Source organism: Dermochelys coriacea, chromosome 3 (assembly GCF_009764565.3).
Source record: "Dermochelys coriacea isolate rDerCor1 chromosome 3, rDerCor1.pri.v4, whole genome shotgun sequence".
Classification (NCBI taxonomy): domain Eukaryota; kingdom Metazoa; phylum Chordata; order Testudines; family Dermochelyidae; genus Dermochelys; species Dermochelys coriacea.
The window spans coordinates 103,327,181-103,471,359 of NC_050070.1; the positions used below are offsets into that span (position 1 = coordinate 103,327,181).

The 144,179-nt window shown below is 41.4% G+C and overlaps 1 long non-coding RNA gene across 4 annotated transcripts; it reads right to left on the bottom strand.

Moving 5' to 3' along the window:
- Window positions 1-3,099: 3,099 nt before the first annotated feature.
- Window positions 3,100-61,873, bottom strand: LOC122459355. 4 transcript variants are annotated; one of them, XR_006279977.1, is made up of 5 exons: window positions 61,441-61,858; window positions 60,165-60,298; window positions 56,625-56,630; window positions 9,036-9,067; window positions 3,100-4,970 (listed from the first exon to the last, which is right to left on the bottom strand). It is a non-coding gene; the product is annotated as an uncharacterized LOC122459355 (long non-coding RNA). The 4 variants fall into 4 exon arrangements; XR_006279978.1 differs by lacking the exons at window positions 9,036-9,067; window positions 56,625-56,630 and adding an exon at window positions 37,548-37,614 and having other exon boundaries at window positions 60,169-60,298; XR_006279976.1 differs by lacking the exons at window positions 9,036-9,067; window positions 56,625-56,630 and having other exon boundaries at window positions 3,102-4,970; window positions 60,169-60,298; window positions 61,441-61,873.
- Window positions 61,874-144,179: the final 82,306 nt, after the last annotated feature.

Sequence of the window (144,179 nt, forward strand, 5' to 3'; positions counted from 1 at the left end):
CATGAAGAGTGTGTGGCAGGAAGAAATATCTCAGTGCTGAGTGTAACGTCTGATGCTTAGAATGAAAAAAGTCACAACCAGTCAAAGCAAGTGCGGGTGTTTTGGTTTATCTGTGGTTTAGTTTGTTTTTGTGAGCGTACATGTAGTGCAATGGCACACTTCAAAGTCCATTCATTGACTTCAGTGTGCTTGGGCTCAGACCCTAACAGAACTAGTGATGTGACCTCCCAGAGACTTTAATAGATGGAAGCCACAGAATGATAGCTGATCAAGATGAACAAAAAATAAATACTCTATCCTTAGGAGCTACAACCTGTCATTTTTGCATCTATTTCAATCTAGAATTGCACAGGTCTACATTTTAAATAGTCCTAGAACAAAACAATAGACACAGTTACCCATGGAGTCAAGTGGATGAGGGAATGACTAATGAGTTTGATGTTACCAACATTTCAACTATGACAGGAGCAACCCACAATTCATTACTTCAGAGGGCCTTGAATTGGGTCCTTAGTGATTTCAAGCTATTCTAGAGGAGCTCCTGGACAAAGCTGATGCCCTGGTCTCCCATAGGAGAACTAGAATCATGGCACAGGGAGCTCAAAAAGGAAGGGGAAAGCTACTTCCTTTAAACACATTTTTCCTGCAGTTATAAAATGGTGCTTGATTTTTAGTAGCTGGGGATCTGGCCTGAAAGTGGGGGGAGGCATTTCCCCAGAATATCAAAAATAAAATGAACAGTGCATTCCACAAGTTGATGCTAAAGATGGACAAGCCAGTGCTACAGGGAGAAGCAGTTTGTACTGGAGGAGCAATAGAGTGATGGGGAAGTGGTACATACATGAGGTACAGCAACAAGTCTAGAGAGAAGAGAATGATCCCAGCTAAGCTGAATAAAGAGAGCAATACTGAGCCTTGGGGGGGAAGTCCTAATCTGAGGCCAGGAGAAGCAATGCACATTAACCAAAGGAATCCGACATTTTTCAGATACATTGCTGCAGGATGAATGTGTGGGATACTCTGAAGAAAGGATCAGGAGTCATGGTGCAGTAAAACAGCTCAAGGAAGGTATCTGCCTAGCGTTCAGTTAAAGACTGGACTGAATGCAAGAGGTAAACAGAAATGTTGTATATCAAGAAAGGATATGCCCACCTCTAGATCACTATGTTCTATATGCCTTGCACTGGTAGCAAGAGATTGAAAGAGAGACAGGTGTAAAGAGAGTTTGCAGAGACTAGGATTATCTTGCCACCAGAAGAGCAGAGTTCGGAGCATTTGATTGAGGTACTCAGAATTGTGAAGGTCCTCAATTCCAGTCTGCAGGGATCATTTCTCGGGGCAAGGAGGTAGTTCAGTCTCCCTGCTCATGTCAATTTCTAGCCTCTCTTTCTTAAAACTGCTGAAAATGGTGCTATTACACTCACAGACTTTAAGGCCAGAAGGACCATCATGATCATCTAGTCTGACCTCCTACACATCGCAGGTCACAGAACCTCATTCACTCACTCCTACAATAGACCCCCTAACCTCTGGCTGAGTTACTGAAGTTCTCAAATCATGATTTAAAGACTTCAAATTACAAAGAATCCACCATTTACACTAGTTTAAATCTGCAAGTGATCCGTCCTGCAGAGGAAGGCGAAATCCCCCAGGATCTCTGCCAATCTAACCTGGGGGACAATTCTTTCCCAACCCCAAATATGGTGATCATTTAGACCCTGAGCATATGGGCAAGACTCACCAGCCAGACACCTGGGAAAGAATTCTCTGTAGTAACTCAGAACCCTCCCCATTTAGTGTCTCATCACTGGCCATTGAAGATATTTGCTACTAGCCATTGTAAGCAGTCTCACGTGCCACATGCCATTGTAAGCAGTCTCATCAGACCATCCCCTCCATAAACTTATCAAGCTGAGTCTTGAAGCCAGTTAGGTTTTTTGCCCCCCACTGCTCCCCTTGGAAGGCTGTTCCAGAACTTCACTCCTCTGATGGTTAGAAACCTGCACCTAATTTTTAAAACTCGTTGATGTACAGTTTATATCCATTTGATCTTGTAGCCACATTGGTGCTTAACTTAAATGACTCCTCTCCCTCCCTAGTATTCATTTCCCTGATGTATTTATAGAGAGCCATAATATCTCCCCTCAGACTTCCTTTGGATAGGCTAAACAAGCCAAGCTCTTCGAGTCTCCTCGCATAAGGTAGGTTTTCCTATCCTCAGATCATCCTAGTACCCCTTCTCTATACCTCTTCCACATGGTATTCATCTCTCAAACATGGGAGACCAGAAGTGCAAACACTATTCCCGATGAGGTCTCACCAGTGCCTTGTATAACAGTACTAACACTCCCTGTCTCTACTGGAAATATCTTGCCTGGTGCATCCTAGGACTGCATTAGCCTTTTTCACAGCTGCATCCACTTGGCAGCTCATAGTCATCCTGTGATTCAACCAATATACCCGAGTTTTTCTCCTCCTCTGTCACTTCCAACTGATATATCCACAGCTTACAGCAAAAATTCTTGTTGTTAGTCCCTAAATGCATGACCTTGCAGTTTGAACTATTCAATTCCATCCCATTTCTATTACTCTAGTTTAGAAGGTTATCCAGATCTTCTTTTATGATATTTTGATCCTCCTCCATATTGCCAGTACCTCCCAGCTTTGTATCAGCCGCAAATTGTATTAGCGCTCTCCACTTTTTGTGCCAAGGTCAGTAATAAAAATATTAAATAAGACTGGTCCCAAGACAGAGCCCTGAAGAACTGTACTAGTAACCTCCCTCCCCCCTGACAATTCACCTTTCAGGATGACCCATTGTAGTCTTCCCTTTAACCAGTTTCTTATCTACCTTTCATTTCTCATATTAATCCTCATCTTCTCCAATTTAACTATTAATTTCCCATGTGGAACTATATCAAATGCCTTACTGAAATCCAGATAGATTAGATCTACTGCATTTCCTTTGTCTAAAAAAAAAAAAAAAAAAAAAAAAAAATCAGTTATCTTCTCAAAGAAGGAGATCAGGTCAGTCTGAGGCATGATCTACCTTCTGTAAAACCATGTTGTATTTTATCCCAACTACTGTTAGCCTCTATGTCCTTAACTACTTTCTCTTTCAAAATTTGTTCTAAGATCTATTGCTGATGGTGCATTTTATAAGAAGTCAACAAGATATACACGTTTAAAAAAAAACACACACGCATCTCATCTTGTACTTCCCCACATTTTGTCCATCACCTTTAGATATTCTTAGACTGTTACTTAGATCATCCCTGCTCCTATCCCACTGGCCACATTCAGATGCTACCTTTATTAATGCCTGCAGTTTTAAAACATTTATTTTTATTTGTGTTTGTTACAGCTGACTATTGGAATGTATGTTACACTTCTTCTTGAGCCAATACTAGTTGGTAATTAACATGAAACCTCAGGGGCAGCTGAGCCTTACTGTGCACTCATTTGAAAGAAAAAAAGGGGAACAAAAAATAGTCCACAACTGAAATTCAGGAGCTGGTAAGTTTTACTCAGAGTTTGCAAGCTACCGATTTGTCAAAAATGATCCCATTTTCAACAGCAGCTGCAGGTCCGTAATATGTCAAATGTTCAGCACATAAAGCAGATCACTCTGAGGGACAATGGCTCTAAAGTAATTAATTGAGGAGGAATAAACTCTGCATCTTCACACTTTGAGCTGAACTGTGGCTTTGTCACAAGCCCCAAGTATCATTCCTCTCATTCCTTGTTATTTAACATTTATATTGCAGTAGTGCCTGAAGGCCAAGTAAAGGAAAGTGTACTGTTGCCCGGCCCTAGGAGCAGACAAGGAACCAGATTCCAGCCTCCCAGTTTCCCCCTGCTCCAGGGAAGAAGCAACCTGCCCTCACCTCATTCTTGGTGCAGATTACTTCCCCCACCACGCTGGCACAGCTACACTTGCCAGCATATGGCAGGTGAGGGGGGAACAGAGCCAAGGTCCTACCCATGCCCAGCTACTTGCATTAAGAGGGGAAGTAGGAGCTTGATGCAGGTTTTTACAATGTGGGTACCACACCCAGGGGAAGCTGTTTGCACCCCTCTTGTTTTACTGAGCAAGCGTGCAGTTAATTAAGCCCACCTTATTCTGAACATAGCCCTATTGGCTTCAATGGGTTACGGTACTGCTCAACAATAAAATGGCAGATATGAGCTCTTGAAAAGCCAGGCATTTGTCAATCCCAGAAGTGCCTTAAAATGTTTCTGAAAATCCAATCTCTTGTTTTGATCCTTGCATTTAGCTTGAGAACACAATTCCTCATTTCAGCCCAGTGCAACTTTTTTTAAAATTTTTTTTAACAGCTGAGCCATGTCACCCTAAAATTAGGAGGGTATTTATAATGGAAAGGCTGACTCAACCTTAACACCAATAACAAGGAAAACACATTATAATGAAACAACAAATCACAGCTTTGACAGTAATGAGGCGCTTGCTTAGACATTTATCTGTCCTTTTCCAGGGCAGTAATTTTATGGTTGAAAAAGCTTGTTTTTAAAGTTTATGTCCAGGAAGAGGTTGCCAAGGCCTGGCCGAAATTACCTCATTTAGCAGATGGTAAAAATGTACATAATTAACACATTCATTTTCCTTTCTTAAAAGCTGGTAAATGAACCTTATAAGAATTTCTTCCTGAAAGCTGAATTTATTAGCTAGGAACAAAATACAGTTCCTTTGCCAACTCTGTTTCTGGAAGATTATATCCTATGTTCCCTCCACTTTTAAATTGTTTTCCACTAAGACAGAGTATTGAAAAAGTTTTAGGTGGCTCCGTACAGATCCATGAAAGTCTTCAGAGTGGAGGCCACCTCCCTTTCACTCAGCAGGTTTTCGTGATAAAGATTCCTCTTCTTGCTGCTCTTTGACATACAGAAGAGCTGACAAGTCTGTCACTTGGTCTCCGAAAATGGCTTTAAATCCATCAGCTCTCTAGTACCTAATAAAATCACATGTTTACAATGTTAAAGGAAATCAGGTGTTTTAATGTTAAATGGAAAAAAAAACATTTATGTACTGTTATAATAATGCCCTTTGCCTGGCCTTTCTCAGGCTATCCATCATTGCAGAAACCTCCTTATGAGATACTGTGGGGTCCACATGCTGGAATGTTGTGCAATAAGCCAGAATTAACCATAAATAATGCATCTGAACTGACACCCTTGGTGCTGGCAGACATGGCAATAGGGCAGAGAGAGAAATAGCCCTTCCCCAACCACCTGCTGTCAGGGAGTAGAGGAGACTTGCTGACTGATGAGTACAGCAGAGTGCATTGCACAGAGTAAGGCCCTATCTATAATGAGATTAGAGCTTGTTTGGAAACCTGGGCTCCTAACAGCCTCGTCTCTGTCCACTCACTGGTCAAATGTGTGGGAACATGATCCTTGGGCAAGACTTTCAAAGCCACCTAAGATTTAGATGCTTAACTCCCATTAAAGATTCAGGTTTCAGAGTAGCAGCCGTGTTAGTCTGTATTCGCAAAAAGAAAAGGAGTACCCGTGGCACCTTAGAGACTAACAAATTTATTAGAGCATAAGCTTTCGTGAGCTACAGCTCACTTCATAGGATGCAAGTGAGCTGTAGCTCACGAAAGCTTATGCTCTAATAAATTTATTAAAGATTCAGTTTCCAAGGAGCCTAAGGGAGTTAGATGCCTGACTCCTAGCAACTGTTAATGGGAGTTGGGCACCTCACTCCATTAGGTCCCTTTGAAAATCACAACTGGAATCAGGGGCAACTGTGGGTAAAATCATGTCCTGAGCGAAGTCAGTGGGTGTCTTGCCATTCACTTCAACTGTGTCAAGGTTTCATCTTATGTGTCTAAATCCCCCAGATGGCTCTGAACATATCAATACATGTTTTTAACATGGTTTTCAAACAACTCCTTTCTCAGTGTAGCTGTGGCCTAGCAATGCCCTGTTAAAACACTGGAGTGGGATATGTTTCTACATTAGCCACCACTCCTTGTTTAATTCCTTAACCTAACCCCCACCCAAACCCTAAAATATATGACTATCCATTATTCACTTCAAACACAGGGAGACGACCTCTCAAAAGGCTACCAGCTGTGGCACACTACAAGAAAGCCTTCTCATGGCATGTTTACTAAACATTTGGCCTCTCCCAACCTTAGGTCTGGAAGGTGAATTCTCATCATGGTTATTCTCACAAATCCTGTTAACATGCAGCCAGAAACTGAATGGTAAACATTTAATAAGGAGAATTACCACTCTCTTCTGCGCTCATTCTTTCCCTCTCTGTTAAATAATCTTACATAGAACGGAAAACCTTCAGCTGCCTGTAAATTGAAGCCGGTCATGTAATTCCCTGACCAAGATGCTCTTAATTCTGTGATGTTTCCATAGTCCATTGGCCAAGAAAAACAGCAATGGAGGAGAGGGAGTTTTTCACTGTCTATCTTAGGTGTGTACATGGCTCCAGTATCATAGGATCTGAGGATATCAATTCTTTAACCTCAGATGTGTTACAGGGATGTTGTGAGGCTAGAGAGGTGCTATTATCCCCATTTTACAGATGGGGAACTGAGGCACAGAGAGACTAAGGGCTGGATTTACAGAAGCGCTTAGGTGCCTGATTGACACTTTAGACACTTAAATCTGGGAATCAGGCTCCACTGGGATTCACATAACCCCTGTTTAGCTATATCTGAATGCTATAGGTGCCTAAACTCATTTGGTGCCTTCATTTTTGCAGATCCCTAAAGTCCTATGTTTCTGCCTCTGAGCATGTGCATTGCAGCCCACGCCTGGTGTCTGGACACCTAAGCTCCTGAGTTCTTGCACAAACCAGAAGAAGTTAGGTGTTCCTTTGTCTAACTTTTCTGTGGGGCCTGATCCAGTAAACATGCTCAGTTCTCACCTATTAGATTGGGCCCCCATAGATGAGTTTACACAGAACGGCCAGGCAGGGAGGAGCTATTAGTTTGTAATCTTTAGCCAAGTGGCTAAGGTACCCACCTGGTATGTGGGAACCCCCAATTTGAATCCCTTCTTGGGTGGAGGTGAAACTCGAACAGGGAATTGAAGCTGCCTAGGTATGTGCCCTACTCACTGAGCTATGGGATTGTCTGGGGTGGGCTCCCTTGGTCTCTCCTGTTGAAAGTGCTCCACTGTGGATAAATAATTTAAAAATTCACTGGAGCAGGGGAACATAAGAACAGCCATACTGGGTCAGACCAATGGTTCATCTAGCCCCGTATCCTGTTTTCTGACTGTGGCCAGTGCCATGTGTTTCAGAGGGAATGAACAGAACAGGGCAATTTATCAAATTCCCCATCATCCAATCTCCATTTCTGGCACACAGTGGTTTAGGGACATCCAGTTATACTTTTGGCCTTCACAACATCCCCTGGCAATGAGTTCCACAGGTTGACCGGATCCTGGGTCTCCCATATGAATACTCTAACAAGCAAGCTACAGAATCATTGGCATACAGTCATGCTTTTTCCCCCGCTTTGGTCCTATGATTAACTCATTACTTATCCACAGTGCATCGACATTGGGCCAGAGAGAAGGCAAGAAATGAAATGGTTTTGCTCAAGTCCTTTTTGCATTACTGTAGGAAATAGGAGCCACAACTTGCCTTGGGATCTTCCTGTTGCAATCCAGGGGGAAGTATGTTAGGGGGAAAGGCGCACATGGTATAAGAGCCTAAACAAAATTAAATAGAAAAAAAATGGTCCTTTTTGTTAGAGGGACTTGCAGAGAAGACCCTCCTCTCTCTTACACGGATGCCTCTAACACCATCCTTCCTGCTCCAGACTCCACAGAGTTGCACATAAGGGTAGAGAGGAACACTAGATTGGCCCCTCCACTCTTGCTCCCAGCCTCAGAGATGCATCCATTGTGCATATTCCAGGCTTGTGGACCTTGGACAACAGAACTTCATGCAATTCTTTCTTGTAACTTCTTTCTTCATGCAATCCACCTTGCTGCCAGGTTTTCTCTGCCTATGCTGACATTTCAAATCTAATCTGAGGAGTCTTTCAGCAGACTTGTCAGTCTCTGCTGGGTCTAAGCTGGTGTCTTCATTTCCTAAATCCTTATTAGCTTCTATGTGTGAAAGATGCTCCAGCCTGCGTTGCATGACTAACATGCTAGAAAAGCCCGATGGGTGTGAGATTTGAAGAAACAGAAAATGTCAGATAAGATCCTACTATGGATTTGTGAAGATATCAGCAAAGACCTTAGTTCAGTTCCGCCTCCCAAATTATCCAAAGCTTCAAAAATCATCCTTATTATATACCTCCTTGGAGACAGCATTGGTACTTAACTTCCTTGTGTTGGCCAAATATGTCTTGTTTTAAAGTCCCTCTGTCCTTGATTGGGCAACACAGCTGTTAGGGCCTGAGCTGGACCTGCTAACTGAATTATATAGAACTTTCTTTTGGCATCCTTAGCTGTTTTGAGGAAGCTAAGACAGTTATTTTTAAATGGCACTCCCATGTCCTGGGTATCTCTGGCCAACGTTTTCAAACTATGATGACTAAGGATAGCTTCCCAATTCCATATTTAGCCATAAAAGTGATCTGAGTTTCAAAAGTGCTGATCATTCACAAATCCCACCAAATGCAGCAGGAGCTTAGCACTTTTGAAAATCAGGCCACTTTATTCAGGAGCCTAACTTCAGACTCCCAGGTTTGAAAATTTAGTACACGGTTTTCTACCTCTCTGCTTATAAACAATTTACTTCCGCTGATGTTTTGTGTGAAATTATTTTCTGATGCAAGATAAACCCACATTCAAACAAATTGCAGGTACATTCAAAAATGTTAGGTGGACTGGAGACATAGGAATTTTTAACATCCCTTGAACTCCAGCCTTCCGCTTTTGATTTTACTACATAAAACATTAATGTAATCAGACATCCCCTTGCAGAGGATTCTCTATCCATCATGGATGTGCACCTAGTGGGAGCTTTAAAAACCAGGTTACCTGATGTAACAGAGCAAACTGCCCCTGAAGAAATAAAAAGGCTCTCTCACTAAAAAATTTTTGTGTTTGCTGATGTAGATACCTTCTGCAAAGAAGACATTAGTTTTAGTCAGATAGAAGCTTAGGTGGGTAACCATTTTTTTCTAACAGCTTAAAAGAACTGCACCACAATTAACAATAAGTGTTTCTCCAAAACCTAATTATCCATACACTTTAATTAATTAAACAGAACTTGTAAGGCTGTCTATTTGCACCACCAGGTGGCTCCCAATAATATTACAGGCTTGAGAGGGGCATACTGAAGAGGTTAACTCAGAAGAAAACCTATTCCTAAGAGAAGTCTAATTTGGAGACTAAGGAAGACACAGGGATAGAGAAACCAACTACAGATCGGTTCTCCCAACGCTCCTGCATTAAATTCAGTGTATTAAAATCATCACTAATATTCTTGTATTAAGCAATTGTTCCTCTAAAGGTGGCATCACCTCCAAAGTTCTAGAGTCATAGGCAAAGAAAAGGTCAGCAATTTTCACTTCGGGCTGGGAGATGCCATTTTTCCCGTGTGAATGAGCTGAGGAGTACAGCATTTTTACAGCCTCACATAGCACCATACGTGGCAGTGACACAGTACTGCATCTTCCCATGGAGAGGAACAGGAAACCACCAGTACTAACTTCTTGTTTTTCTATACCTTTTTCTTTTCTTATTCTGGGATGTCCTCCTTATGTTCATGTAGTGGTGCTATCCCCTTGCCTTCTGATGGCCAAAGCACACTAAGGAGGGAAGAATTATTGTTTTAATGGGTAAACAGAAAATGGGAACAAAATTTATGTGGAAAACTAATAGAAAAGTGTGTGTGGGGGGCGGGACTGGCTGACTGAAGCCAAAAGGGAGACTTATGACAGGGGCTAGAGCTCCCAAACAAAAATTGGGCTCTTAGCATAGGGTAACTGCTGGTATACAGAAATTAGTTGCACAAAAAGGAAGCTTACAAGAAGTGGAAACTTGGACAGATAACTAGGGAGAAGTATAAAGATATTGCTTGAGCATGCAGGGTGTAATCAGGAAGACCAAAGCACAACTGGAGTTGCAGCTAGCAAGGCGTGTAAAGGGTAAAAAGAAGAGTTTCTACAGGTATGTTAGCAACAAGGTGGTGGTCAGGGAAAGTGTGGGACCCTTACTGAATGGGGGAGGCAACCTAGTGACAGCTGATGTGGAAAAAGCTGAAGTACTCAATGCTTTTTTTTTTGCGCCTTGGCCTTCACAGACAAGATCAGCTCCCAGATTGCTGCATTGGGCAGCACTGTATGGGGAGGAAGTGAGCAGCCCTCAGTGGCGAAAGAACAGGTTAAGGACTTTTTAGAAAAGCTGGACATGCACAAGTCCATGGAGCTGGATGCAACACATCCGAGGGTGCTGAGGCAGTTGGCTGATGTGATTGCAGAGCCATTAGCCATTATCTTGAAAACTCATGGCAATCAGGGGAGGTCCCAGACAATTGGAAAAAGGCAAATATAGTGCCCATCTTTAAAAAAGGGAAAAAGAATTTTTTAGAAGGGAACTACACACAGGTCAGCCTCACCTCTGTCCCCGGAAAAATCATGGTGCAGGTCCTCAAAGAATCCATTTTGAAGCACTTGGAGGAGAGGAAAGTGATCAGGAACATTCAACATGGATTCACCAAGGGCAAGTCATGCCTGATCAACCTGATTGCCTTCTATGAGGAGATAACCGGCTCTGTGGATATGGGGAAAGCAGTGGACATGATTGATCTTGATTTTAGCATAGCTTTTGATACGGTCTCCCATAGTATTCTTGCCAGCAAATTAAAGTATGGATTGGATGAATGGACTATAAGATAGATAGAAAGCTGTCTAGATTGTCAGGCTCAACGGGTAGTGATCAACAGCTCGATGTCTAGTTGGCAGCCAGTATGAAGTGGAGTGCCCCAGGGGTCTGTCCTGGGGTCAATTTTGTTCAACATCTTCATTAATGATCTGGATGATGGAATAGATTGCACCCTCAGCAAGTTCGCAGAGGATACTTAGCTGGGAGGAGAGATAGATACCATGTAGGGTAGGGATAGGGTCCAGACTGACCTAGACAAATTGGAGAATTGGGCCAAAAGAAATCTGATTAGATTCAACAAAGACAAATGCAGAGTCCTGCACTTAGGACGGAAGAATCCCATGCACTGCTACAGGCTGGGGACCGACGGGCTAAGCGGCAGTTCTGCAGAAAAGGACATGGGGATTACAGTGGATGAGAGTCAACAGTGTGCCCTTGTTGCCAAGAAGGCTAATGGCATATTGAGCTGCATTAGAAGAAGCATTGCCAGCAGAACGAGGGAAGTGATTATTCCCCTCTCCAGCACTGGTGGTGGATTATTCCCCTCTCCCTTATCCAGCACTGGTGAGGCCACATCTGGAGTATTGCATCCAGTTTTCGGCCCCCCACTACAGAAAGAATGGGAAAATTGGAGAGAGTTCTGCAGAGGGCAACAAAAATGATTAGGAGACTTATGAGGATAGGCTGAGGGAACTGGACTTTTTTAGTATTCAGAAAAGAAGGGGGGGTACAGCTATCTGAAGGGGGGTTCCAAAGAGGATGGAGCTAGGCTGTTCTCAGTGGTGGCTGATGACAGAACAAGGAGCAATGGTCTCAAGTTGCGGGGGAGGTCAAGGTTGGATATTAGCAAAAAGTATTTCTCTAGGAGGGTGGTGAAGCTGTGGAATGGGTTACCTAGGGAGGTGGTGGAATCTCCATTCTTAGAGGTTTTTAAGGCCCAGCTTGACAACGCCATGGCTGGGATGATTTAGTTGGGGTTGGACTAGATGACCTCCTGAGGTCTCTTCCAACCCTAATCTTCTATGATCCTAATTTGTATATGGTGAGTCAACTCATTTTGATAGAGCCTTATTTTTTGATACAAATGAGTCTGCTGATTGCTCTCCCTCTTTACACACTAAACCAGCAGGATACTTCAACACACAGTTCTATGCGACATCTTCACCAGGCAGCCAGTCACCAGGGCTACGTTCATCCCTCTTCAGCATTCCACATTTGTGCCAAGTCACAAGTCTTGCATGTATTCTTGAGCCCGCAGATCTCTCAGCTGGTGGCACTTAGATACAGAGATGCCAAACTACTGAACACTTGATGCTCAAACTCACAAATGCAGTACCAAAACTGCTATATGGTGATTCAACAAAGCTACAGATCAAATAACCTGAATATAGGGAAAGGCCACAGGAAACTTCAGCAACAGTCTCTGTTAGGCTGTTTTATCACAAAGAATAGTTTATAATTGTAAAATATTTTCCATATTCTCAAAGCACATCAGCTGAAAATGTTTTGCTGCTCAGTTTGCCCCTATGGTAGCAAATTCAGTTTCAATGAGGCTTTTGACTACTGGTGCACATTTATTCAGAGGTATTCCCACTGTTGATTTTAAGATGACAATGAATAGAGCAAGCCTGACTAGATCATTACTACTTCTTTCACCACCAGGAATTGTTAGAACTGAGTGTGAGAAATAAAATCAACGTGTTGACATTTGCTCTGTCAATAATGGCAAACTGAGTAATGGAATGTACAGACTATGGAAGCTGATGATGGTTTATATAAAATTCTTTCCTGATTTTTGCATCTAATCCAGGTATTCTCATTCCCCCCCCCCAATGAGTGGGCTACACCCTAACACAGATTCTCTCATTGGCCAGCCCACCTTCTTTCTGTGAGTACAGACTATATCCCATTCTGTTTCTAATCCACAATATCCTGACAGCAGTTGCTTACTTAGAAAAGGACCACTGGGGAAGAATTTGGTGTATTTTTAGCTTCTTTTAATGTAATCAAGCAGCTTGAAACAAAGAGGAGAACTAGAATTGTGTGACCAACCTGCTCTCTACAAACCATCAGCAAGGGCTCAGAGGGTCATCAATGAGATCTGCTGATCTAATCTATTGCCTGTTTAATTACAATGTGTTTTCTTATAGTAATTCAAACTGTCTCTTCAGGTGGAATATGGACTATTCATATTTCCTTTTTCTCTCCAAATACTCTGTTATTCTTATAAACCCATAGGAACTGCTATATCAACTGTCCATCTAGGCAGATATTCAATTTCTGAGGAGGGACAAAGTCAGACACGTCAGGGGAAAGAGGATAGTTTTGTAGTTAAAGCTCAGAGTCCTGAGAACTAGGTAGCACTGTCACCTCTGATACAGTCAAATTACCTTTGTTCAAAATTCACAACTAATTTGGGGTTCCTCTGTTTTTAGATGTTCACCATTAGAACAAGAGAGTCTGGTATTTTATATTTGATTACAATAAAAAGAAGTCTTTGTTGTCCTTGTGCAAAGAAATATTTATTAACTAATAGGGCAGATAGGAAAATACAAAATTTACCAAAGCCAAAAATCATGTTCATGATGAGCATGTTATAGTCCGATATACAAATTATGCCTTCATTAAATGCATGTAAACTCACTGCAGTCAGTGGATTTCCATGAATGTAACAGAAGAGAGAATTTGATCTACTAAAGATGAAATCCTGGCCTATCTCATGGGGGGGGGGCAGGTAGGAAAAGGGACACAAAAGTTCCTTCACTTCTGATGGTTTACACAGATACAAGGGTCTGGACTGTTGTGAACCCAGCTAACATGTCTACAGATGTTCTATGGTCCAAAAGAGCCATAGTGAGCTTGCATGGGCTGGAGGCCCCAGCCCACCTACAAAGCAGTAGGTGCCAGAAGAACTTTATGCTACTTCCTCCTAGAGCAACAGTAAGGTATTATACAGCATTCATAGCCATGGCTTCCCTCCCCTGTACTGCCAGGAAGGCTTGGAGATCCTCCTTTCAGCGTGCTACATACTCCTAAAGGTAGGATTTTGTGCTAACATCTAACGATTTACAGGGTTCTCTTGAAAAAAAAGAAAAGGAGTACTTGTGGCACCTTAGAAACTAACAAATTTATTTGAGCGCAAGCTTTTGTGAGCCACAGCTTACTGCATCAGATGCATGAAATCTACTGGGTATTTTGCTCACTGGTTAACAATCTCATATGTTATTGCTCTGTCATCCATGGATTTTGTCTGTCTGTAACTATTGAATGCATGCCTGTTAGCACATTTCTTTTCTTTCCTCCAAAAACTATTGCTTTTAATGGAAATGGGTACCATATGTTTTATAAGAACACACAAATTGCCATACCAGATCAGATAAATTGTCAGTCTAGTCCAGTCTCTGATTATGGCCAGCACCAACTGCTTTGGATGAAGGTGAAGAATCTCCATAAAGGATAAACTATGCAAGACCACATCTATGGGAGAATTTTCTTCCCATCCTGAGGCAGTCACTGGTTGGCGTATGTCCTGAAACATAAGGTTGCCAACCCTTATAAATTACTATCTGAGCCAATGTAACTGATGATATTTTTATTACACATATAAAACGTAATCCTTTTTCAAATCCTACTGAGCTCTTTGCCTGAATAATATCATGTGGCTCTGAGAGCCAAAGGTTAACTACTCATTGGCTGCAAATGTATTCCTTTTTATCAGTTATAAATTTGTTCTTTTTTTATTTCTTTTGGTGTCCACTTGGTCCTGCACAATATTATGGGAAAGGACAAGGTAAATAGGAGCGCTTAATTGACCTTTTTATCATTCATTTTCTCTACCTCTATCATGCCTCTCTTGGTCAATGCCACTGTAAACTAAACAGTCCTAGGGACTGATGTGATTTGTCTTAGCGCCACTGATTTCAATAAAAGAAAAGGAGTACTTGTGGCACCTTAGAGACTAACAAATTTATTAGAGCATAAGCTTTCGTGAGCTACAGCTCACTTCATCGGATGCATTTGGTGGAAAAAACAGAGGAGAGATTTATATACACACACACAGAGAACATGAAACAATGGGTTTATCATACACACTGTAAGGAGAGTGATCACTTAAGATAAGCCATCACCAACAGCAGGGGGGGAAGGAGGAAAACCTTTCATGGTGACAAGCAGGTAGGCTAATTCCAGCAGTTAACAAGAATATCAGAGGAACAGTGGGGGGTGGGGTGGGAGGGAGAAATACCATGGGGAAATAGTTTTACTTTGTGTAATGACTCATCCATTCCCAGTCTCTATTCAAGCCTAAGTTAATTGTATCCAGTTTGCAAATTAATTCCAATTCAGCAGTCTCTCGTTGGAGTCTGTTTTTGAAGCTTTTTTGTTGAAGTATAGCCACTCTTAGGTCTGTGATCGAGTGACCAGAGAGATTGAAGTGTTCTCCAACTGGTTTTTGAATGTTATAATTCTTGACATCTGATTTGTGTCCATTCATTCTTTTACGTAGAGACTGTCCAGTTTGGCCAATGTACATGGCAGAGGGGCATTGCTGGCACATGATGGCATATATCACATTGGTAGATGCGCAGGTGAACGAGCCTCTGATAGTGTGGCTGATGTGATTAGGCCCTATGATGGTATCCCCTGAATAGATATGTGGACAGAGTTGGCAACGGGCTTTGTTGCAAGGATAGGTTCCTGGGTTAGTGGTTCTGTTGTGTGGTGTGTGGTTGCTGGTGAGTATTTGCTTCAGATTGGGGGGCTGTCTGTAAGCAAGGACTGGTCTGTCTCCCAAGATCTGAGAGAGCGATGGCTCGTCCTTCAGGATAGGTTGTAGATCCTTGATGATGCGTTGGAGGGGTTTTAGTTGGGGGCTGAAGGTGATGGCTAGTGGCGTTCTGTTGTTTTCTTTGTTGGGCCTGTCCTGTAGTAGGTGACTTCTGGGTACTCTTCTGGCTCTGTCAATCTGTTTCTTCACTTCAGCAGGTGGGTACTGTAGTTGTAGGAATGTATGATAGAGATCTTGTAGGTGTTTGTCTCTGTCTGAGGGGTTGGAGCAAATGCGGTTATATCGTAGCGCTTGGCTGTAGACAATGGATCGAGTGGTATGATCTACTACAGGACAGGCCCAACAAAGAAAACAACAGAACGCCACTAGCCATCACCTTCAGCCCCCAACTAAAACCCCTCCAACGCATCATCAAGGATCTACAACCTATCCTGAAGGACGAGCCATCGCTCTCTCAGATCTTGGGAGACAGACCAGTCCTTGCTTACAGACAGCCCCCCAATCTGAAGCAAATACTCACCAGCAACCACACACCACACAACAGAACCACTAACCCAGGAACCTATCCTTGCAACAAAGCCCGTTGCCAACTCTGTCCACATATCTATTCAGGGGATACCATCATAGGGCCTAATCACATCAGCCACACTATCAGAGGCTCGTTCACCTGCGCATCTACCAATGTGATATATGCCATCATGTGCCAGCAATGCCCCTCTGCCATGTACATTGGCCAAACTGGACAGTCTCTACGTAAAAGAATGAATGGACACAAATCAGATGTCAAGAATTATAACATTCAAAAACCAGTTGGAGAACACTTCAATCTGTCTGGTCACTCGATCACAGACCTAAGAGTGGCTATACTTCAACAAAAAAGCTTCAAAAACAGACTCCAACGAGAGACTGCTGAATTGGAATTAATTTGCAAACTGGATACAATTAACTTAGGCTTGAATAGAGACTGGGAATGGATGAGTCATTACACAAAGTAAAACTATTTCCCCATGGTATTTCTCCCTCCCACCCCACCCCCCACTGTTCCTCTGATATTCTTGTTAACTGCTGGAATTAGCCTACCTGCTTGTCACCATGAAAGGTTTTCCTCCTTCCCCCCCCTGCTGTTGGTGATGGCTTATCTTAAGTGATCACTCTCCTTACAGTGTGTATGATAAACCCATTGTTTCATGTTCTCTGTGTGTGTGTATATAAATCTCTCCTCTGTTTTTTCCACCAAATGCATCCGATGAAGTGAGCTGTAGCTCACGAAAGCTTATGCTCTAATAAATTTGTTAGTCTCTAAGGTGCCACAAGTACTCCTTTTCTTTTTGCGAATACAGACTAACACGGCTGCTACTCTGAAACCACTGATTTCAATAGTTTGATTCAATTTACCCCAGCTGAGGATCTGCCTCCTAATCTTTTTAGTTTCTGCTCACATAGAAGATTCTCTGCCTTCCTAACCATTTCCATTGTCCTTCACATTATCAATTTGTACTATGTCCTCTGAGATGGTGTGGCCAACCACACACACATTCTCTCACGGTGCAAAGCACCACAGAGTCACATTACAACACAGTAAAACACAAACACATAAGAGTCATTGGCCGGCAATCTTCCTCCGAGTTTTGCACGTGTCACAGAGCCTTAAGAAGCATGCCATACTGCACCTCACCCAGACACATCACTGAACTACACTCATGGTGGGTGTTTCCTGCCCCTGGCACCAGTCCCCGCAAATCTTGCTTCAACAATCTTCCTTTGCTCATTCTACCCACACGACTCATGAACTCAGGTTTTTCTGATCTCGATAACAGGTATCACTTTGGTCAGGCTGTAAATGTGGGCAATTACCTACTCCTAAGTCATGCGAGAAGTATAGTTAAGGCACAACAATTGTCTATAGCATCTCCATTGGAAGGCAGGAAGCCTCAATGTCCTGTTTCCTTAAAGTCCATGTTTCACATGCATGTTGCAAGATGCTAAAGACAAGAGACTGCAGCAATTTCGTTTTACAGTTCCTGGTAATGCTTTTGCTTCCCCAAATGTGGCTGAGTGTCGCTAAAGCAGTCGTGCTATGTCAGATCTCTATGTGATATTTAGAGCCCTTTGTAGTCATACGACCAGGTATTTAAAGTGCTCAATACACTCCATGCCTCCTCAGATTGGAAAGAAATATCTTCACCTTATCAACACACTTCGTTGTCACCATTGTCCGTGTGTCATATCTTTTGATCTAACTTCTCTGCTTCCACCGCTTCTCTTTCTAGCATTTTTTGCACTTTTTCTTGGTACAATCCAATCAGGTTCTCATTGAAGAAGTACAGATGACTAATTTTTCATCCACTGACAGGCAGACCCTGTTGTAAGTTTCCACCAGTATCTCCTTAAGATTTTTTCACGAGAACAGTTGGGAATACCAAGCATCCGTCTGACACCTATCCTGAAGTCAAACCAACTATTTTGCTCATGCCTCACAAACACCTAAGCCATCACACTCCCACAGATTTTGTATCGGTGTTACTACATTTTCACCAACTCTGACCAGCCATAGGATTTCCCAAAGAGGTTTGTGCCACATGCTTTCAAACGCCTTAGCAAAATCCACAAAAAAAAAAAAAACCCAAGAACCACCTTTCAATCATTCTCCAGCACTTTCTCACATAGCACATGCAGTTTGAATATCTGCTCCACTGTACCTCTTTTGGGACTAAATCCAGCTTGTTCTTCAGACAAAGATCTCTATCTTGGGTGCAATTCTCTTCAGGATAATATGAAGCAGTAATTTGCTAACATGTTTCAATAATGAGATTGTGCACTAATTTCCACAAACATCCAAGTCCCCATTTTCATGAATAGGAACCATCGAGGCAACTAGTGGGAAGGACACAAAAAGGGGCACCAGCTAAAGGGGTGCATGTGACCCCCCCCCCAACTTGACTCCTCTCCGCCCCACTCCCCATGTGACCTCCCCCACAATTCCTCCCTGCCCCCAGCCCAGGGGCTCTGTGCTCTCCCCATCCCCTGCCCATCTTACGTTACCTGGAAGAGGGGAGGGGAGTCTGCTCCAGATCCCCTGGCATGTGTGGAGCCACTAATCCACTTTCCCAGGCAGCCTCCGGCCATGCTGCATGCCTGAGCTCTTCCAGGCAAGCTGGGTGGCTGCAGACTGCCTGGGAGAGTGCAGCCGTTGTGTGTCGCACCAGGCAGCATGGCCGGAAGAGGCGGCGGGAAGAGGAGAGGCTCTGGCCCTGCCCCTTCATCTCCCTGTCTGCCAGCTTTGCCCTCCCCCCCCGGTGTTTTGGGGAAGGTCACGTGACTCTTCCCCCCCCATGGGTCACCATTGGACTGTATCAGTCTTGGGCCACCTTCCAGACCCTCAAATCACATTGACAGGCTTATGGTATGCCCAGATGAGTGCCTCTGCTTGCATGTTAGCCACTCCAGGGGTTTTATTGCATTCTAAAATGTCTGCACCACATCTCAACTTCAATCATAGGAGGAGGTTCATGGAGATAAGTTGAGCTTCTCTTGTAGATCCCCTCTCCCTTTTTCCACTTCTAACTTAGAATTTGTTTCACTAACATTATCTGGTTCTTGGCAATACCTAACCCAAGTGTTGGGTGAAATGGTGTTTCTCTTGCTGAAGAAACTTTTTGAAAAAAAAAAAAAAAAAAAGTCGATGTGGTAGGACTTCCTATCGGCTTTTGCTGCAAAAGAATGTTGTATATTGATGCATTGTTCTTCAGACCAATCTACTTTTGCCACTTTAATCGGTTCATCCAATTCTTCCGTCATATTGGAATACTAGTCTATTGCTTTCTTGCAGTTTCATCAGTGATCCTTTGTATTCTTAGCTTTCTTTGCTGATCACACAACTTGATAATCTTCTCTGTGATCAAAGGTTTCTTGTTTAGAATCTGTTTTCCAGGAGTTCATCTGTGGTCTCTGTAAGGTAGCAGGAGATGTTGTACTCTATCTGATTTATGCTACTAAATGAAGAGGTCAGCAACTTGCAGCTTTTGTTAGACAGTCTTCTTGAATTCTACTTTCAGTTTGTCATTATAACAAACCCTGAAGGTACTTGCTGGTCATTTCTTGATTCGCAGTTTGAGCTTTATGTTGGCCACTACTAAGTTATCATTGAATCTCTTGTTGGCCTTCTTGAAGGATTGACTCCTCATCCTACCAGAATGCCATCTCTGAGATCACGATGAAGTCAATCTGGTTCTGAGTCCACAAGTCCAGTGATGTCCAAGTCTAATCACCTTGACAGTCTGTGCTTGAACAAGGTATTTGTTAATACTAAAGGCTTGTCTACATGAACATTTAGTTCATGGCAAGCTGGGGTGTGAATCTTCCCCACACTCTGCTGTTGTGTATACAGTTCATCAATGCACTTTGACTAGTCCTTTTTGATTAGTCCCATTTCAGAACTCATTAATGAGCTGTCAATACATATCAGCAGAGTCCTCATGGGCAGTTGTCCACGGCAGACTAGAGCAGGGAAAGCATCATACTCCAGCTTGCTGCAAACTAATTGTTTTTGTAGACAAGGCCCAAGCCATTTCCAGTCACAAACTTCAAGAGTTGCAGTCCTCTGCAGTTTGTCTTACCATACCCAAACTTCCCAACACAGCTGCGCCATTCTAGGTAACTCTCGGGACCAATGTATGTGTTCCAATCACCTTGTACAAATAAGATGTCTGTACAGTGAACAACTGCTGGCTTCTTGGTGTCTCTAAATTATTTCTCAACCTCTTCATCATCACAGTCACTAGTAGGGGCATAGCACTGGAAAACACAGTTACCAGATAGGAATTGGCTACCAATCTGAGGATCATCAACTTGCTGCTGACTGGTTTTTAGGCCATCGTGTAAGGGCTAATTTGCTCCCTGATCAGCAGGGCAACCCCATGCTGTCTTATTCTGTTGCTACTATTCCAGATCACTGTGTGTCCTTCTGCAGTAGTCATTCTATTCCCATGGACTCTCAGACTGATCACATTTCACTTATATGATGAGAGCTCATTTTGCATTAGCTGGAGATAACCTGCTTTCATGGTGTGAACTCTTCATGTGCCAGGTGAAAACACATGCTTGGCCAATTTAATTCACTCAAAATCTAGTTGCCCTTTCCTTCCCACTGGAATTATCCAGAGCAAATGCATCATTTCTCCCAAACACAGTCTTTGGAAACTGAATATAGGTATCAGAGTAGCAGCCGTGTTAGTATTCGCAAAAAGAAAAGGAAATTTTTTTTAGAGACTAACAAATTTATTAGAGCATAAGCTTTCGTGAGCTACAGCTCACTTCATCGGATGCATTCCGATATAGGTGAGAAGCCATCTTGAACAAAGCCTGTACCTTGCTAGATTAAGTTTAATACTTTTAGATGCATATTTTCACTTTTGTTTTATTGGTAACCCTTTGTAACTTTATCCCTTTTACCTGGCATCACATAACCTATGTCCTATTAATAAATTCGTGTTATATTTATTATAAACCAACTCAGTGCTGTGTTTAAAGAGAGACAATTGTATTTACCCCCAGTTAAGTTAATAAGCTGTGATGTGCTTGTGTGTCTTTAGAGGAACAAATGAACCACATTTCTCTGAACTGTCCAGGAGGGGACATGGCAGAGCACATGGCTTTGGGGAAATTCAGGACTAGGAGTGTGGTGGGGTCACCTTGCTGGTTATAGTGAAGGCTGGTGAAAGCCAGAGTGGGGCATTGGGCTGTCTGAGGTCAGAGCTGCTATACCAGGGCTATCTAGAATGAAGGCACTTCAGGGTGTGAGACCTATATGCTTGTAGACCGATCGTGAGTATCCCAGGCTGGGGGCCAGAGAAGCAAAGCATTGTAAGGCATGCAGGATCGCAGGGCAAATGGTGACAACCCCTCACAGCTCTGGATTGCACCCCAAACTCTGTGACAATCTCCAAAAGAGATTTCACCATGACAATAAGAAACTCTGGATTATAATACTGCCAAACCCACTACCCGAGTCTACCTTTGAGGGCTGCTTGGAAATGTCAATCTGCATTACCCAGGGCTATCCACCCTCTGAGTGGAGCAATCTAAGACAAGAACCTTTTACTAGAAGTGGTGAGAAAATACTAATTATTTTTCATTAATAGAACCAAAAACAGTTCAGTTTTTTAAATGACTTGGGGGGGGGGAAGAAATCACTTTTCAGTAACAAATTTCAGTTTAAAATAAATAAATACACCTGAAATTGGACTAGAAATATCCATTTATATTTTCCAGCTTTTCATTCAAAAACTGGGAAACTTTGACCAAAATGAAAATTTTCCACCAAGAAAAAAGAACAGTGTAAAGGACAAAATTTCAACAAATTCTAGATTTTTTTTAAAAAAAAAAAAAAAAAAAAAACACCTTTGATCCACAACTTGCACTAGCTATTGATCCACTTCCAGGTGAAATTCAAGATGCTCTTTACAGAGCCCTGAATGACAGAGGCCTGAGCTACTAGGGTTTTTGATTTCAAAAGGGCCAACTTTCAAAAATTAAGAAAATTAGTTAGGGAAGTGGATTGGACTGAAGAATTTATGGATCTAAAGGCAGAGGAGGCCAGGGATTACTTCAAGTCAAAGTTGCAGAAGCTATTGGAAGCCTGCATCCCTAGAAAGGGGAAAAAAGTCATAGGCAGGAGTTGTAGACCAAGCTGGATGAGCAAGCATCTCAGAGAGGTGATTAAGAAAAAGCAGAAAACCTACAGGGAGTGGAAGATGGGAGGGATCAGCAAGGAAAGATACCTTATTGAGGTCAGAACATGTAGGGATAAAGTGAGACAAGCTAAAAGTCAAGTAGAGTTGGACCTTGCAAAGGGAATTAAAAACCAATAGTAAAAGGTTCTATAGTCATATAAATAAGAAGAAAACAAAAGAAAAGAAGTGGGACCGGTAAACACTGGGGATGGAAGGGAGGTTAAGGATAATCTAGGCATGGTCCAATATCTAAACAAATACTTTGCCTCAGTCTTTAATAAGGCTAATGAGGATCTTAGGGATATTGGTAGCATGACAAATGGGAATGAGGATATGGAGGTAGATATTACCATATCTGAGGTAGAAGCGAAACTCAAACAGCTTACTGGGACTAAATCGGGGGGCCCAGATAATCTTCATCCAAGAATATTAAAAGAATTGGCACCTGAAATTGCAAGCCCATTAGCAAGAATTTTTAATGAATCTGTAAACTCAGGAGTTGTACCGTATGATTGGAGAATTGCTAACATAGTTCCTATTTTTAAGAAAGGAAAAAAATGTGATCTGGGTAACTATAGGCCTGTTAGTTTGACATCTGTAGCATGCAAGGTCTTGGAAAAAATGTTGAAGGAGAAAGTAGTTAAGGACATTGAAGACAATGGTAAATGGGACAAAATACAACATGGTTTTACAAAAGGTAGATCGTGCCAAACCAATCTGATCTCCTTTGAGAAAGTAACAGATTTTTTAGATAAAGGAAACGCAGTGGATCTAATTTACCTCTATTTCAGTAAGGCGTTTGATACTGTGCCACATGGGGAATTAATTAAATTGGAAAAGATGGGGAATCAATATGAACATTGAAAGGTGGATAAGGAATTGGTTAAAGGGGAGACTAGAACTAGTCCTACTAAAAGGTGAACTGTCAAGTTGGAGGGAAGTTACCAGTGGAGTTCCTCAGGGATCAGTTTTGGGACCAATCTTTTTATTATTGACCTTGGCACAAAAAGTGGGAGTGTGCTAATAAAGTTTGTGGATGATACAAAGCTGGGAGGTATTGCCAATTTAGAGAGAGACCAGGATATCATATAGGAAGATCTGGATGACCTTGTAAACTGGAGTAATAGCAAGAGGATGAAATTTAATAGTGAGAAGTGTAAGGTCATGCATTTAGGGATTAACAACAAGAATTTTAGTTATAAGCTGGGGACACATCAATTAGAAGTAACGGAAGAGGAGAAAGACCTTGGGGTATTGGTTGATCACAGGATGACTATGAGCCGCCAATGTGATATGGCTGTGAAAAAAGCTAATGCGGTCTTGGGATGCATTAGGCGAGATATTTCCAGTAGAGATAAGGAGGTTTTAGTACTGTTATACATGGAACTGATGAGACCTCACCTGGAATACTGTGTGCAGGTCTGGTCTCCCATGTTTAAGAAGGATGAATTCAAACTGGAACAGGTACAGAGAAGGGCTACTAGGATGATCCGAGGAATGGAAAACCTGTCTCATGAAGGAGACTCAGGGAGCTTGGCTTGTTTAGCCTAACCAAAAGAAGGTTGAGGGGAGGTATGATTGCTCTCTATAAATATATCAGAGGGATAAATACCAGAGAGGGAGAGGAATTATTTAAGCTTAATACTAATGTGGACACAAGAACAAATGGATTGTTCTAAACTGGCCATTGGGAAGTTTAGACTTGAAATTAGATGAAGGTTTCTAACCATCAGAGGAGTGAAGTTTTGGAATAGCCTTCCAAGGGAAGCAGTGGGGGCAAAAGATCTATCTGGCTTTAAGATTAAACTCGGTAAATTTATGGAGGAGATGGTATGATGGGATAACATGATTTTGGCAATTAATTGCTCTTTAAATATTCATGGTAAATAGGCCCAATGGCCTGTGATGGGATGTTAGATGGGGTGGGATCTGAGTTACTATAGAGAATTCTTTCCTGGGTATCTGGCCGGTGAATTTTGCCCATATGCTCAGGGTTCAGCTGATCACCATATTTGGGGTCAGCGAGGAATTTTTCTCCAAGGCAGACTGGAAGAGGCTCTGGAGGTTTTTCGCCTTCCTCTGTAGCATGGGGCACGGGTCACTTGCTGGAGGATTCTCTGCTCCTTGAAGTCTTTAAACCATGATTTGAGGACTTCAATAGCTCAGACATAGGTGAGATGTTTAATCGCAGGAGCGGGTGGGTGAGAGTCTGTGGCCTGCATCGTGCAGGAGGTCAGAATAGATGATCATAATGGTCCCTTCTGACCTTAATATCTATGAATCTACACGAGAGGCCATTTTCCCCTTTTTCACTGCTGTGTAGTCTCATCAGGATCACATCATCTGTTTCTCTCAAAGGTGAAGCATATGGGTATCAGAGGCACGACATTATTGTTGCGAACTATCACATATGGAATTTTTGCCAGCTAGAAGCGAGAAAACTTCTGGTTAAATGAGAGAATCTTTCATTCTGGTAAGGGAATGGGCCCATATGTTCAGCTGTGATGGATTTTTCAGTCACCTACACGGTAGGCAGCAGAGGCAGAGAGATGTTTTTGACAGGCTGGGCTGACTATCCATATTACTCCTCTCACTGAAAAGCTCCTCCAGAGAGTTTCATTCACGTATGACAGTTATCAGCTTTGAAAGCAGGTCTTTCAAAAACATTAACAATAGCACAAATCTGCCCAACAACTAGGAAATAGAAGTGTTCAACCTGAAAGTGACGTTTTGGGGTCCACCCAGACCAGTAAGGGGTTCTGTCACCACCTGGCATGCAACTTTGGGGGCCTTTTTTGTGTTATGCAGCTATGGTTCAATTCCCTGACACCTATACCCTGCCTACAAGCATAAGATCTCACCAGCCTAGTTACTCCAACAACACTTCCAGTACTCATATGCATCCTCCCAGAGTTCTTAATTACCAAACAGTTAGGATGTGAAACCCTTCCCTCATATACCAGCCACTCTGGCACACACAGTTTGCACACCAGACACCTGCTTGGGATAAAAATAAACCAAAGGTCTATGTAATATGAAAAAAAAATCAGATTCAAAGATAAAAACAGTATGTGAAAGCACCACACACAAAGAAAACAGACAACCTCAGGTTTTATAGTTTCATATTAGATGAAATCCTTTTTCTAATAAGAGTTACCTATTGCTTTAAAACAGTTTCCCAGTGTACCCCTGGCTATAGGAGGGTATCCAGCATTCAGATACTGCATCCTGCCTTGAGACCATCCCCCAGGGACTGGATGGTCTTCAGTTCAAACCCCTTCTATTTTAAAAAAGATTTACAGTTTTTTCCATTAGTCCCTATAGATATTCAAAGTGTGGAAAACTCTGTCCTTTCTTAGGGCTTGGCTACACTTACTGGGGAATCCACAAGCTGCAATCGATGCATTGGCGGTCAAGTTAGCAGGTCTAAGTGAAGACCCGCTAAATGGACTGGAGATCACTCTCCTGTTGACTCCTGTACCCCACTGGATTGAGAAGAGTAGGGGGAGTCAATGGGAGATACTCTCCCATTGATATAGTGTAGCGTGGACTCCGCAGTAAGTAGATTTAAGCTACGCTGATTTGAGTTACGCTATTCACGTAACTCGAATTGCATAGCTTAGATCGAATTTCCCCTGTAGTATAGACAAGGCCTATGTTTCTTAATACTAGGGTTTTCTTTTCAATTTCAAGTGGTTCCTATTTCCTTTGATGAGTCCTCATTGTTTTTTCCTTTTGCCTAGCCTAGACTATGGCTGGGTGCTTGAAGCCAGTCTTGTCTGGTTGGGAAGGTAGCCCATCCCTGCCCGATTGTTTCACGGCCCAGTTGTGAGGTGAACTGTGAAGGTGCATCACAGTTACAATGACAATTTTCTGTGTGTGTTGTATATATAGGTGTATATATATTCACACACACACACACACACACACACACACACACACACACACTTTCATCTCTACCTGTGTGTGCATGTATCATGACTATTTAGTTCAGTGCATTACAAGCTTTCATAAAAGATCTTTATATAACCTTACAATAAAATATAGTATGCCATCAGTTGGTTTAACTGTTTTTTGAGGGGGCTTAAACCTTCTGTTCTCCCTTCGGGATGTCTGGACTCGGATTGTCACACTGACAAAGACAAACTGGGATAACCCAGACAGTCAGCAGTTAAATGTAAGAACACAGTTATCTACCAGGTCTCTCTCTCACTTCATGGAATGGTCCATAAATTCAACAGTGATGAGATTTTTGCATTAGTTACACCCTCCCCTCCCCTCCCGCATCCCATGACTATCAATTGTTGAGTGAGCTATGGCTTGCACAACCCTACTGATGAAGTCTGCTGCATCCAAAAAGTCTTATAGAATTGAGTCAATATACACAAGGATGACCTGTCAGCTGTCCTACAAAACTGTTCATATCATGCACTGGACTGGTCAGCCCATGAAGCTGCCATTGCCTTCATGGAATGGCTTTAATCTCAAAAGCAGGAGTTCTCCCCTTGGCTTTACATGCCTAGGAAAATACCCCTTAATACATCTTGCTATGGAGGACCTAGAATATCTGTGGGTATTAGAACTAACAAAATTAACAAAAGGAGGCATTACTGAAGGACTTTGTTCTGTTAATATAGATCCTAATTGTCCTCTGGAGATCTAAGGTATGCCAAACCCTTTCTGTCATAAATATAAAGGGAAGGGTAAACACCTTTAAATCCCTCCTGGCCAGAGGAAAAACCCTTTCACCTGAAAAGGGTTAAGAAGCTAAGATAACCTCACTGGCACCTGATCAAAATGACCAATGAGGAGACAAGATGCTTTCAAAGCTGGACGGGGGAGGGGAACAAAGGGTCCTCTCTGTCTGTGTGTTGCTTTTACCAGGACCAGAGCAGGAATGCAGGTCAGAACTCCTGTAAAGGGCTAATAAGCAATCTAGTTAGATATGCATTAGATTCTGTTTTGTTTAAATGGCTGATAAAATAAGTTGTGCTGAATGGAATGTATATTCCTGTTTTTGTGTCTTTTTGTAACTTAAGGTTTTGCCTAGAGAAATTCTCTATATTTTGAATCCGATTACCCTGTAAGGTATTTACCATCCTGATTTTACAGAGGTGATTTTTTTTTACTTTTTCTTCAATTAAAATTCTTCTTCTAAGAACTTGATTGCTTTTTCATTGTTCTTAAGATCCAAGGGTTTGGGTCTGTGTTCACTTATGCAAATTGGTGAGGATTTTTATCAAGCCTTCCCCAGGAAAGGGGGTATAGGCTTGGGGGGATATTTTGGGGGAGAGATGTTTCCAAGTGGGCACTTCCCCCATTCTTTGTGTAACACTTGGTGGTGGCAGCGTTTAACCTAATCTGGTAAGAATAAGCTTAGGGGGTCTTTCATGCAGGTCCCCACATCTGTACCCTAGAGTTCAGAGTGGGGAGGGAACCAAGGTATGCCAAACCCTTTCTTTCAAATAGGCTGGATTCAGGCAAGAAGAGGGGAGCTAAATGGCCTGGGAATTGGTGGAAGATGGAAATTAACTCGGGGACACATGAAGAGTCTGTCCAAAGCACCACCCTGTCATTGTGGGGGGGGAGAAAAATTTTGAAGGAGGATAGAGAGGGTGCCCAATTCTGTATCCTTTGAGCTGGTTTCATGACCATTAGAAAAGTGACCTTAACTGTTAGGAAATATTAGTGACACTTCAGACAGGAGTTTGAAAAGTGGAGCCAAGAACATATTAAATATGAGGAAACAATCCCCTGGAGCTACCCCATGAATTGGAAGAAGCCTGACTGGGTGGGTACCTTGGAGGAATTTTAATGTGTGGGCAATTGGTCAGGGAGGTTGACCCTTGGCTGCCAGAACTGAGGAGATAAAGGACACTTGAGTTTTGACTGACTTGTATTGTAGCCCCAGAGACAGTCCAGCTTGCAGAAATTCTAGGAGAAATTTGTCCAGTGGTGATCCTGCTCTGTATCCTTTTGATGTACATCAGGAATATATCTTCTTCATAGAACTATATACTGAGAAATGGTGGAAGGCTTTCTGGACTGCCGTGGGATACAGAACATCTCATTGGAAAATCCTATTTTTTTTTTAAATCTAACATCTCATTTACTAGGCAGTCAGCTTCAGAGATGCCAGATTGTGGTGGAACAGACTGTCCTGAGCTAGTAGATTGAGAATAGAGTTTACAGAGGCCATAGCAATCTCCACGAGACCTGAAAACTAGAGCTGTCTGGGGTAGTGTAGTGTGATCAGCATCACTGTAGCCTGTTATCGCAAAAAAACATTGACTCAGTCTCCTTCAGCGTGGGGGACTGAAGAACTCATCATTATTGAATGTATGGATCCATCCCCCAAAGCGAGAATACCTGTAAGCCAAAACCTGGCCACATTTACAATACTTTGCAAACCCCAAACACAGAAGTACCCTTTTATGACAAAGTCATATAAAGGGATATGCCCCTGCTAAACCCCTGGGTCTAAACATGCCCAAACTATGGGAAACTGTGGCACCAGATCTGAACTTTGGAGCTCAAAATAATACCTAGTTGTATGTCATGGTACCTGCAATACTCCCTCTGCTGCAGGAAAACTAGAGGTCTTGCCTGTTCACATGACCCATTGGTTTGAGCTGGAGTCAGCGTCCCACCCTTGGTGTGCCATGAACAGCAGTCACAATCTTTAGATGTCTTTCCAGCCTGGAGGAATAAAATGTCAACACACTAAAAATGAGATTTTCCAAAAGCATTCAGCATTGGTCCAATTCTGCAACATTGGAGGTCAATAAGTTGAGCCAACAACAACTTTTAAAATCCCACTTTAAAAGCCTGATGCCATGAGATACCGAGTGTCTCATCTGTGGTGCTGAGAAGCAAGCTATTTCCCTCACACACACACACACACACACACACACACACACACCCTTTTCTGGAGCCATTTAATCCCCCTGTGCACCTGGACAGCTACTCTGGTCAGCAAGAGAAACCCTTCCATGCCTTTACTCACTGCCAACCCCACTCCAACCCAGCTGCTTGCAGGAAGGAGTATAGGGAGAGTAGCCACCTCTTCCACACCACAGCTGGAGTCATAATTTGACTAAGGGGACCCTTATTCACCTCTGTGGCCAAGCAAAGGCCAGATGATCAATCTAGCCCCGAATAGATGGGAAAAGCTATCCAATGGGGTGATCAAGGCTGAAGATTCTATTACTCACACATTAGAATCAAATGTTTTCTCCTAGCATAACACCAATAATTTATCAAGTGTAGCATACAAACGTGCTATTTTTGTTTTATAGAAAAAAAGACTAGAAAATGTTAGCTATGGTTATAGTTTTTAATTTTAGGGAAATTAAATGATTACTCTTGCTAAACTTTCATATGTCCTACAATTTTATTTCCCATGGGGAAAAAAAAAACCATGCAAGTGAAAGACACAGATAGTAAAATACTGCCATCTCCTGGCCACATTTGTGTTTTGTGCTTCATATCATTAGCTGGCATGGCAAGAAAGCTGGGAATATTAAAGGCACTTTAGATTAAGGCCAACATCCCATGAGGATGACACATTAGAAAACAGATATAAAATGTCTGTGGCTCCATATTCTTACACACCCTTTTTTGTAGCACTGTAGCATCCTCTTAACTTGGGTGCACCCATCTGGAAATAGAGACATGGGAATTAAGCCATGAATGATGCATCAGCAGCTCTCAAAAACCTCATTGTGCTGGGAGATACTCCCTTTCAGGGCTGATTAAAAAAAATTAGGTTAGTACAAATCTCTCAAAGATTAAGAAAAAATTTATTTTGGCATTTTGGAGTGAATAAAAGGCAACACAATTGGAGGTTTATGCTGGCAAACAGCAATCCATATTTGTTAACAGGTGGTGTTGGCTAATTCACAGCACACATACTATCTAAAAAGAAGTGTGAGTTAGCAATAGACCGAGTCCATGCAATGAATTTGATTTGTTCCCCAATAACTTGTCCAAAATAAGTAGGCATTTAAAGGGGCCAGATAAATGGATTCCAAAGAACGTTCTTTCCTTTCCCACATCATAGTTATACATAGAGGAAAACAAAAATTCACAGACACCCAAAACTACATGAAAAACTACAATGCAGTTTTGAGACAAATAAAGTCAAGGCATGCAAATACACTGATTGAACAGCGTCACCCAATAGCACAGTACTGCTACTAAAACCTATTTTTGTGTGTTGATGTGATGAGAGACACACATCCCAGAACATTTTGTCTGCAAGCTCATTGTCTCTCTCATTGTCTGTTATGCTATAGTAAAACATGTTTAAGATGTAAGTTTGGGGGAAGCTGGGTAGAATGTGTTAGTTTTAATCATATTATCAATGCTAGTAATACTTTTATACCTCATAAAAGCACTAGGGGGCACTCCACTCTTTAGCTTCACCATACATCAGCTTCTTAGCAAAACCCTCATTTCTTTTACCTACCTGTTTCAACTGTCCTACTATGGAGAAAACTGAACTGCAAATGGAGGGGAGGGGAAGGGGGTGGTCTTTAGTCAGTGGGAGTTCTGTCTAAGTAAAGACTGAGAATCTGTCCCAGTATTTGCATTGGTGAGGCAGTTGAATGGTTTATGGTATACATGCATAATTTTACACATTCCAAGCATACACATTTTGTTACTCACATTAAACAATGCATTAGGTCTAGTTCACAAGACGTTGCAATTTACTTGGCAACGGAATGGCAGTTTTCCCCACAGAGATTAGTCGTGTTAATTGTTAACACAGAGTAAAATTACACTGAACAGGTGTGTGCTTTCCCCCACAATAGGTATTAAAAGCCCTTCATTTAAGATTTAAGTCAGTACTTTTTGATATAAATTTTTTGATAAAAATCTTTTAACTAGCTATAGTTAACCCCTGGAAATGTTCTATTGGCCCACACTGTTGCCATATGGCTTTATCCATCAGTGGAATAGTAACAACATCAGAGGGTGGAGTTTGTTTGCGAGGCCAGGGCATCTAGGACCTTACCCTCGATTAAGTCAAGCTAAAGTCAATATTGGTTACTCTTATAGATTTCCACATCTTAACCATTGCACTTAGGGTTTTCCTTATTTTTGTAATGGCCTCAGAATTATGCACTAGAGCCTGAGCTCTAAAGTCTTTTGTTCATCCACAGAACAGGTACAGCATGGGCAAGGGCAGTTCATGCTGCCTCAAACTGACTTGCCAGGATAAATATTAACACCTTCGGGACTAAGATAAGAGCAAAGCTAGTAGTTCTGTGTCCCCTCCACTCCATAGCACTGAACTGAGGGCCAGGTACTTCTGGGGTCCATCCCTCTGCCACTGATTTATGTGGCCCTAGGTGCTTAACCAGGTTATATCTCAGTTTTCCTCCACTTGTAAAACAGGCATATGAACACTTACATACCTCAGGGGGAGTCGTGAAGTATCATTAGTATTTAGACAGTAGCTTGTGAAGTTATAAAGTGCTGACGATGCTAAGTGTTAGTCACTCTTGCCTTCTGCATGGAAAATACCAGTAAGGATGTGAATGCTTACGCTTCTTTCCTCCACCCTCCTCCCTTCCGGTGATGTAGACACATCAGGAATAATATCATCAACTAAACACCTTAGAGGTGCTGAGCACTCACAATTCCCAAAGAATTCAGGATCAGGTCTTCTGTAGTGTGGTTGGAGAACATCAGATGTTACAACTTTAGTCGCCAACATGGGTTGAAGAAAAGCTCTGTGCCCTACATCAAGTCCCTGATCCACCCAATCTCCTAGTTTTAGGAATGTAAATAAAACATTTAAATAAATAATGTAAATAAAACATCTTCCCCTTTAAAAATCTAAAGTTCAAACAACAGTTTACACCTATTGTGAATCAACCTCTGAACTAAGAAAGAACAGGACTGTCTGGATTTTATTCCAGGGTTTATTCTCAAGCCTATAGGAATTCCTCTACCATTGACTTCAGTCTCGTATTCTTGCTGTGTGATAGATAGCAATGAAACTACAAGACTCTTGTATGTTTTTGCCTAAGCTTTCACTTCCTGCCAAGTCCTCTCCTCTGTGTGGCACTGGACATTGGAGTAATTTGAGGGTTGACTTGAAAACAGAGATGCAGGAGATGCCTAGTGAAAGTTTCATCATCCGCTCTATAAAGACTTCAAGTTAAGTTCCTGCCAGACCACGATATAAGGCTGTTTTAATATATGCCTAGAAATGTCTGTCTTTTTTGCTTATGTTGAGACCTATACCTCAGGAGCAAGATGAGCAGAAGGGGATTAGGGCCATGGAGCCCTAATCCCCGAGTGCAGTGGGGTGCTTTTGACTACAGTGCAGGCAGATTTTAGGTGGCCACTGGAAGGGAACCATCTTGTTATGTGGAGCCAATGTAATGGCTCCTCCATCAAGTCTCTGCACTGCCAGCATAGGGATCATGGTCAGGGCTTCTGTATACCTTGCTGATTGTCAATGACTCCACGGGGAGATATGGCAGCTAGTAACCAGCAGAACATAGAGCCTTCAGGATGCTCAGAGATCTACTTCAAAGAGTATATACACCAAGATTTTGGGGTGGGGGGGAAGAGCAAAGGCCATCTTTTCACCTCTCCCCCACCACCCCTGAGATTCTTTGTGTGCTACCTAGCCTGTCTATAGTTGAGGATGTGGTCTTGTAAGATGGTAAGGCAATAAATATTAGTGATTGATAACAAACCAAGCTGAAGCTTCGCCCCAAACTCCTATCAAACATAATTCCCAACTAAACCCTCTGGAAGGTTTGAAAGACTTTGAACCCCTGCAAGCTCTCTACTACTCCTTACATGGGAAAGCAGGTCCTACAGGGAGGGTGGTGTTCCACTCTTCCCTCTAGGGTTATGTTTTTTTTGGGGGGAGGGTGGCAGCCAGCAGGTTAGCTTCTCTATCCTGCAGAGTGCATGTTTTTAAACGGAAAGCCTACCCTCAAAGTGCAAAAACTCTGAATCCTCCATTAGTCTCTGTGATTCTTACTGCTTTAAAATTTATTTTACTTAAATAGCCTTCTCTTCCTGATGCCTCAACCTGTGTCTGTATAGCATTTAACATTGATAATGTAGCCTGAAACCTTTAATGGATACCTAAGATTACACCACATCAATGTTAACTCTCTGGCTTGTTTTAAAGTTTTTAAATAATCTTGGCCAAAATTTTCCATTCTATTCAGCCTTTACAAACTTTAACCTTTATAGAATTTATTGCAGTTTATACTTTCTCCGCATGGATGTCATTTCCAAAATATTCAGTAGAAAAAAAAAAAGTCATTTCCAATATGTGTGTTTTTTTTTCTTTTTTTACAAGAAAATGCAGTGATTATTTATTTGTTAACATCTGGATTTTTTCAGCACCACTTCATAATAGAAATGATCCTGAACTGGAACACCTGACCTAAGCCCTCGGACTTTTGGGGAACTTCAGGTCCAAGTTCTTTAGGGTTGGGACTGTCTTCATTCTGTGCTTCTACAGCACTGAGCACATTTGTGAAGTGCCAACACACACTAATCATCCAGAAATGAATGGCTTGGGTAAATCTGTACTTCTTAACAAATCACACACACACACACACACACACACCTTCAGTGTTTCCCAACCTAGGACCTGGCTTCAAACAAAGCCACTTTTACCATTTGTAAAATGTAATATTCCTCTGAAGTAGTAAGTAATGGGCAGGATTAGAACACAAGTCTATCAGCACCGTAGAAGTGTCCCTAGCCTCTGCTTGCCAGAAGGTGGGAATGGGTGACAGGGGATGGCTCACTTAATGATTACCTGTTCTTTCCATCTTGGGCACCTGGCATTGGCCACTATTGGAAGATAGCTCACGAAAGCTTATGCTCTAATAAATTTGTTAGTCTCTAAGGTGCCACAAGTACTGCTTTTCTTTTTGCGAATACAGACTAACACGGCTGCTACTCTGAAACCTATCGGAAGATACTGGCCTAGATGGACCTTTGGTCTGACCCAGTATGGCCATTCTTATGTTCTTAGACAGTGCTACCACCTGAGCTAGAGGACTAATGCCATCACAGACTGGTAGAAGGGGAACATAAGATTGTCCCAGCAGGGCAGCTGAGGCTTCACCTTGTTTAGGGTACTCTCTGGCTGGCATAGAGCAAGACTACCTGTATGCATGTGGTGTAGGGGCTGTGGCCAGAGCACTTTGCTTTCCAGCAATCCCCAAAATATGTTAGAGCAGCACTGAGGTTGCCGTAACTTACATCAGGGACTGAACCAACTCTCCTAGCTGCTGCCAGTATTGTGGGAGCAAAAAGGGAATACTAAGCATGGCTCAGCTAGACCCAGGGGTCTAGGTTATCAGATTTGTAGAACACACACACACACACACACACACACACACACACACACTCTCTCTCTCACAGAACAGTATGTCACAGTGTTAACCCTCTTTTATAAAAATGACAATAATTTACCATAATAGCCCCAAACACAGTAGCACTACCATCATCTTTAGTGTATTGGACTGAGTGCTATAGTATATTTTCTTCAGCATCTGCTTTTGAAAATTTGGCCTTATACATGCTTAACAGTGGAAACAAAGAAAAGGAGAAAAATCCTGGCATTGGTAGAGAACAGAAGGAGAGCATAGATTGAAAAGCGCTGCAGCAGGGGCGAAGTAATGGCAATTGATATGCAGGGGAAGTAATAGGAAACAATGCAAGCTAACTTGTTCCAGCTGTGTGAAGAAGAGCAGGGACAATGCCAGATGTACTCTAGCTCTGGTTAGCATGAGCAGAAGTGTGGGATGGAGGCCAAAAACTATGAAAAAAAGAAGAAGCTTGTTTGTGAACAAAAGACTAAACTAAACAATTTCGTTGCTAAAATACACGCAAGAGATCTTCCCTCCTCTTGTCCCCTTGTGCAAATCATATCTAATCTGGTAAAACACAGTTCTGCTCAATTCACATGATAAACATTGGAGGTCACACTGAATGGAGAGATAACTTGGAGTGTTTTGGTTGTGCAGTAGTTGAGTCCAACATTTTAACAAACTACTGCTGGTGTGTTTGAGAAAATGCATTTTTTAACGTGTGGATCAGTATGTGATTCACAAAGGGAAAAAAAAGCTCTGAGTCTCCCTTTAGTCTGCATGTGACACAGAACTGTAGGTAACTGTGGAAGGTTTTTTCCTGGGATTTATCCTTCCCAAAAAGCATTTAAGAGAAATTAGATTGGCAGAAGAGCCGAACAGATTAGCTGATCCAGTCTATCCATCTGTCTGGCCAGGATTGTTCTACCGAAAGCAAAAGTGCTCAGATACCATAGTGGCATGTGCATTGTAAGAACCTCAACAGATTAGGAGGGGACAATTTTCTAGCACTTCTCCAAAGCTTCTTTGCTATTGAATGTCCTAAAACAGGATTCATTTTGACTTTGTTTCATTAGCATGTGTAAACCACTGTGCAGTGGTCTTTCCCATTGTTGCCCTCCACAACCCCTGGCTTGTATTGTTCTTGTCATTAACTGAGGATAAGGTACTGTCTTGCGATCTGCTTGAAATGGCATGACAGTGCACCCCAGATCTCAGGGAGCAAAGAGGCTGTTTTGCCTTGGCCACTTTTATTGTTGTCTGGACTATAAAAAATATTAAATCTGTATTTGCACCTAAAGGATTCAGCCAAGATTAGGGTCCATTGTACTACAGACAATACAAACATGTAACAATCCCTGCCCTGAAGAGCTTACAGACAAAACAGGATACAGCAAGTATTATCCCTCTGGCTAATGAAAGTATGGAGAGCTTGACCTGCAAGATCATCATTCTTCACAAATCTAGGGTCCCTACAGCTGTGAATTGCGAAAGAATTTTTCAAAAAGTTCCTTTTTTTTCTACTGGGTTCCAAAGCCCAGCCTAGATAGATGTGAGAGGACAGAGGATAATATGTGATCTTTATGAAAAGTCAGTTAAAAGCTTTCAACATTTAGTCATTGGTTTGCATTAGTTAGGTTTTTATGCATGGGAGCTGGAACTAGGGGGGCAGCAGCACCCCCTGGCTGGAAGTGGTTTCTATCCTATATAGGGTTCATGGTTTTGTTCAATGACTCTCAGCACTCCCACTATAAAAACTCTTCCAACGCCACTGTTTTCAAGGTTATCTCCATATGGAAAATGGAAAGAAACCTACTTTAAAAAAAAAGAAAGCCGAGAGATTCTCCATTACATTTATGTCCCTTAAAGTAGGGGGACCCAAAGCTGTGGGTTTTGCAGATCCAAAAGGCCAACTTTTCCTGAACCCAAACCCCAGATCAAGGTTCCAATCAAAGTTCACATCTTAACCCTATCATAAAATGAAATCCAACATCAAATCTGAACACTCGGAACTCTGGAAAAATTTGGATCCAGATCTATAATTCAGCTCTGGGATCTTGGTTCAGATCCACCCCTCCTGGTAAGTGAGGATGGTGGTGACAGATGCTTTGCTAACTTGTGCCCTGGCATGAGATGCATTTCTTGAAGATCTACCAGGACAGGACAAAGCAATTCAGTTCTTCTGATGGAAAAAAGAAAAGGAGAGGCAGCTCTGCAGCTCTGAGCACAGCAACAGAATGGCAGCAATAGCAGAATCTGCTCTCTGTCCACTGTCTCTGAACGTTGTTGCATTTGTCCTTCCTGAAAATATGATCTGTTGGCACACACTTGCTAACATGTACAGATGAAGATGTTGCATCATAATTTGAATGCTCCATTTTATAGTGATTGGCGATGCTTTCCCCCATACACAACCCCTTTGAATTATAAAGGCCCCTACTTTGTGAGTCAAAATGCCATCATTCTTAAGTACCTGTTTTGTGGTGTTACACAAGAGGTCTAATTTTAATAACCTGGCACGAGTCACCTTTGTGCCTATTTTCCCAGAAGCACAATTGAAAGACTATAAAAAAAAAAAAAAGACAAATTGCATGTGTCTAATCTTGTGCAATGTTTTGACTACTGAAGTTGTTCCATAGCAGTTCATTAAAGGACACATAAAATATTTAAGTTTACATTTTATAAAAAGATCAGGAATGCTTTGGCTGATAGATGCTTGATAGAAAGAGAGCCATTTCCCTTTTTAAAAAAAAAAAATGGCTTACAGCAGTGGTTGGGCAGTTATATACTAATAGTTGATCTTAACTGGATCAAAACATTGTAATTTCTTACCAAAGGTTAGTCTCTCTCCAATGCAGCTTCCTATGGCCACAACCAGCAAATGTCTGTGCACCAACATCTGGTTTCAAAATATTAAAAAAGTGATAAACATTTCCAGATACAATCCATCTGGCCTTCCAATATTCTCCATCTGCATAATTTTGCTTTCCTTTTAAACTAACACAGACTTTGGACCTATTTTACAAAGGAAGAATCATCATCCTTATAAATGCAGGACAAAGCTAAGGGCTGAGTTGCATTGTGATGGAATGTCGGTACATGGCTGGTTGTTGTGTCTAACAGGGGCTTTTATAACAACTTTAGATTGAAATTCCTTGTTTAGTTATCAGAAGGTATCTGCATTGGAGAGGAGCTTGCACTGAAGAAACTAAATGTTCAGAATGCAATAGTCAAGTTTTCAGAGTTTAATTGCCATAAGAGCATAACAGTTAATTGATTGATAGCAATCTGTACTTTGTCAGCCAACTCAGATTCCTTACTGATTCTGCACAGTGCCTGAATGCTGCCTATGTAGTCATAATGCATAATTTATCTTTTATCTAAATGTCTGATGCACTGCTGAGTTGCATATTATGTCTTTAGATTCCTGTATGACAACTCTTGCAATATTGTAAGAGTGAGGGGAAGGGAACTCTACATTGCGGAGGGAAACAAAAATGATTAGGGGGCTGGAGCACATGACTTATGAGGAGAGGCTGAGGGAACTGGGATTGTTTAGTCTGCGGAAGAGAAGAATGAGGGGGGATTTGATAGCTGCTTTCAACTACCTGAAAGGGGGTTCCAAAGAGTATGGATCTAGACTGTTCTCAGTGGTGGCAGATGACAGAACAAGAAGCAGTGGTCTCAAGTTGCAGTGGGGGAGGTTTAGGTTGGATATTAGGAAAAAAAAAATTTCACTAGGAGGGTGGTGAAGCACTGGAATGAGTTACCTAGGGAGGTGGTGGAATCTCCTTCCTTAGAGGTTTTTAAGGTCAGGCCTGACAAAGCCCTGGGTGGGATGATTTAGTTGGGGATTGTTCCTGCTTTGAGCAGGGGATAGGACTAGATGACCTCCTGAGGTCTCTTCCAACCCTATGATTGGAAAAGCACAGAGTGGAGTCACTTCCTGGGAGATGACTGCTGCCTGTGTGATTGAGCAATAGTAACAAAAGCAGACTTCTTTCTCTATTCTTTCTTCCTCCGACCTCTTCTTTGTTCCCTAGCTGACGTAGGAAGCTGTATATAGCAGATTTATTGGCTGCTTTACCAGATGGAAAGGACGTGTGCTTCGTATTCATAAATAGCATGCTGTTTTTAATATATCAGGGGCAGTTGTGTTAGTCTGTCGCCACAAAAAAACAAGGAGTCCGGTGGCACCTTAAAGACTAACAGATTTGTTGGGCATAAGCTTTTTTGGGTAAAAAACCCACTTCTTCAGATGCATGGAGTGAAAATTACAGATACAGGCATAATGCATCTTCAGCAACATACTAATGAAATATTTTTAAAGCAAATTTTAAACTAAGGTCCTGATGACTAACATGTTCTGAGTAAATATTACAGTAATGCACAACTGTTTTTGTCAAAAGAAAAGGAGTACTTGTGGCACCTTAGAGACTAACAAATTTATTAGAGCATAAGCTTTCGTGAGCTACAGCTCACTTCATCGGATGCATGTGAGCTGTAGCTCACGAAAGCTTATGCTCTAATAAATTTGTTAGTCTCTAAGGTGCCACAAGTACTCCTTTTCTTTTTGCGAATACAGACTAACAGGGCTGCTACTCTGAAACCTGTTTTTGTCAGTAAATTCAGAAACTGACAGTATATGCCTGGGGGTTGACAAATACCTGTTAAATAGCTTCATTATCACTTGAATGGCTCTTTAACAGTTTCAATGTTGTGCTAATAGGTCTGGCAGGCTTTTTCACTTTTAAGTTACTAGATCTCTTCTGGAGTAAGAGTCACCAGGCTGCAGCAGTCAGCTGTGGGAGCCTACAGGAAGGGTCAGAACAGGGATAGGAAGAGGCGGGCAGACACTAAGACCCAAGGGTGCCCCAAATTTTCAGGTGCCCTATGCAGCCACTTATGCCTAAAGATGGCCCTGAGTACAGGTCACACCACCATTCCAAACCTCCTCCAACTCCTGTTAATAATCATTATTTCTTCTTTCTGGTAGTCCCTAAAAATGTGCTACTTACTGAGGTGGGGGGGGGGAGGGAGAGACGCAATCAGAGAGTCAGGTCCTGTAACAGGGAGTTTCACTGCATATAGTATATGGAGTAAAACAAAGTATAAATTCCTGTCATTATTCATTTACATCCACATTTATAAAATGTGTGTCCAGCACACAAGCCTTTGGGTGCCTTTACAACTTTAAATAGATAGATAGATACATGTATACCAAAGGTCATATCAAACTATCAGCAATTACATCACACAGGCAATCCAGATTAACCAGAAACAGCCACCATGCAGTAAAATAACTTTTGACCACCACCTGCAACCCATATTTTAGGTGTTATGCATCCCAATTCCCTAACTACTGGATCATCCTTTCTTCTCTTCATGTTCTGAGAGAAACATGAGTGAGGCCTAGGAGGAGATGGTCTAACCATGGTGATCATTCCCAATCCACCTCCAAAATAGAAGATCTAGAGTTTGCTCATTGGTGTGTCTCAGACCAGAATCTTCCTGGGAAAGTCCCATTGGTGCCCTGAGATTTTTAGTAAACTCACAAGAGTTATCATGGGCAGAGATATTCAAGCCACCAAGGACAATCTTAGGTGACTCCAACCCTAGGTAAGACTGGAGCTTAAAATCAAGTTGCACAAGTAATTTTACATCACCCATCAAGCCGGAAATATACTCAAGTCATTACAAGTGGAATGTGCCTTTCCTTCTCCTGTTCATGCTTCTTACCTCCCACAGTAAATTATATTTTAAAGGCTCCTTTTCTCTATATTTTGCCTTCCTTCTCTTTTCTCCCTTCTTGCCTCATAAAAGCATTTTCTTCCTATTCAGAATAATTGAATAATCCTACTGAGGAGAGGAGACAGGGGTAGTGGGGTGTGCTACTTGTTTCCCACCAGCAATGCTGCTGTAGCTGAGAGGGACAGTGAGTGGAGCTCTTAAAACAGAAAAGAGAAATTAAGGCTAAATTATCCTGTCTGCCCCTATGGGCCAAGGGAGTGGATACCAGGCATGCTCCGAAGTGGGGACTTCTGCTTTCCAACACATGCTTTCACTTGACTCCTCTCTGGGTGCTCTTTGATGCGTGGGGTCCATCTATGAGGAGACTGTTGGGTGGCCATTTTAAATTAGGAGGAATTGCCCCTCCTGAGGAAGGGTTTTGGAGGTAGCCACCAACTGGTGTGCCCATAGAAGCATAAATATCTGGGATTAATGCATCCCCGGGAGGGGCATTTAGCATTGGTCAGGAAAGAGCAGCTGTGAGCTGAAAGTTGGGGGGGAAGAATGTAAGAGGAGCTAGGCTACCAAATGGGAAGGAAGTAAGAAGCTGAGGCAGCCAAATTCGTTGTAGACATATCGCAGGTGGAGATCAAAAAGCAGTAGATGAACTTGGATTTTCCTACTGGAGTCAGTGAGAAATAACTTTTATTATCATTGTGCAAATTCCTGCACTTTGGCTAAATTTCCTCAACAGAAAGAAGAGGTTTGCATGCTGCATGGATGAGAGAAACAGAATATATTATGAGGTCTGTCTATTTCCTACCCATCTTAAAATCACAAGAAAGATTTAATGCTGCCTCTATGTTTATCTCACAAATCTCCTCGTCTACCAGGAATAATTTCAGCAAAACTGACAGTTGTCCTATTTAAAAAGGGACCAAAGCAGCCATTCATATCAGAAGTGAGGTGCATTGGTAGAGCTGCCTGCGGAAATTTGCACAAAGCCCAAATATACACAGTGCTCTCAAGAATTAACCAAATACTTCAAAATATTTTCCTTGAGTTATCACTCAAATAAAACCAAATTCACTTCAGCTGTGTTTGCCCCCCCCCCCTTTTTTTTTTTTTTTTTTTTTTAAGATTTTCACAATTATTCTAGTAAACAAGTTTGTTAGCCTGAATGTTTGGGGAGACAGTGAATTAAAGTGACTAGTACAGCACAATGTAATGTTAGACAGTAGTCAAAAGTCAGTCCATTAATACTCAAAAGTGAATTCTAAGAAGTATATCCACCCAATCAGGGCAGAGCAACACTATCACATTGGCCTATGTTGACCCACACAGCTCAAATTGAATACTTGCACAAAAAACCCACCCCTGTTCATTTAGAGGAATTATTCTTGATCTGTAGATTGTTCATGATGTGTCAAATAATTTTGTGTAACAAACTTGGGAAAATAATTTTTCCCCCTCAGTAACTCACAAATTCCGCTCGTGCTCTCAGTTTTATAAGTTATATACAATCCAGGTTTTTTATTTTATAAACAAAATGTGCTTTTAAGACCTGATTCTGCTGCCATTAAAATAAAGAGCAAAACTCCCATTGACTTCAGTGGCAAAGGATCATGACCATTTTCCCCAAACAATGCTGTAAGAATGTGTCCTTATTCTTCTTTGACATGTAGTTCACATGACGCTTTAGGTATCGGACAGCATTATTTTAGTACAATTCCCCATTGCCTTGGAAGCAGTTTTAAAATTATCTCAATATTCCTGAAGAATGATGCACCAGAGCTGTTTTGAATAAGGCTGACTGAAAATGTGTCCAGTCAGGAGAAAACTAAGCCTGTTTGAAGTTCAGCTGTGAAAGTTTTAGGGTACTAGAAATCAATTTTAAGTAGTACAGAAACTTTTTTTTTTTTAAATGAATTGACTCATTTGGTTATTACTTCTAAATTCGAATCTAATACTTCTAAATTCAAATTCTAAATATTCCAATCACATGTTATAAATGCACTAAAGATTGAACAACGTTAAGGACCAATCTTGCAAGTTCTGTTTACAGACTTCAGCACGTGGAAGGTTTGCAAGATTGGGACCATAATGCAATGCAATAAATAAAAATTACTGCATAGGTACCTGAATTTGTCCCAAGTCCACTGTGTAATTAGCAGCAGCAGTAATGGCTTAACACAGCTCTTCATTGGCTGCTTATACATACCCTTTCTCTGCCCATTTCTAAACAGGAAAGGTGCCAGAAGGACTGGTGTGTTCACTTGAATGAGGACAAAAATCTCATTGTAAAAATATAAAATCTGGAAATATGCTGAATGGTGGTATATTAACATACTGGCTGAGAATCAAACCCTAGAAAGGTATTTGCTGAAGTCTGTGTCAGACAGGAAAGAGTGGTAATGTTTCAGCTATTAAACCTTCTTTAGATTGGGGAAAGAATTAAGTATGATTTAGTCAAAATACCTTGGCACCTAGACTATGTTCCACTTTGGTTTTTAAATATAATCACAGGATATAAATAGCTAAGTGAATCTCTACCTTTATTTTCTGCAGAAAGTAACTATACTTTTCTAAGATATGACTCAATTGTTTCTCAGAAGGATACCCTTTAGAAGTAGTATTTCTCCTTTTAAAAAGCGATCCTCTAATATTCATATAGCAGTTACTGCCTGGCCATAGGAAGAGCAAAGCTATAGTCTTCTAAAACATATGAGTAGGATAGGAAATTGGCTGTGCTGACTGAAGGGCAAGTTTAGAAGTAACTTAACTTCAAGATAAAATACTCACAGCAAGACATTTCAGTTTTGTTTTTCTTGTGCAGTTCTGGGCTAGGGTGAAATTAGGTCAAATCTTTAACTCTCCAGGAGGTGACTCAGATTATCATGTAGGCAAATATTGAACAGTAAAGTAAGAGTTAAACAAAATGTTTTAATGGAACATTTAATAACAAAAGACATTTATGATGTTTACTTAAATTTTCTGGACCATTAAGTATAAATGACATGAGTTATTGGATGCAATATCTGGCCAAAAAATCTTTTTGACCAGTCTGAGTTTTACTACGCTCTGAGCTGCCAGCATCCCTATTGGAAAAAAATCTGGTCAAATCTTAGTTCTCAGTGGACTCTGGATTCAGAAATAGCCATTCTTGCCAGAAAGTACCTTTTGAAGTTTACATTAACATGGATATTTATTTATTTTCCCTCTGTAACAATGACAGTGGTTGAGATAAACTGTTTAATTCTAAATAGAAAACACATCTGCTGTTTCTGCATTGTTTGTGGTTGCTGGAGGGGTGACAATTTAAACCAAGTAGCACACATGACATTTTAAGTGAGATGTTGTATGAGGATTTGCAGCTGCTGATTTCTCCCCCCGCCTCCCCACTTACAGCAGCATCTGGCGGCATCATTTCATTTTAAGGTCTGTAAACCTTTCCATTCTGACCACCACACTGAATGGAAACAATTTTTTTTAATGCAGTCATTTTAGTTTTCATTGGGCCTAAAGGCATTTTCTCAAATTCAGTGGGCCAGATCCTCAAATCAACATAGCTCTCTTGACTGATTTCAGAGTAGCAGCCGTGTTAGTCTGTATTCGCAAAAAGAAAAGGAGTACTTGTGGCACCTTAGAGACTAACAAATTTATTTGAGCATAAGCTTTCGTGAGCTACAGCTCACTTCATCGGATGCATTTGGTGGAAAAAACAGAGGAGAGATTTATATACACACACACACAGAGAACATGAAACAATGGGTTTATCATACACACTGTAAGGAGAGTGATCACTTAAGATAAGCCACCACCAACAGCAGGGGGGGGAAGGAGGAAAACCTTTCATGGTGACAAGCAGGTAGGCTAATTCCAGCAGTTAACAAGAATATCAGAGGAACAGTGGGGGGTGGGGTGGGAGGGAGAAATACCATGGGGAAATAGTTTTACTTTGTGTAATGACTCATCCATTCCCAGTCTCTATTCAAGCCTAAGTTAATTGTATCCAGTTTGCAAATTAATTCCAATTCAGCAGTCTCTCGTTGGAGTCTGTTTTTGAAGCTTTTTTGTTGAAGTATAGCCACTCTTAGGTCTGTGATCGAGTGACCAGACAGATTGAAGTGTTCTCCAACTGGTTTTTGAATGTTATAATTCTTGACGTCTGATTTGTGTCCATTCATTCTTTTACGTAGAGACTGTCCAGTTTGGCCAATGTACATGGCAGAGGGGCATTGCTGGCACATGATGGCATATATCACATTGGTAGATGCGCAGGTGAACGAGCCTCTGATAGTGTGGCTGATGTGATTAGGCCCTATGATGGTATCCCCTGAATAGATATGTGGACAGAGTTGGCAACGGGCTTTGTTGCAAGGATAGGTTCCTGGGTTAGTGGTTCTGTTGTGTGGTGTGTGGTTGCTGGTGAGTATTTGCTTCAGATTGGGGGGCTGTCTGTAAGCAAGGACTGGTCTGTCTCCCAAGATCTGAGAGAGCGATGGCTCGTCCTTCAGGATAGGTTGTAGATCCTTGATGATGCGTTGGAGGGGTTTTAGTTGGGGGCTGAAGGTGATGGCTAGTGGCGTTCTGTTGTTTTCTTTGTTGGGCCTGTCCTGTAGTAGGTGACTTCTGGGTACTCTTCTGGCTCTGTCAATCTGTTTCTTCACTTCAGCAGGTGGGTACTGTAGTTGTAGGAATGCATGATAGAGATCTTGTAGGTGTTTGTCTCTGTCTGAGGGGTTGGAGCAAATGCGGTTATATCGTAGCGCTTGGCTGTAGACAATGGATCGAGTGGTATGATCTGGATGAAAGCTAGAGGCATGTAGGTAGGAATAGCGGTCAGTAGGTTTCCGATATAGGGTGGTGTTTATGTGACCATCGCTTATTAGCACCGTAGTGTCCAGGAAGTGGATCTCTTGTGTGGACTGGTCCAGGCTGAGGTTGATGGTGGGATGGAAATTGTTGAAATCATGGTGGAATTCCTCAAGAGCTTCTTTTCCATGGGTCCAGATGATGAAGATGTCATCAATGTAGCGCAAGTAGAGTAGGGGCATTAGGGAACGAGAGCTGAGGAAGCGTTGTTCTAAGTCAGCCATAAAAATGTTGGCATACTGTGGGGCCATGCGGGTACCCATCGCAGTGCCGCTGATTTGAAGGTATACATTGTCACCAAATGTGAAATAGTTATGGGTGAGGACAAAGTCACAAAGTTCTGCCACCAGGTTAGCCGTGACAGTATCGGGGATACTGTTCCTGACGGCTTGTAGTCCATCTTTGTGTGGAATGTTGGTGTAGAGGGCTTCTACATCCATAGTGGCTAGGATGGTGTTTTTAGGAAGATCACCAATGGACTGTAGTTTCCTCAGGAAATCGGTGGTGTCTCGAAGATAGCTGGGAGTGCTGGTAACGAAGGGCCTGAGGAGGGAGTCTACATAGCCAGACAATCCTGCTGTCAGGGTGCCAATGCCTGAGATGATGGGGCGTCCAGGATTTCCAGGTTTATGGATCTTGGGTAGCAGATAGAATACCCCAGGTCCTGGCTCCAGGGGTGTGTCTGTGCGGATTTGTTCTTGTGCTTTTTCAGGGAGTTTCTTGAGCAAATGCTGTAGTTTCTTTTGGTAACTCTCAGTGGGATCAAGAGGCTACTAGGCAGCTCTCCAACACCACTTTCTACAAGCCATTACCCTCTGATCCCACTGAGAGTTACCAAAAGAAACTACAGCATTTGCTCAAGAAACTCCCTGAAAAAGCACAAGAACAAATCCGCACAGACACACCCCTGGAGCCAGGACCTGGGATATTGTATCTGCTACCCAAGATCCATAAACCTGGAAATCCTGGACGCCCCATCATCTCAGGCATTGGCACCCTGACAGCAGGATTGTCTGGCTATGTAGACTCCCTCCTCAGGCCCTTCGTTACCAGCACTCCCAGCTATCTTCGAGACACCACCGATTTCCTGAGGAAACTACAGTCCATTGGTGATCTTCCTAAAAACACCATCCTAGCCACTATGGATGTAGAAGCCCTCTACACCAACATTCCACACAAAGATGGACTACAAGCCGTCAGGAACAGTATCCCCGATACTGTCACGGCTAACCTGGTGGCAGAACTTTGTGACTTTGTCCTGACCCATAACTATTTCACATTTGGTGACAATGTATACCTTCAAATCAGCGGTACTGCGATGGGTACCCGCATGGCCCCACAGTATGCCAACATTTTTATGGCTGACTTAGAACAACGCTTCCTCAGCTCTCGTCCCCTAATGCCCCTACTCTACTTGCGCTACATTGATGACATCTTCATCATCTGGACCCATGGAAAAGAAGCTCTTGAGGAATTCCACCATGATTTCAACAATTTCCATCCCACCATCAACCTCAGCCTGGACCAGTCCACACAAGAGATCCACTTCCTGGACACTACGGTGCTAATAAGCGATGGTCACATAAACACCACCCTATATCGGAAACCTACTGACCGCTATTCCTACCTACATGCCTCTAGCTTTCATCCAGATCATACCACTCGATCCATTGTCTACAGCCAAGTGCTACGATATAACCGCATTTGCTCCAACCCCTCAGACAGAGACAAACACCTACAAGATCTCTATCATGCATTCCTACAACTACAGTACCCACCTGCTGAAGTGAAGAAACAGATTGACAGAGCCAGAAGAGTACCCAGAAGTCACCTACTACAGGACAGGCCCAACAAAGAAAACAACAGAACGCCACTAGCCATCACCTTCAGCCCCCAACTAAAACCCCTCCAACGCATCATCAAGGATCTACAACCTATCCTGAAGGACGAGCCATCGCTCTCTCAGATCTTGGGAGACAGACCAGTCCTTGCTTACAGACAGCCCCCCAATCTGAAGCAAATACTCACCAGCAACCACACACCACACAACAGAACCACTAACCCAGGAACCTATCCTTGCAACAAAGCCCGTTGCCAACTCTGTCCACATATCTATTCAGGGGATACCATCATAGGGCCTAATCACATCAGCCACACTATCAGAGGCTCGTTCACCTGCGCATCTACCAATGTGATATATGCCATCATGTGCCAGCAATGCCCCTCTGCCATGTACATTGGCCAAACTGGACAGTCTCTACGTAAAAGAATGAATGGACACAAATCAGACGTCAAGAATTATAACATTCAAAAACCAGTTGGAGAACACTTCAATCTGTCTGGTCACTCGATCACAGACCTAAGAGTGGCTATACTTCAACAAAAAAGCTTCAAAAACAGACTCCAACGAGAGACTGCTGAATTGGAATTAATTTGCAAACTGGATACAATTAACTTAGGCTTGAATAGAGACTGGGAATGGATGAGTCATTACACAAAGTAAAACTATTTCCCCATGGTATTTCTCCCTCCCACCCCACCCCCCACTGTTCCTCTGATATTCTTGTTAACTGCTGGAATTAGCCTACCTGCTTGTCACCATGAAAGGTTTTCCTCCTTCCCCCCCCTGCTGTTGGTGGTGGCTTATCTTAAGTGATCACTCTCCTTACAGTGTGTATGATAAACCCATTGTTTCATGTTCTCTGTGTGTGTGTGTATATAAATCTCTCCTCTGTTTTTTCCACCAAATGCATCCGATGAAGTGAGCTGTAGCTCACGAAAGCTTATGCTCTAATAAATTTGTTAGTCTCTAAGGTGCCACAAGTACTCCTTTTCTCTTGACTGAGGATCAGATATTCAAAGGTTTTTAAGTTCCTAAAGATGAAATTAGGTGCCTAGTGGGATTTTCAAAAGCCCCTACCTAAGCAAGCTTAACTATTGAAACCAATGGGAGTTATCTGGAAATTCCAAAGCCAGAAGGTACCATTGTGACTATCTGAAACGTTCAGGCACTTTTGAAAAATTTCATTAGGAGTTTATCTGCATCATTAAGCATTGAAATACCATTGAGAAATCTGATCCTCATTGACCAGTTGAGGATCTGGCTCATTTTAAGTAGCTCAGACATATGATTAGCAAGAAACTTGTTTTCAAGGAGCTCTACTGAATTAGGAGCTAAGGAAGTTCTTGGGGGCTCAGAGGAATCCCTTAGTTTAAAAAAAAACAAAAAACAAACAAACCCTCCTACGAAGTTGAATGGGAATTTCGGATGATTTCCCTCTCTGTGTGCGCTTGCTGGATAGTACTACAACATCTCTCCTAGATCATCCCTGCAGCAAGGGGACTTACCCCTGGTGCTCATAAAGTTACTTGTGAAGAGCATGTTATTTCCCTTGGGCTAGACCAGATCATAACAAATAGCAAGTATTTTTAAAAAATTCCCAGGGACGATACTCTGCCCTGACCCCAACGTCTTCATCCCCCACAACTCTCTTCACATTGTACAAACTGAACTCTGTCCTACACTATTAATGTGGCCAGAATAATTTCAGGAACAAGGCATAAACATTTCCTGTTAAGTGCAGCTTTCATGTAAGCGTACTGCCTCCTTTCCTAGTTATAGCTGTGAGAAGTCATTTTTGTTCCAAGGGGAGAACAAGAGAATCAGACCCTAAACCCTTCTCTCCACTGCACATGCAGCCCAAGTTGGGACACTGATTCAATCACAAGCTTTAGCCCATAGTTATAATACATGCATCAGTAATGTGCTGCCAATGAGCGAATATAGCTCCAATCTAGTATAGCATGTAGGTTCATGTGTAAAGCATCCTACTGACTACTTATGTGCTTTATTTAAACATGTGTATGTGCTTTTGCTGAGTCAAGTTATATGGGGGAAGATTTCTAGTTTGATCCTGTTTTATAGATGGAACCTTGGAAGACATGGTGCTGAAAGCAGGGGCCATAATTTTCTGCTATTTCATGGAATTGCTGGCTGCCAAAGAAACTATCCAACAGCTAGCCAGAAAATGAACTCAGAAGAAGGCACAATATTTGAATGGCCATGTTTATATTGGAATAGCAAGAGATGTCAGAATTTCACCATTAAACAAACAATGCATTTCTGGCAAGGTCCATCTTCATCATTTTAGCCACATTTGTCAGTCACAAATGAGCCACATGGTTAGAAGAATTCTTGCATTTGGACTTAAATGTATTTCCCCCCCCCCCCCCAATGTGTTATAGGAGTAAGGACCCTAATTTCCATGAAGATGTGTTTCTTAGGAATTCTGTGACTACTGTTTACAAATTACACTGGACATAAAATGGAATAGACAAAACATTTTAAATGAAATAATCAGCTGCACACTGCAATCCACTAGTCCTTGCTTTCTCTGCCCAGATCACCCCACATGTAGACATATACGTATTTTGATTGTCTGCAGATCACATTAGCAAGTGAGCATGTTAAGAAATCTGAGTAGGACAGGGAGCCTTTGACAAATTAACCTTGTTCTTGTCTCCCCTCTCTCACCCACTTATTTATTCTTACTGAGCTTTTGAAATACTTCAGTGGAGTATTTGTAATTGAGTGGAAAGACTCCTGATCCAAGATTGGTGCGCTAGATTGGTGCGCTAGATTTCATTTCCCCTGGTCTTCCACACACCACCATTATAGAACCCAAATAACCAGCTTTCACATGGAAGGAACAGATTGGTAAGAGGAAAAAAATTTAAATATATAAAATCCTGCTAAAGTTGTCCCCTAAATCTGAACAAAGCAACTAAGTGCAGGAACAACCACCCCACTATCTACCATAAAACCCCCCCCCCACAAATCTTTAGCTAGAATTCATAAAAAAGTATAATTTACATACACTTTGCAAATGATGTAGGAAGTTCTACTGTAAAATAATAGGAGGACTTGTAGCACCTTAGAGACTAACAAATTTATCTGAGCATAAGCTTTCATGAGCTACAGCTCACTTCATCAGATGCATGCTGTGGAAAGTATAGTGGGGAGATTTTATATCCACAGAGAACATGAAACAATGGGTGTTACCATACCACACTGTAAGGAGAGTGATCAGGTAAGGTGAGCTATTACCAGCAGCAGAGAAAAAAACCCAAACCTTTTGTAGTGATAATCAAGGTGGGCCATTTCCAGCAGTTGACAAGAACGTGTGAGGAACAGTTGAGGGGGGGAAATAGTTTTACTTTGTGTAATGACACATCCACTCCCAGTCTTTATTCAAGCCTAATTTAATGGGGTCCAGTTTGCAAATTAATTCCAATTCAGCAGTCTCTGGTTGAATTCTGTTTTTAAAGTTTTTTTGTTGAAGCATTGCGACTTTTGGGTCTGTAATCGAGTGACCAGAGACATTGAAGTGTTCTCCGACTGGTTTTTGAATGTTATAATTCTTGACGTCTGATTTGTTTATTATTCTTTTATTCATAAATAAATTAATTATTCATTTATTCTTTTACATAGAGACTATCTGGTGTGGCGCAGGTGAACGAGCCTCTGATAGTGTGGCTGATGTGATTAGGCTCTCTGATGGTGTCCCCTGAATAGATATGTGGGCACAGTTGGCAACGGGCTTTGTTGCAAGGATAGATTCCTGGGTAACTATTTCCCCATGTTTATTTCTCCCCCCCCTCACACGTTCTTGTGAACTGCTGGAAACGACCCACCTTGATCATCACTACAAAAGGTTTGGATTTTTTTTTTTCTCTGCTGCTGGTAATAGCTCACCTTACCTGATCACTCTACTTACAGTGTGTATGGTAACACCCATTGTTTCATGTTCTCTGTGTATATAAAATCTCCCCACTGTACTTTCCACAGCATGCCATCCGATGAAGCGGGCTGTAGCTCACGAAAGCTTATGCTCTAATAAATTTGTTAGTCTCTAAGATGCCACAAGTCCTCCTTTTCTTTTTGCGGTTACAGACTAACACAGATGCTACTCTGAAACCTGTAAAATAATAGCCTTGCATATCATTGTGGCTAGAAAGAAGGGAAGGGAACAACACTTTCTAAAGGTAAAGAAACTACACACTAGAACAATTTTCAAAACACTGTATGACTCGGTACAATATTTCACTGTGCATGATCAGTGGACAGCGAGCACAGCTAGTGCTGACACTACCATGTTCTGAAACCTGCCTGAGTTTGTTCCTAATGTATATTTCCAAGGCCCTGATTCAGAAAAACATCCATATACAGGCTTAAGTGCTCTCCCTGAACTTACACTTCCTGAACTGGGACCTTCGATAGGTAAAATATGCAGCGTTTAGCATCTCCTCGCAGAACTTTTTCCTTGCAACTTAATAAAGTGCTGGTGAGAGGCTTATGAACTTTTAATAAGGTTGTTGTTTTTTTTTTTAAGAAAATTAAAGACTACTTCTTGAACAGCTCACCATAGATTGGTGAAAGATAAAACAAAGCCAAGACATTATGCTCTATGCACATATTAAATACTAGTTACTGCATGTACTTTGAACAGTACATTATACAAAACTAGGGTATGACCCGAAGTTTATAGAAGTCTATGGAAAGATTCTTAGGCCTACAGGGAACTACTAATAAGCAGGCTACCACTAGAATACAAACTTTTCCACGCTACTCTGTCCTTATTTGCATCACTCTGGGCTAGATTTGCTAATTGTCATCTGCAGCTGTGCGATTCGCAGCAAAAGTTTCAAACTCTAGCACCTAATCTTTAACTGTTGCATTTTGTAATAAGAAGTTTTGAGATGTTCTTATTTAACTCAGTAATATTCTAAAGAGGAGACACATGGACTCTAAGACCCAGCATTGTGAAAAATCTCAGTGCTGGAAGGGTTTCAAAGAAACCAACCGCATGAGCATGCTAAGGCATAAGAGGCTATACAGCTCATCTAGGTTTGGTTTCTGGCTCCAAGTTGACAAAATTGGAATGTTTTTGATGCCTGCAGTAATATTAATGTCAATTATGTTGTGTACAAAGCTAGAAAATCTTACAATCCAAGTACAGTAAGATATTTCGTGCTGGTTGAAATAGCTGTCTGGAGGGACTAGTATTTTTGTGTGTTTCTTTTGTGCCTAGAATAATGGGGTTCCTGGACCATGATTGGAGCTCCCAGACAAGAATAAATACTACTACTACTACTACTACTACTACTACTGACGACGACAACTAACACACTGCTGACAACCCAGATAAGATTGGTCGGAAAACACTGATTACACAAATCTCTCTTCACATTTATGTGGATTATAAACATGGACTAGATTGTACATATACAGCCTGCTCTGAGATAGAGGCAACATCAAAGTAGCACTGCACCAGTAATGGATCAAGGAGGGAACTGTGTCTTTGCATGCCACAATTCTCTTCCTGCTTCGTTCAGGGAGGATATAGTCAGCTTCTGATATAAACCAGAAGCAGATTACTTCCCCCTCTGCACTGGTCAGCATGATGGTAGGTCAAACCTTGGCTCTACCCATTCTCCACCCCACCCACCTATGAGAAGAGAGCAGCATCCCTACAGAGGTTGCTCTTCTGCTGCACTGTTACTCATGGTGCAGGTAAGTCCACACAGGGAGGAAAGGGGGCACCTTGCTTCACTGTGATATTATCAGGGTGAGTCACAATCCTGTCCTATGGCTGGAATTATGACTTCTATATATCTAGTGCCTTCTAACACTGGCGGCTCATGTGTGTTTTCAGATGAAGCAGAAGTGGCAACCATTCACAGAGTTCCACGTTTGGGCTCAGCAGAAATGAGGGAGCTCATGGAAGGCCAGAGGGCCTTCAGCCTATTCAGCAGAAATTTGGTAGCCCCTAAAAATCATTTTAAGCCTTTCATAAACCCAAATGAAAAGCAAGCTTCATTTTAATACCCCTTTTAGCCCTGTCCCCAAGAGAACCTTCATCCTGATTTACTACCAAAATGGAAACATTCCTCTAATGGTTATGAAGACTTAAACAGCTGGTCTAATGTGATTACATTACTAATTACTTGATTTAATCAATTAAGAAGCTGGTTTTGACTGGCTGTATGTGACAGAATAAGTCTTGGGTCACCTCAGATGATGCATCCCCACAACCGTTACACTGCTCTGAAGTAGATGAAGCATGGAACTTCCTGACAAAATTTTCTTGCAAAAACTTTTGGCCAGTAACACACACTTTAGCAGGATAAAAGACACAGCAAAAAGGGAAGTTTCAGAGAGTGGAGCTATGGATCCTATGCTTGCAAGTACAGGGACTTGGTGAGCGTTGTGCTTGTTCCATCTATGTTTGTTCTCTGTGCGGGTTGTGTGGCTGGACTGTGGGTTTCCTGAACCATAAAGGTGAGTTTGCTCTGCTCTCCCAGCAACAAGGCCCTCACTGAAACACAGAACTATGAGTCTTAGTATATAAATCAGTTGCCAGGTGAACAGGACTTTAGAAGGAAGTGTGATTCCTGTTTTAGTTATGGATCTACAGCAGATAGCAGGCATGGATGACTAAACAACTACTGTCCCCTGCCGTGGATGTGCTCCGTTTTTCTTTCTGCTGGAAGACAGAATAGATTTCTGGAGTATGAAATGCAGTCTGGTGGCCATATAGGAGACGACATGGTCGGGAAGCATAAGTTGCAACTTCATGTAGAATTTGAGAGAATAAAGACTTCTTGGTTAACCAGATTTGGAAACATTGTCAAACACCAGAGGAAGGATGGGTGATGGGGGAATTGGACAGAGTAGAAAAAAAGACAAGACAGTAACTAAGAAGGTAAGAGCCAGAACTCATTCAACAACTAGAATCATCAAATCATTTCAGATACTCAACAAGTCAGCTACAGAAGAACTGGTCTCTGGAGGACTGGAATAGAGAACTACATGGGACATACTTGGTGTCCTTTTGGTATGAAATAAGCAACCAAGAGAGGTTCTGCAGCCACCCTAAGAATGTCAATATGCAATGCATCCTTGGCAACTCCCTATTAAGAAGGGCAGACAATTTGTCAAGGGACACACAAGGACAATTGTCTTCTTTGAGTGAAGATAAGAGATGTAACTGCAGGATTTGACAGGATTATGAAGTTGTCGGGCAAAACTCCATGGTATCATGGTGGCATGGCATCACATGGAATTACACAGATTACAGAAGACTTCAGGCAACTTGAAAGGGAGTAGAGGAAAAGGACAGTCTATGTGGTCTTCTCAAAGATCTCATCAGCCCAATGAGCGAGATAAAGCAGAAGATATTGCAGGTGCACAATAGGCTGCATGACTGGTGAGACGCTGAATGTTTTGGTTTAACATTGGACCACATTCCAGTGGGAGAGGGTAGTGCATGAACAGGACAGCCTCCATTGCAAAGGTAGCAGACTTCTTGGTTAGAGACTAGCTGAAACAGCTAGGAGAGCATGAAAGTACCAAAACAAGGGGAGGGACATAAGGGAGCAAATGCAGTACAAAACTCAAACTCAAGCTCTCATGAACAAATTGAACTGATGTGGAAAAGAACACAAAGAAAAGTTTTCAGTTGTTTATACACCAATGCTAGGAGTCTGGGTAACAGATTAAAGGAATTTAAAAAAAAAAATCTCATTGAGAGAAGTATATAATGGGCATTACAGAAACCTGGTGGAACAATTCAGTTGTCTGGTTATAAACTGCTCAGGAAGGATCAATTAGGTAAAAGGAAGGGAGGGGAGTCACTGTACATTAAAAGACACCGTTACCTGTTTTAGAATTATCAATAACTCAGAAACACAGGATCTCAAAATACATATAAATCAATGTGCTAATAAAGCCGAAGAGGGTCTACTGTTGCGGGGGTGTCTCTTACAGGCCACCAAATTCAGAGAACAGAATGAGTTAGTCCTTACAAATAGATGCTTAGCAGATTGACAAAAATGGTGTTGCTTTGGGAGGGAGTTCAGTTTAGGAGAAATATGCTGGATGCTCATGCAGTCAGTAATAAGTCATTCCAGGTATTACAATTTATAGATTTTTCTAACACAGAAGGTACTGCACTTGACATGAGGTAACTATTTTGGTCCTCATTATTCAGGGATCGAGACAAATTAGTCATTGGAATGGATATTGGTGGTTGTCTGGGGACTAATAATTATGTTCTGAATACATTCAATATAGGTTAACAGAACATTCCCAACCAGTTAAAAAAAAAAAAAGTGTGTGTGTATATATAGATATAGATATGTGCACACACACACACACACACACACACACACACACACACACACACACACACTTTGTGCTTCAAAGAGGGCTAATCTCTCAATGCTGAGGAAAACTATGAGTGAAATTGACTGTGGGGAAAAAAATTTAGACAGAAAAATGAGAATGAAAATTCGGAGTTCTTTAAGAAGAGCTTATTAGATTAACAAAAAGCCATGCAATCAAGAAAGTGGTCAACTTTAATTAAAAGTCCATCCTGGTCCAGTGTCAAAGTGGAGGCAGCAGTTTGAAATAAGTTTTTTTTTAAATGATATCCAAAAAGGGGACCTAGCAATCAATTTAAAGTTAGAAGTTTTGAGGTATAGAAAAATGTATAAGGAAAGCTAAAGATATCCATGCGGGGGGAGAGGGGAGGGGGGGGAAGAGGAGAATCTACAGCTGGCAGGGCTAAGGAGAGTAAGAAATGGTTTTTCAAGAATATTAGGAACTAAAAAAAAAAAAATCCAAACAATAGTAGGGTTTATGGGACATCATCAGATGAAGCTGGCAAAATTAATGATGCAGTAAAAGTTCAATAAATATTTGTTCTGTATTGGGAAAGAATCAGGATGATGTACAGTATTTGTATCTCATGAGGCTAATGAGCTACTTTCCAACCCATCATCAGGCTCTAGTAACTTATGCTGAAGAGTCCCAAAAGAGTTAAGGAGATCTTTGGCCAACAAATGTTAATTTTTAAATAAATATTGGAATACCAGGGAAATTTTAGAAAGCTAGAAGAGTACTAATGTTGTGTCAGTATTCCAAAAAGGGCAAGCAGTATGACCTGGGTAATTATAGGCCAGTTAGTCTGACATCAATCTTCAGAAAAATAATGGAAAAGCTGATACAAGACTCAACTGCTAAAGAACAGGAATATAATTAATTCCAGTCAATATGGTTTGTAGAAAATAGCTCGTCAGACAAACCTGATTTTTCTTTGATGACATTACAAGTTTGATAAAGTTAGTGTGTGTGGCCTCAGTGGATAGTCTCCATTGGTTGAAGATTCACATCCACAGTTAATTAAGTCTGTGGTTTAGCAATACTCTTGGATTCCTCATTGACATTAAGTTCTCACACACCAGTAGCTGTAAGTAATCTTTTCTGCCATCTCTGGTTGACTAGGAAACTCCATCCCATCCTAATGGACAATGACCAGGCCTCAATTATAAACGCCTCTGTCACCTCCTGCTTGGACTACAGCAATGTGATATACCTGGGCATGAAGCCTTCAGCATTCAGGAAATTCCAACTAGTACAGAACGCTGCCACACATTTCCTCAGCAATACAGGCTACCATGAATACTTGACACTGTCTTACCACAGAATTAATCCAGTTCAGGGTCTCAGTACTTATCTTCAAGGTGATCAGTGGCCTGGGCCCAGGATATCCAAAAGATTCCCTAAGCTCCAGAACGAAGACCTTTGTTGACAACTCTGTTGCTCAGGCACAATGGTACTTTCTACAACAAGGGGAAGCTCATCCGTTTGGGAGACGGACCTTTTCATTCTTTCAGAAACTAAGCATCATCACAAACCTCACCACCTTCTGATTCAAGTGCAGGGCTCATTTCTTTGACCTTGCCTTCTCCAACACATAGCAATGCATATGTTTAAACAAAACAAACCGAAAACCCTGCCAAAACAAGATATTCCACTGCACAAACTTCAATCCCTGGAGAGAAGATGAGAGAACAAAACACAATGACAGATTTCTACTGCACTGTGGTGAACATCACAAGAACCTCTATAGAATATACTTCACCTATTGTTAGGCATTTAATTTAAATAATGCACAATGTTCTGATTAAAAAGTGAGCGCTGTGCTATATCAATAAAGCACATTTTGAATGGATTAAGATATGGCTAATTGACAGGTCTCAAAGTAGTTGTCAATAAGGGAAAGAGTCATTGAATGTCACCCACAGTCAGTGATGACTCCCCATTGGCAACGAGTGAATTCTGCAGGTATCAATAGTATTAGGCCCAACGTTATTCAACATTTTCACCAGTGAATTATATTAACTTCCCAAAGTCACTACTGATAAAGTTTGTGGATGAGTCAAAGATTGGCAGAATGGTAAATGAGGCATACAACAGTCCTACGGAGCAATCTGGATTCAAACATAAATTGTTATATATCTAGGAACGAGGAATGCAGACTGTGACGGGTTTGGTCACAGAGATCCCTTTGGGACTGTCACCTCACATGCTGAAATTACCTCTGAGCCCATTTTCCCTGCCAGATTGGGACTCCAGAACCCTGCCTTGTTGAGTCAGACACTAGGCTAGCCTGCTGCAACACAGACCCAACCAGACCCCAAAGCTGCAGACTTTAACCAAAAATTGCTCAGCAGGTCACCTATCTCCAGCACCCAGACACCCAGTTCCCAATGGGATCCAAACCCCAAATAAATCCATTTTACTCTGAATAAAGCTTATACAGGGTAAACTCATAAATTGTCCATCTTCTATAACACTGATAGAGAGATAAGCACAGCTATTTGCTCCCCCAGGTATTAATCACTTACTCTGGGTTTAATAAAATCACTTTTGTTTATTAGTAAATATACAAAGTAGGATTTAAGTGGTTCAAAGTAATAACAGACAGAGCAAAGTAAGTCACCAAGCAAAATAAAGCAAAAACATGCAAGTCTAAGCCTAATACATTAAGAAATTGTTTACAGGTTAAAAAAAAAAAATCTCACCTTCAGATGTTCCAATAAGATTCTTTCAGACTAAACTCCTTCCTAATCTGGGCCCAATCCTTTCCCCTGGTACAGTCCTTGTTAGTTCCAGCAGACATCTTAGGTAGAAAACAGTGGTGTTCACATGACTGGCAGCCCCCTTTGTTCTGTTCCACACCCTTTTATAGTTTTGGCACAGGAATCTTGTGTCTCTCTGACTCCCCACCCCTCCTTCTAAATGGAAAAGCACCAGGTTTAAGATGGATTCCAGTTTCATGTGACATGTCACTGTAAGATCTCATTCTTCATTACCCAAAGGCTGGCCCACATGTACACAGGAAGGCTTGCAGGTAAATAAACCATCTACAACCAATTGTCCTAGTCAATGGGAGCCATCAAAATTCTAAGCCACCATTAATGGCCCACACTTTGCATAATTACAATAGGACCTCAGAGTTATACTTCATATTTCTAGCTTCAGAAACAAGAATGATACATACATACAAATAGGAGGAATATATTCAGTAGGTTACAACCTTTGTTATGATACCTTACAGGAGACCTTTTGCATAAAGCATATTCCAGTTGCATCATATTCACACTCATAAGCATATTTCTATAAAACATATGGAATGCAACATCACACAGGCCATACTTACTGAATGGGAAACTGTGTAGAATCTTGAGAGGCCATCTAGGTCTTGCCTCACAGTGGGAGGGAATGGACAAGTATACCCACCCCATCCCTGAGCCGTGTTCATCCATGTTCTTAGAAACCTCCAGTGACGGTGATTCTGCAACCTCTTGGTAACCTATTCTATGAACTCCTTTTACTGGCTATTCTTGCACACACACACCTTTACCAAAGTTTCCCCCTCCATGTGGATATTTGATGCATATTTGGTTGTGGTAGCACCACAGACCAGCAAATCTCCAAAGAGGCAGATATTCTATGTAGAAATTCATGAAGCAACTTCCCTTCTGTGCAGAATAGAGTCTTATATAAATTCTTAGCAATGTGTAAATATAGGTGTCACCAATAATCACCACTAACTGCAAAAATTGCTCAATTACAATATTTTTATGACAATAGCAACTTTGTCACTTATTTTACAATTTCAGAGTCAAAGTGAACAAGTGCAATGAATTACATCAACTGATTATGTTATTTGACTATTATGAATAGAGATTGGGAGTGGCTGGGTCATTACATACATTGAATCTATTTCTCCACGTTAAGTATCCTCACACCTTCTTGTCAACTGTCTCAATGGACCATCTTGATCATCACTACAAAATTTTTTTCTCCTGCTGATAATAGCTCATCTTAATTAATTAGCCTCTTGCAGTTTGTATAGCAACTTCCACCTTCTCTGTATGTGTGTATATATCTTCTTACTATATGTTCCATCCTATGCATCCAATGAAGTGGGCTGTAGCCCACAAAAGCTTACACTCTAATAAATTTGTTAGTCTCTAAGTTGCCACAAGTACTTCTTTTTACTATTCATAAAAGTGTTTCTAATATCTGTTACATAATTAAGATGATTAAATTATGTCATTTTTCCTATTCTTAATTCAAACAAACCAACGTTCCTATAGACATCTTCATTTGTAGCCATCATAATTTCTGTGAAAACATTGGATTTGCCGCAGATTGGCTGAATATTGTTTTTTGTTGATTTGTACATGCATATTGCATGTTTACTAACAAAAACACAATAAAAACTGGGGTAATATGTTTGTCAGATCTGAATAAAGGCTCACCACTGGGAGTGGCATATACTCAGAGATTCATAGAAAAGTAACAGTCACAGGACTGTGCATGTGGGGTTATTCAATATGTATTTTGTCATACAGACAGTCTGAGTCTAGCTCCTTATTCAAAGGGAAAGCATAGCATGGAACTGGAGTGGAGGTATATTGTTGGGAAACATACCACACAAGAACGAAGCTTTGGGTCAGAGAGTGAGTTGTCCCAGCACATTCAGAACAATTTGATATTCATGGGGACGTCACTTCGGGCAATCTGAGATGCATTGTGTGATGCACAGCAAGTCAAAGTCCAGCTGCTTGTAATTAAGTAAAATAAATAATTCATAATTTAAACATAACACATTCATAAAATTTCTAAAAAGTTCATCTTTCTGATATATTTAAATAATTTTGACCTTTGAATAAGGAGCTGGAACCAGGAACTAACTTCAGTCCCTCGCTTTTCAGACTACGTATGGGAACCCACATTATACAGTTTCCTTCAATGCCCTCTAACCTGCAAGAAGGGCCAAGAAATCCCTTAAAAAAGACAAGATACTACTATAAATTAGAAGAGTTTTCAATATACTGTTAGGTTTCAGAGTAGCAGCCGTGTTAGTCTGAATTCGCATAAAGAAAAGGAGTACTCGTGGCACCTTAGAGACTAACAAATTTATTAGAGCATAAGCTTTCGTGAGCTACAGCTCACTTCATCGGATGCATTTGGTGGAAAATACAGAGGGGAGATTGATATACACACACACACACACAGAGAACATGAAACAATGGGTTTTATCATACACACTGTAAAGAGAGTGATCACTTAAGATAAGCCATCACCAGCAGCGGGGGGAGGGGGAGGAGGAAAACCTTTCATGGTGACAAGCAAGGTAGGCTATTTCCAGCAGTTAACAAGAATATCTGAGGAACAGTGGGGGGGGTGGGGCTTATGCTCAAATAAATTTGTTAGTCTCTAAGGTGCCACAAGTACTCCTTTTCTTTTTGCAATATACTGTTGTTACTCCTGTACTGAGCTCAACAACTTGTGTTGACTTCTGCATATTTACCAGAAAGGCTTCTGTTATGTTCACAGCATACGCACCAAAATTAGATAAAAAACAAATACTTCTGCTAGGAGGTTCTCATGTACACTACTTTATTTCTTAGTATTCAGAATAAAAACACAAGAATCCCAAACCAGACAAAACAGGCTGTTCCTTAAGACAACTCACCCATTGCTTTAAACTGTCTCTTTCCAGACTGATTCAGACTAGTTTCCACACTTCACTACAGAGTCCCTAGCTTACAAGCCAAACCAGGAAGCCTCAATTCCCCTTCTCTTAGAATGATAGCTTGCAATTCTAACAGAGTCCTCAATACACAACAGCTACCATTTACACCCTATCAAATGTTATGTCTTCAGGTAACCCCCTTGGGATAAAGGTAGGCACATCACTTACCTCATTTGTCATTCCCTGAGCAGTGACAATCCTGTGGTCCAGTTGCAAGGTATGGGGTGCAGTCCTCTTGCTATCCCTCTTAAAAAGCCCACCCTGTTCCAGGGGTTATAAAACAGTTCAAACAAGATATTTTCACAGCTTACCAGTCTCTAGGCCTCCACCCACATGCAAGAGAAGGAGAAGCAGTCTTTCAGACTGAGCAAATCTCAGCTCCTAACCTTCTGCCTGGCTAATGGCCAAGGCTTAATCCCAGGGTTTCAACAGAAGAAACAAACTGGCCCTTCTTTTCTCAGAAGGCACATGCTGGCAGTGCTCTCAAACTATTCTTCAACACATAATCCTAACCTGGAAGCGCTAGCTCAGTTTGTTTTAGCATACCGTTCCTAGGCTTGACAAACTGCACAGGTGCAGTAGGTTGGGGCTGATTGTGACCACAGGCATTCTTTAACCCCTTTTTGACTGGTGTATATGGGGGAGGGGGTAATCTGCTCCACCACACACCCATATAAAGTAGATGTGAAATGCTACTATTATTTGCACAACTGTAAGTGGCTTCACAAGGCAGTGTAGAACCAGACCCAAAGTAGTCAATTCTTGGTAATTTTTCCTCGTGTTTCACATACTCAGATACTTATATTGATTTAATTCTTATTTTTCAGTCTATATGTATAATGTTTGTAATATAAAAAATAGATAAATGTTAAGTATTATTTCATGAGTAGAAGGGTTAACAATTTTTCCACCAAATCTTTTATTGGATAGAAAATGGCAAAGGAAATTTTTGCAAAACACATTCCATTTTCTTAGAAAATTGTTTTTTGTTTTTTTTTAATTTTTAAGTTGAAAATATTCAGTGTTTGGTTGTCAAACACCAGGAAAAAAAATCTGTTTTAAAAAATGTTTTTTGATGAAAACCCAAACAACTTCAAAGAAAAATTTCAACAAGTAAACAATTATATTTTTTGCTGAAATGTGTGGAAGGAGGGAATAGTTTCTTGAGCAGCTGTAATTGTGAGCAGTATTCACGACATAGTGTTCAAAGTTAGTATGGAAAATCACAATCTTCATTAGAAATCTCAGAATGTCAAAGACTGAGGAAATGTGTCATAATTAAGCCTTGCTTAAAGTCAGAGAATTTATCAGAGCTGGAATTAGATTTTAAGAAATATGACTCCCAGTCTTGTACTCAGACCACATTTCTGCAGCAAGTATTTGAAGTGAACCAAAGGAGTTAGGTCGTTTTTATTTTTCTCTTCTAACCAAGGCACATTCTTGAACCTGTACACAGCTCATTGCAGAATGAGGGCCTAAAAGACTCTTTACCACCTGCTCGTTTACACAAATGTACGTTATTTCGTGACATCTGGAGTTAAAACAGTAAATGGTCTGATTTTTATTGATGCTTTGGTTGCATTTTAAAAGCTATTTAACTTTTTAGTCTTTGAAATCATTGGAATTCAGTGGTATGAACAAGCAGGAATTTTTGGGATTGTGATGATCTGATTAATAGAACTATACCAAATATATATACATACAGTTCAATTTAGGGAGCCAGGAGGATCATCCATCAGTATATAGCACACACTGAATTTCTAAAAAAGAAAAGGAGTACTGGTGGCACCTTAGAGACTAACAAATTTATTAGAGCATAAGCTTTCGTGAGCTACAGCTCACTTCCAGCAATTGCAGGAGAGGGCAAGGGAATGGGGATAAGCAGACCTTGGTCGTCCTTTTCTTTCCTGAAGAATCAGCTTTCAGTGAAGAATCTTCTTTTCTGAAGAATCAGGTTTGACATCTGAGCCATGGAAACCTATACGCTTTCAGTTTAGAGTCTTAAAAATCCCACCCACAAGTAGTCTAGTTGCCCATTGAAAACATTTTCTTCTCCAGGAAAAGCATCAAACTTCTCAAAGTTTCTATAAGACAAATATGTGCAGCCCCTGTGATTTTTGTTCTTATTTATTTCTATTGCTATTGAACTATGTCCAAAAGATTGCAATATGATTAGTAAAGAAATGTAAAAATTATAAATTATTGGCTGCTTATAGGCTGATCTCTAACCCCACAGCCTACTTCTTGTCATAAGCCCTGTTATACAATAGAGGGTATTGCCATAAATAAGACTTAGGCATTCACTATCTTTTTGGAAGAAGCTGTAGCATACTTCAAGTGATTTTTTGGTATGTGCGCTACTTTATCTTCATTATAAAAAAACAACTTGGATATGGGCTCTGAGGAAAATTTATAGTCTCCCCCTGACACAATTAAATTACAAATGTCTCATTAGAGACTGCCAGTTTACCTCAGATAATGACACTTAAGCATTTATTTCAAAGCTAGTTTCCAGACTGTTTTTCTTTTTAACTTGCTGTACTTTAGCATTGTACTGATTTTTATGAATGTTTTTAAAGGGGCACTGTCTTCAAGGGCATACCATAAATATTGGTATGTTTGGAATAAAAGTTAAGATTCCAGAGGCAAAAAAAAAATAATAACAAAAAAAACACTAAGTTCATGAAGATCTAAATTCAAATATGTGATGGAGAGAGTAAGAATCCTGACTAAATTCAGACTCCACAGAAACTCCACACATCAGAAACCCTGAACCCAAGGTGTCAGATGACAAGCTTTTATACCATCAGAACAAATTTCAGTTACTGACATCTAACTGCTCTGAGACCTTTTGGTTTATGTCATATGTATATCTATGTATATTTGTTTTTAGTGTTCTTTGGCTATGGTATTAACATTTCAGATGATTAAAAGTGAAAGTAGATGTTATAATTTAATGTACTTGCCCCAACTCACATATTATGGTGATAATAATAAACACCTAGTTGAACAGACTTCAGCTACTTGTTTCCTTTTTTCAATTAAACTCTGCTTGGGAAGAAAATTATACAAGTTTGTTTCCAGTCTGTTTTACTTTATGGTTCTCATACAATATAATAATGCTCTTTCATTAGAGTTTTCAGTAAATCAAATCAATTAATTCTTGGTTTGCAAATTCATGTATATTTTCTACTTGTTCATATAAAACCTTGTTTTTTATAAAACCTGCCCTAGACTTTTGGGAGTAAAATCCCTGATGTCATGACTGTAAATGAGCATCTTTTAAATTTTATTCCATTAGTTATGCTTGGCGAATCATTTGCCAAAGATATTTGGCTCACTAAAGCTTCATACTCTCGTTTCTGGGCCTGGGTTCACACTAATGGATTTTTCCTTTCTCCTTCAAGGCACACAGATGTGTGCTCATCTTTCCCTCTGTCACGTTCACTGAACTATTACTGACCCAGGTTCAATCTCCTATTTTATTTTCAGGTATTTGTTGCACTATAAATGAAAAAAACCAAAGCATCACAATCTATCATATCAACATATTACATGACCATAACAAGGAAATTTGATTATATTAAAACTTCCTTTACAAAAAGGAAAGTAGAATCTCTGACCTAAATTAACCCTTATTTTCTGCATAAGAGTCTCTGAGCTGAGTTCTCATCCTGAGTTTCCTCTTAGATGTTGCAGAAGTGATCTAGTTAGAGTTAGTTTCTTTTCCTTTCCTTAATGTCTGCACAGGTACCTAAGGACAGCTGGGCTGGAGCTTCCTTTTCACATCTGCACATCTGGAGGAGACTAAGTGTTTTGATTTATTGCTAGTGTAGAAAGGCTAGAGGGAGTGCTGCCACTCTTTACCACTGTCCCTCACATTTATACCCTGCAGCTGGTCCATGTGGGTGCTCTACAAAGAAGGGGCTCTAAGGTGTTTGGGCAAGTGGCACAGAACACTTTATAACACAGCTCCCAGCAGAAACCTTTTGTGTCAACAGGAGATAACAGTGTTCCCCTGCAGTGGCTGGATTGGAGTCTCTGATGCCAGAGGATAGGGGCCTAGAAGATCCAAGTGCACGGGAGTAGCTTCTTCTTTCATGGGACTGAGAGGCTTTGGTCCCTTGTATCTCCATGACTTCCCCTACCCCTCCTTCTTGAGAGGAATAAGCCAGCATTTTCAAACTTGGGTGCCTAAAGTTAATCACCTAAATAAGTAGCCTAATTTTCAGAAGCACCAAGGATCTGCTGTTTTCACTGCATTCAGGGCTTGATTTTACACTCATTGAAATCAATGGACTTTAGTGGTGCAGGAGGGTGTCGTATCTAACATTAGGGATCTGCTTTTGAAAATGTTGGCCACAATGAGTCTGTTTTGCCCACTGTCTCCAGGGTAAAGAGATTTGACCAAGAAGTTAACATGACATGAGACAAGAAATTAACAGCCTTTCACGTCCCCTTTCATTGGCTACCTCCCTGCCTGCCAAGAAGAACAGCCAATCACAGCTGCTGCAGGAGGTAGGCTGAGTTCTATCCCCTCCTTCAGGGGGCCAGTGTTTGCGTCAGGGAGTGGAAGTAGCTCTGCTCCTTCTTCCTCCCCAGCTCTGTCACACCAGGCCATAGAAGGGGGAAGCAGAGGAGGCCTGCTGGAGCTGCTCCCCTACCTCAGGCTTAATGGAGAAGGAGAAGAGCCAGCCCCTGAAGCTACCCATTCAGTCCAGAGGGGTGAAGAACCTACACAGCTGCAAGAGGAGGGCATACAAACCTTGGGAGCAAGGGGCAGCTGTGGGATGGATGGGGGGGCCGGGGGGGAACACCTGCCAAGGAGAGAAAAATCACCTTGCACAGTTGATTTGAGAAAGTTGTCAGCACTATAGCCTGGTCTCTTCCCTCCCCCCCCCCCCCCCCGCCCACCAAACAGCCTGGGCGTAAACTAAGGGATTTATAAAATCAAAAGTCCCAAAAAACCCCACAATTTTTTAAAATCTCTTTTTTGGGCCAGTCTATTGACTTTTGACCCTCTGGGTTGGCAGTGCTATAATGTATAGGAAACTGAAGAGCCTCTGTGTTTCCCTGCCCAGATGGCACACTCTCAAAGGTTTCTCTGTGAGGAGGGAGTGAGCTGGACCCAGGTAGTGTAGAAAAGAGAAGTGTACATTTATTTACAAATCCTGATTCATTACATTCTTTTTAATTCAAGCATTAATGTGGGGGTAGAGAAGAATTTACCATGGATTCAAGAGTAATTATCAAGATACAAGAGGGAAGCAACACTTTAACAACTACATGCAGGGATAGTAAAAGCAACTAATTTACCAATAATAAATGACTTTAACTGGAGTCGTGTGCTATCAGATATTAGAGCTACAGCCTCTTTCATTTGGAACTAGGAGTGAAGACATAGCCACTGACTGCTGTCTGGTTAGGACAACCAGGATCTTTCACCCAACTACAGTATTCAGTTAACAGATAAAATCTTTGACACAGAGAACAATGCAAACTAGAGCCCTGATCTGGCAATGAGCTCTCTGCAGGCAGAGTCCCATAGAGCTCTGTATGGTTCGGGCAGGAGGGGCAGTCTGGGCCAAAAAGCACCACTGTATGTTCACATAATATATAGTTTGGATAGTTAAATTGAATCCTGCTTCTGAGACTCCTAATATGTTTGGATAGTCAGAAGTCAATAGAACAGAGATGCCACTAGGAGCTCATTGGAAGGGTAGATATTACAGTCTATTCACCCGTAGGGCACTTCCTCCTGGCCGCTCTAGGGATTAGTACCTGCCATGTCTACCCCCACCTTTTGTTGCTCATCTCTCTCTCTCTCTCTCTCTCTCTCTAATTCAGGATACTCTCTCTTCATGGCTTGTCCCTCTTGCTGGGCCACTATAGTCCTCCGCATCTGGTGTATCAAAGTCTCTCCATCCAAAGTGGCAGTTTTCCCTTCACTACTCAAACTGTGCCACTTACCCCATGGCTGGTAGGGGAAACCACATTCACCCTCTGCTCCAAGTTCTAGTCCAGTGACTATATCTAGCAACTGTGGTACACTCGCTCCCAGACTCCATTTCTATCTCCCTAGACTCCTTCCTATAGCATGGCTTCCTCCTGGGTCTACCAACCCAAACTCCCTCATCTAAAAGAATGATTGCAAACTATTTCCTCTACAGCCCCTTTGTATCACCAACTTCCTGGCTTTATACCAGCCCTACCTGTTCCTTCTCACCTGGGTTCCATCATCAATCAGGCTTTCAATCCCTAGCTATCCCCCAGGTGCAGCCTATCAGGTTAATTAATTTTATTTAACTTGTTCTGTGTTGTTTTGGGGGTGGACACTCTAGCAGGGTATGAATATGTGGGATCTATTATAGTTAAAAGTATAGTAGTGGGTACCTATTGAAACAGTGGCATATATACATACAGATCTGAAATAGTCACAATAAAGTTAAATAGAAGACATGCAAAACCAGCTTTGCAAGATTTCAAGCTGAAACCAGGTGATGTTAAGCGCTTTTGGTTGAGTTTTATTTTGACTACAGGGTTTATTCAAACTTGAAACTCAAGTCTAAATGGACAGTTTTAGTTGAACTCTCCCACCATTGCAGCTTTCATCAGTGCTAGCAATTATGAAATTGCTAGTGTATGCTGGCCACTAGAGTTTTTAACCATCATGTCATCCAGACCTGCTCTGAGCAAAGGACTGATTATGCTGAACCCTACTTTTACATGCACATACCACTTGTCCAGCATAGAAAGTGACCCTCAATCCAGGATTGAGGTTACCTTGCTTCCAGTGAAGTGTGGGAAGTCTCCCTGAAGTCTTGCTGCTGCTTTAGAGCCCCCTGCTGGAATGTTTGCTACACAGTCTGGAATGCCAGAGTACCTGAAGCACTGCAGTAGCTTGGGACTATTATTTTATTCCTAGTGTCACCCCGCCCCACAATACCCACTCCCACTGCTCCCACATTATTTCTTGCATTTTTATCCCTCTCCCACCCATAAAAACCTTAGATCCAGCAAATCCCACATCAGAGACCTTAAAAATTTCTACATTCAAAATGTTAGAAAAATTGTCTTTAGGAGAAATAGCGTGTAACTTGTTTGACTAAGATTCCAGCTAATAATGAGATCTGTGATATGGGGAGGGACTCTATTAAACAACTTAAAAAATGTCAAAGTGGCAAGTATGCCCATAAGGTTTTTAAATAAATATCAAACAGGAAAGCTGAAAGAGGGGGCCACCGTGGACACTTTAGGTCAGATTTTCAAAGGAGCTCGCTAGCAACAGCTCCCATGGAGGCACCTAAATATAAGGTCAGATTTTCAAAAGTGCTCATCAGCACCCAGCAGCTCCCAACTTTAACCACTTCAATTTAGCACCTAAAAGGGAGCCAAATTGAAAACGTCCTCAACACTGAGCACTTTTGAACATCTGGCCCTGCACTCCTGTAGAAGTTTCATAATAAGAACTGCACGAGTCTGGTGAGAGTCACAGTACGGCACCGGATTATAAAACGTTGTCAACCCATTTCTTGCATGGTCTAATAGTCACCTTCAAAGGAATTTAGTTAATGGAGAATATGAGAGTCACCTATACTATTCACTGAAGTACAATCACCTGCAATTTCTCTGTTAGCATTCCTGTGCACCCAATTGTTGGTAATTTAAGTAAAGCAAAGATTTATGTGACCATAAGTTAAACTATTCTTCTGGAATGAATAAGATCTTAAAGTTTAGAAATCCTCAGACTATTTTCTAAACAAAGATGTGGGAAACTATTAATGTTTATATTAAAGATTCCCATGAGGATTTATTTGGTCCTTGTGGAATATGAGCAGCAATGTCTTGTAAAATCCTTCTGTAATTGTCAACATTTTTACATGAGGCATCCCAGATATATAGAAGAGTGGAACAACTACATGCTGTGGGGAATGCCTTACCTGTTCGTTAGTTACACAGGTTTCGGATGTCAGAAAGGTTGTCCAAAGCTAACCAGATGTCCGAACAGCTGTGTTTTGAAAGCTATCAGTGTCATAGAAGGAAGTGTGATAGTAACATAGAGGAATAATAATACAGACCTGATTCGCTTCTGACATCAGCTTTGTGTGAATGTAGCTCCATTGCCTTCTCCTGATTTACAGTAGAAGCTACTCCTGATTTACATCAGTGTGAGAGATGAATCAGGCCCAGAATGCTTGCAAAAACAAAATGAAAACAAACAAAACCTGAACACTTCACGCCACTGCTGAATTTCATACCTCTCTTGTAGAAATCTGTGGGTCAGCAGTATTACATTATGCCTAGAGGGCTTGATCCAAAGCCCAGTGAGGTTAATGGATCAGGCACTCAGAAAAGATGTTAGCTGTCTATTTATTACTCACTGAATGACTTTTCAGAGAGGTATCTGCTGTGTACAGTGTATTATGCAAATATGGGCACTGGAACTGAAAAATTCATCCTTTGTATCATACCCACAGAGAGAGAAATGATTATGTTAAGTCCTGAAGTGAAATCCTGGCTCCTTTGAAGTCAATAGCAAAACTCCCATTGACTTCAATGGGGTCAAGATTTCAACCCAAGGGTCTGATTCTCCACTCCATCGCATCAGTGTTATGCCGGTGTAACTCTACTAAAATGACTGGGGTTACCTTGACATGAAACTGGTGAAACCCAAAAGAAAATCTGAATACAAAGTGTCTTCATAATGTCTGTTAAAGGAAAAAGTTGTGGAATAACTGCTTTCATAAAGTGTAAATTAACTTAGACATTCATGACTAACATTTTAGACACATACACAGCACTTAATACCCATCCAGATGCAAATACACTGTATTTCTGTATAATACAGAATCTTCCATGAAAAAAGCATATAGAAAATGCAGAGGTTTACATGACTGCTGGGTAAGTTTCTTTTTATGAAGGTGCTCAGTATATTTTAGACTAAGAGCCAAATTCTGATATTGCCACATAATCCCCATTGGAGGTGTACATTCATATCTTAGGGAAGGATTTGGCTGGAAGGTGGCAGATTCTGGAAGGACCCACTATTCCTAGGTACAGCTACACAGTATCTAACAATCCTAACAACATATTTTTACTTTGAAAATGTATCTATGTTTTTGTTAAAAGAAAAGCAATACTTGTGGCACCTTAGAGACTAACAAATTTATTAGAGCATAAGCTTTCGTGAGCTACAGCTCACTTCATCGGATGCATTTGGTGGAAAAAACAGAGGGGAGATTTATATACACACACAGAGAACATGAAACAATGGGTTTATCATACACACTGTAAGGAGAGTGATCACTTAAGATAAGCCATCACCAGCAGCGGGGGGGGGGGGGGGGAGGGGGAGGGGAGGAAAACCTTTCATGGTGACAAGCAAGGTAGGCTAATTCCAGCAGTTAACAAAAATATCAGAGGAACAGTGGGGGGTGGGGTGGGGGGGAGAAATAACATGGGGAAATAGTTTTACTTTGTGTAATGACTCATCCATTCCCAGTCTCTATTCAAGCCTAAGTTAATTGTATCCAGTTTGCAAATTAATTCCAATTCAGCAGTCTCTCATTGGAGTCTGTTTTTGAAGCTTTTTTGTTGAAGGATAGCCACTCTTAGGTCTGTAATCGAGTGACCAGAGAGATTGACGTGTTCTCCAACTGGTTTTTGAATGTTATAATTCTTGACGTCTGATTTGTGTCCATTCATTCTTTTACGTAGAGACTATCCAGTTTGGCCAATGTACATGGCAGAGGGGCATTGCTGGCACATGATGGCATATATTACATTGGTAGATGCGCAGGTGAACAAGCCTCTGATAGTGTGGCTGATGTGATTAGGCCCTATGATGGTATCCCCTGAATAGATATGTGGACAGAGTTGGCAACGGGCTTTGTTGCAAGGATAGGTTCCTGGGTTAGTGGTTCTGTTGTGTGGTGTGTGGTTGCTGGTGAGTATTTGCTTCAGATTGGGGGGCTGTCTGTAAGCAAGGACTGGCCTGTCTCCCAAGATCTGTGAGAGTGATGGGTCGTCTTTCAGGATAGGTTGTAGATCCTTGATGATGCATTGGAGAGGTTTTAGTTGGGGGCTGAAGGTGATGGCTAGTGGCGTTCTGTTATTTTCTTTGTTGGGCCTGTCCTGTAGTAGGTGACTTCTGGGTACTCTTCTGGCTCTGTCAATCTGTTTCTTCACTTCAGCAGGTGGGTATTGTAGTTGTAGGAATGCATGATAGAGATCTTGTAGGTGTTTGTCTCTGTCTGAGGGGTTGGAGCAAATGCGGTTATATCGTAGAGCTTGGCTCTAGACAATGGATCGAGTGGTATGATCTGGATGAAAGCTAGAAGCATGTAGGTAGGAATAGCGGTCAGTAGGTTTCCGATATAGGGTGGTGTTTATGTGACCATCACTTATTAGCACCGTAGTGTCCAGGAAGTGGATCTCTTGTGTGGACTTGTCCAGGCTGAGGTTGATGGTGGGATGGAAATTGTTGAAATCATGGTGGAATTCCTCAAGGGCTTCTTTTCCATGGGTCCAGATGATGAAGATGTCATCAATGTAGCGCAAGTAGAGTAGGGGCATTAGGGGACGAGAGCTGAGGAAGTGTTGTTCTAAGTCATCCATAAAAATGTTGGCATACTGTGGGGCCATGCGGGTACCCATCGCAGTGCCGCTGATTTGAAGGTATACATTGTCCCCAATGTTTTTGTTGTTTTTGTTGACATCTTTGTTAAATATGTTCCTCCCTTGAAATATTTGAGAAACAAAACTTATTATTTATTGAATCATTCAGCACATTTTCCAAGCCTCTCAAAAGCACTTTACAGAATTTTAAGCAAAGGGGCAAACCATGGCCCCTGTCACACAGATGTGTAAGGGCCATAAGCCGCAGAAACGCAACGTTCCCACTACGCTCTTTGCCAAAACGGCAGATAACAAAGGGACATTCATGACCAAGGAAGATTTGTGTGGTTGGCCAATGTTAATGCCAATGTGCCAGTCCTACTTAAGCCCTATTTTGAAAACTTAAGTGCGACTTAACTGGTGCATGGGCTTTGGGCTTGCCTTAGGCTGGGGGTGGATTACACTACTGTGTGAATCCACCTAGCCCCAAAAATGGAATAGGAACTGATCAGAATATAAAGAGCAATTCTCCTCCTACCACATTGCCAGCATTAAATTAATGTGGCCCAGCTATTATTGGCCTTATTTCTCCTTTGAGGATTCTGTCCCACAGCTCCACGGAGTTGGTTTGGAGTTTCTCACAAGCACACAACTTTAATTTGGGTTTTGCTGACTTTTTAGGATTGAACCCTATATATGGATCACTTCACCCACAATAGAAATACAGCAATCACTCTGGTAAAATGTATTGGCCATTGTAACAGCTGATGCATCTTTGGTTTGATAAATTGCAACTCAGTCAAACCAGTCACAGAGCTTGAATGTGTCAGCACGTGAAAATGGAATATTTTCATTCATTAGCTAACATAAACTGAACATGGAGAGTGAAGTGGGCCATAGGACTAGTGCTGCTTCTATGCCCAGGGATGAATTTCACCTCATGCCATTAAATATAGCTCTTCTGACACTTCACCAATAGAAAGTTAATCATCAACTCTGTCATTTTGATGAATCTCTATGGTTTTCATATTGAGACCAAATTAAACATTTCTTCCATTCTTCTTGCTATTTTTTTCTGAACTTTTTTCTTGTTCCTGAAAAGCTGGAGCTATCTGAGCTTGTGAGGCTCTTCTTTCAATTTCCTTTTACAGTTTCATTTCTAACTCAAGTCTGGAGCCTACACAGCAATGCCTTCACTTCTGCTGGGTCTCCTTCTATCTTATCAAATAATATTCGCCTATATTACATTGCTACAACATAAAATCTTCAGAGACTCCCATAGCTTTTAATCTGTCATGTAAATTAAGGCCTCATTAAATTTCTACACTATGATTTTGTTATCTCATGTTAAAGATGTTGGAGAAAGCTAATCAGCATTACATTATGGAATGAACCTGGAGGAATATTTCATCAAACAACTGCATTCTAACACAGCTTGTTAGAACAATCTTGTGATTTACTAATGGTTCACATTTCCCTACAGTACTGTACGTGCTAAATCTGGTTAAAATTGTTTTCACTTGTGCATTGGATTGTCTTTCACTAATTGACAGTGTGAACTGTGTAATAGCAGTTTTATTTACATGTACACACCCAGAGATCAAAAATGGATACTTGAGATTCAGTAAAGTTTCATTAACTTCCTCCTTGCCCCACCCTTTCCCATTTGAATGCACCTCTGAAGGATATTGGCAGTGAAGTCCTGAAATGCTATTAAAGGGGGCAACTGGAAGATGGATTTATCAATCTTCTAGAGGACATTGGCTTCTAGAAGACATTGGAAGTGAAGTACTGATATGCTACAAAAGAGGGTGGTCGGAAGAAGGAATTATCAAATTATTGAAACCTCATGTGATAGCACATTCTTCTTCTTATCTATTGTTTGTAGTACAATAACTCCCAGAGGCCCCAGTTGAGTTTAGGGGTCAACTGGGCTAGACATTCCTTGCCCCAAAATCTTACAATCAAAACAGACAAGGTAGAAAAATATTATCCTTATTTTATAGATGAGGATCTGAATGATTAAATGAATTGCTCAATGTCACACAGGAAATGTGGCTGAGCTCTTGAGTGACAGTTCAGTGCCTTAGCCACAAGACCACACTTAGTATTCTATTTGTCTTGCAGAATTTCTAGCCCAGTATTGCACATTCAAAAGTCTCAGTTATCCTTTTGCATTAGGAATTTATGTGGCCCACCATCACTGCAGTAACTCACAGTCTTTGACCTGTTTATTCTCACAATTCCTCTGTGAGGTAGTTGTTATTATTGCCATTTTACAGAGGGGAAACTGAGGCACAAAGAGATTAAGTGACTTGTGTAAGATCACACAAGAAGTCCTTGGCAGAGCAGGGAATTAAAACCAGATCTCCCATGGCCTGGGCTAGCACTTTAACCAGAGCACCATCCTTCCTCTTGTAGTAGCTGAGAAAGGCACCTACACTTCAACATACTTATCACAAAGTGGCCAGCTCTCCAAAGCTGGGTCAGGAACCCCCGTCACTAGTTTATATACATTTATTTATTTATTTTACCCTTCCTTTTGAGAATTATTAAATCAGTGTGATTTCTTACTGTTACAAAGAGTCAAGGAAAATACCATGATAATCCCCCTTTCCTTTGGATACTGCATGTTTATTTACAGAGGTATCTAAAGCACTTAAAGCGAGCACCAGATCTCTCTAAGGGCCTATTCCAATTCACTTACTAGCCCTGGTCTAAGAGCCTGATTCCATTCTCCTATATTCTGCTAGTCTCTACAGATCCTGTTCTCCCATTCTCTGTAGCCTAGCTGTTCAGCCCAGACGTCAATAAGAAGTGAAAGTTTTTAGCACCTTTCAGGATCGGGCCCTAACTTTGCAAAGCCCAGGACTTCCCAGTGTCATGTCTTTTGTAAACTCCACCATGCTTTTCCTGTGTCTGTACAACATCTCAGTTCATTAGGAAGACAAGAGATAGCGAAAGGCATGATAGTGTGTGTTTTGGAACCCTGAAGCCCGAGAGATTCTCCTTCCTGTACCATGCATGGAGCCTTTAACTTTAACCCAGCAGTGCCTTTTGTCTGATGGGGAGAGACTATTTATGAGGAGTCATACAAAATAAACATGAAAAGTTCACCATAAAATATGACAACCACTTTAAATAATGTTGACTTAATTAAACTTTAAACTTTATTTATATATTTTATGGCCATAGTGTGAGCTCTTCTCGGATGTTTACTTCAGTGAAAAATCCATCATGTGAGGACCTTGAAAGGAATTAATCCCCCTACCCCTGGCACAGAACTCAGCTCCAACAATTCAGATCTAAATATTTAGTGATGGATGATACATGTTTATAGAACAGAGGGCAGCATGACATTTAAATGGGATCCGGGGTTGCTATAGCGAGCATACATTGTTGAAAAGAAACTGGAAGCTGAAGCCATGCCAACTATCGGAAGCTGATAAGTCAGTCCCTTTCTGCTTGTTTTTTCCTTCCATCTATTCCTTCTGGGTTTTCGAACACTTCTTCATGAAAGGTTATGAACAACTTTCAGAAGGAGAGGTTCTGCTGACTCTAGTACATCCCATGGTTAAACTAATAGCCTCACTGGGTGTCAGCCAAAGGTCACAGGCCTCTCAAAATATTCTTGGGGGAAAAAAAAGTTTATCACTGAACTGAAGTTTCTCATTAGTAACCCTGTGTTGTCTAATCTGTGAAATTACATGATTAACTCTTTTGCAGAGACAGCTTCGACCAGCGTTTGTAATCCCACAGGAAGTTATTAAAAAGTATCACTAAGATAATTTCCCTGCTTTGTACTTGGCCCTTGGGGTAAAGGAAATACATCATTAGATGAGTACTTTATAATAAAGCTATAGATCACTAACAATTATTAAACGACTGTCAAGGCCAATTATTATTTTAAAAGTTGAGGACTGTGCAATTTGAAAAACAAATAAAAAACCTTGAAAGAAATTCTTCTGTCCTTTGTTTTTGCATAGAAATTAGAAACATGCTTCCTCCCCCACTTCCTTTGAAGTGATTATTTGAATATAATCTTTCTCTATACACAGATATCTTACCTTAAACATTTCTCTTTGTAGCTCCAAAAGTGCTCTTAAGTCAAACAGTCACTCACTATTGAAAGAAAGCTTCTCTCTGACCCAGAGAATAGCAAGAAGATCTTTTCATCTGCACCTAGGGAGGTGACTTTGTGAGTGAGATGTGAACCAGTGAATGATGTGTTGCTTCTATTCATTGAGACTGAAGTGGTTTCTTTCTCCCCACAAAGGACTCCTCGCTTTCGGGTCAACATTGAACTCGGATACCCAGGATAGAAGAAAGCAGACATATTGCATATATTTTAGTACAAGTAAATTGCAAATGTTTTCCATGATTTCTTGCATTAGTCTCTGGCTTCTTAAGGAGTACCTCCCAGTTCTATGTTTTTTTCTGGCCTAGATCTTAACTAGCTCTTTCGACTGTGTCTCATTTTCCTTCTCAGAAAAGTTCATGCAACTTATTTTTTCTTTTGTTTTTGTCTTTTAATAATTGTGAAAGAATTTAGGATTCATGAAAGTGAGAGCCTAACAGCACCAGCTCCAGCCAAGCACGGTGAAGGTTTTTTCACTCAGCTGTCAATTTATTTCAACCTTCACCTGCAGCACAACCATTCTTGGTCTGACTGGATATTTGCTGGGAATTGTGGTGTGGTGGGCAAATGTTCACGAGGGACTAGATCATAGAATCATAGAATCATAGAATCATAGAATATCAGGGTTGGAAGGGACCCCAGAAGGTCATCTAGTCCAACCCCCTGCTCAAAGCAGGACCAAGTCCCAGTTAAATCATCCTAGCCAGGGCTTTGTCAAGCCTGACCTTAAAAACCTCTAAGGAAGGAGATTCTACCACCTCCCTAGGTAACGCATTCCAGTGTTTCACCACCCTCTTAGTGAAAAAGTTTTTCCTAATATCCAATCTAAACCTCCCCCATTGCAACTTGAGACCATTACTCCTCGTTCTGTCATCTGCTACCATTGAGAACAGTCTAGAGCCATCCTCTTTGAAACCCCCTTTCAGGTAGTTGAAAGCAGCTATCAAATCCCCCCTCATTCTTCTCTTCTGCAGACTAAACAATCCCAGCTCCCTCAGCCTCTCCTCATAAGTCATGTGCTCTAGACCCCTAATCATTTTTGTTGCCCTTCGCTGTACTCTTTCCAATTTATCCACATCCTTCTTGTAGTGTGGGGCCCAAAACTGGACACAGTACTCCAGATGAGGCCTCACCAGTGTCGAATAGAGGGGAACGATCACGTCCCTCGATCTGCTCGCTATGCCCCTACTTATACATCCCAAAATGCCATTGGCCTTCTTGGCAACAAGGGCACACTGCTGACTCATATCCAGCTTCTCGTCCACTGTCACCCCTAGGTCCTTTTCCGCAGAACTGCTGCCGAGCCATTCGGTCCCTAGTCTGTAGCGGTGCATTGGATTCTTCCATCCTAAGTGCAGGACCCTGCACTTATCCTTATTGAACCTCATTAGATTTCTTTTGGCCCAATCTTCCAATTTGTCTAGGTCCTTCTGTATCCTATCCCTCCCCTCCAGCGTATCTACCACTCCTCCCAGTTTAGTATCATCCGCAAATTTGCTGAGAGTGCAATCCACACCATCCTCCAGATCATTTATGAAGATATTGAACAAAACGGGCCCCAGGACCGACCCCTGGGGCACTCCACTTGACACCGGCTGCCAACTAGACATGGAGCCATTGATCACTACCCGTTGAGCCCGACAATCTAGCCAGCTTTCTACCCACCTTATAGTGCATTCATCCAGCCCATACTTCCTTAACTTGCTGACAAGAATGCTGTGGGAGACCGTGTCAAAAGCTTTGCTAAAGTCAAGAAACAATACATCCACTGCTTTCCCTTCATCCACAGAACCAGTAATCTCATCATAAAAGGCGATTAGATTAGTCAGGCATGACCTTCCCTTGGTGAATCCATGCTGACTGTTCCTGATCACTTTCCTCTCCTCTAAGTGCTTCAGGATTGATTCTTTGAGGACCTGCTCCATGATTTTTCCAGGGACTGAGGTGAGGCTGACCGGCCTGTAGTTCCCAGGATCCTCCTTCTTCCCTTTTTTAAAGATGGGCACTACATTAGCCTTTTTCCAGTCATCCGGGACTTCCCCCGTTCACCACGAGTTTTCAAAGATAATGGCCAAGGGCTCTGCAATCACAGCCGCCAATTCCCTCAGCACTCTCGGATGCAATTCGTCCGGCCCCATGGACTTGTGCACGTCCAGCTTTTCTAAATAGTCCCTAACCACCTCTATCTCTACAGAGGGCTGGCCATCTCTTCCCCATTTTGTGATGCCCAGCACAGCAGTCTGGGAGCTGACCTTGTTAGTGAAAACAGAGGCAAAAAAAGCATTGAGTACATTAGCTTTTTCCACATCCTCTGTCACTAGCTTGCCTCCCTCATTCAGTAAGGGGCCCACACTTTCCTTGGCTTTCTTCTTGTTGCCAACATACCTGAAGAAACCCTTCTTGTTACTCTTGACATCTCTTGCTAGCTGCAGCTCCAGGTGTGATTTGGCCCTCCTGATATCTTTCCTACATGCCCGAGCAATATTTTTATACTCTTCCCTGGTCATATGTCCAACCTTCCACTTCTTGTAAGCTTCTTTTTTATGCTTAAGATCCGCTAGGATTTCACCATTAAGCCAAGCTGGTCGCCTGCCATATTTACTATTCTTTCGACTCATCGGGATGGTTTGTCCCTGTAACCTCAACAGGGATTCCTTGAAATACAGCCAGCTCTCCTGGACTCCCTTCCCTTTCATGTTAGTCCCCCAGGGGATCCTGGCCATCTGTTCCCTGAGGGAGTCAAAGTCTGCTTTCCTGAAGTCCAGGGTCCGTATCCTGCTGCTTACCTTTCTTCCCTGCGTCAGGATCCTGAACTCAACCAACTCATGGTCACTGCCTCCCAGATTCCCATCCACTTTTGCTTCCCCCACTAATTCTACCCGGTTTGTGAGCAGCAGGTCGAGAAAAGCGCTCCCCCTAGTTGGCTCCCCTAGCACTTGCACCAGGAAATTGTCCCCTACGCTTTCCAAAAACTTCCTGGATTGTCTATGCACCGCTGTATTGCTCTCCCAGCAGATATCAGGAAAATTAAAGTCACCCATGAGAATCAGGGCATGCGATCTAGTAGCTTCCGTGAGTTGCCGGAAGAAAGCCTCATCCACCTCATCCCCCTGGTCCGGTGGTCTATAGCAGACTCCCACCATGACATCACTCTTGTTGCACACACTTCTAAACTTAATCCAGAGACACTCAGGTTTTTCCACAGTTTCGTACCGGAGCTCTGAGCAGTCATACTGCTCCCTTACATACAGTGCTACTCCCCCACCTTTTCTGCCCTGCCTGTCCTTCCTGAACAGTTTATAACCATCCATGACTGTACTCCAGTCATGTGAGTTATCCCACCAAGTCTCTGTTATTCCAATTACGTCATAATTCCTTGACATCACCAGGACCTCCAGTTCTCCCTGCTTGTTTCCAAGGCTTTGTGCATTTGTATATAAGCACTTGAGATAACCTGTTGATCGCCCCTCATTCCCAGTATGAGGCAGGAGCCCTCCCCTCACAGACATTCCTGCCTGTGCTTCCTCCCGGTATCCCGCTTTCCCACTTACCTCAGGGCTTTGGTCTCCTTCCCCCGGTGAACCTAGTTTAAAGCCCTCCTCACTAGGTTAGCCAGCCTGCTGGCAAAGATGTTCTTCCCTCTCTTCGTAAGATGGAGCCCGTCTCTGCCCAGCACTCCTCCTTCATGGAACACCATCCCATGGTCAAAGAATCCAAAGCCTTCTCTCCGACACCACCTGCGTAGCCATTCGTTGACCTCCACGATTCGACGGTCCCTACCCAGGCCTTTTCCTTCCACGGGGAGGATGGACGAGAACACCACTTGCGCCTCCAACTCCTTTATCCTTCTTCCCAGAGCCACGTAGTCCGCAGTGATCCGCTCAAGGTCATTCTTGGCAGTATCATTGGTGCCCACGTGGAGAAGCAGGAAGGGGTAGCGATCCGAGGGCTTGATGAGTCTCGGCAGTCTCTCCGTCACATCACGAATCTTAGCCCCTGGCAAGCAGCAGACTTCTCGGTTTTCCCGGTCAGGGCGGCAGATAGATGACTCAGTCCCCCGGAGGAGAGAGTCCCCGACCACCACCACCCGCCTTCTCCTCTTGGGAGTGGTGGTCGTGGAACCCCCAACCTCAGGACATCGCATCTCATGCCTCCCAACCAGCGGAGTCTCCTTCTGCTTTCTCCCCCCAGACCTATCATCTGGTCCACTCTCCGCAATGGTACCTGTGGAGAGAACATGAAAGCGGTTAGTTACCTGTGTCTGTGTTACTGGAACCCGGACATTCCGCTTACCTCTTCTGGAGGTCACATGTTGCCAAGCTTCTTCACTGGCCTCTTGGCTCCTCTGTGCAACCTGCTCTATATCTTTAGAGCTTTGTGCCCCTAGAAGGCTATCCTGAGTTTGGTCCAGAAAATCCTCAGTCTCTCGTATACAACGCAGGGTCGTTACCTGTTGCTCCAGACCTTCAATCTTCTCTTCCAATATGGAGACCAGCTTGCACTTTGTACAGACAAAGTCGCTTCTGTCCTGTGGAAGAAAGACAAACATGGCACATCCAGTGCAGATATGGGTGAACTGGAAGAGATTTAATAAGAACCAAACCAAGACATTACCTAGCTGTCTAATCCAAACCAAACACTTTTGAAGTTTGAAAAAACTGATGACCTCTTATCTTTAATTTTGCATTGTTTGTGGTTCCTGGGTTTTGCAATAATCAGAAGTGAAAGTATCAAAATATTATAAGTTTCAGAGTAGCAGCCATGTTAGTCTGTATCTGCAAAAAGAAAAGGAGTACTTGTGGCATCTTAGAGACTAACAAATTTATATGAGCAGAAGCTTTCGTGAGCTACAGCTCATTTCATCGGATGCATCCGATAGATGAAGTGAGCTGTAGCTCATGAAAGCTTATGCTCAAATAAAATTGTTAGTCTCTAAAATATCATAAGATATTCTTCCAACTTGCTGAGGAAGTGGAATACCGGTATCAGAGATCTTGTGAGAAAGCCTTCTCTTGTTCATCTCTCAATGAACAAAGTTGGCTTATGGATTTTGATGGTACCAAGAGAGGTTAGCCTTGGGAAACCCATCTCTAAATTGTGTTGTAAGACTGACCTAGCAATGCAGCACTTGCATCTTCACCTCATGAGGTAGACCCAGTATAACTAAATAAATACATTTAGTATTATCTAATGATTAAAACACAGAGTTTGGAATTAGGGGAGCTAGTATCTATTTTCAGCTGTGCAACTGTATAAGCAAATCAAGTCACCTGCTCTCTGTAAGCCTCACTTTTGCTTTCTGCATAAAGGGGATAATAACGCCTACCTGACTTTATAATGCCTTAGGAATTCCTTAGACAAAACACACCATGTTGTATGAGCATGATGTATTGCTTTTACAAATACAATTTGCCAAGGACTAAGAATTTTGGGCTAATCCCTTGTCTACTTCATTTGCTTCTCTGTGGCTGTTGCTATGATTAAACCTGGTCTCCTTTTGGAGCACTTAGGAAAAAATTCTCTCCAATCTGTTCATTTTTATTTCTGAAAAGTGACCTGAGGATGATATAGGCTAATATGCTCTCCTGGATTAATCTCTAATCCTTTTAATGCTTAACTTGGGAGCCATATGTCTAGCACAATTCCAAAAGCTTCAAAAAGGAAGGGAGGGGTTTGTCAAAATCAGAGCATACATATGATAACAGCCCACTCATTCCACTTCTGAAAGTGGTTTAACTGAAGGGCACTTCTGAAGCAAAAGTTATTTCACAATCTAAGTAGAATAACTGAATCTCCACAATCTTCTGTGATGGACAATATTCAGAGAACCATCTTGTTATGTGTTTCATACTGGTCAGAAAACATAAGGCTGTTTGAGTACTTTCAACTGAAAAAAAGAAAGCCTGGTCTTTCCAGCCCAATTTTTCAGACCAAAAAGATTCAGATAGTTCAGAGAAGTATTAATTCTTTTTGGTGCTTAAATAAACCAAACCCAAACTTATAACCTTTTGAGAGTGGCAAATCTCTATACGCTCTACTCTTCTCAATAGAGAAGCATTATAAAAACAATCAAAATCCCTATGTTACATGATACCTCTGTGTTCTGATCCCCCAGTGAAGTCAGTATAAAGATTCCCATTTACTTCAATGGGATTTGGATCAGGTGCTTAGAATGTAAGATCTCTGAACTCTCAGAAGATAACTAATATCAGTCAACAGAAACTCCCAATTATTTTAAAAAAATCAATGGAGCATCAACATTTCAAAATGATTGACTTCTGGGTGACTGAAATGAATACAACTTGCTTCCATTTTTTCTGATCCTCACGTGGGATATCTTGACATAGCTCCATTGAAGCCAAAGGTGATACACTGATTTACACCAGAGGAGGATCTGCCACTGTATGTGAGAACAAAACAGAAAAGAAACAGCTTATCCATATGGAAACAGATTCTGCCACCGTTACAATGCTTCCCCATTAGTTCCTGTAGTGAATGGTGTCTGTTGGTGTGGTGCATGTAGAAGGTGTGTAACTGGTGTAATTTTATTTTCTGTGTACTGCACTTTTACATTTCTAGGACTCTTCCAGGGTAGCTGCCATTTTGTGTGCATGTCAGATGCAGCCTGTCACAGAGGACACGCACACATTCTTCTCCCCTTATGGAGTCTTTATGGCTGTTCAGTTTTGTTTTTTTAATCTTCCTTGATCTTTTTATTCAGCCTTAGGTTATGTCTATATTTTGTGTATAGACTATGGAGTAATTTCCAGCTCAAGGAGACATATCTGCACTACCTCTGACTGCGCTAGCATGCTAAAATTAGACTGTAGCCAGGACAGTGCAAGAGGCAGGAGGGACTATCCCCCACAACTCCATACCTGTCCAAGATACTAGGTAATATTCATGGCAGCTAATCCCTCCTGCCACTCGTACCACCATGGCTGTGCTCTGTTTTTAGTGCACAAGCTCTATCAGAGCTAGAGTATGTCTCCTCTCACTGGAAATTACACACCCAGCTTGAAGTGTCTATGTACCCTGAAAATAAGTGGTTGCTCTTTGTAAATGAAAAACATAACACCAGAGTCAGCTCAAAAATGTGGGCAGTTACACAATATCTGTTAGTTGTTCCCAAGCTGGGAGAAGTCTTGCATTACTCTCCTGCAGCAACAAAAGCATCTGAGTGTATGAACTTTAAAATTCTCTTGTTGGTCCCTATCACTCCCTTTTGGAGAGACTGGACTGACACTGGCTTCCCTTGCTCCTAACTCTGATGTAGAACTTTTATCCAACAGGAAAGGGCCATGCTTTGTCTGCGCATATGGCATTAGCAAAAAATGCTGAAATCTCACTGTTTCTCTTAGAGAAGGCGGGGGAAGGCTCCCCTCTGACAGGGATGGATATTTTAAAGGGTATCTCCTCTATCTGTCACCGAGTGGCTGTTTTACATCCTCTAAGGGGAGCAAGTATGCAGCTGAACTCTGCTAGTGAGGAATCTCCTGTCTCCTAATCCTGCTACTTCAGGTGGAGGTAAATTTGGAAATACTGTAAGCACACTAATGGCCCCATTCTTGAAGGTGCTGAGCATTCTCAACCCCCCATCATATGGGAGTTGAGGGCATCCAGCATCTCTCAGCAGGGGCTCAGCACTTTACAACATCATGATCTGAAAGAGGCACCAAAGCTCAAGGGCAATGGAAGAGGAAGGATCAAAGATATTACAGCTAGGACACATGCAAAATAAAACCTTTCACTGAGTTCACTTTGTACACTTGTTAATTTTATGGGCTATCCATTATTTAAAGCAAAAGATCAGTCTAATTCTGAACATCATTGCCTAGTCAGAAAGTGAAATCCTGCAACACATTATCATAGCTTGTCTTCATATTTGTAATTCTCATTACACTTCAAATGTGGATAAAAATCTATTATTCATAGTGTCGTGTTTTAGTTGGTAGAACACCAGACTCGTAGATGATTAGTGATAGCTGATGAAATGCACTTTCATAAAAGTTCGGGGGCTTGCATTATATAAAATTGAATTTCTAAAATCAGTGCCTTTGATGTCTTCCCAGTATAAATATTTTACTCACAATTAAGCACTCAGGACAAAAAGGAGAAAAAATGTGGTTAAAAAGCAATCGTCCGTAGAATAACCTTTTTAAAAGCTAAGATTTTTCAATAGCTGCTACTGATTTCCCAGTTAACATGAATTTGCCACATTTATTTTCTTTGGGTCAAATCCTTCTTGCCTTACTCATGCAAGTAGACCCATTGTTCTCAATGGGATGACTTGCAAGAGTAAAACAAGCAGAACTTTGCTTATTCTTTTAGTTTATCTACCTCTCCGAGGAGTCATTTAAATAAATTAGCTTCCTAATTTAGCTGTATTCATTAACAGGCTCTTTAATTAGGGATTCTACTCTAATGTTCACATTGTTCAAATCCTTTCAGGGGAAATGTTTGTCTTATCTTCTTTGATTCTTTCAAAGATAAAAAGGAAAAAGAAGGTCCATATATATTTGGCTTTCAATATCCGTGGATGCTCTATTCGTCAAAGAATCCCCATCCTCCACTTCCCATCATTCCCAAACTCCCTACCTCCCTCAAAAAAAAATTGTAACTTGTTATTACGCACTCAAAACCAAAGAATGAGCAGTATGACTATAGATAGATGAGCTCAATTGTGAGTGAAATGAGCTTTACTATAACCAGGAGGAGGTGATGTCTAGTTAGTAGACAGGGAACTGGACTGAAATTCAGGAGACTTCAGTTCTATTCCTAGCTCTGACACTTATCTGCTGGGTGAGTTACTTCACCATTCTGTTGTGCCTGGCTATTTAGACCCTAAGCTATTCAGAGACGAGAGTATGTCTTACTATGTGTGCCTCGCACAATTTCTAGACTCTAGGTTCTACTGTAATATAAATTACTCTTTCAACCTATTAGCTTTTTTGCACACCTTGTACTTTATTTGTAGTCCTTAAACAAGTTGCCTCCTACAGTATTTATTTTTTAAAAGTTTAATCAATTGTTTTTCAAGGAAGAGGGAACTAAATATCCAATTAATTAGCAAATCCAGTAGAACCTCAGAGTTATGAACATCTCAGTATTTATAACTCTGAAATGTTCATAACTCTGAACAAAACGTTATGGTTGTTCTTTCAAAAGTTTACAACTGAACATTGACTTAATACAACTTTGAAGCTTTACTATGAAGAAGAAAAATGCTGCTTTCCCTTTATTTTTTTTAGTGGTTTACATTTAACACAGTTCTGTACTGTATTTGCTTTTTTTTGGTCTCTGCTTTTGCCTGACTGTGTACTTCTGGTCCCAAATGAAGTGTGTGGTTGACGGGTCAGTTTGTGACTCTGGTGTCTGTAACTCTTGAGATTCTACTGAACTTTCCATCTTCTGAGGTGTAATGCCAGGAATTATGATGAACCAGGAAAGACATCTATTTGTAACCAAGACTATCCATCGTGACCTTGGACTGGATCAGACAAATTACTGAGAACCATTAGTTAAAAGTATCATTGGCACTATCTCCCCCACCCCCTGCTCTGCAACTACCCAGGGGTGCTGCCACAGACAGTTTTGTATTCTGAGGAATGCGTGTTTTCTTGTCTGGTGGGAAAATATTTTCCCAGTTCACATGGACCTTGTCAGATTCCTGAAAATAAAATGACTTCTGTTCTGCCCAAAATGTGTGGCTGGGGAGCTGATATTTAGCTGAGACAAAATAGTTTTAACTCAACAAACATAGAGCTTGACTTGTTCATTTTAGATGCCTTGTCTAAACACATCAACTTCAGCAGAGAAGTCGTACAGGTTTCAGTAGGAAAGAAGCACACTACACCATGTCTACAGGAGATGCTGGCACCCTGCCCCCCATGAGCAAATTACAAGGATCTGCTGTGACTCCTCCTTTCAGGTCACCCAGTGTATAATGGGTGGGGGAGGAAAGGAGTCATTCCAAAAAGTCTCAGGATTAGTAGGCATCAACTGACTAATGTTCGGGGGGGGTGGGGGGGTGGGAAATAACTCCAGAGTACTTGGCTTTCAGCAGACTCTGAGGGAAATGGTCACAGAAGATGCAAAAGGGGGAGTACCTGTTGCCAAATGGCTATGATTACAGTGGTGGCAAACTTCCAGGGAAACAGAGCCTTAGCTCTGTTTTATCAGGATCCTTTGTAAGTTGCTATTAAGAAGTATTTTTCAACAATCTCATTTTTATTAGCCGTTTGTGCCCATTATAGTTTTCTAGTTGCTAGTTTGTTATGGCTGTAACATAAATAAGGTTCTAAAAATGTCTCATTTGAGGAGTTGCAGGACTGGGCATGCCATTTAGACACAGATAAAAGCAGATGTAAAGGGTTTTCTTTGTAATGGGTCTATTATATATTTAATAGAACTGTCATATAAACCTATACTAGCATTTAAAATGCAGTTTCTAGGCTATAAAATAAACACCATTTCTAATATTGCTGTTGGCTTTCACCTATAGGACTCAGTTCATTAAAAGCTCTGTACAGCATTTATATAAGATTGTCATTTGATTTACTACACAGAAAAACAGGCTATTAATGTCTTCTCCCCCACCCCCAAAACCAGCTATTATAAAACCAATACTTCAAGATTATTAACAATACACTAATGGTCATATCCTGGCAGAAAGGTGAGGTCAGAGGCAGCAGAGGTGCTGGCTGGCACATCCTCTGATGTAGGAGCTCTGCTAGCTACAGCAGGATTCCTCCAGGCAGAATGAGCTTGAGAAATACACGTGCTTTTTGATTCAGTTCTGCTCAATAAGAATTTATGGCCATGACAAGCAATGTGAATGTTGCCATAGTGCATAAAAGACATAGACCACTCCAGTCTCTGTGGGAGGGACGATCTGCTTGCGTAAGGTTATGCAGCGGGTTTGAAGTTTGTTCATTCTATGGCCAGTTGTTACATAGCTTAATGCCAGCTCACTCATTGTCTCCCAGGTTTAGGCACAATTTTCTCTCATCACTTTTCATTGAGAAACTTTTTATAATTCCTCATCATGTGAGGAAATATCTTTTTCACTTTCTTTTGTCCAGGGGTGTGTGCAAAGGGGGGACAAGTAGAGTCACAGGCACCCCCAATCAGTGGGGGCATGGAACTCCTCCGGGGCCAAGCAGAGAGAAGGAGCTCCTCCAGCCCTGGGACTGGGGGTGGGGAGAGATCCAGACCCTCTGGCTGCCGAGGGATAGAGAGCTCCACTGGCCCTGATGGGAAGAACCAATTCCTCCGGCCCAGGGGGCGGGACCAGCTCCTCTGGCAACAGCAGGCCCAGAAAGTGCCCCTCAAAAAGCGGCCAAATTTTTATTCTGGTGCATACCCCTGCCCTTATCACTGCTGCCTCTCTGAACAGGAGCTGGGTGCACAGACACTTGCTGCTGACAGCACTGGAGCTGGTCAAAAAGGAGGGAAATACTTTTTGCAAAAATTTGAATCTACATTTTATTTCCCCAAAAAATATTTCCACATAACTGAAGGTGGCCAAAGTCCTTCAGGTGCAGGAGGAGGAACCATCCACCATCCCCAATTTGGAAGGTGCCACTAACTTGGGTTGACACAGCCTACAATGTTGAATCAGGAAGCATACTGTTTCAGTGCAACTCCCAGGCAGTCTCAACCAGCAGAGGATATCAAACCCAAGAGACATTGGAAGCTGTTAGGCTTTGTGAAGCTCCTGAGGGAAAGCAGTGGTCATTGCTGCCTGCTGTCCCAAGATGAATCTTCCTATTATTATAGGTGGGGCTTTCCATTATAAGACCCTGTTTCAGTTGTGTAACTTTGCCAAATGTTAACTGTTTGGGTTGAAATTTTTCATGTTGGGTGTCTGCCTCAGGCTGGGGTTTTTCTTGGGAAATTTCAGTCAGAACAGTTCAGCAGTTTCTAAGTATGAAACTAGGGGAAAATACATCATGTTGTGGTCTTTACTTTGAGAAACTCTAGTTCCTCATAGTTTGGAGCAGGGGCTTGAAATTTGTGTCAGGGATGCACTTTTTGCTGTTCCTGTAAAAATCCACCCAAATTTGGCACAGGGACAGCTTGGAGGAGAAGGGGCAGATGGGGTCACTGTTGGGAGAAAAGGGCAGAAGGATCTGTGACCACAAGAGCACACTTGCCTTCAGAGCCTTGAGGATGGAATCCAAGATTCCAGAGTCTCACCATTCCTCTGGTGTCAGCAAAAAAAATGAAGCAAGTGTCCTGTGGAAAAAACGTGTTATCATATAAGTAAAGACAGTATCATAATGCATCTGCACCTGGGGGCTGAACTGAGGTTGTACCAGCAACCTTAATTCTGGAATTTCCTAACTTTTGAATGCTTGACTTTCCAACCTTAACAATGTTCTTTTTAACATATTTCTGTGTGTAATTTAATATTGACATTACAGTAGTTCCCAGAAGCCTCAATCAGGATCAGGACACTGTTGTACTGAGCACTGTACAAACATACAGACATGGCACCTACCCCTAAAGAGCTTACATCCTACAGTCAAAACATGGATGCATATAATTAGGCAACTACATTTGTATTTAGGTTCCTAATTCAACTGGCTTCATTTTTAAAGTGCTGAGCGCCCATCACCCTCAATCACTTGAACAGCAGCTGCGAGTTCTCAGTACCTGTGAAAATCAGGCCACTTTTATTGAGGACTCCAATTCAATAAATAACTTAAGCATGTGCCCAGTCCCAAGTCACAGCTGATGTACCATTAAGGACCCTACCCCAGTGCCATAACTTAGAGCTACCTAGTAGCAGCAATAAGTGATGATGAGGCAGGGACTAGGTCACAGAATCAGGGAGCCATAATGACTTCTTGATGACCCCCCACGTCTCTTTTGTCCTGAGACACAGAAGAGAATCTGGTTTATAATATATAAATAAATAACAAATGAATCGGTCAAAGTTAAGGTTGAGATAAATAAAGCAGGTCATGCAACACAGCTATAGTTTTAGGCTGTCTTGAGGCTAAGGAAGAAAACCAATCATACTTGGTTCATGTTCTCAAGGTTATCTTGCACCAGGAGGCACAGAAACCTGTTTTTTAAATGCAAGCTTATATGCTGGAGCATTCATTTGAAGAAAAATATGTCCTATGATGATAAAATTCTTCAACAAAAATATTCACCAATGATTATCATTAAGTAAATGGAAATAGTTATGAATGAATTTAAAAATACCACATGAATGCATTTTAAAAATAGCTTATGCCTTAAACTTTACTAAGTAGTAAGTACATTTTCTTATCTCAAAAATCAGGAAGTTATTTGCTAGAGTGAGCAAATGAAAAGTTCAAGAAGGGCCTGTTTTCATATGATTATTACTCATAAAATAATGAAGAGATTGAATTCTAAATTCTCAGAAAAAGTATTCTGTACTCACTGACTGAGTGCTCAAAATATGGAGAAAATATTATTCACATACGACAAAGAGGCTTAATCCTTGCGTTAAATGCAAATCTCAACCCAGATTTAACTATGGAACTGCTATGCTGCCTCCATAATGCACACACAGACACATCAGACATATTTGGATACTGGAAGAAAAGCTGAGTTGGCACTTAAAAGATTGTAAGGGTAAAATTAGTTTTGTCAGCTTTACTAATTGTTCTCAAAGTGATGTCTTTCATTTGAGCTGATTTAACTGTAAGCTCTGACTTACTGTGATTTGGTTTTAAATACTTTTTGGTAACAGTCATTCTGAATTATAAATAGCTTCATCCTTCTTCCTCCTTATCAAACTTTGACATATGGAAGATAATAAAAAGGATTTTAGGAATACTGATGCAAAACAGCCACCCCTTTAATCATGTTAAGTCAATAGTCCCCATGAGTTAATGTCCATATCACAGGCAGGGTGGGTAGTAAGACGGGGGAGAGGAGAGGAGAGAGAAACTTCTATTGCTTTTGATCCAAAACTGATTCATTACTCAGTACAGTTAAAATTGTCAAAGATAATTTTGTAGTCATGCATTTCTCTTCTGTTTATAGGGATATATAGCTATGTGAACAGAAGTGAGCGCAGTTAGAAGAGGCTATTCAGGGTTCGATGCATACTGCAAGTGGATTGCTGTCATCACCCAAGTTAACTAGGAAGAAGATGGGATGTCATACCAAAGTGTACTGTCTGCACTTCTATGCCTGTGGGTATTACTGTGTGCTGCCTTGCTTGATGAGATAATGTTTTCATTTTTTAAGTAAAGATTAGTTAAATTTGTTTTTTGGCACAAGTATTTCAGGGATTGAATCATGGGTCCTTCCGTTCACTCCCTTCCATGGCCTTGTAGACATTAGGCAGTATTAGCAGAAAAGGGACCGCACAGAAGGCTGAAGAATTCCAAACTCTTTTTCATTTGGAATTCTTCCTTTTCCTATCTGTAAGATGCTGTTATAGCAAACATTTACATATGTGAGTGACTTTATGCATAGTATAGAAATGTAGGGCTGAAAGGGACCTCAAGAGGTCATCAAGTCCAGTCCTCATGTGCTGAAGCACGATCAAGTAAGCCTCGACCATCATGGACAGATGTTTGTCCAACCTGTTCTTAAAAGCTACTATTGATGGGGATTCCACAACTTCCCTTGGAAGCCTACTCCAGAATTTAACTCCCCAATAGTTAGTTGTTTCCTAAAATCCAATCTAAATCTCCCTTGCTGCAGATTAAGCCCATTACTTCTTGTCCTACCTACAGTGGACATGGAGAAAAATTGATCACCATCTCTTTGTAACATATTTGAAGACCGTTATCAGGTCCTTCCTCAGCCTTCTTTTCTCAAGTTTATATATGCCCAGTTTTTTAAAACTTTTCCTCACAGGTCAGGCTTTCTAGATCTGTTATCGTTTTTGGTGCTCTCCTCTGGACTCTCCAATTTATGCACATCCTTCTTAAAATGCAGTGCCCAGAACTGAACACAGGACTTCAGCTGAGGCCTCATCAGTTCCAAGGAAAGCAGTTCAATTACCTCCTGTATCCTACATATTACACTCCTATTAATATACCCCAGAATAATATTTGCCTTTTTCACAATTGTATCACATTGTTGATTCATATTCAATTTGGATTCACCATAACCCCTGATCTTTTTCAGCAGTACTACTGCCTAGCTAGTTATTTCCCATTTTGTAGTTGTGCATTTGATTTTTCCTTGTCTTTCTTGAAATTTCATCTTGTTGATTTCAGACCAATTCGCTAATTTGTCACAGTTGTTTTGAATTCTAATCCTGTCCACCAGAGTGCTTGCAACCTTTCCCACCTGGGTGTCATCTGCAAATTTTATAATCATACTCTCCACTCGCTGTCTCTCTAGTTACTTCCTCCACATTCTGAAACAAAAGTTGCCCCCCAATACATTCCAAGAACTTACTGGAAATTTTATATTTTGCTGTATTACTTTTTCACCAAACGTCTGGGTAGTTAAAGTCCCCCAATCTTACCAGTTCTTGTGGTTTTGGATATTTCTGTTATTTGCTCTAGAAATGCCTCCTTCACCTCCCCTTCCTGATTTGGTGGTCTATAGTAGAGCCCTACCATGATATCACCCCTATCTTTTACCTCCTAACCCAGAGACTTTCAACTGGACTGCCTCTCACCTCCTTCTGGACCTCAGAACAAGTGATGTATAATAAAATACCTCCTCCCTATTTTTCCCAGCCTGTCCTTCCTGAACAAATTATACCTCTCTATACTGATATTCTGGTCATGAGATTTATCCCAACAAATGTCAGTGATGCCAATTAAGTCACAATTTAGCTTGTTTATCTTATATATGAGGAGATTGGTTGACTTCTATGGGAATACTCCCATGAATACATACATGCACATACTTAAGTGTTGGAAGGATCAAGCCCACTGTAAAATGGCTCCTTCTTACTCAACATATCTATCCTCTGTATGTCTTCAAATCATAGCTATTTTATTGACACAATCAAGTTTTCACTATTGTTACATCTGGCATTGTAGGACCAGCACAGATAAAGAGCAGCAAGTTGTTTCTTTTGTCTTGTGCATCATTAACAAAATTCTCAGCTAAATTTAGAAATGGAATCTTTATTACTAGTGATGATATAAGAGACAGAACGAACCCTGCTTGATTTTCAGATCCCTAATGCAGTTTGCATAGTGCTAGCAATTAGAAAAGTTCCCTTTTGACTAGCAAACTGAGTAAATTTTAACAAGGAAATTACTGTAAGAGAATAACTATAAAAAAGCAACATGTCCCTTTACACAGTGACTTTCCTCCACAGTATAATTGTCCTTTAATCATTTTTCCTTTCAGTTTACAGTCATGGGTGTAAGCTGAGATGGTAAAAAGGGCATCTGTCAGCATGGCATTAAAACTACTCCTTATTGGTGCCCATAGGGTATTTAAAGACTTATGCTTATCAGGGATGAGGTTTATTATCTTTGTCATGTTCTAAAACTCAACTTGCAACCCTGAGAGAAAGATTTTCAGGTCTGTCCTATTCATTGGTTTCATGGCGGGAATCCTTGCAAAAACTGGTGCTGATCCTTTGGAAAGCAAATGGATTAATTCATCCTACATAAATTATCTATTCAGGTGATGATGTTGGGATAGAAAAAAATAGGTGTAAAATGATGGAACTGCACTGCTTTGAATGCTGGGCTTTTTGATGGTTGTATACAAATATAGAAAATGATGTTTTGTTTATTTTGTCATAGAACAAAGGGATGATATAGCAGCAAAAAACATGCCTAAATAAATCAAAAATATGGACACAAATGAATGCAAAAGAGAATAAAGAAATACAGTTCTTTCTCTCCTACAAAGAAGGCTTGACATGGATCCATAGTGAGACTTCTTGTCTGTGACATTTTTATTAAGGTTATGTATATGACTGTTCATCTTCATTCTACTGGTGCTAATTGCTGTCTATTGGATCCTTCGCTACTGTGTACAGAGAACACATGCTTCCTCCAGACACTGCCATTGCCACGGGTGCATTGGATTGTTCTCCTGTCCTCAGATAGGAACCTGCTGCTGCCTGACCACAACAGCTGGGAATATTCTGCTTTTAAAAGCTTATCTTGTTGATACTCGAGTTGAGCTATTACACAGTGGAACAAGCAAACAGAATCTAGAATGAGCGGACCCTCTGTGGGCAACTTATAGTAACAAAAAAAACCTTCCATGTGCTTTTGAATGTGTCTCTTGTCTTGGATTTGACAGTGATGTTTAACATAGATGCTTCCTGTGAAGAAAATGTGGCGACACAAAGCCAGGAATAAACTAAAGGAAAACATGCATGGAAGACATGGTCAGAGTTTGGGATTCACTCCAAGCTGTTAACTTTAGAGCCTGATCCTGCAAAGCTTTACTCATGTGAAGAGTCCCACTGAAGTGAAAAGGACTACTTGTGTGGGTTAGGATTATTCATGTTAGTAAGAATTACTCCTATGCATAGAATGTCCTCCCTGAACAGCTACATAAGCCCACTACCCTCCCCTTCAAATCTACCTCTGCCGTGATGCCTATAAGAAATCAGCCACTTAATGGTGGCTGTAGGGGTAAATGGAGTTAGCTGTCACCTATGTTACCTACATAAAAATAATTAAAATGTGTATAAGTAAATTGTATATATGTCCATATATTACACATATTAATAGCTTTAAGGCCCAAAAGGACCATTGTGGTAATTTAGTCTGACCTACTGTGAAACACAGGCCATGGAATTTCACCCAATGATTCCTGCTTAGAATCACAGAAATGTAGGGTCGGAAGGGACCTCGAAAGGTCATCTAGCCCAGCCCCCTGCACTGAGGCAGGACCTAGTAAACCTAGACCATCCCTGACAAGTGTTTGTCCAACCTGTTCTTAAAAATCTCCAATGATGGCTATTCCAGAACTTAATTATCCTTATAGTTGGAAAGGTTTTCCTAATATCTAACCTCAATCTAACATACAACACTTCTGTTAATATACTGCAGAATAATATTGGCTTTGTTTTGCAACTGCATCATATTATTGGCTCATATTCAATTTGTGATCCACTATAATCCCCAGATCCTTTTCAGCAGCACTACCACCCAGCCAGTTATTTCCCATTCTGTAGCTGTGCATTTGATTTTTCCTTCCTAAGTGTAATACTTTGCACTTGTCCTTATTGAATTTCATCTTGTTGATTTCAGACCAATTCTCCAATTTGTCAAGGTAATGTTCTAATCCCATCTCAAAAGTGCTTGCAACCCCAACTAGCTTTGTGTCACCTGTGAACTTTATAAGCAAACCCTCCACTCCATTATCCAAGTCACATTAAAGAAAATATTGAATAGTCCCTGTCCCAGGACAGACCATTGCAGGACCCCACTAGATATGTCCTCCCAGTTTGACAATGAACCATTGATAATTAATCTTTGAGTACTGTCTTCCACCCTGTTGTGCACCCTCCTTATAGTAATTTCATCTAGATAAGTTTCCTCAGTCTGCTTATGAGAAGTTCCTGTGGAACTGGGTCAAAAGCCATACTAAATTAAGATGTATCAAGTCTACTGCTTCGCCTATCCACTAGGCCAGTAACCCTGTCAAAGAGGGAAATTAGACTGGTTTGGAATAATTTGTTCTTGACAAATCCATGTTGGTTATTACTTATACCCTATTATACTCTAGTCTTCCAGTTTAAGAAGAACACAGGTAAGTTAAAAACATGAAGACCTGGGAGAAGGGTTGGAATCTGGGAGGACCATGGGCTGATATAGCAGGGATTGGAGAGACAAGAGAGAACATGGGGGGAAATCAAATAAGTATCTTAGATATCTATATACTAATGAGAGAAGTGTGGGGAATAAGTAGGAAGCACTTGAAATGCTAGTTAATAAACACAACTATGACATAATTGGCATCACAGAGACTTGGTGGGATAATATGCATAACTAGAATATTGATATAGAAGGGTAGGACAGGCTCAGGAAGGACAGGCCAGGGGGAAAGGGAGGGGGTGTTGCCCTGTATATTAAAATATATATAAAATATATACATATAAAATATATGAGGTTGAGATGGAAATAGGAGACAGACTTGTTGAAAGTCTGTGGGAAGAAGAGGTAGATGAGGCTTTTTTTAAACAACTAACAAAATCATCCAAAGCACAGGATTTGGGAGTTGATGGGGGATTTCAACTACCCAGACATCTGTTGGGAAAATAATACAGCAGGGCACAGATTATTTAACAAGTTCTTGGAATGTACTGGAGACATTTTTTTATTTGAGAAGGTGGAGAAAACTACTAGGGGAGAGGCTGTTCTAGATTTGATTTTGACAAATAGGGAGGAACTGGTTGAGAATGTGAAAGTTGAAGGAAGCTTAGGTGAAAGCGATCATGAAATGATTGAATTCATGATTATAAGGAAGGTAGAAAGGAAAATAGCACAATAAAGATAATGGATTTCAAGAAAGGAGACTTTAGCAAACTCAGGGATTTGGTAGGTAAGATCCCATGGGAAACAAGTCTAAGGGGAAAAACAGTTCAAGAGAGTTGGCAGTTTTTCAAAGACACATTATTAAGGGCACAAGAGCAAACTCACAGTGTAGGAAAGACAGGAAGTATGGCAAGAGACCACCCTGGCTTAACCAGGAGATCTTCAATGACCTAAAATTCCCTCTGGCATTTCAGATGCAGCATCCTTCACTTTTTGTCCTAAGCCATTGGACAATGTTTCTCTCTGTTGTTTCACTTAAGTGTTACACCCCAGAGACGGCTGCATCTCAATTGTAGGTGAAGTGATCCGTGCATTTAATTTATATTTCAATTTAACTGCAAAATTCTTTGGGACCTCTTAAGACAAAGGCACAATAATCGTGTAAGCTGTTACATTTATTATTACCACAAATACACCTGAAAAATTAAACTCAAGCAGTACCTCAACATTCCTGTCCTCCTTTCAACCTTCCTGTGTTTGTTCCTGTCTCCACTATGTGTGTCTCTTGTTCTATCTGTGTCCACACTACTGTAATTACTGCCATCTTTCTTCCTCATGGCTCCACAGACTTAAGGCATGACAGGTCAAATTACTATCTTCCTTCATGTCCTTGTTCAAGCAAATAAGGATGCAGCCCTTACGTGGCACAAGAAATTGCAGACAGTGCAATTGTACAAAACCATTGTCAGCTTTTAAATGTCTTATAAATTTCTCTTAATGTTTCTCTGCCATGCATCAGGCTTGCATCAAGTGTCTTTTTCAACAGTATTATTGTAGATGGCCATTTATCAGGTGTATATTGTACTGCAGGATGGTGTTTAGAAATTCCATTTGCCATATGTTATTCGTGATCCTTGCACACAGCCTTCATTTGTCAAAGGATTTAGATCTCAGCTGTGTTTAGTTTTGGGGGCTTGAGAACAAGTCGACCCATAGGGAGACACCTAATGATATAATTTGTGCAGTGCTAAAGGTTTGACTGCCCTCTATCAACCTTTATGCAGACAACTCCTTTGAATACAGTAATGGATGACAATATCAAAAGTATAAATCACGGCAAACTTCAAGGTTTCCTGGAAAACATGACTCTTAAGCTTTAGGCACATGGATATTTGGCACAATGTCAGAAACTTTTTGGACTATTCATTTATCCAACACTAGCCAAAAATAACCAAAGACTCTATGTGTCTGTTGATTTGTTTTGAAATCCATTCAAAATGGCAAAGAAGTTAAAAAGTCAGAGGCTGGGGTGGCAACTCAGAAATGAGACTTCTGAAATAAGAAAGATTCTTTTCTTTATCTCAGAACATGTGGTGCTAATAACCCAGGTTGTGTCCCTCAGACAAAACTCCTTCCTTGAGCTTAATGTTACTAGACAAATAGTTAAAGTAGCAAATAAAAATGATATAGTTCAGGTTCCTTATTTATGCTTTAGAAAGTAGTAAGTGGAGCCCCACAGGAGGGATCTATGCTCTGGGGAGGCAAATACACTACGGATCTACTTACTTCATTTTCCTGGGAATATTCTGTTGGTGCTGCAGGGGGAGGGGAGAGGGAATGTTGTCACCACACCATGTGATGGCCAGTGGTTCTGTCTCCAATCCCCACAGACCCTGGAGGGTCCATTGAATGCCTTTCTCACCTTCATTCTGGTTCAACCCTTCACTATATATCTATATATCTATATCTCGTTTGCCCTCCCCCTACTTTTTTTATTTCTCCTTTTCAAGATATGTTTATACTCTCAGTTTCTTCTGCCCGCCTCGGTCTTTTCAACTCCTGCTTCCCAAAAGCTCTTCTAGTGTAGGAGCAGCCTGAGGGCAATGAAACTGGCCTCCTCTCTGTAACAATGCTACTTACCCGCTCCTCACATCTCTCAACTTCCACAGGTAAGGAAAGGAAATCACCTGACTTCTGATCCTGCTGAGCAGCCAGAGAGACACTGTAGCTTTCTCCTGTTGTCCTGTCCTCCAGAGAGATCAGGGGGATGGGGGTAATGTTCAGTCTTTATGTTGTCTCCTCTCCCGCAGAAAGCCAGGTGCTTATCATGGTGCCCGTGAACATAGCTGGTTACGTGGTTGAGCTGTGCCACTATTGCTGTGACTCTTCCTTTCCAATACTTACTATAGAAAATGCCTTGAATACTATAAATACTGAGGTATAGTTATTTAGTTAACTCAGGTATTATCTAAGGGAACTAACACATTTTTAAAGATAACTATTCTATCTGCATAGGAGCAATAGCAAGACTAGGTGGCTGTGAAGCATGCCTAGGGTAGAAGAAGGAAGGATAGAAAAAGAACAGAGGCAGGAGAGATGCAGTAAAAGGAAAAGTAGGCAGTATGCTTAACTTCTTGTTTAAAAACCAACACAACAGTTATTGCACTAACAACAGATAAATATACATTACATACTTCCCTAATACTGCCTTTACAAGCAATCGGCTGTACTTGTCATGGAGATGTTCAAAGATCACAAAGGGGAGTGGGAATTGTCCATGGAACAGTTTCACTATTCCACTATAATGTGGTTCTCGCCATGGACCTGTCTTCACTGTGATGTTAACTGGAACTATAATTTGAGTTTTGCCCTAATCCAACTCCTGTCCACATACCAACATCTCTAGGTTGAGTTAAGTGGTGCTTTCAGATTGAGCTAGCTGGTGTGTTAATGGGCATGCATTGAGATACGAATGCAGTGAGGGGTGCAGCAGCTCAATTTACTCAACAATTGCCAATCCCATTACTTTGCCAGTCTAATCCCTCTGGCTGCTAATCTGTCTAATCACTCTGTGTGGATTGAGTACTGTTTTGCAGTGTGGTCACTCTCACTAAAGCTATGCTAGCTCAAGTGGAATAACGAGAGCAGTGGGTCTCAACCTATTTTGGGCCGCATATGCAGCTCTCTATGTATTATGTGGGCCACATCCACACAATATATATACTACCTGTATGGCCCTGAGTATGTCACATGGCCCACAGCTGTGTGTTGATTCAGCCATAAGCAGCCCTTGCAGGTTGAGAACCACTGAACCAGAGTGTAGGAACTCAAGCTAATGGTTGCTGTGAAGACAAGCCCTGAGGAAGAGTTTGGCAGCCCCTTGCCGAGAAGAATGAGAACCAGATTGGGAGTCAAGAATTCCTGGCTTGCTGTGTGGCCTCAAGCAACTCATTCATTTCTCTGCCTTAGATTCCTTGTTGATAAGATGGTATGATAATTAATTATCTACCACACATGGCTACTGTGAGCACTGTCAGTGGTTAAATACTTTAAATATATAATGTGCATTGCAAGTACTAACTATCATTGCTCCATCTTAACATTTGCAAAGGCAAATTTAAATCAGAGCCCCAGGATTCCTCATATGAGCAGTCTGATGTTATAGAACACATGTAATTTGGCCCTCGTCAGTTCATAGTAATCACAAGCTTCTTCCATGAGTTGTCAGGCAGACCCTTTAATTTCACAATTAATTTCACAATTTTAATTTCACAATTTTCCCACTGTCAGTTTTGATAGCTAATCACCACACAATTTTTCACCATCATTATGCATCCAGGGTTATGTTCTGAGCTGGAGTAAATCAGTTATTCCCATTTACTTCAATGGATCTATACTGATTTATGCCAGCTGAGGATCCTGCCCTGAGTATTTATACATATGTATTATTTACAGTAGTTTGTCACATCCTTGTTTCCTTTTTCATTAAGCAGAATAATATGCTGTAACATGTGTGCCTGGATTTTCCTTATCACAAGGGAGACTTCTTCCGTTCTTCTCAGATTCGCTCATCAGTTTGGCAGAACCAACCTGGCCTCATTTGTACAGAACTCCCATTGACTTATAATGGAAACAGTTGCAGTGTTAACTAATTTGAGAGATGCTTTAGCCAGGCCTGTTAATGTAAAGGATTGAACATGGTATTGAATTAAGAGTGTATGGGAGCCCAATATCTTTTTATCTGTGTTCTGCTTTGGGTGCATAATGTCCATGAATGTACAATTTGTTTAATTTTAGAAAATAAAACAGGCAGTTACACTTAATACATAGGACGTGCACTAGGATAGATAGAGCTTCCTTGGTTGGCTTTGTTTACTCCTGGTGAGTCAAACAAGACGTGGTCTTTTCTTCAATACCGAGAAGCTTCAAGAATCATTTCTCAAACGATCATCAAAGGGAATCCTGATCTCCCAACTTGCAGCCAAAATCTTGTTTTTAAAGTAACTAATTTTTGAAACTAGAAATCCTAGGTGATGTCTCCTGAAATCATTACCACATTATTTCAAGGAAGCATGTAGCAGAGTATCTTGACTGTTCATTGGAGGCCCTATCTGTTGGCAGACAGGTTAAAGTTTGCAGCCTGGAAAGTGATTTTGATTGTGAGCTGAACTTGAAAGAACATGTCTCAGCAGTAGGTAAGAACGGCTTTTCCATCTTTAAAAAAATTAAAATCTGTAACCTTTTCCCCAGATTTGGACCTTGCCCCATTAAGCTATAAAAACATGGAAATTCAAGATGGAAAAGAACTATTAGGTCAGCTAGTCCATCTTCAGCCAATACCTTTGTGACATCTAGACTAGGTTACTGTGATACACTTTGGGCTCCATGCTGCACTCTGCCTCTAAAAGCAAATAGGAGCCAAACATGGAAGATCTGTCCCTCAGTGGCATGAAAGAGGGAGAGCTAGAAAGAGCTGCTCTCCCGTCTTTGTATCACAGTGAAGATGATTGGCTGAGCTCTACCATAGATTCTGCCCCCACATCATGAGTATTCATAATCTTCAATAATATAGCACTGATCTCCTGGAAGGATGTCTGATTTCCTCTGACTCAGAAGGGCAGTTAAGATCAACAGGGTTGGAAATGTTGACTGTATCTTCGTGTAATCTAAAAAGGATTGGGGAACGGAGCTTCTTTGTTGAGGGTCCATGACATGTTATTTCTACTCATCTTACATGGGCACATGCACATCTGTGGAACCTTTCTGGGAGAAACTCAAGATGTTTTTGTTTCCTTGTTGTTTCCTTTATCCTACATTGATTGTTTTATTTCTTGTTTCTTAGAGGATGGACTATTTGTGGGTTTATGTTTTGTTTCAGCTGCATCAACTTTAATTATGGGATGGTATTGCTAGGTGTTTGTAAAACCCGTATCCTCACCTCAAGAGCACCTCCTCCTACCTAGACACACCTAAAAGGGACTTTGCCTCCCTTGTGGCCACTTTCTCAGCCACCATGACCACTCCCAGCCAGCCTTTTCCCCAGACTTACTCACTGGATCTTCTGTGACTCTTCCCTCCAGCCAACTCACACAACAGTTCATTCCCTTTTTGGGGTAAGTAAAGGTACAACTCAAATACCCCAATTAATTGCCCATCTGCCCCTCTCATGCTCCACTAAAGTCCTCTGATTCTTGACCCCTTCTCCTGGCACTGCAGAGCTTCTCTCACCTTGCTTCTCTTCCAGAAGAAGTCCCCTACTGCCTCCCTCTCCCAAAGATTCCTACAGCTTTCCTAAGAGAACTGTCTGCTACAAAATTTCTCTTATAACTAACAGCCTTTGACATCTCCTGGGATTCTCTTCTATTTCCTTATCCTTGTAGGCTGAGCTCAGGGCTCCTCTCTCTGTTCCCTGTGGATTTCTCAACCTGACTTCCTGAGGCTCTTCCCAGAGTGAGACTCCCCTTGTTCCTCCTCCCAGGGTCTTCCACCCGACTGACTTCCCAGCTCCATTAAAGTACTGCTCTCCCTGCTTCGCTACCACAACTAGGGGGCTCAGTCTTTCTAATTAAGCTTCATTACACCAGCTGGGGGGTCACTAATTAGCCCTTATGTTGTTAATTAGCCCTCATCAGTGAGGCTGAGGGATAGCTGCTAAGTCATTGGCAAGGGTGAGGCCAGTTTGCCTTAAAGGGTCAGCCAGCCTGTTACAGTTTTTCACTAGTTGCTGTTAGCAGGCTTCTAGTAAGCACATGGAATTCCTTTGGACATGGGGTATCTTGCAAATTAAAATGCAGTTTTAAGTTTATTATTGCAAAACATGCAGCTGTTTGTCATTCCTTATTCAAGCACAACTGCCATTGGCTTCAATGGGAGTTTTGTCTGAGTAAGGATTGCAGAGTTTGGCCTGTTTTTGCTAGTGGCTGGATCCATTGTAAAAAAAAAGGGGGGGGGGTGCTTCCATTCACACTACATGCAGAGGAAGACTGTAGATCTTGCCTCAACAAATGCAACTGAGCAAGTCATCAGGAGTTGTGGAAGATTTTATTTGATTCACCATAGATCTGGGGTCTCAGAGATCAGAGTGGTGTAACGAGGCTCACAGTTCGTGAGATGTCATTTTTCAACATGCTAGCTATCACATAGCAACAGACTGACTGATACAAATTCTGATTTCTGTAACTGGCAGCCACTGATTTATACTGAGTGGCTAAAGACAAGCTACGACTTCTTTAAAAACTCTACATAGTCTTTTACTGGCTTTATTTTGTTCTATTTTTCCCCTTTTTTGTTTTTCTTTTTTGTGTGTTATCATTTTTGTTTCTTTTTTTTTAAAGGCTCTTCTATCAGGGAGTTATTTAAATCAGTCTGGGAGCGCTCTATATCTCAGACTACAGTATTCATTGATTATGCTCAGTGGAGTTCACTGATGTATGAATTGGCCATTTTCCATATATGGCCATTGTTTTTAGCCTCTCCACAATTGGGCGTGGGTGTGTTTGGGGAGGGGTGATAATGGGAAGGAGGGAAAGGGCTGAAATGGAGGACCAAACGTTGACTTCTATGGAAATTAGGGATCACAAACCATGAATCATGCAGTAAATACAGAGCCAACATTTTAGATGACCAAAGCCCTTAATAATTAATTAACTGTTGACTTTTACTGCCTGTGCCACAGATGTGCTCTCATTTGTACAGCGCAGTCCCTTGAAAACTATTTTTTTGTTAAATTGTTTACAAAGAAACTGGTAAGTGCAAAAAAAAAATCTCTTCTGCAAAAGATGCTTCCATGAATGCATGGATGTATGGGTGTGCTCACAACTAAAATATGCAAAAGAGTTGAAAACTGCATAATATTTGATTTTGTAAGAGTTTATGGGAGTCCTTTTCAAAAGGGTTTCATGCTTCATTCTCCCATGCTCTCTGGAGTTTGATGTTTCTCATCAAAAAGCAGAATCTATTTCATTTACAAAACGAGTTGGATTTAACTCTATAATTTGTAAATATTTATACATAGTTCCAGAGAATACATGGGCTAAACTGCATTTTTTCCTGATTACTTATATGCCTTAATACATCATCTTAGATCTCACATTTTGTACTTGGAAAATTAAACTTTCAGATGAATAGGCATTGCACAAAGAAGATCAGCAGACTCCTGTGAGAAACAAAATCTAAAGTGGCATGTAATTCACAAGTGGGACAAGTTTTATCTAAAGATTATTTTCTATTTTCCATTTTTAATTGATTATGAAAAGAGTTTTTAATATTTGTGATTTGGGCCTAAATCCCGCAAATGCTTATGCATATGCTAAACTAAACAAGAAGTCCCCTCGGTGGGACAAATCCAAGTATGTGCAAAAGTGTTTGCAGGACTGGGGCCTTGGTAATGTCGGTTTGATATCATATATAGAATATATGATAATGATTATATTTTATTGTGTATTATAACACGGGAAGACACCATGATACAAACACCATGCTTCCTCTGACACCTGCTTTGGTACTGCAGGCACAGTAGCATCATTTACTTGAATAGTGTGTTAATGCAAATTAAAAGCAAAACAGACTCTGGTCAAATTAACCCCAAAAACAACAGATACTTATACTGAGGGCTTGTCTTTACTACAGAGGTACGTTGACCTAAGTTATGCTACTCCAGCTATGTTATTCACATAGCTGGAGTCGACGTAGCTTAGGTCAACTTACCCCGGTGTCTTCACTGTGCTGCGTGGACAGGAGACACTCTCAGGTCGACTTCCCTTACTCTTCTTGGAGAGCTGGAGTACCAGGGTTGACAGGACAGCACTCTGCTGTCAATTTAGTGGGTCTTCAGTAGACCCGCTAAATTGATCCCTGCTGCATCGATTGCAGCAGTATCAATCTCATAGTGAAGACCAGCCCTAAGAAATGGGGCTGAGCCAAAAATTCAGATCCAAACCCACCTGAACTTTGAGAAAGTTTGGTTCTGGATTCGTATTCCAAATTTGTGGCTCAGGCCCATTTCTTCTTAAAGTCCTGGTGAACCTCTAACCTTAAGACTATATTAAAATGTTAGCTTTAAACAATAATGGCATTTGGTTCCTTCCTCCTTGAATCCCTCTCTCAGGATCTGGTGAAACAACATTAGTCCTACTGTGTCACAGCATTTATTGAAATGCAAAATAATGTCACTTTACATTTTATATCTTTGATCTGTGACTATTCTTTTCCATCTAGATTTTCTATTTCATTGTTTTTCCTTCTTTTCTCAGATTATTCTCTCATGAGTAATTTATTTACACATATTAATATATGTGTATCTATATGGTCAAGGCATTAAAAAGTGACTAGTAATTTAGGGTGCTTCAGATTTTTGGTTTCCCAACGTAAGACACCTTAGAGGGGCCTGATTTTCAGAGGGTGGGTACTCAGCATATTTTGAAAATCATCTCACTTTAAGATGTCAAATAAGGTACACTAAAAATGGAAGCACCCAAAGTTACTTGTAATTTTTGAAAGTCCATGTATGCATCTATATTACTCTCACACACACATTTCATGACTCATCATACCAGTTACTCCACTTCTCGGCTGCAGAAAAGTTCTCTAGTGCTGATAGGATGTTGTGGAGACCTTAGGGACATCCTCCTAGTAATGAGTTGCAGACAATCTAATCCATCCAAGTCTTTGACTATCTCTCCAATCTCACTAAATTCTTAACCTCATACTTCCTATTTCCTCCTAGTCTAGTCCTTCTGGGAGATACTGGATACTTGGGATGAAACATTTTAATCCCTGTCAGTATGTAGGACACAAGGGCTTATTTCATTGTTTGCTTTAGCACTAGTCTCTGCTATCTCTGCTTGTTCATAGGAACATGTTTTTCTGTGGACTGTATCACTACACACATCATAGAAATCTTTTTTCTTGTCTCCACTGGCCTATAAAATTGGGAATACCATGCTCTGAACAGTTTCCACTAGGACATTAGGATAAATATATTTCCATCCTTTTATCTTTATCTCAGGGCAAACGCTTCAACATTTCAAGCATAAATAAATCCCACTATCCCTGTTTGTTTAGGAAATGTATCTTTCTGAAAGCCTCTTTCCTTTTCAAATCAGCAGAAACCAGCAGCACTAACTAACCCCTTGGCTGATTCATGATTTATCTATGCCAGGGTGAAGTGGCCCATGTATTAGTTGGAGGAAATACACTTCTAGTTTGTAATTTTGATGAATGGTTACGGTTTTTTAAATGATTGTTTTAGTTATTTGTCATTATTTTGAAGACCTTCTGCAAATATTGCTTTTAATAGTTTGGTGAGTGATGTATTTGTAAAGGGAAAACTAAACAAATGAATAAAATTAGAGCAAAAACTCCCACAAAGGAACAAAACTGGCATTGTACTCCCAGACAAATCATGCCTTTGAAATGCTTCACGGGATGAACTGCAGATAAAATGTACTGGCATTACAGTTGAGGGGTTTTTTGGTCATACTTTATATTGAGGTTTCGTGTATAAATGGTTTACAAAAGGTTAATAAAATGATTATATATTATATGCATGTCACAGACATGAACAGCATATGTATCAGTGGCTATAAATGCATCAGTAGAAGGATTTCTAAGGCATTGTTATTAGCAATTAGTTTATCTGTTGGACTTTATACCAATCTATAGCAGTTGATTAACTATTTAGTAAAACAACTATTAATAATTGATTATCCCTTTATACATGGAACCTCAATAGAAATTTTTAGGAAAACAAAACAGTCCTCCTCTTTTTTGATTATTTTTAATAACTGAATATTTTATGTGTTATAGTACTGCTTATAGTGGAACTATCAGCCAAATTAGAAGCAATCATTAGGATGAAATGCTGGCTTTGTTGCAGTCACAGGGTGTTCTGCAATTGACCTCTCTGTGGCCAGAATTTCACCCTTAGTTATCTTCTATCAATTTTGACACTGGCTACTACTTGAAATCCAAGTTAAAGAGTCACTTGTTTGAAAATCTTGTGCATCGAACAACCTCTGTTTTCTCCTCCAAATCTCTTCTCAAAACACATTTCCTTGAGGATGCCTTTCAAAATGGGAGTCACTCCAAATTTATCTAGGTATATTTCAGAGTTGAATTTGGCTCTTTATTAGCAGCTTCAGTTTCTGCAACCAGAACAATTAATTAAACATCTGCAGTTAAAGTTTCAAATGACCTAAACTATATGGCCTAATCCTATGGCCCTTAAATTCAGTGGGAGTCTTTCCTTTGATTTCAGTGGGCATTGGATTAGACCCCTACTGAGGAAACTCAGCCAAGGAACACTGTTAAGGATCAATTCTGTCCTGATTTACAGGGTACACATGAACAAAATTTATCCATAATTTTTTGAACTTAAATAGGCTCTTAATTAAAATAAACAGCATTTTTGTTCTTGTTTTCCTACAGAGATCACACAGTTTAAGACAGCTGCTACCTTGCCATAATTTTTTGAAGGCAGATTTTTATGTTGGACTAGTCATTCATTGGAAAACCACATTTGGGAATGAGGAGAAAACATGACAATATAGTATGGTATTTAATTTGCCATTAAAGTCCCAGTTGTAACCTTTTCTGGTTCTGAAAATTGACTTACCTCTCTGTTTGTTTTTTAAATCGCTGTTTCAATAAAAGCTTTACCACCGGATATTTGTTAGAAGATGATCATTAGCTATGAATCACTCCCTTTTAATCAATTGAGCAGTAACAGGAACAGAAGCTTCTACATTAGGAAGCACTCTCTTCTCTCTTTAAGAATAATGGATTGGTGAAATGACCTCTGGGGCAAAGTTGTTGGGACAAGGCAGAAGGTCAGTCAAGGAGTAATTAGATGTTGTCCTGAGGGAAATGGGTAAGTGTAACCCAAAAGAGTGAGGATGGAAAAAGCTAAAGATAATAGAGTTGTAGAAAAATATTTTCCCACTAGTAATATTAAACAATGTGATAATTTTCAGTAAGAAAACATTAAACTGTTAAGATTTAATATCTTTGTATCAGAAAGTCTAATACAATTGAAATAAATATTGAGCAAATCAAGTAAGAGGGAATTTGGCTTCTGATGGATTTGAGATATAGATTTGTTACTGACATCTATTGCAAAATATAAAACAAACTGATACACATATATATAGGATGGTATTTCAACAGTGGGAAAAACAGTCTACCTTCAACACCTGTATGTCACAAAGAGAAAATAGGCTATGATGCTGATTCTGTCTGCATCTTTCAGATTGTGATACCAATGGCATTTGTTTATATAAGCCCACCAGAGCTAGAAGGCTTAGAGGGTGGAACTTTCTGCTCCCTCTATAGGTGACAAGCCAGACTGAGAGAGCCTCATTTACATTACTTATTCATAGTTACAAATACTGCATTTTGTTGCTTTTGTTCTGACTGTATAAATGGCAACAGATTGTAAATGTAACTGTACTCATGAAAGGGCATAGGAATTGTGCAGGGTATGCCCTTGAGTAAGTGGGTCATCCTAACTTCACAGGTAATGAACTCTGGTTCAGGAATGGAATTAAAACTAAAAGGTAGACAGCTGTGACTTAAAGCCCAGGAGCAATAACCTAGGGATTCTGCCCAAAGGTCCTTCTTTTTTTTTTTTCTGGATTCCCTACATGGAGATTCTGAACCCTGTGTGATTCTGTGGGGTAGACTCAGGCTAAACTGGCAGTAGCTGTGCAGAGCTACTTCAAAGCAGGGCCCACCTGGACCAGCAGCAGCAGAGAGCTAATTTCACAGTGAAGGCCTGACAGGATCATTGGTGGTGGCTCAGAGCTGACTTTGCATCAAGGCCTGACCAGACCAGTGTTGGCAGAGTTGATATCACAGAATGGGTTCAGGAAACTACACAGAGGAGTATGACATTGTGGTGCAGACTTTTCATAGTTCCATAGGCCCAGAACCTCAAAGCTATATAGGCTCCTAATTTTCATTGCAGCCAATGAAAGTTAGGAACCTAAATACCTTTGTGGATCTGAGCCATAGAGTTTAAGGCCAGAAGGAACCATCGGATAATCTAGTCTGATCTCCAGTGTAAAACAGACCATGACATTTCACTCAAAATACCTTTATATTAAGCCAAAGGCAGATGTAGCCTCCCGATTCAATGGCTGCACTACATTAAATTGCCAAGGGAGCACCAACCATCTGCAGCAGTACCATCAGATCTGGCACTGTAACCATAATCGTGGTCTAGAGCGGCAGGGCGACCGGGGCGGGGGAATGAAGAACTAGAGAGCAAACCGGCCCCGTGATGACCGCACAGCGGCAAGTCCTGCCTGTGAGGCTGGGCCCAGCTCCCTGCTCCAGGCGTTGCAACCTGGAACACAGGTTTGCAGTGCCACTCAGGTTTGGCTAAGCAGTCCTTCTGTCATGATGGAAGGGGTGGCCAAGCTAAACCTGAGTGGTGCTCAACCCCAGTCACCAGGGAGCAGTGCCTGGAGAAAAACTGCAACCCCAGGCACCATTCAAATTTGGCATGGATGCCCCTCTGTCATGACAGAGGCGTAGCTGGGCCACACCTGAGTGGTGCTCTGACCCTGTGCACCATGTCACAACGTCTGGAATAGGGAGCTCGGCCCAGCCCAGCGGGACAGAAGCCACCTCTGCAGGGTGAGTGCAGAGTGTGCGGGCTCAGTCTCCAACATCACCACCTCTTGCCGTGGCCTCCCTCCACTCTCAACCAGAAGAAGTGTATGTTTGCCTGTTTTTGCACCCTTGGTTTCATGATTTGTGTGGATGAAGGAGAACTCATGAGCCCATGCTGAAGCCACCCCTGTATTAAACTCTAAGACATTGGCTAGACCAAAAAAATTCAGTCCTAAGAAAACTAAACTGTGTGTCACAGGCAGAGAACAGGAGAGACCAAGGTGCCACCAATGCCCAGATGACAGGGAATTGATTAGCCGTGATATACCCAGTTGATCCCAGCAAGCAAACCATGCTACAGAGGAAAGCAAAAAAAGCCAAGCCCCAAGATCTGTGGGCTGATGTGAACCATGGAGGAGAGCCAGCCTCAGACTACCATGGGACCTATGAATGGAATTTTAGGTAGGTAAAGATTATTGTATGACTAAGAGTTTTGAATTTCAGTAGCTGGACATCTAATACTTGGAACTGCTTGGCTGGCCATCATTTTCTGGTGGGATTTTGCTCATTTTCTGCATGCCTGTGAGTGGGGAAGAAACACCTGCAAAGGTAACCAGGGAAGTTTTATTTTAATTTCCCAGAGACAGAAACTTTAGTCAATGGGACTTAGGGCAGATTTGTAAAGGTTTTTAGGTGCTTAAAGATACAGAGAGATGCTTAATGAGATTTTCAAAAGTGCCTAGTACCAATCCTCTTCTGAAAAAACCCACTAGGCACCTATCTTTGGGTGCCTAAACACCTCTGAAAACCTGACACTTAGACACTTTTGAAAATGTTACTGAGTTATAAGCTCATCTGGCCATGAGACTGGCCAGCTGATACAACCAAGCTCTCTGCCCTTTGTGGGGGTACATGCAGTGTCTCAAATAAGCATCCTCTCCTTTCTAGGGAGTAAGAGGGCAACAGATTCTATGTCAAGATTGAATCCAACCTTGTTCATTTTCCTTCCCTCTTCCTAATTCTCCTTTTATGTCCATCAGCTGGACCTCTTCCCAGATGCCTCCCGAGACCAGAAAGGGCAGCATACACCACCATGGTCTGTTAGGTAGCAAGACATATAGCAAGAACCAAAATAAGCTGTAATATATGTGGTCAGTGTATAATGAGATTACTTTGAGATCAGGAGCCTCTCCCAAAATACATATGTATGTGTGTGGGAGCTGAATGTCCTAATATAAAGCATTCATTGAAAGGATTTGCACTGTTTCCAAAAATCGATAACACCATAAGGAGTAGCAGTTTAATCTGTGCAAACCAACACAGACTTTAACACCATTAGTTTATTTCATTGCTCTATTTATGTATTCATTTATTTTTGTTCCTGCTGATTTCTCATTCCTTCTCCATCCTGTGATTTAACAGATATAAAACAAATTCACTTCCATTATAATATATTCAAATAATGTAATGTACTTCTTAGAGTCTTTTCTCCCTTCTCCCTTGTCTGTGTTTGCTAGGAAACTTGCATTCATCTGCTTTACTTGGGCAGAAACAAGCCTGGTAAACAATGATCCATGAATATTTTAATTGTAATGAACTTTGTTTTAACTATTACAGATAGTTAGATGAAGTTAGACTGTTCTATTGTATTTTAGCTCCTATTTTTTCCCTAACAATTTTATTAAGTAACCTGGGGTAGATTCACAAAAGGAACTCAGGCATTGCAATGGCTAACTCCTAGGCACCCTGCCACCCTGTGGAATTCAGAACTCTGAGTTAAGTGTGCAGGCTCCCCATGCATTTTCTGGGGCCACCTAAGGAAGAGATTCACAGAAGTCAGCAAGCTGTGCAGGGAGCTGGCTGCCCATTCGAAAATACCAAAGGCTGTACAGTCGTTCTCTTGCTCAGTGAATATTTATTTATTTATTCAAAGTGGAACAGTTTCAACAAGAGAGATGGAGACAACTCTCCCCCTACAAAGCCCAGTGATTAGGGCACTCATCTGGGAGGTGGGTAAGTCCATGCTCCAAAGCAGGAAAAGTGGGGATTTAAACCTGGATGTCCCACATCCCTCTAGGCTATTGGGTAGACTAGGACATGTGCCAGCCTGCCAGTCCCATAAATTCCCAACCTGTTCATCCCCAGCTGTCTTTTGCTTGGGTTAGGCATGCTCATAGCATACCTACCAGATTGGGCCGTTCAGGAGAGACAGGTGCATCCTTTTAAACTGTTGCGCCGCCGAGAATGTGCCCTGCACTGGTTGACAGGCATGGCCTCCCTAGCCTAGTATTGCTTTTCTCCCAGCTCTGGTTCAGTGTAGGGCCAGTGGACCCCATCACAGTGTCTTTAAGACGTGACTGGGGTGATCTTTTCACTATATATATAGCAATACTGATCTGAAACATCCTTTGATGTCACTTGTTATTTTACCAACTGTTCTTGGTATCTCATTCCAGTTAGTTTAAAGGGACACCATCAATCTAAAAACTAATCAATTTTTTTAAAAAAAACTTCTTTAAGGTACAGCTCCTGCCTCTGATGCCTCTTGTCAATTTTTGCAGTTTTAAAATCACATGTTATTTTTTCTTTTCTTTTCTTTAAATTTTCTTTCTGTTGCTGTGTGAAAGACCTGGAGAAATCTGATTCAGTAGACAGACAGAACAATGAAACTTGCTATACACAAAATGCTGTTAAATGCACAAAGCAAACAAACAAAATATTTTTCTCTTATCTAATAATAGAAATTTTAGGGGTTATTCGTTAGGCAGATAGATATGGATTTGCAAAGAGCTCCAGAGACCTAAGGAGGTGTACTGAAACCTTAAAATAAACTTAATTTAATCCAAAAAGTCATTACAGAGTCAACTTTGAAATAACAGTTTCACCACAAAACAGTACGCATGTAATAAGATTCCAGGATTGTCACTCTGTCTGTGTGCCACTCTGAAGCTTAGAAGGTCTGTTGAGTCAGTGTGACACACTGGAAACAGCTACAAGTATGGTTGAGTGCTCTTTTTGTTTAGAATATCATGAGGTTCAGTCATCAATAGCATTTGTGGTCTGTTCCCATACATATTTGTATACAGACGCACAAGACTTTGTGAATTACACCCATAAAACGGAATGGGCTTTCAGCTAGTTATACACTATTTTTCTGTGATAAATTAATCTAATTTTCTTGGCCAAGAAATCCCATTAGATGAGGATTTCTCATAAGATTTGTATTGCTTCCTGTTTTTTCTAAGATCAGTTTTTTTCCATGGCTTAATTTTGATACTTCCACTTCTAGGCTAGACCAAAACCAGGAAGTGGAGTAGTGGGCAACTTGGAAAAACAATAGCTAGAGGTTTTCATATCTCAAAAAGAGATAAATTCACTTCAAATCCTTAATGAAAGTTCTGGTTGGTTGGGATTTATTTATCCAATCCAGTTCACTCTCCCTAGGAAATTTGCATTTGTTATGCTCCCTCTACACACCACCTCCCAGAAAATGAAAATAAAAAAAGGCAAAGACAGAGTCAAAGAGAGGGCTATCACATATTTTTGGCACTAATATGCTTCCAGATTGCATCTAGTTTTGAAGTATTTTTAAGGGATATGGGTGGGGGTGGGAGGGGGGAACTCCTGATCCCACATTAGTTCAGAAAGTTAAAAACATTCAGTAAATTAAACTCCTCGCCTTGGCATGTCTATCAAAACCTTTGAGCCTTTAATGTAATTTAGAACAATTGTCCCAGTGGGGAGGTCTAACATTTTGACCGGTTGCAGTTAAACGTTTGAACTGCCTGAGAAAACTAGTGGGGTTATAAGAATTCAAGGGTAAACTCCATGACATAGTTCTGTTGATAATAATGTTCCTGAATTTATATTTATTAATATTGCTTTATTTTGCTCAGACTCCCACAGGAAATCCTGAGGAGTGAATGTCTCTGGCATGTTTTATCTTAGATAGTTCCATCCTTTTGGTATTGCACACTGATAGCAAGGCTGAAGAGTACCTTTGCAAATCTCTGGTCTTTATGAAAGCTGAGGATGACAACAAACAGGACCTTCAACACTCTGGGAAGACCATCCATCTACTTTCTGTAGTTATCATTAAAATGTCTTTTAGACGTAGGTCATAACTGGAAACCTATAAATGATGTCTGTGTATTAGACACTTCCCACAAAGCTAGGTCCCCTGCGATTAAAATTTATCACGTTATTCTTATAGTTACAAATACTGCTGATATGTGTCATTACTTAAGAGTGCTTTTCATAACATTTTGAATTTAGTCCAAACATTTTTTATTCTGAGTTTCCCATAAAGGACCCACTCCTGATATTTTTAAAGACACCCGTCACTTGCCTTTTTTAAAGATTGTTAACTATTTTATTTTCTTGTTAAACATTCACTCACACTGAGTATTGCTTGATGGGATGCTTCTTATTTTCCATTGTGTTCTCTGGGATGTACCAGAGAGCAATTATGGTGTGTAAAGTCATACAGTGCTATCAGTTTACAATACAGTTTCCAAATACTTCATCTTCTTAAAAGCTCTGTCTTGACTAATAATACTGTTGCTAAAATTATAGCATTTAATAGGTGTTCCTCTTGGAAACTTTTATTTTTTAACATTTCAAACAACTGTTTAATGTGCAAAATCATAGCAGAGTGAATGCAGTACAATAATCCTTTTATTTCATCCATTTTTGTTTGAGCGAGTTTAGAGGTGGTGAAAGATGCAGAATCAACACCTCTGGAGACTGAAGTCCATTTTTTAACATACACAATTGATATAACATAGAAAAAAAGCAGGGCAAATCTTACCATGACTATTCTGAACGGACCACATGTGGAAATAAGGAGGTATTTCAGAATCCTGCATTACTTAAGCTTCAAATTAGCAAAGCACTTAATAGATTCATAGATTTTTATGGCCAGAAGGACCTATAGAAGGGTCACTCACTGGCCAAAGTGCTTCCTAGTGGCCAAGCATGGTGTAGCAGCTTTTTTGGCTCTGGCACCCCTGTGAATTGCTACTCCAAGCCTGCGGTGGATTGCTCCTTTTCATGACTTAGCCCTCCAGCGCCATCACTTATACCCCACCCCTTCCAGGGTAAAAAGAATCCAAATCTAATAACCCTGTCTCAGGCTTTCAACCCCACCCAGGACTTCATAGTTCTTGTCCCTCTTTTTATCTCTGTTTCCAGGGGCATCAGTAGGGGAATCCAGGTGCTCCCTCTCCTTTGGGTTCCAGACCAATGACCCTGTCATAAGCAGTGAGAGTATGCTTCCGTAGACTCTCTGCTGTTTCACTCAGCCATTTCCTATCTTCTGGCTGATGCGGAGTCCCCTTGACCTCCAGGGCAGCATGTAGCCCCTTGCAGGCTGGCCTTCTCCAGCTATCAGGGACATTTATTCATAAGTTTCTTTTCCTGGAAGTTCTCCTTCCTGTTCCCTTGGAACTCCTCTCTATTGGAGTTCCCCATCTATAGGAGGCTTCTCTCTCTAGGAGCAGCCTTTTATCTCAGCTGTTGACTGTGAGCCACTTAGTCAGAACTGGGGAAGTAACTGTTCTGCCCATTACCCCTTCACAGCTGCTACCACGTTGGCATGTATAGTGTTTATACATAGGGTCCTAACAAATTCACAGCCATGAAAAATGCGTCATGGAACGTGAAATCTGGTCTCTGCCCATGAAATCTGATCTTTTGTGTGCTTTTACTGTATACTATATAGATTTCACAGGGGAGACCAGCTGTTAAAAATTGGGGGTCACCAGATTATTTGGGGAGGTCGCAGAACTGCCACCCTTACTTCTGCACTGCCTTCAGAGCTGGAGAGCAGCGGCTGCTGGCCGGGCACCCAGTTCTGAAGGCGGCGCCTTGCCAGCAACAGCTCAGAAGCAAGGGTGGCAATACCATACCATGCCACCCTTACTTCTGCGCGGCTGCTGTCGGCGACTCCGCCTTCAGAGCTGGGCTCCCAGCTAGCAGTTGCTGCTCTCCAGCTGCCCAACTCCGAAGGCAGTGCCACCACCAGCAGCAGCACAGAAGTAAGGGTAGCAGTACTGCAACACCCCCCCACACACACACACACAATAATCTTGCGACCTCCCCCACAACTCCTTTATGGGTCAGGACCCCTACAATTATAACACAATGAAATTTCAGATTTAAAATAGCTGAAATCATGAAATTTACTATTTTTAAAATCCTATGATCATTAAATTCACCAAAATGGAGCATGAATTTGGTAGGACTCTATTTATACATCCCACCCCATGACCACTATGATAATCTAACCTGACCTCCTGGATAACACAAGCCGTAGAATTTCACCAAGTGATTCCTGCATCAAGTCCATAACTACAGCATGAAACACTGAAGCATGTGCTAAATGTTAAGAATCTGAGTAGTCCTATTGACTTCAGTGAAGCTCTGCTGAGTGTCTGTCCCAGACACAAGGGCCAGGTCTCTGTCCTAAGGGCCATGTTATGCCACACTTACATTGCGTAGGACGTTATTCCACAAGCAGGCCCATAGTGAGTAGCTGAACCTGGTCATAAACAGACAATGTATAGAGACAGGACAGGGGATGAGATGTAGCAGATAACATTAATCCTAGAAAGGTAATAATTAATGAGCTTGTATGCATGAATTTTATACATCTGAGAGTCTAGCATTGGAGCCCTATAATTAAGGGCTATATTCTTCCTCCCTTTCTCACAGTTATACTCAGAAAAGAGCAGATTTGTTGTGTAAAAAGATGGCAGTTAAGGGACAGAGTCGTTATGTCTTGGAGAGAAAAGGAACTCAGACATCCAGGCAGGCAGAGCCAGTTTCAAAGATAAAGCGTTGAGCACAAAGGATGCTACCCTTTCTCTCTCTCCATATGGTGACACAAAAGGGCTAGCGAGAGCACTTGTCAGCATGGAGAACATCACCCACCCTCCAAGTGACTGGGTATAGTTACATCAGTACAGAATGGCTATCAGGTTCCACCCCCAAGGTTACTGCACCTGTTACTACAGGTTCACTGGTGTGCAGCACATAAAACATTTTTGGGTCCTACTATACAGAAATTAATATATAAGGGCCTGATCCCAAGCCCATTATAGACAATGAAAGTTGTTCCACAGATTTCAATAGGATATGGATCAGGCCCTAAATGCATGGGTTTTATTATGATAAATGAAAAAAGTGAAAACTATAAATCAGAATGGAGCAAAATAATGTCCCCAATGTCACTTGCCAAAGTCTTCATTAGTCAGCTTATTAGTGAGCAAGCTGCCTGCTTTACTATTTGCACATTTGTTCCCTACTTTGTTAGTGTCACACACTTTCTGGTTAGTTTTACTGTCTCTTCCACCCTTTCCCCTTCTCTCCCCTTTTACCCCCTTCATCACAACATACCACAGTCTTTATTTTAAAACAAAAAGGACAAATTGCTCCCATATAAGCTGTAGCTGTAAATTATTGGGTAGGGACTGGGCGGGAGATACTAAAAATTACAGGGAATTTCGCCTCATTTGTCTGACTCACATTTATGGAAAATATAGTGAAAATTATAGAAAAGATCGGGGGAAAGGATAAGCTGCACTTTCATATCTATGGAGCAGTTGGGAAAAAATACTCTCTTCTAATTCTTGTATTTCTCATTACTTAAAAATAATTCAACCCTGCCACAGGGTATTAAAAATATTTCCCCTCCATTTTCCCCTGTGTTATTCCCCCAGGCCACACTGCAGTCATCTTCCTAGAACTGAAGTAGTCAAAAAATGAAAACTCACCCTTAACTTATGTGTAAAAGAAAGTAAGGACCTGATCCAAAGCCCTTTGACATCAAAGGATTTCAGTGGGACAGCGATTGACTGCACTGGTCTATGGTTCAGACCTTAAGAGAAAAACTAAAGCAATCCAAGTTAAATTATTTTCTCTTTTCATGCTTCCTGTCAGTGGTTCATACAAACAGAGCACATTCACTGCCCCACGTGACTAAAACCATAGAAACAGCATGTGGTATTAGCAAACCATATGATCTGAGGTGCTGGTTTTGTGTTGTTTGACACAGCAGAAAGATGCTGGTTTCCCTCACACCCCTCCCTAAATATTTTAGGCACAGTTATATCTGGAGCTGAGGGGCCTTCACAGGGAATAACCCATCAGCAGCTCCTTTCTGTTTATAGTGAAGGTACTTGAGTGACTCTGACAAACACCACGGTGGCATGGCAAGCTGTCCCTCAGGTAAGTAAACTCTGTATCATTTAGGGCTATAAGATTAAAACTAACAACTTGAATTCTACCCAGAAATTCACTGACGATTCCCATTGATTCAAACTGGAGCAGGCTTGGGGCCAATATGGGGAAAATGCAGTGGGCTTCAAATGCAGAGAAACTCACATCTATGTTTAGAGGCTTGGGGCCCCCAATGCATATGAACAAAAAATTCCACTGGCCTTGTGATGTTTTTAAAGTAAACTATGAAAGCAAGAGCAGGAACTTCAAAGAAGTTCCTGATTTTGAAATTGTCTGATGTAAAAGGTGTTAGCCTAAGGGGAGGATAGTGGAATAGCCTGTTCTCAAAGACGTTCTAAAAGAGGTCAAATGCTGGTCTGGCTCATATGGCTATTTTTTCCAGTTGTATAGTATATTGTGTAAACTAAATATAATGTAAAGATGCAAAAAGCTTCCAGAACTGTCATCTTAAAGACATTTGCTTGGATGCAATCCATGATTATGTGAAAACATTTACTTTGGGATCTAAAAGTCTTGGGTTACGTGGGTGTTCTGCACATTTTGCCTTAGAACTTATACCATGAAGCCAGAAACTACTGGAGTGGCTAAATTTTAAATGGTTACACTGATGTAGTGGCATGTATTATATATATGCAGCAAATGCAGTGCCAGTGGGGAGGATAGATGGCCATTTATTTACACTCCAGAAGCTGCTATCTTTTAAAAAAAATTTGGGAAATCCCTGAACATGCTCACTGAAATTTCCTGATGTCATTCTCAACATCACAATTGCCACAGAAAATGGATTGCTGCAGAATTCTTAGATCCAGATGCTGATACCCTTACTAGGGCAGAGCAATACCTTACTCCAAGAGTAATAATAATTGAAGTCATTGTTGCAACGCACAGTATATTCAACTAAGCACTACACTTTGTAGGATTGGGGCCTAATTGTTCATAATCAGATGCAAATTAAAGAAAACTTTTCTATAGAAAATAGAGATCACAATACAATAACCGAATTCTCTTGATTCAATAATTGCCATACCACACCAATTTTAAGATCATCTTGAATCTAGCTCAGCTGTACCTTGGTCAGAAGAATATACTTGTTATTAGTGTGACTGGACCATATATTTTCCACTGACATTTTTCTAGCATGGCAGGGTGTGATGTTGAAGAGAAAAACCTCAGTGGCTTAACTAGCCATTTTTTCAGTAGTTGAATGTATTACTTATAAAAGAATAATACTATTCTTGTCCCTGTCAAGAACTGTTAATATGTAATAAAGTAAGCAACAAAAGTACTTCAATATTCTTACAAATAACTGTTAAAAAACTACATCATGTAGTTGAATGACTACGGTGTTTTTGGCCCAAAGTATTATTGGTTATTAATAATATGTCCAAGTCCATAGTATTACTTTGTTCTTAAGCAACAGTCCTATTAAGGTCAATGGGAGTTTTGCTTGAGTAAAGACTGGAGGCTATACTATAAGGGTCAATTGTGTAATAGGGATGTGTTTCTCTGGATTCAAACTTCCCAAAGTATTGAGGTATTTGAATTATAGATTTTGGTTTGGTCTCATCTCTAAGCCATACCTTGTGTGTTGATGCTGAGGGGGGAATAAATATCCCCGATAGCTGGAGGAGGCCAGCCTGCAAGGGGCTGCATGCTGCCCTGGAGGTCAAGGGGACTCCGCATCAGCCAGAAGATAGGAAATGGCTGAGTGGGGAAACTGGAACACGGTATCATCTTACCATGGGCAGCCTTGGCACTTTTACCAAGACTGCAAAATGTTTTGCCTCGCACAACTTCTCTGGAAATAACAATTGACTAACTCATGGTCCACTGTCCCACAAAATAAAGTACATGACTCCTGTCCAGTATGATTCCATTTCATTAGATATAATTACACATGCAAAACTACAACAACAAAAATAATTTTGCAGTCAAGCACTCAAAAGTTAGGAAATGCCACAATCAAGATTGCCTGCGTAACCTTAATTCAACCCCCTTGTGCATATACATTATGATACACTCTTTAATTACATGGTCACATTCCATCTTTTCCATAAGATGCCTACCTAATTCAGTGCACATGGGCAAAGCAACATATTTTTCTCTAACCTCATTCTCAAAAGCAGCTGAACCACTTTTGCTGAAATTTTAAAGGAGAATTCAGCCTGAGGCAGACATTTACTGTTGAAAATTTCAGCCTGTATGATTAAAGTTTAGTGAAATTATAAACAATTGGAAAAGAGTCTTATAATGGGAAATGTTAGGCAACCTTAACTATGTGGAGTGCTGCTAGCTCTGCCTATAGTATGAATGAACAAATAATACATTTTCATAAATAAATATGGTCATCTTATGTCCCTGAAATCAAGGACATCCTTGTAATCAGGGTCTGTCGCTGTGTCCCTGTTTGTTTTACAGTAAGCTACTCAGTCTAATACTGGTTTGAGTAAAATAGCATGGGGAAATGAGTGAAACAGAATCTTTTTACATACACAGGATAAGATTCCACACCTGTATTAACTCAGAAAATAAAATGAATCTTTGAATGTTTTAGAAAGGTCAGTGGGGAAAGAGAAATTACAAGAGGAAAACTGGATCATTGGGGACACTTTAGAGATATACTCTAATTATGTATTTCAGTTCTCTATCACTATTGTGCATTAGCAGATGGATCAATGAACGCTTTTCTAGTGGCATGAGAAACTATTATCTAGGCTTTAAATTCTACCACAATTCTGACAATTATTTTGTTTTATATTTGTTTTGTTTTTGAGAATAATGCAATTTTTTCAGACCACATTTTTCTAAGTGCATTTAATCATCATACATTCAAACTGGAAATTGGCCAAATTGTACTGCAAGCAAAGGGCTTTTCCCTGAAGAGTGCAGATCTGGATAACTGTACAGAATAAATAGGAGTGGGAGAAGTCAAGAGTTTTGGATTCTGGAAATTTTCAAAAAGGATTCTGAGTATAAACAGAACAGAAACAATAAAAACTATGGAAGGACTTGGAGAATAAAATTAATCTAAGGATGGAATTCATTCACTTCCACCAAATACCTAGAGGTATCAGAGTAGCAGCCTTGTTAGTCTGTATTTGCAAAAAGAAAAGGAGTACTTGTGGCACCTTAGAGACTAACAAATTTATTTGAGCATAAGCTTTCATGAGCTACAGCTCTCAAAAGCTTATGCTCAAAAAAATTTGTTAGTCTAAGGTGCCACAAGTACTCCTTTTCTTTTTACCTAGAGGTATTTGTGTTAAATTCTACCACTCACATTGATAGCAGTGGGACTACATGTGGAGAAGCTGCTATGCAGTGTGAGTAAAGGGAATTAAATCTGGCTCTTTGCTGTGTACATACGGGTCCAAGTCTTGACATCTGTATTTGGATCCAAACTTTTCCAGTTTTCAGAACAGGGAACAGGATCCAGAGTTCCACTCTAATTCTATCAATAATTAAAATCTGGGAAAAAAAATCCTATTTGCTCTATCTGCAAGGATTGATAGATTGATGGATGTGAAATCCTGCGTCCCATTGTTAGAGCCCTTTATGGATACAAAATTTCTATCCACATCCTGCCCACGATCCACAAACATGGTCTGTGGATATAAAGCGGATATCCGCAGATTTTCAGCTAATGTGAGTTTTGTCATTTCTTTCAATGAGCCCTGGATTTGGTAGCTACACTTTAGACTATAAAAAGCCTGTCATCTGGACTGTTCAACACACAGCAACTCAGTTTTCTATTCTGACAAATGTTGTATTTAAAAATGAATGTTTAGTTATATTGAAATCCCCCTAATACAATAATTGTCCATATTGTTAGCTACACAGCGTCACACATTTTAACTGCATTTCCTGGAAGGTCAGAAGACCTTTTGTTGAGACTTGTCACATAAAGAGAATGACTAATTTAGTAATTTTGCCCATTTCTATTTGTTTCTTGTAAAATGTCTAGATCTGATTCCTTCAAATTAAAAACAGCCCAACACAAGCAGTTAAATGAAAACATTTTTGTGATCAAAATTAATGGGCCAAATTTATCACTAGTCTAACAACTTAAACTTACACCCAAGATGAAGTTAGCCAAATGATTTTTCTTAGGTTTATGCAATTGATCAAATATCATTTGGCAAAGTGGATGACCTTTGCAAAATTATTTTGTCACTTCTTGGAGCAATGGTTTTATACCCATGTCTGTTCTCATCTTATACGTCAAAGCTTCTGCTGCATCACAGACCTCTTCAGATGACACCTCTAAATGTAATGGCAATGCTTGTAATCTGTTATAGATAATTCTTATGGAGAAATAAGCCAAAGCTCATTCAAAACACAAAGTCTATGTATCAGCTACTTATCTTTGCAAAACACATGTGTAACCACTATTTACTTCATAGCCACAAAAATGTGTTTTGGAGTCCCACTGGAGCTGTGTGAAGACATAGTCATAACTGTGAAAACTGGCAGTATAAGTGTGTATGTGCTTTCATTTGTTTAATAGACGTGTGACAGAGATGGAAAAACCAACTGGCTGAGGTAAAATTACTGAGCCCCAAGCCTCAGCTGGGCACAGAGCTCTGCTGGGCACAGCTGAAGGTTAGGGCAAAAATGGCTTTAAGCCGTCTTTATGCTTCCCTGATCCCTAGGGCAGCTGGGAGCTGGCATAATTCAGAGAAGGCTAAAGGCTGCTTCCAGTTACACCAATGTGAAATCCTCATGTAGCTGCCATTATGGTAGTGGGGAAGACTGAAGTGCAGGACATTCTGGCCATGACCCACTCCCACCCCAGCAGCACCCTATATACATCTCATACCTCAGGATCCAGAAGGAGGTAGCATAGAGCTGGCTATATCATCTGATCACACCAAAATAATTCTCAACTGTTTGTTTAGGGCAGCTTTAGGACCCTTTTATGCTGCAAACTCTTGTAATTTTAGCATGAGTGTCACACTATTTGTTATTTTTATTGAAACTCCAGCTTCTGGCAGCAAGTAGTTATATGAGAATGTCAGCTTTCATTTAAAAAAAAAAAAGTTTCTAGTCCTCATGGTTGTAAAGAAAGGCCTGAAAACAAACCAAATATACCCTTAAGTCTCAAAATCCAGAAGGCAACTACAAAGAATTCAACCATTTATTAATTTTTAATCTCATGATTTATAAAACAATCTAAGGATTTTCTGGGATCTGACTCATGATTTTTGACTGTTTGGATTGGTAATACTACCCAATTATTCCCCCTCACCTTTCTGCAAAAGTGCAAGGACTCAGGGAAGTGGTTGTAGTCCACCTCATTTTCTCATTCTGTTGGGCAGTATTTTGATTGTGAATTTCTTTTTTTCCCCCAATGACTTAAAAATGGAGTCAGAGGATCTACTTCAAGTTTGCAGCTTGTCCTCTCACTTCATATTAGTTAGCCTTTCCCTGATGTTTATCCCACAATTCAATCAGTATATAAACTCTACTGTTCTATTCTTCTAATGATCCTTGTAAATTTATTATATTTTCATGTATTTTTTTTTCAGTTCAATGTTTAAATGTGGACCACTTAAAGAAGGCAATAAGAAGAGTTCTCATTCCTGGCATTTCTGCTCTGCTTCAGAAGTAGAGTCACAGTACAAAAGTAACAATAACATTCATTTATTTTTCCAGTTGTGTTTCCATCAGAAGCTGTAAGAAACAATGAGTGAAAATTATACCTGTCCAGAGGGCCTGCCTGAAACTCATAAACCACTACAGCAGGATGCTCCAATCAGCAGCTGGCCGGGCGGCCAGGTCATAGGCTTACAGCTTCTGCTAGACTAGACTAGTCATCCCAGAGGAGGCCCCAGCTGTGGCCTCAATCACTCCTGTGCACTCCAGTTGCTCCTGCAGAGGTTCTGTTACTACAGAGGAACAGGGTGGGAGGCAAGTAAGGCAAGGGGACCCAGGCCCACCCATTCCACTGGATCCAAACCCAGGCTCCCAGGGGTTTATCAAAGCACCCAGTTCAGTGATTGAACTACCCCAAATTATATTTTCACCTTGGTTACTTCCTACGAGTCTGGAGCGCCTCCATTTACAGCATGGTCACCAGCTTAACCAACGCTCCTCAGCCTCTTTCTGGGCTTTCAGCTCCCAAAGGCAGTTGGGGGGGAATCCAAATCCCTGCTACTAGATCAGCCTTCTCACAGCCATTGCCATTGCCATTCCTGACACAGCTCTCCATACAAGCCTTACTTCCTAGTGCAACATACAACTCCTTCCCCCTTTTTCCTGGGCTACCAGTGTCCTTTTAAACTAATCCTCCACTGGGAACCTGCCCTGCTCCTATTGAGGGGCAGGATCTCCCTAGTCCAGCATTGCTCCACTTCCAGCCTTGGTTCAGCGCCGAGCCTGTCGACCCGTTCACAACCACCTATGTTTCCTTGTGATGAGTGAGACTTAAGGGTTATATTTTGACCCTCTGCACAGGGGTGAATTTCAACTCAGATACCAATGATCTCATTCACACAAGTGCATCTCCCTTACCTAGGGTTACTGCTGATTTATGGTGGTGTAAAGGAGATCAGAATCTGTACTCCTATATTGACTGATGAATACACACTCTATTGGATGTCTGCAGTCTTTATTAACCTGGAAATGAAATACCTTGCACATGGACTGTGTTGTGAGCTCTGAGAACAGAATACTGAAGACAGCATCTACATGACATGGGGGTTATAAACTGAGTCCCCAAAAAATCTCAAAATGTGTGCCTGAAGTTAGTTCCTCTAAATCCATATTTCTTCTTCCTCTAGCCTTAGTCCCATTTATATGAGGTCAAAGCTTTGAACCCTTCCTCTTCATTCCAGTCTGTCTTGAAGCAATCAAATCTGTCTGCATGACATCCATCTAGTTTTGGGTCTCCCAACCCTTCCCTTAGCCTCCATTTATAAATTTAACACCCCATTTTCTATATATTACTCTGATCTTCTTCTTTTCACAAGCCCACCATCTAAGCCTGAACTCCCTGAACTTTTCTACGATTGGTACCACCTTCACACTTCCCCTTATTGGTTTGTTTCAAATATAGTCCATCCTCCGAACCCCAAACATCCATTTTAACATGCTCATTTCCACTGTATTCAAGATCTGCTCCTGTCTCTTCTCAAGTACCCAACATTCAGAGCCTTACAAAAGTGAAGGCCTAATTACTATCTTGAAAAATGTTACTTTTCAATTTGACAGGCATTCTCTATCACAGATCACTCTGCTCACAATCTCTCTAAATCCATATTTAGGGACCTAAATAGATAACTTGATTTTCAAAGGCGCTGATATATCTGCCACTCCCACTGATTTCAATTAACTATCCCTCATAGGAGACGGGGGGCTCAGCTCTTCTGAAAAATAAGGCAACTTAATTAACTATCTAAATATGGATTTTGGGGTCTACTATTAGGCACTCAAACTTATTTTGTTATAAATTGTGATGTTATTACAAAGCTTTACCACAAACTGGTATCTGAGATACTACACACAGATCTGTGGCTCAGTACAGAAGAATTCACCATCAAGAACTTTGAGACCTTTTTGTGTCCTGTGAAAATATCTACATTATTTTTACTATTTGTCTCGTCAACAAAAAAAACCCCAACACACACTCCTGGCATATATGCTTGGCACTCTTCCCTCTGCAATAATTTTGGTTTCCATTATTCTCATGTATCAGATTTTCCTCTATCTTTGTAGCTTTCCTGAGCCCACAGACACAGCATTCCCCCGTGGATGTGATTGGGTCCCCTGTTAATTATATGGGTGATAAACTTTTGCTCACTTTCCACTCTGAAACATGATCCATAATTAGTGGTTCTGGAGCCACTCGGGATGAGAGCCTTTTAAGAATAGACAATTTGATACTGATTTATTTATTTATGGTCATTATGATCAAGGAAGCTAACTTCTAAAGAAATAACACAACATAGGTAAAGCCTAGTAGCCTGATCCAGGGCCCACTGAAGTCATCAAAAGATCCCCATTGATTCAAATGGGCTTTTGATCAGGCCCTCTGAGAATAACAATGATTGAGTGGCCTTAACATAAAGTAATAACTACTCCCCTTTTAGAAATATTTTCACCTCATTGTGTTATAAGCTGTACAGTACGGCCAGCAGCAGGCATACAGGTCATTTCAGTGTGCCCCAATATTCGGTGATTTTTAATTGAAGCCTTCCAGTATCCTTTTCAGAATAACCTAGTTGTAAATGGGAGAGCACTACTTAGTTTGCAACATGTTAACATCACAGTCAGAGCTATCTCTGTTATTTTTGCTGAAGTTCACTAAGAAGTGTTCTTAAGTTTGAAGCTGTAAACCGTAAAGGCTCTAGCTAGTAAATGAACGTCTCTGCACGATCTTTGTTGGCACATTTAAGGCAAAGGGAAAAGATCCTCAGAGTTTGTTCTAGTGAGACATCTAGCTGCCCTTGCTTGCTAGGATCTTTCAGAAATGAAAATAAAAAATGGTTTTATTCAAGCTGAAAGTTTCAAATGCTGTTAGAGGTTGATATTTATAATTAACAATGAATAAAAAAGATCAAATATCTCAATATAGCTCTGATTTAATAAAGCACTTAAGCACATGCCTGACTTTAAGCATGTGAGTCCCAATGAAGTCAATGGGACTACTGATATTCTTTCCAACAAAGCTAAACAGGGGTCTGTGAAAGACAGAGGGCCAAGTCTACTGTGTTGCATCTCCAGTGAAGCTTATGCCAGGGCTTAATTTGTTCCAGAAAGGATAAAATTGTAGGTATTTATAATTGACAAGACTATAAATATATCAAGGGCTGTGTTGACATAATATCTGATCATGCAGTCCTAACTCTGATTACATTTGCATTGTCCACAATGTGAGTTTACTCTGAAAAGGGAGTGCAAAACAGGACCTAAAGTGGTTTATTTTTTAATGATGTCATCTAACCCCCAAAATACTTCAGCTATGTTCACAGTTTTCTTACTGGCAAATTTTGTTTTTTATGATGCTTTATTCTGACAAAACATTATACTTTGGAGATTAAACACTGTCCATTACTCTACCTATATTAGTATTTATACTGGGCCCATCGTTGAGTTATCTGGGTAATAAGGACTAGACTGTGATATAGCCTATAAAGTCATTTAAAGAGAGTAAGTCATTTTTAGCTCATAAATGAACAGCAAATGCTGTTAATAAATACTACTGTGTCTGATTTGTGGGTTCCTTTATTTGGCATGCATAAACTGCCTACAGAAAGGAACAAAGAAGTCTGAAAAACTGGCCCTACATCTTCATTATAAAGATAAAGTAAAAGAAGCACATGACTTATATTCTGAAATTGATTACACATGCTTTGTTTTGGCAGTTCTGAAATAAACCAGCAAATATTATTTTAAAGAAGACAAGTTCCTTGAGGAACTATATCTGATAAGTTAATAAGCACACAGTGGCCTGGATTAGAAAGCAAAGTGACAATACTGTTGAAAATGAAAATGTGATCCACAGAAGTCAGCACTTTTATAACTTGCTGCTGAATCATAACAATTTTATATGAGACAATCAACAATAGGGATCAAGAGAAATAGTGTGTGTGTGCATGAATGCAGGCCTTGTGGAGACTTTTAAAGTGTTATTCTTGAAATGGGTCCCATCCTAAGAGGTTTTAAAGTAACTTTTCTATAACAAGATGAAGATTCCAGAAAATAAGATGTTCAATTTATAGGCGAGGTCAAAAATAGAAAGATTACTGTAAATTGTTTTGTTTGTGAGACGGATGATGCAGCAAAATGAAAAATACATTTGAATAATTTATATTTAACTGCTAGATGAATATTGAGTGACTGGCTATTGAAAAGGAACCCTAGCAATCAACTGTTTTTATAGGACTTTTGTGGTGAGCCTTCTTTGAACTGGTGACACAATGTCATCTAAAGCCCTTTCTACTTGGATAAGACCAAACCAGCATCTTTATAAGTTGTCTCCTGTGTCTGGCTTTTTTATATTTTTTTTTGAGAGGGTCACAGATTTACAGTCTTTGTAGTAACTAACAATGGGTTTTTTAAAAATTGCTGGTCTAAATGGGACTTGTCACAAAATTCATGCTAACTAAGGATGATCTAATTCAAACCTGATTGGACCAAGGTAAATGGCTCCATGGCACACCTCTTACCTGATTTTTCCTCAGATCTTGGAGGAAGGCACTGCAAGGCAGGGTAAGCAAAATTTGCAAACTATAAAAGTCAAGGGTAAGACTGAGAAAGCTAATTTTTTGAGTCACCAAGACATCTAAGGAAAGACTGACTTTCCAGAATCTCCAAGACTTGGCCACTTTAAGGAGAGGAAGTCAAGATATCAAACAGACTATGCCAGGCTCCCTGTACTTGAAGAAGGCTAGCAAGAAGCGCTGTGCCAACAGAACATCACTGCCTGAATCCTTGACTACAGTTCTAGCTTTTACTCCATGCTTTCTTAATTTAATGTTAGTAATAGCTAAGTTTTGACAACATTTTTTTATTTTAGTTTAATAAGTTTCAATAAAATGTATAAGACTGATAGTGAGTCCCATTTCTTTCAATAAGCTACGTGGGTCAAGAACCTTTGAGTAGATAGGTAGTTACCAAGAAGTCAACCTAAAACTATGATCAACTTTCTCTAATTAGCCTTTGGGTCTCACTTACTGGATGAGGGAACTGGGAGAATTTAAATGCTACACTGTAAACTCATTTAAATCATCCAGCTCTTCCCATCTGCTTGGAAGTTGTTTCCGTAGGCATTCTATACTCCCATTCAAGGCAATATGATAAATTTGTTTATTCTGTTTGTCAGTTTTGCATTTCTTAATTTCTTCATCAAATCTGTTATCTTTCCTTAGATAATGAAGCCTTGCCCAAGTTCTGTGCAGATGCTCTGGGGTGACTTTACTGTTGTACTAAAAAGGAGTGCAAAGAAAAAGGCTAATATTAGATTTTGAAAATAAAGGTCTTAGACATAATAGAAGTAAGTTGTCCATCACTTACCATTATTTACTTTGATCCACTCCAGTAGTGGATCAAAGTATCTCCGAAATTGTTCAACTATATGTCCTCTCTTTTTTTAATAGAAAGGGTCCTCCAAAATGAGTTGGAAGGCAAGCACTGTCACTTCTATTAAAAGCAGGATTTCAGCAACCAACATCAGTTATTTATGGTAACTACAGATTGTTTTCCATGCAAAATGTACATACAGACAGATACATTTAAGTATTTGGGAAATATTCAAAACAAGAGTTATTTTGAGGGTTAGGAAATAGCTTGTCTTACTGCTGCCAAGTGCTTTTGGAATAACTCTTCTGTGTGATGAAGTGGAATTAAAATGGAGACAAAAAACATCCCCTCTCTTCCCTCCATTCAAGGCTACAAGGAGATATGAATTTAAATTGTTCTTCACCTTGTTACACTAGACATCCAGACACCCTCTCCCTTCATTTTCTGCTGTGACATAGGGCCGAAGAGCTTCAGCCCTCTTTTTTCCTCTCTCTCAGTACACTGGACAAAAATGCTTACATACTTCCTCCCTTCTCTCCCCCTGACCCGTTTAGAGTTACCTGTGCTTTCCTCATGACATAAATTATGTGAATTTGAAACTGGGTGTAGGAAAGAAAGAACACGGCCACTAGGGGGAATCCTAAGCCCCAAAGCCTTCAGCCCTGGGTCGGGGGCCTGCAGCCCAAGTCCCACCGTCCCAGGCTGATGCCCAAGCCTGTGTCCCGCCACCCCAGGCTGAAGCCCTTGGGCTTCAGCTTCGGTCCCGGTCAAGTGGGGCTTGAGCTTTGGCCCTGGGTCCAGCAAGTCTAACACCAGCCCTAGTGACCCCATTTAAATGGGGTCGCAATTCACTCTGGGGTTCCAAACATGGGCACCAAGTTTGTATAATTTTTGGTGGTGCCCAGAACAGGTCCAAGCAGAGCCATCCCATCCATAGGACAGTCTGGGGCAACTACCCTGGGCCCCATGCTTCGGGGAGACTCCACACTTCAGGGGGACATGGGGTCCAGGGCGGCTTGAGGGGTTAGCATGGGACTGGTGCCAGCAGCACCGAGCAACCTGGCCCTAGCCTGCCCCTGCTCCTCCCTCTCCTCACCCCCATTCCACTAAGCCTCTGCCCCACCTCTTTCTGGCTTCCACCCCCTCCCCCGAACGACGCCAGGAGCTGGCGGGGTACGGCAGAGCGGGGTGGGCTGGGGCCGGGTCACTCGCTGCTGCCGGCACCAGGCCTCCCACTAACTCATAGATTCATAGATACTAAGGTCAGAAGGGACCATTCTGATCATCTAGTCCCACCTCCTGCACAGCACAGGCCACAGAATCTCACCCACCCACTCCTACGAAAAACCTCACCTATGTCTGAGCTATTGAAGTCCTTAAATTATGGTTTAAAGACTTCAAGGAGCAGAGAAGCCTCCCTCAAGTCACCCATGCCCCACGCTACAGAGGAAGGCGAAAAACCTCCAGGGCCTCTCCAATCTGCCCTGGAGGAAAATTCCTTCCTGACCCCAAATATGGCGATCAGCTAAACCCTGAGCATATGGGCAAGATTCACCAGCCAGATACTACAGAAAATTCTTTCCTGGGTAACTCAGATCACATCCATCTAATATCCCATCTCAGGGGATTAGTCCTATTTACCCTGAATATTTAAAGATCAATTACTTACCAAAACCCCATTATCCCATCATACCATCTCCTCCATAAACTTATCGAGTAGAATCTTAAAACCAGATAGATCTTTTGCCCCCACTGCTTCCCTTGGAAGGCTATTCCAAAACTTCACTCCTCTGATGGTTAGAAACCTTCGTCTAATTTCAAGTCTAAACTTACTGGTGGCCAGTTTATACCCATTTGTTCTTGTGTCCACATTGGTGCTGAGCTGAAATAATTCCTCTCCCTCTCCTGTATTTATCCCTCTGATATATTTACAGAGGGCAATCATATCTCCCCTCAACCTTCTTTTAGTTAGGCTAAACAAGCCAAGCTCCTTAAGTCTCTTTTCATAAGACAAGTTTTCCATTCCTCGGATCATCCTAGTAGCCCTTCTCTGTACCTGCTCCAGTTTGAATTCATCCTTTTTAAACATGGGAGACCAGAACTGCACACAGTATTCTAGGTGAGGTCTCACCAGTGCCTTGTATAATGGTACTAAAACCTCCTTATCCCTACTGGAAATGCCTCTCCTGATGCATCCCAAAACTGAATTAGCTTTTTTCACAGCCATATCACATTGGCAGCTCATAGTCATCCTATGATCAACCAATACTCCAAGGTCCTTCTCCTCTTCCGTTACTTCTAATTGATGCGTCCCCAACTTATAATTAAAATTCTTGTTATTAATCCCTAAATGCATAACCTTACATTTCTCACTATTAAATTTCATCCTATTACTATTACTCCAGTTTACAAGGTCATCCAGATCCTCCTGTATAATATCCCGATCCTTCTCTGAATTGGCAATACCTCCCAGCTTTGTATCATCTGCAAACTTTATTAGCACACTCCTACTTTTTGTGTCAAGGTCAGTAATAAAAAGATTAAATAACATTGGTCCCAAAACTGATCCCTGAGGAACTCCACTGGTAACCTCCCTCCAACCTGACAGTTCGCCTTTCAGTAGGACCGGTTGCAGTCTACCCTTTAACCAATTCCTTATCCAACTCCCCAGGCTGCCCTGGACCCCGCATCCCCCTGAAGCACAGGGTGCCCCCAAAGTGCAGTAAGCCCAAACATTGGTGGAGCTGGCCCATGTTCCTAAATATTGGTGGAGCACAGGCACCATGGGCCAATATAACTCACCGCCTATGGTTATGACCCACCATTTGAGAACCACTGCACTAGCTCAAAGCACCCTGCATAAGAGGCAAGTCATGAGCAGGGAGGTGAAGAGGAGTGCTAGGAGTAAGAAGTTCTCCACAGAACCACTGAAGTCAGCATAATTTAGAGTAGCCCTTCAATTTTCTGTGAAATTAGTGTTGGCATCAAAAGCAAGGCCAAGTCTCAAATGGGATTAACATCTTTGTTTATCTTGTTCAAATTAGTAAACAAAAAACTATGATAGGAAAGTGCAGGGTGAGAGTGTATTTCAATGGTGTTTACCCTGAAAGTGAGTTAGAATTTCTAATAGAATAAAAGTTCTACCTTTAAATACCTCAAAAATAAGGAAGTCTGGAAATGAGGATATACCCACTTCACTCATGCCAACTATTCCCTCTTTTCTTACTTTCACCCTGCAGTCTAAACAGAAACAAATCTTGATTAACTTTTAACCCCTGCCTCAACTAACCTTCCCAAAAATACTAAAAATATACTTCAGAAGCAAACAAAGTAAAATAAATGTGGAGTTTCTAAACCAAGCAAGTTTGGAGACAAGCTGAGCCAAAAAAGTGTTAGAATCATTTTTAAAAAGTAAATTAGAGCTACATTTTCAGAAAACCTTATTTTTAAAACTCGCATGCTGGTTTTTACCACATCTACAAGGAAAATTTCACCCTGGGATGAGATGTGGTATGCAAAATTTCAGGAAGATTGTTTTTTGTGGGGGAGACTAGAGAAAGATTGAAAACCAGGCATGTAATGCAGCACTATCTTTAGCCTTAACTATAGAGGAACTACCACCGCTGTGAAACTTAAAAAAAAACAACCTATATCTGGTACTGACGTTAATAGCTTACATTAAAGTTAGCTCTTTGACATTAATGAGGATCAGCTTCTACTTGGTGGCTGTCTCTGAGCCAAAAGCGAGATACAAAATATAGATCCTAATTCTGCAATCTTTATTCCTGGGTCTGGTTGTCATGAGTAGTCCCATTGAATCCCCAAAGCTGACACTGTTTGACTTCAATATAGAAAGCACTATGCCTGCTATTAAGTGTTTTCAGACTCAGGCCCTGCATGTGTAACCTGACCTGTGGCTGACGGATTCCTGTCAGAGAGTTACCAAAGCAGTAAATGGAGGCTCTCTCTCAGGCCTGATACAGTACTTATAAAGTGAACTACTCCTGTCCTTAGCAGCTGCAGCCTGTTTTCACAAATATCTGACATGTTTCTTTGGCCAACAGCCAGTTTGAGCTGTACCCAACACTTCTCCCAGCCTTCCTGTGGCTCCAGAATCCTTTGTAACTGCTACTTGAGATCCATGCCAAATCAAGTCTGTTGCTCCTTTCCTCCCCTTTATGTGCAGACATCCCACCCTAATTAATTAACCCAACAGTGACTTCATCTTTATGTTCCTGTGGCTTCCCACACTTTGCCCCTCATTCAGCTTGACGACATCAGCACATTCCTGACTTCATCACTTGTCAACTCCCTTCTGCTAAAGGCCAGTGTCCCCTTTCACTGTCCTGCTCTGATTTGATCTGAATCAAAGCTAGCCTATTATAGAAAGGCCTGAAGGCTTTATGCACACAATTGCTTAAAACTGTGCACAGTTTTTACTTGTGGTGTTCTAACCAATTTCTCTAACCAAAATTGAAGAGGATATTTTTATAACCATGTTACAATACTGTCTATTTAGCAGGTACCTAGTGAGAAGGAGCCGTGCGTAAGCTACAGCAACAATATGGCCTTCTTAGGGTTTGATTTTATTTCAGCCCCTATGAAATAGTCCAATAGAACTGAGTAAAAATTAAACCAGTAGGATTATACCTAAATTTAAGAAGTTATTTTAAGCAAAACTTACTCTAAAACCTATGGAATTTAATAAGGTGATCTTCCAAAAGATTTTTTAAGTTGTTTTATAGACATCTATAACAATGATAAAATTCTCTATCATAATAATCAACCATAAAATCTATAGAAAGATGTTTATTAAATATCCTGGCATATTTCCCTAAGGGTTATGAAGGCAATTCACATCAATTCTACAGAACTGGAAAGACAAAAATAAAACAAATTGAATATAGTATTCTCCTACGATATTGTACAGTATTCAGAAGTTTTCTAGTTTTGCATTCAGCAGAGCTTTCACCTTGGCCCATTGTATATTTGATGTGTGGTACACAGAGCTGTATGGCAAGTAGTGATAGTTGCCCCTACCAAAGGTTTGGAGTAGAACAAGATGAAAAATTGTATTTCACAAAAAAGTTTTCCATTGAAGTTTTTAAAGTTTCAAATAGCTCCAGTTTGGCGGGTTATATAAACTTCCAGGTGTTTTGGATGCTTATCTAATTCTGGGTCTCTTTGATTAGAAAGAAGTCTGGATGTCAGACAAGAATGGTCATTTTCATAATATTTCCAATACCTCTTAGTTCAGGCAGTCAGTAAAAGCTCGAGAATTTGCTATATATCCACTTTCAGATGCAATCTGCAAGTCTAGAAGAATGTTAATAAAAGTGAAAAACTGACAAAACAAACTGAACTTTTTCAAAACTAAAATATAGTTTAGGTTCAGGTAGTGACTGAGTTCTAGTTGACAGTTTGAGTCATTTCTAGCTACCTAGGTACTTATATGGTCACCGTTTTTGTAGTGTCTGATTAATACATTTTAAAATCAGAAGGGATCTTTAGATCAGCTAGTCTGACTTCCTGTTTAACCCAGGCCAGAGAATATCATCCTGTTACCTCTACATTGAGCCCAACAATTTATGTATGGCTAAAGCATATCTTCTAGAAAGGCATCCAGTTTTGATGTGAAGACATGGAGAGATGGAGAATGTACCATTTCCCTTGGTAGTTTGTTCTAATGCTTAATCACCCTCACTGTCAAGTTTGCCTTATATTTAATGTGAATGTATCTGGCTTCACCTGGTGTTTGTCATGCCTTTCTCCACTAGCAAGCCCTTTAATATCTGGTGATCTGATTTTATCCAATAGTATTCCTGTCCATATTTGTAGAGACATCTTAATAAAAACAAACAATGTCAAGTAAATAGATATCCAGGCAGAAATTAATGGCAGATTCTTGAGCAAACTACAGTACTAACTGTTTAGTCCCTTCACTATATTTACAACTTCAAAATAGCCAGCCCAGATCGTCAGCTGGCATTCCTCTGCTGACTTCAATGGAACTTTGCCAGTTCATACCAGCTGAAGATTTTACCAGTTCCAATGCAATCTAAAGAAAACAATATATGTAGACAACTCTTTTCACTAAATGCTAAAGAATAGATATCACCTTGGAGCCTCTGGAAATCACTGACAATGGCACTCTCAAAATGGGTCTCATTTTCCAAGGTTCAAATTATACCTCAATATCAAGCAGTCTCTAGCCCAAATCAGTTCTTAGATTATTCTTAGGGAAGGATTTTCCCCTCTGCTGTGGCCCCTACTAGGGAAAATTCTCCTGACACAGGCTCCACACTGAACTATGACAACTAAGTGTCCCTGTGCTTTTTCCAGGGCCATCCCAAGTGGGGTATGGGGCCCAGGACATAGGAGCCAAGTTTCTAATCTGCTGGGGGGATGCTCCCCTCCAGCTCTGCCCAGGCCCCACCCCTACTATACCCCTTTCTCCAAGGCCCCAACCTGCCCTGCTTCTTCCACCCCTGCTCTGTCCCTGCCCCGCCTCTTCCTACCCTCACCCCCACCCTGCCTCTTCTCCACCCAGTTCCGCCACCTCCCTTGAGCGTGAGGCACCCTTGCTCCTCTCCCCTCCCCTTGCAGTGCCTCGTGGAACCACAAAATATCTGATCCACAGCAGGTAGTAGGTGCTGAGAGGGATGGGAAGGTGCTGATCGGCAGGGCCCACCAGTGGGCAGGAGGCACTGTGGGGAAGGGGAGGTTCTGGTAGGGGGGTTCCTCCTCGCCCGCCCCCACCCACCTGCCGCTCGCCTCCTCACCCTGCTCGCCTCACCTCTCCACCTGCCATCTCATGATTCTGTAGAAGAGTGGGGGGCCCCAAAGTGCAGGGCCCAGGGCAGTCACCCCAATTCACCGTACCCAAGGGTTTCTCCTCCTCACCCTCTTCAGCTACAGAAGAGTGGCAGGGGCAGGATAGGAAGCAGGAAGGAGCAGGTCAGGGAATCTCCATAGCACAGATTCTGTGGGACAGAGCAGCCTAGATGCATAACTTAGGAGGCTGCTGCACACCAGTGGTCACGCTGGTCCATGGAGCAGCCTAGAACCCCAGAGACATAGATGGCTTAAAGCCATCTTTGCCCCTCCTTCCTCTGGGCTATGAGTTCTGAACTGAACCTTCTGGAGGTGCAGCACAGAATCTCAGCCTTGGTTCAAAGATCCCTGATATTCATTTCCCTTTCTTTTTTTCCCCCCAAAGAGAAATTGCCACACTGAATCTAACAAGTAGTGGATAGTTTCAAAACTAAGAATGTCCTTGAACTTTCAGCCATTTCAAGAACAAAAATTTCCAAAATTTCTTCCATATCTGGAATTAGAAATTTTAAATACCACAAAAGAAGCTATTCTTGCTGTACGACTAGCCATGACTACACCTGAAAGCACTAGAATGCGTCAGCCTGTTCCCATGAAACTCCCAGCCTAGTTTTAGGAGGGATAGAAAAGCTTCTGAAATTTTGAATGTTCATCCAGATTGAGCCAGAAATCCAAACCTTTTGAAGCTTGCTGTCATTGGGGCAACTCCTTAGGCAGCATGCAACACTTCAGGGATTCTTCTGTTCTAGAATGTCCTTTGTAAACTCATCTGGTTCTGCAGCAGTCTTCTTCTGGGTGACTTAGCTCTCCAGCCAGGTCACAGTTAAAGTTCAGTCCCCTTCCATGGACGCAAAAGTCCAACTAAATGTCAAACAAAAAAAAATGTTCTTCTGCAAGTCTTGGGCTACTCTTCACTCTACCCTCTGGGCCTAAGTTCCCTCTGAAGTGCACGTCTGTGCAGGAAACCATCAACCCCAAGGCTGTGGTGTGGCAAGGAGACACGCCTCTCCCTCCCAGCTCCGGAGAGAGGACACCTCTGCCCCAGCCCCGGCCCCAGTCCCAGCCTTGCTGCAATGGGGAGAGGCGCCTCTCCCCTAGCCCCAGCCCCAGCGTTCCTGTGGTGGGAAGAGGGGCCTCTCCCCCAACCCCAGCCCCAGAGCTACTGCTGCGGGAAGAGAGGTCTCGGGGGAGTCCTCTCTCCCCACTGCAGCCCCATGGCAACCTGCATCCCAAACCCTTCATCCCTGGCCCCACCCCAGAGCCTGCACTCCCACTTGGAGCCCTCATTCCCCCCACATTCCAACCCTCTCCCCAGCCCTGAACCCCCTCCTGCACCCTGACTCCCTCATCCCTGGTCCTACCCCAGAGCCCGGACCTCCAGCCAGAGCTCTCAACCCCCACATCCCAGCTCTCTGCCCCAGCCCTGAGCCCTCTCCCACCCTCTGAACCCCTCAGCCTCAATCCCGCCACACATCACCTCCATATTGGTGCACATAGCAAAATTCACTCTTCACATGGATGGGAATAATTAGAGGCAACATTGCTCTGGGCTCCCTTACAATTCTTTTCTGCTCTGTACTAGGCTTTCCCCTGGAGGGTCTTTTATAGTCTATCATTCACTGGCTGAAGTTCCTGACTCATAGCCCCTATTTGTAGGCTCTGAAGAGTTCTTCACTCATTTTAACTGAGCATTGCTTTCCAGAACTTTCTCCCTGGAGGCCCTTTTTCCTAGCAGGTTCCTCCTGTCTCTACTCCCAGGAGACTCTCCTGGAGACCTCCCTGCTTCCTACAGATCCTACCTCAAGGCTTCCCCCATAAGCCAAAGATGCTCCCTGGCATTCCTATCACTGCTTTCTCCTGAGTGTGTTCTCACAAGACTTTTTATTATGAGGCCCAGGTGTTCACCATGCTAACACCTCATCCCATTAGCCCTGGCACCCGGAAAGTTTGCAGAGAGCCTATGGTGCTTCTTGAGGACCGTGTCTATGCCTCTCCCAAACCTAGCCTGGCCTGATGTTAATACCCCCCCCCCCGCATTAGCCCTGGCCCCTCTGGCTGGGAGACAGTTAATTATGGCACAGGTGTAGGTTGCCCCCTTTCTCTTTGCATTGGCCAGTCACCCTGTAACACTTGCCTATCATATGTTGAAAAAGCAGCAGACATATTTACTATACCTGACATCATTATTGCAAACTGTATCATTATTAAGAGTTTCAGAGTAGCAGCCGTGTTAGTCTGTATTCGCAAAAAGAAAAGGAGTACTTGTGTCACCTTAGAGACTAACAAATTTATTTGAGCATAAGCTTTCATGAGCTAACAGTGCTCAGCATTGCCATGTAACAACAGGTTCTGCTGTTAACAAACTAACAAATATAATAATTGTATTTTTATTGTGGTAGTGTCTACAGCCCCCAATTAGGATCAGGATCTCCTTGTGCTAGGTGCTGTCTATTCAAATAATGAACAGTCAGTCACTGACCCAAAGACATTATAGTCTAGGAAGTGTCAGAGTAGCAGCCGTGTTAGTCTGTATTCGCAAAAAAGAAAAGGAGAACTTGTGGCACCTTAGAGACTAACAAATTTAATTGAGCATAAGCTTTCGTGAGCTACAGATCACTTCATGCATCCGATGAAGTGAGCTGTAGCTCATGAAAGCTTATGCTCAAATAAATTTGTTAGTCTCTAAGGTGCCACAAGTACTCCTAGTCTAGGAAGTGTTTACTATCTAAGTGCAATCCTTCACATTCATGCTTCATCCTGCTCCCATTGAAATCAATGGCAAAACTTCTACTGACTAAACGAGAGTTTCTTCAGGTCCATAATGACAGGTTTCAGAGTAGCAGCCGTGTTAGTCTGTATTCGCAAAAAGAAAAGGAGTACTTGTGGCACCTTAGAGACTAACAAATTTATTTGAGCATAAGCTTTCGTGAGCTACAGCTCACTTCATCCGATGAAAAGGAGTACTTGTGGCACCTTAGAGACTAACAAATTTATTTGAGCATAAGCTTTCGTGAGCTACAGCTCACTTCATCCACATGTGCTTCCTTGGTTTTCACTAATACAGTTTTCTGCATTGCCTCTTCAATGTAAAGACTGAGTAGCTATAATAACATAAAACAGTCCTATAGAAACTTGTTTATAAAATTCAATTAACATTACATTTCTCTCAATAGATGTCTTAGAATAAGCACTAAAATAGCTTTTATACAGTCCATAAGGCCAAAAAACAAATGCAACTCTGCACATTTTTGTACAGAGAGTTCCATAAGTGCAAGGCATAAGTGTGGCCAGAAACCATAAGCAAAAGCATTGTGTTAAAACTTTGCATGTCTTGATGCCAAAAAACTACTTAAGATTAATCTCAAATCTCAACAGAATTATGAATTAAATGACAACAATCAAAACAAAAGCACAGAACACAATACATCACACAACTTTACTTTTAATAATTTGCATGGATGCACATATATATATATATATATATATATAATTGAATATGTATTTGAATATCTGTTATGATTTAAGATATGAATCCTACATGTGTGTGCGTGTCAGCATGAGAAAATATTATCTGGATACGGAGTTCTCTTCGTATCCTTAGAATTGGTATAACTCTAGCAGCATGGCTTTATCAGTGTAACTGAGCCTATTCTGGATGGGCCTCCTCTAGTGGTGAGATGGGAGTTCACTCTCTATCACCATTCAATCCCTGGTTTCCCTGCTGAGACTGCGAATAAGGATGCTAATACATGCCATATTTAGTGATGGTATTGTGATGGGGCCATAATTTGTACAGATTCTCATGTGTAGCATAGGGCCACTTCTATATCATTCCTTTCATCCAATAGCATTATATATATTACAATTTTTGCAGCTTCTAAAAGTGACCTGAAACAGCTTTCCATGCATGTACAAATCCTATCTGACCCTGAAGGGTCATGAAATATCATAACTTAAACCTGAGGCAGATGAGATTAAGTAGTAGTATTATTCACATTTGAAAAAAGAGCAATTGAAGGCCTAGAAAATTTAGAGCAGTTTTGCAGCGGTGGGAGCTCTGCACTTCTGCAAATCTGGCCCGAAGTATTTTATGTAACTGTTCCCTTTCCTTCCTGGGTTACTCAGAAGCAGGCAACACCCACTTGTGTGCTCAGGCACCTGATACTGTTGACAGTAAAGGAGTCCCTAAGTATCCCGGTGGCAAAGCTGGATAGGTGGGAATCCTCTAGTCACCTCTCTGCTGCAATCCTTTTATATATAAGTAAATACATTTTCGCAGTGCCTCCACTTGGCGGGGCCCTGTGCATCCACACACAGGTGTTCCTTGGGAGCCTGCAAAAATAAACCTCAGTTAATCTATGCAATGGGTCTAACCCCAAAGTAACAATTATAAACTCTATACAAACAATATACTCTGAGATTAGAGTTAACACACCTTTACTTAACAATTTAGAAAAAAATGATATAACATTGATATTAATTAAAATGTCACAACCACTTTAAGTCAGCAGGGGCACTTCAAAAATCAATTAATAAATGCAGTTTACAGTAGTAAATAAAACAGCTGATTTACATTCATACTGCCATCAGTTACCCATGCCTGAATGTGCACCCCTCTTCATTTCAGCGTTCTAGACCATGATGGGGTATACAAACCCCACCTTGGGCCTGAAGGGATTAAAGGACAATCCTGGGCCCAGGCAGCCCCACCCCTCCAGACCTGGAGGGGAATCTTAAAGGGAGCAACTCATCTTAGACTAGGGAGGAAGACACACCTATCCTGAGGGCTCCTGGATAAGGGTGCTGAAGAAGCTTCCTTGCGAGCAACAGGACTGTGGGCTGAGCACAGATGAGCTGAAGGCTTAGTTGTCTTTTCTTTTGTTACTTTATATTGGCTTTGGAGCTCTAGAAAGACAGGCAATAGGAAGTGACCCAGGGAAGGTAACTCTGAGGGCACTCCAGGGTGCCAGATGCTCTTGACCCTCATAAGGCCCTAGGTTGGAGCTCAGTGGAGTGGGAGAGCCTATGCTCTCCTAGCAACTGCACCAGCTGCAGAAGGGACATAAGCCACATCCAATCTCACTCTCCCTGTGATAAGTAGAGGGCGAAGACATTGCAAACCTGGGGTGAAGCTAAACCCATCTTCAGGTGAGGGACTGGACTGAAAGGACATCTCGCTGAGTGATGATACTGAGTGTACTACCCACTAGACCAGCTGGCCCTCTGAGGGTTCTGTTACACAGATGCTCATGTGGGTATGCTTGAAGATCTTGAAGCTGGGGACAGCACTCTGCTAGTCCAGTAAAGAAGTCCAGCCAAGGCAACAAGGGGCAGAATAAGTGCAACTTGGGATCATTCCAAGCTACACAACCCCTCTGAAGATAGGAGTTGTTACAACCACAGGTCAGTAACCCTGGATCCTGGTTAGCCAATGAGATCATGTCTTCTCTTTTCAGACTCAAGAAAACCCCTCAAAGTCTCTTTACTATTCCCATTCTTCCTAATAGCACATTCCTAACAAAGAAGGTTGTGATTACTCACACAACTTTCACTGCATGCCAACCTGTGATAAGGTGACTACCCCCACTCACCCTGCAGGGTTTAATGCAGGCCAAATGGGCCAATTAACTCATTAGGCAGCTATAAAGGAGACTCAACTGGTGGGGCCTTTAAAGGCCAGGAGCTGAAAGGAGAAGAGGCAGCTGGGAAAAGGCAGACACTCCCAGGAGAAAGAGTGGAGACTTCTGGGAGCTGGTAGGCCCAGGAAGAAAAGGGGAATGAGTAGTAGAAAGAGCAGTGAGGCCAGAGGGAGAAGGCCCAGACTGCTGAGCTGAGGGTCCCTGGGCTGGAACCCGGAGAAGAGGACAGGCCCTGGTTCCCCTACCAGACACTGGGCGAGTGGCACCCAGGCAGTGAGTGAGATGACTGCCTAGGACTATTGAGGAACTAAACTCCCCCGGAAGGGGAGAACGTGGACAGTGACGTAGGGCCGAGCAATGAAGAGGATTCTGCGGCCCCTGAGGCTGTAGGAGGAGCTGCAGACTGACAGAGTAATAGTGTGCAAACCACAGATGGGGAGGCATCAGCCTTGAGCTAATCCCCAGAGTACCAGGGGGAAGTGCCAGGCTGGAGGTGAGTGGTGCACCCTGTGACACAACCTCAGTCAGTTGTGGACACAGCAATGGTCTCTGCCCTGGCTGCAGTGAAGCCCAGCAATAGCCTCCTTGGCTCCATGCTTGGTCAAAACCAAAGCAGTTTCTTAGCAGCCGCTCCGGGCTTGGACAGAGCTCCACAAAGCAATCTCCCATCCCCCACCAGGACCTCAGCTCCCCTCACTCCTAGAAGTCGAAATCTCTTTTCCCCAAGGCATCATGGGAGTTGTAGTCTCCAAGACTGGATTGCAGCGCTTAGTATCTTCCTGTCTGGAACACCCCCAGTTAAATTCAGAGGCTCCTCTAATAGGGGGTGCCTACACTTATGCTGGGCAACCAGAAATGAGGAATGCACAATTTGTGACCACCTGTGACAAGTTTGATGGAAGTGAATTGTGCAGCATCACATGACAACCCTGCGGCAGAGGGAGAAACAAAATCCAGTTCTCCAGGACAACATTCAACTGCATTAACCATGAGGCCTTTCTCCTCCTACAGTCCCTGTCCTCATTCACTACGCACATTCCAACTTCTGCAACAAATGAAGCAATGGTCCTACAGACAAGCAGCCTCTAACTACACAGCCCTGATTCATCCCTAGAGTAGGTCCATCCTGTGCACTGAATGAGGCAAAAAAGTATGTGATCATATAATTGACTGAATCCGAATGTGTATACATAAGGGGACCAAATTACGATTGCTCAGCCAACTATAATTCTGGCATTTTCTAACTCTTGCATGCTTGGCTTTGCAACCTTAATATTGTTTTAAAGTTGGTTTGTTGCTTTTTTAATAAAATTTCCTAATTTAAATATAACCCTAGAAAATCTCCCAGAAATTCCATCATGTGGAACGTATTGACCCCCATCTCTATTTATTACCAGGGTTTGGACCTTTAGATCCACAGCACAGACCTCTATCATTTGAGATAACAGAGTAAATGATAACCATAGTAGACTGTTATCCCAGACAAGCCAGTGGGTTTCAGAACTATTTGTTGACAGCAGAGGAATGTAGAGACTCAGGCCTCCTGGATTCAATTCCAGGTTCTGGAGGGGAGTGTTCTCCAGTAGCTGTAGAACTTACTGCCCCTGTGCTCCCTGCCTATGTGTCTCCCTCTCTGCTTTGCTCCTGCCCCTAGCTCTTGACCTCTGTTCCTATCCAGCCTCCTGGTACTTCCCCCTCCCCCTTATCCAAGCCCCTGTCTCCGAAACCATGCCTACCTCCTGCTCTGAACCTATATTTGTTAGAAATAAGGATTAAGGGCGTGCTCCAAAGTTCCATGTAGTCAACAGGAAAAACAAAAATCTCATTAGTTTCAATGGGCTTTTTGACCAGGTCTGGAATGCATGAAAGAAAAGCAACACTTGTGTTAATTTTTTCCTTCCTTTGAACAATGCTGGTGAAGTTGGCACTGGCTCAGTAGACTGGTGAAACATGGAGGGGCGGAGAGGATGAACAAAATTGGTATGTATAAGAAGGAATGATCGCGCACATGTGCTGTAAATTCTTCATCTTAGATTAATGTTTTCCTGTGAATATAATTGGCTGCCTTCTGGTTTAGGCCAGATGACCAGTTATATTTCAGCTCAGCTATAAAGTTGAATCTAGATGAAATATTTGGACAATGGGAGCCAATGTCTGTGAGCTATTCCAGAAAATTATTAAATAAACAAAAAACACTGGAACCTCTAACAGCAGAACATAATAATAATAATTACTTTTCATTCACATATAATATTTAAATTCTACTGCGTCATCTTGACTGACAAAAATAAACAAACCACTCCATTGTGCTGAAAAAAAGCAGGTTACCATAGCATCACCTTCACGTGTATGGCAACATAATATTTCTCAATGAAAAGTCTATCATCATTAATAAGGGCACCAACAGATTGTCATGGCAAAATAACTCAAATTTGTTTGCTGCTTAAATGTTCCCATCCTGCATTTTCAGTCAAATATCAGTAAGAGAAGGAAGGAGCTAAATTCTAGTCCTATTGTAGTCAATGGGCCTTTTATTATTGACTTATTGGACCAGGGTTTGGACCTGTGGATCAGATTCTGAGCTCATTTACACTAATGTAAATCAGGAGTAATTGAATTGAAAGTCCAGTTTACAGTTATGTAAGTGGCATCAGCATCTGGCCTATGGGTTTAGCCCTATAAATCAGATTATCTTCCCCTATTCTGGTCACTTTCCACCTCTACATGGTACAAAGCAGTCAGAGACTGGTCATAACTAGGTAGCTGAGAATTCATCACATACATAGGGAGAATCTCTCAGTGGGCATAAAGCCAACATAACTGGGTCCTATGCCAACTACCCTCTCCTGCTCTGATGTAAGGTGCATAGCAATGTGTGTTTGTGCTCCACCAGTTCTGCACTACCATATGGTGTGGTCCCCAGTGGAACAGAGTCAGCTGGTGTTAATTGGATTTTAATATACACTGGGGTAGGAGCAATTTAGGAATCAGAGAATTGCAACCGTCTCCCTGACTGCCCTTCTGCCCCCTGTCTTGCACTCGGCAGATGTCAAAACAGAAGAGAATCTGGGCCTATGTATTTAGGCAATGCATAAGTAAGACTAAGAACCAGAAGGGGTAATAAAGTGATACTCATTGCTGCATTTCAGTAGACTCACTGCCTTCTATGTTCTATTCCTGGGTGTACATCTTGATTTTAGGTACTCAGTAAGGGCCCAATCCTAGTAAGTGGAAAGGCTGACATTGCCTGAAACAGATGTGGGATCAGGGCTAAATCTGGTTTTGAAATCTCGTCTTTAATTTTTCCTATTCTTCTGTGGCGTGCCTCAAATTTGTCAACATTTCTTTCAGGTATTAAACTGATCAACGAACTGAGGCTTATGAAATGCATTGCCGTGCCTTTATTCATATCCCCTTCAAACTAGCATTGCTTTACTCAGTGCTAATTGGTTTCCATCATACAACATCAAGATTTTCTTTTGAACAGAATTGTAATGAACCTGGGGTTCATTGCTGGCTACCTCCTCTTCATCCCAGAAGGGCTGGAGAGCAAGGATGTAGCCAGTGAAGTGTACTGTTACTCACTTCAACCTCCAATCAATAGAGGGCTGAATAATTAAGAGTACAGAAAGATGAGGTACTATCCTATGGTCACAGATGGGACCAGGTACAGTAGACAGCTTGGAGTTGTGTGAGAGCAGGAACAGCTGGCAGCAAGAACCCCAGAACCGTTGTAGAAGTGGGGTGGCCAAGGCCAAAATGCCCCTTCCCTCCCTGGTAGAATCTATTATTCTGCAGGGTGGAGGGAATCTGCAGGGGACATGAATTCTGTACTTGCGCAGTGTCACAGAATTCCCCCAGGAGTACATAGTGCATCTTGGCCTTTAGCAGCATAATCATGTTTTTCCCACAGCACATATGTTTCTTTTGTTAAAAAGTGGGGGTCATGGCCACCTTTCCCCCTACCCCCCCCCCCCCCAGTTCTGGTGCCAGTGGCTGGCAAGTTGATCCCTGGTTGTGGAGAGAAGGCCAGGAAGCTTGAGAATGAATAAATAAATACATTAAATAATATTTTATCCTTTAATAGGAGGGAAGGACTCTTGGAACTG